We start from the raw sequence: 144,179 nt of genomic DNA on the forward strand, positions 1-144,179 counted from the left end.
AACATGCTCAGTTTTCCATAAAGAGTAAGAGGCATATGATAGAAAGGGTCACACACTAGTTCCGCATGTTCAGACAAGACCCTACTGGCAGCTTTCTACTGAAGCTTTCAAAACGTCAGAACGGTGGAGTTTCCTCAGCTTGCCCTGTTTCTCTTTTCTTAGTCGTTATGCCTTCTAATATCTCTATCACTTCATTCTGTTTATTTAAAGAATATTTAAAAGCGTATACATTATATCACTTCATTCTCGAGCACTTTCTGGGGAGGGGGTTCAGATTATTGTTAACTGACATTTATAGAACAAAAGTAAACAAAATCAGTATTTAGAATTCAGTGGCACTTCTGTGGTTGTCTTTACTTTGAAATATTTATTTATTTAGTGCATTACAAAATATCCCACAACATTTTGTATTGTGAAAAATATTAAACACTGGAGGTGCAAAACCAAGCTGTCACTATCAATTTCCCCAGCAACAGTAAAGTTGGCATATAAGCAGTCAGCTCCCAGGAGAAACTCACTAAGACTGAAATCCTACCAGGGAGGAAGTCCATTGAAATCAATGTGACTTACTTCTGAGTAAACATGTATAGGCTTGGGCTGCACTACCCATGCTAAGAGAAATTGCAGAGTATATCAACATACTCTTTTACACCATGATTTTGCTTGCAACCATATAAATACAGGAAACTCTTTTATAATGAGAGATTTATACATATGAAAAAGTATACTACAAAAAAGTCCATATAATCCTACCAGTGTAAAAGCAAAAAAAAAACCACTCCATTTTTTTCAAATATATTAAATGAACAATCTCAGAAATTCCTTTACATATAAACAGCAGTCTAATATAAACCTTCATGTCTTCATTTTATCCTGTTTGTTAGAACTGGTAAAAGCTTCATCTTCGGCAGGGACTTTAATGTGTTTGGCAAGACCTTCAGCAGTTAATATCTCTCTGTTTAAGGCAAAGTAAACGTTACCTGGCCTCTGTTCCCAAACCTATGGAATTATGAAATCATATGTCAAACTCTCTATTTGAAGTGCTTAATAGGGGTGTGCATTATGAAATTCCTGACCTGAAGATATACATGGAAACCACTGTTTCAGGTAATTTTCATGATTTTCTGGAATGGTAACACAAATCCAAGATGCCTGGGAATTACAAAAACTCTTCCCCTTAAAAATCTCAATCAATGATGTTTGGAGATGAGCTGCAGAGAGCTGCCATTCTCATTTGTTCCTTCCTTTGTGGGGGCAGAGCCCTCCCCTCCTCCACATAACAGCCAGGGGCGCCTTGTTCAGTGGACCACAGAATTAGAACCCTTGGTCCAATTTACTTGAAAATTTGTTGGAAACCAATTCTACCTCTGAAAAAGTCACCCATATGGAATAATTGCAAAGCTTCTTGCTCACTGCTTCTTCCCCTCCCTTTGTGGGGGAGGATCATTTTTTTCTTGCAATTATCTTGGCTGGGGGCACCTTGTTCAGTAGCCCACAGAACTGGAACCCTTGGACCAATCTGCTTGAAACTTGGGTGTTCTTTAGTGAACAGGCAGCCTTAGCTCTGCTGCAATTGTGGCATCATTCTGTTGAAAAACAACCACTCCAGCCCTTCTGAAAAAGTCTACCATAGGGAGTAATTGCAAAGCTGCCATTCTCCTTTCTCACTTTGTGAAACAAACAACATACTCCAACAAGGATGACAAACACAGAGTTTTCTGAGGAAAGGTAATTTTTTTGAATTGTCAGTTAGTCACTGTAAGAGAAGGAAAATGAAATGAATGCAGACAGGGTTTTTTTTTTTTTAATGCTCGTAGCCAGAGCCATTTTGTTATGATAACAGTCAGTGCAGAGAACTGCGCCTCTGCCGAAAGGCATCTACATTGGGGGAGTTATAACATTGAATCCCTGTGTTCAGTTTACTGAACTTAGGAGAAGAGAGGGAGAACTATGTTCTGTGAAAATTTAACTCAGTTATCTATATAAACAGCTGCCCCAGACCCTCCAATAGATTCCCTATTGAAAGTAATGGTCCTGAAGCACTGGAACTTGGAAAGCCACATGGATTTGAGTCCCAAACGAGCAACCTACACAAACATAAGCAATGGTAGAAAAACCCAGATATGAAAGTGTAATGAATGTTTTGGTCTGCTTACCTAGTACTTCGCATTACTAGAAAATATCTGAATCTACAATTTTTAGTCTTTAATAAATAATTCATCTGAGGTTGAAACTGACTCATAAAGAGACATTATTTGCTACATATTACACATACACATTCTAAAATCATCCATTCTATACTCAATATGCTATACTACACACATCGATTTTAACAGCAGTTCCCCCAAACAAATACAGTATGTTGAAGGTGCAAAAAATTCCTAGGTCCTCTCCCAGCATTTTCTGGGGATAAAGAATGATAATTTCTTTAAACAGACTATTAACTGTTTTAAAGCTGTAGTGCAGATATGTTCTTAATATTCACAAACACTTTGCAATTGAATCCTTATACCCCTCCAAAACAGAGAGTTGCTGCTGGTAGCATAAGTATTGTAATATTGTCATTTCCCATGGGATTCCACAAAAATGCAGCTTTTGCATAATGAAATAATTGTAAGTAATTACCACATGATCTGTGTGACCTAGCTTGAGAGAAAGTGAAATAGCAGCACCAATCACTATGGATTACATCAACAGTTTCTAAAACAAAAAAAGATGTAGATTAAATCCAACTCATCCAGCCATGAGGTTGGATCCAACCCTACCTTACTTCTCCACCAAATTTGGGCCATTTCCACACTACTTCATCTGGAATGCTGCAGAACATCGTGAAAAAACCGCAGAAGATAGCGTCTTCTCGCACAAGTTTTGAGCGACATCGCACAAAACTCACACGAGAAGACGCTATTTTCTGCGGTTTTTTGCGACATTCTGCAGCATTCCAGAAGGTGAGTAGTGTGGAAACGGCCAAAGTTTGAAGCTCTTCTGTTTAAGTTGGAGGAAGGCTCCTTAGGATGGAGGCAGGTTGGGTCCTTAAATATGAATATCTGTCATTTTTTGTTTTGTGTATGTAAAGTCATTTATCTTCTCATGCTACCTGAAGAAGGTCCTATCATACTCATTCTCTGATCCCCAGGAGCTGATTCATTAAAAAGTATTCATTTACCCACTGAGTGTATTTTATTCTTTGGAACAAAATTGGATACATTTAAATTGAATAAATGGCATATATTAAAGAGTAACAATGCCTTTTCAGTAGTTCCATACAACCTAGGCACAAGGTAGTGATGAATTGTCCATTATTTATCATTGATACAGAGTTAAAGAATCAAGAATCAGAGTTAAAGAATCAACTGGATGCCATAGGATTGAGAAAGTTATAAACGGGAAGCAAGATGTAAATTAATGAGGAGGGAAAGGTGCATTTAGAGAAAAAAGAAATGTCCAATCTAGAAAAAGACAAAGGAAGTAGTTTGCTTGGAAGATTGGATTCTTACGACTTCATCTGTAAATATGATAAATCTGCCTACACCCACGTTCTGTAAAGTTAAAAAATGTCACATGACTGTAATGGATGGTGACAGCTTTGGTAGGAACAGTATATGAGAAAATATTGTTTCTATGGCATGCCTATGTGTGTTTTTTCTGTAAAGGAAGGGGGAAGAGGAGTGTACCTTTGTATTTACTTAAATTACCAGTCAGAATTCAAATTACTGTTCTTCCCCCCGCCCCAAATTCTTCTAAATACAAACTAGACATCTGAGAGAACTGTTCTAGCTTAGCTTTCTTTTTGATATCCTAGATTTCCAAGTAGATGATTTCCCCCTTCAATATTGGGCAGCACTTAATTTAATTTCCTTATATGAAGTTTTACAGTTTAAATATGGTGATTAATCTAGGGGAAACTAGGCTAATGTTATTGTTGCTCACACGTTGTGTCAGACATTTCATTTATTGATTTTTGGCAACATTTTTGTCACATTTGTATCCTGCCCTTTGTTCAAAGAGCTCAAAGTTGCATTTTGGCTTCACAAAAATGAGATTGTTAGGCTATGAGATAGTGTATTGATTTTTATACCTCTAATGGGATTTAAGGCTGGGTTTCCAAACCCTCATTGGCTTTCCCCATATGATAGTTACACTATAGATTTCACTGTACAATTGACCTTCCCAAAGAATTTTGGCACTGTGACTGTCCTTGATCCTCCAACATACTGCTAATGACCACAGCCTGGGAAATTGTAATGTGAGCCAAAGCTCAGTGAACTATGATTTCCAAAAGCCCTTAAAAAGCCCCTTTCACTAAGGTCATGGATCTTTTGTAGGTACATGACAGTTATTAATGTATCTTCCTTTCAAGAATCAAAAGCTTCTGGCCATCCCTAAACTGTGGATCATAAATGAAGGAGGAGTATAGTACTACATGGCCAACAAAAGTCACAGTCCATAGATTCCATTTGTTTCCTTCCTATTCCTACGCAGCTGTCCCTGAGAACAGATACATGATTTGCGTTGAGCCAATGCCTTCAAGCAAACGTTGCAATGAAATAAAAGCAAAGCCCTCTTTTCTCTCATATGATGAAAACAACAGGCCTTATTTGTAAGCACCTAAGTAAAAAGTAATGCCCTATGATTCCCTCTCATTGCATGCATCTCTCACAGCATTGTGGTAAATCACATTTCGCCTGGAATACAAAGTCTTCACAAGAAAGGCAAACACATCACCAAACACATTCATACAGAGCTATCATAGGTCACAGAAATCTGTGTACGCTTTTCCCCACAGAAGGACATATTTCAAATAAAATAATTTTAACACCAATAAACTGCAATATTCCTTCTTCCCAGTAGAATTAGATCCCCCCTCCCCCATTTTGTACATAAATAGAAGAAAAGTGTCTTTGAAATATTTACATCCACAAGAAATCCATTTTGGTTATGATGTGGATAGTTTGATTTGATTTTAAAAGGTGTCTCTAGTTCTCATTTTCTCTCCATCCACGGGCATTCTTCCCAAATTTATATACCAGTCTTCGGCCATCAACTCTTTCAAGAATTTCTCTTTTGTAATAGTACCTGTTAAAAAAAATCATTTTGTCAGATGTATAAAAACTATCTGACTGATTTACGTAAGATTTACACATCTCTAATATTCTTGGGATTGCACTCATTTAGCAATAACGCTAATAGCCACAGAACCAGGTTCCAAGTAACATTTCAGTGTCATAGAATGCAACATCACTGTTCGCCACAGAGTGTGTTGATTGTGTTGTATTACAACTCCTGTATCAAGCAGTTATAGGGGACATAAAAGAACAGCATTGCGGGGGCATTTTGGGGGTGCAGGGGGAGGAATGACAGTCACATTCAGCGGGTGGATATCCGATCCACAGAAATGCTTTGGTTAGATTCAACCCTCAGATTGCATCTTGTGTCTTTCACATGGGGCAGAAACACTTCAGAGAGATGTTCATATAATGAAAGTAACTTGCCTCATCATATTTCAAGTTTTTCGACTTTACAGTATGTGATAGTCCTGTGATTATAGTTCACTGGTCTTTTTAATGTATCAAACATACCACACACAGTAGATATCTAAACTAAGTAAAACATTTTTGCTCTTGTTACCTCATGGCACGGCTGAGTTTCTCATAAGTCATGCTGCTATTGTTCTTCTTCTTTCCCCACAGTTGAGCCACTGCCTCTGATTTTAGGAATCGGAAGATGCCTTCAGTCCGGTCTTCCCATTTAATTAACCCTGGGTTCTTCTCCGGATGGAGGAGAATGTCTCGTATGAATTCCCACAAGTGAGTTCCTCTAGGAGCTAATATAAAATGGTATTAGAAGAAAAACTTACTTGGAGAGAAAACATTTCCATATGTGAGAGGATTTTTGATACTATTTTTAAAAGGAGACTATTGGCTGCCCAATATATAGAGACAGATTTGTCTATATAAGATTGGGAGCAAATGATCGTTGCAGCTTGTGTGCACAGACATACATTCAAGACAAAGAATCCATATAGTTTTATTTCATATTATATTATTAATTCCCAATTAGTATATTTTTAAGCAGAACAACAAAAATGGCTTTGAACTGCAAATTTTCAGTTTACTCTAGCAAGATAAAATCATAACTTGTTTATGAAAAGGTAAGTATATGTGAAGATGAACATACAGAAAGTGACATGTCCTTAAATCTTAATAAAGCCTGCATTCACATGTAGTGACAAATCATATCTTGCTGTTATATGAATAGGCCTTGGAATTCCTTGGCCTCATGTTTTAATTCAGGTTTAGAATCCTGGTCTGTAGCCAAGGGGAAAATAATATAATTTGTAATTTAGAAGTAATGACAAACAGTGGGTTGCTTGACACCAGCAAACAATTCCAGAATTTCACATGAGGGATGGAAGTAGGGTTGCCAGTCACAGGAATCTCAGGACCAGGAGAGCAGTGGCAGGATATGGGGGCAGCTAGAAGCAATGGTGTGAGGTCACTTTTGGGGAAAACTGGAAGTGACATCATACATTTCTAGGAATCACTGTAAAATCATAGAGTTTCTGGGGATTCCTAGAGATTACTGATGCCACCTCTGAGTTTTCACCAGATGTGACATCTAGGGGTCTGTACTAAAAAAAATAATAATTGGATTTTGGTGTCCAGAATACTACATATATTCGGTATTCCCAATATTTAGATCCAAGCTGAACAAGCTGTCCCCATCCATTCTCCATTGTTTCCTATGGGGGAAAACACCCAAGGTTTTCTCCAGGACACAAGAAGCCTTATCCAAACACACAACAGCAACCAATGACCAAAAACCACCCAGTGTAAACAGGACCAACAAAGCCCACTAGAACCAATGTCATAGCAGAGAATCACAGCAGAATCAAACTGAAGCAATAGACACTGTTACAAGTCCTACAGAACCAGTATCATTCAAAGATGCCAGACAGAACCCAGGGCCAATGCAAGCTCAATAGAATCACCAACAAATCAGAGAATCCCAGCATCCAACCTAGCAAGTCAGTAATACCAAGGCAGCAGTCAGATTTTGCAATGGCACATGACAAGCAAGCAGTACTAACACAGTATTGCCTTCCTGCCCCATCCTCATGTTGTTTGGGAAGCCTGGGAAATCTGCAAAGGGGAGGGAGGAACAAGCTACTGCAATCTTCAAAATCAGACATTCCTGAATATATCCAGATTATTCAGGAATGTAAATACTGGTTTATCCGAATATCCCCGTATAAGCCGGATATATAAGGCTATACTGAAATAATACAAAAAAGGGTTTGGGGTGGTATATATTTGGGTTGGAAATACTGAATCACACATCCCTAGTGACATCACCCTATTGCTGATGGCTGCCCCTCTTTTGTGCCTCCTAATCTCCCTGGTTGCCAGGCTGGTGGTGGCCTGGCAACCCTGGATGGAAGAAATGAGTGTGAACCCACAAACTTGCAAGGCCCATTTTCATAATGAAAAATCATGCTTGAATGCAGCAAGTGTATCTAAATAATGGGGGATGACTAGAGTTTATTTATATTATCCTAATTTCTGTTCTTGAAATGATTTATACAAAGTAGTGAATTTAGCATAAATGGCAGGAAGGGGTAGTCACTCACCCACCCCATTACTTCTCCAGTCAAAACTAGCCCCCTCTGGGTTGCTTTCATTTTTTTAGTCATTAAAATATTGTTATCCCACTGATCTTACACCTCAAGGCCATTTAGAAAGATTAGCTTCAGCGGAGAAGAGTGAAGGTCAGTTCTTGTATTGTTTCCCTTTGGAAGTAAAAGCAACTTGGGGAGCATTTTTTTGATCAGGGAATTGGTGTGGAGGAAAGGAATTAACACCCTCCCCTTCTCCAGCACCATGAACTGTATTGCCTACCTACCACTTCCCTGTTTGGGGGGGCTCAGTTCCTTCGTACAGAAAAAGGGACTGTTGTGACTTCATTAAAATTGCTCCCAAGAATGCTATTAGAGAATCTTTAAATAGTAGAAAAATGAATCCTTGACCATTGTAAGACATTTTTGTGAACCTTGGCTAGCATGTCATTCCTTTAAATGGGAATCATATCAGTAACATGGAGTGTAAAAGCAAACTCAAACTTATTCATTAAATTTCAATTACTGTTTTCTGCTTTGAGCTAAGAAAAAGTATGAAACCAAGCAACTATTTGTAAGAGTGCCTTTAAATGAAAAGAAACTAACGAATGAATTGGGGTGTACTGTGCCAGTGTGGTTTAAGTGATTAGCCTGTTGGAGTATTGTTTAGAGCTTTCTAATTCCCACATAGTCATAAGCCTCGCTGGGTCACCTTAGGCTAGTCAGTCTTGGTCTCAGCCTCATATATCCCACAGAGCAGTGGTGAGGATAAAATGGGGGAAATGTATACCTTCCCCAGGTGCTTAGAATAATGATGGAATAAAATATAGTAAATAAATATTTATTTTGAATACAGATGATCAAACCCTGGAGTCAACGTGCTAAAATTAGTAGGTCAAGGAGCTGCTGCATTCAGGTAAATATGATCCAGCCAAGTTCATTAGTTGTTTTTTCACTGCAGCAAAGGGAATGGGTATATGCATGCCTAGGACTAATACCAGGATGCACATTCTTCTTGGAACAGCAACAAAGTGTGATGGACAGTAATCTTATTTGTGGCACCATTTAAATCCATGTAGTCTACATTCAGAATTTTCTGCTCAATTTTTTTCCTTTTCTCTCTTACTGTGTAATCAGCTTCCGCGCATTGTGACAACTCTGTATAACTCACTTACTGTGTTTCTTGCTGTGAGATTTTGGGAGGTGGTCTTGTGTTTTTTTCACATCTGTAGAATCTTCTGTAACAGAAAAAATGGGTCACTTTGCATTGTATCCAAAATTGCATTAAATCTGGCTCTAAAAAGGGATTACTGAAAATTGTGGAACAAATCTGTTTTTTAATTGATGACACAGACCAAATGGACAGATTCTTGTTACATCAACAGGATAAAAACACTGAGGATATATTTAGACTGGAAAGTTTTTCATATGATAATCTAATGGCATTCATGGAAGAGATTGCACAACCAGCATGATCTCATGATTTGTCACCATTTTAACAATTATTGCTTAGAGCTTTTTAAAAATAGTTCTTCAACAGGCTTACAATAATAATAAAAATATTATTAAGATGCATCAAAATTCAATAACAAGTAAAATCAATATAAAAATAAAACAGCAGCAATATTACAAAATTAGCAAGCTCTAAAACCATAAAAGACTTGGCAGAATACAAAATGTCTTCACTGAGTTCTTAGAAACACCAACTGACAGGCAAGACAGATATCACTGGGGAGAAAATATCATAATACAGTTAACATTACTAAACTTAACAGCTAAGAACTTTACCATATTGAACAATAAATTAACAAGATAAACTTAACTGAGAAATAAAAACATGGGGAGGGACATTCACTGAGTTAACCTGGGCCCTGATTATTTATCATTTTAAAGACTGAAACCAGCACCTTGATTTTATCTAGGCACAAACAGGCAGTCAGAGAAGAATCCAACAACACAGGCATTTCATGCACTTGACACCTGGCTCCAACTAATAGATGGGATGCCATATTCTAAGCCAATAGACGTTTCTGAAATCTTTTGAAGTGCAGCCCCATGTATAACACATTACATCAGTCATCGAAAACTTACTTACAATGCAATCTTAATGCACAGTAACTTCTGCATAGGATTGTCCTGCATCTAAGATCATGGTCCTTTACCTCTAGTAAAGGGTTTAAGTAGCAACTCAGCTGAAGCTGAATATTCCTGTCGCTCTTTAAAGCTATGCAAACTTTGTGCCCCTCTTTGCAGCTACAGTTTTGGCTTTAACTGAGCATTTAACATTTTTGATTCTCTGAGTTACCAATAGTGGAAATGTATACAACAAAAAACACTTTGTGGTTAATACCACACAAACATAAGAATAATGAAAAACAGTCGCCAGATAATTTTTTATATTTAGATCCCATCCTTCTCCTGAGACTCAAGGCAGTTCACACATGCCAAAAGTGGCAATAAAAATTAAAACAATGTAGCAGAGGTAAGGACATATATAGAAAACTGTAGTCAAGATTCCCAACAATATCTTCTCAGCAGTTACTTTGCTTTCCACAAACAGATACAAACAGGAGATTAAGGTGATATCTTTTCTCCATCTGACCTCAGCACCTGCTCTTCCAAGGTTTACTACCTCTGAACATGAACATTCCACTTAACTACTAAGGCTTATTGATCTCAATAAACCTATTCCTTTCTTCATGAATTTGTCTAATCCTTTTTAAAAGCCTTAATAACTTGTGACCATCACCATGTCTTAAGGCAGTGCATTTCAGAAGTTAATCACGCAATATATGAATCAAGTAATCCTTTCGTCAGCCCTGAACCTACTTCCTATTGCCTTCATTGGGGAACCTCAAAATCCTAATACCACATGTGACGGACCCACAAGGACTTCAGGGGCATCTCATTTCCCCTCCCCCACTATTTTTCCCCTGCTTTGAAGGCCCCCATAGCCTCTCCCCTTTTCCTGCTTCCTTGTATCCTTCCGTTTCACCAACCAAACTACCTTATTGTTTTATACTTATTGTAATCTGCCTAGAAAGCTTTGGTTATGGGCAGTATAGAAATGAAATAAATGATAATAATGATAATACCTTTATCTTCCCCCAGTCCAGATTTCTCTCCCCTCCTCATAGCCTAATTGTGTGGTGAGAAACCTACTAGGATTTGTGAGGGGCAACAAAATTCCAACTGTACCCCCTCCTCACACTATTTTCTCTTTCCCTCCTCCTGGCAGCAGTCATATTCTCTTCCCTTTCCCTTTTTCCTTTTAATTCCTATCCACAAATTAGCCTATCATTTATCTGTCCCCATCTTCAGTTATTTCTCCACAATGAGGACCCAAAGCAGCTTACATCATTCTTCTGTTCTTTTTTTTTATCCTCACAACAACCTTGTGAGGTAAGTTAGGATGAGAATGAATAACTTGCCTAATGTCACTGAGTAAGCTTCTATGGTAAAGTGGGAATTCAAACATGGATGTCCCCATTTGTGGCCCAACACTCTAACAACTACACTTCACTGACTTTTGTGTTGTGGCTTCTGTTGAACAGTAGCAAGTAGTTGGGCCTGAGTAAGTCTTGCAAGTATTGTAGCAGCAAGCTGCTGGTGGTTGCTGCTGGGCCTAGCCCCAATGAGTCCTCCTTGAAAGGCCAAAACAGCCCTAGAAAGGGCTTTGAGGCTGGCAATATCTTGTGATTTCCTAACAACAAGTACTGAGAGCACATTAGTTTGTTAAAGCTACACATGCTGCTTCAATTATGTTGGGGTGGGGGGAGTAACCCGATAGTGGGTTTTTTTTTTTTAAGACTTCAGATTTTTCTGCAATGTTGGGGCTTTTCTCAGGGTTGTAGAAAGATGTGCTTCTGGTCTGTTCATTGTCCCAGTCTCCAGATTTAAGTATCCACAGATGGAGCCATGCTGAAAATTAGATATATTCATAAGAGGGAAACATTTTCCTTCAAACAAAAGTGTAGCAAGAGTGCTAGCCCTGCCACACCTAACACAAACTCCTGTATTGGTTCTTTATTCTCCAGAATTTTGTCCGGTGTATAACCTTGAAGACTCCCCACCCTCCTGTTATTATCTTGGAACAGATATAATGCAAACTGTATGTAGTGGTATTAGTGTAACGTATACCCACCTGTCAGAACATATAATGATCTGGCAAGTGCAGTTTCTGAGAAAATGAAAATGTCAGGTAGTCCAGGGGAAAAAGCCGATGTTATTAGAAAATCTTGGCACTTGGGACTATCTGTTTTGTTGCCAGACATAAACAGTACAATCCTACACAGAGTTACACCCTTCTAAGCCCACTGAATTAAATTGACTTAGAAGGGTGTAACTCTGTTTTGGATTGCAATACTAGAGACAGGCTATTTTTTTCCATTGATGCAAATGCCTTGAAGAAGTATCCAGTTTCAGAGTGCTGGTAATTCTAATTTAACAAAGATAGAAAATGTCCTCTGTTTATTGCTTATCTCCTAAGCAGAAATCTATATGCTGAATTCTGCCTAATCTATAGCAGAGAATCAGTTTCCATTTATCTGTGGGACATCCAGTTTCCAGGAACCTTTGTTGTGTCTGCCCTGTGGGATATTTAATGCCAGGGAAGCTTAAAGCCCACACACATTCTTTCACCTACATACATGAATAAACAGTCACCACAGCTTGCTTTCCATGCAAATTATGTATTTGCATGTGCAAATGCCTTACAGTAAATGCCAGGTTATGTACAAACTTGCCTGAGGTTTTTTTTTTTTTGAACTTTCATAAGCAGTCCAGGAAAATAGGTATAAACAAGAGCAGGTTTCCATTAGGTCCTGCTGAAAAAGGAAAGCATGTGGGTACTTCACTGGGAAAAAATCAGCTTATTACATCTCTACCTCTTTTCCTGCACTGCCAAATTCAGAGGACACCATCTTCCTCCATAATTTGCTGAGCTTGTGGGAAAGCCATGAAAACTAATTAAGGCTTGATATTTCTGCCCTAACTGAAACAAACCTCAAATTATTAAGGATTTTGCTTTGTGAAAGATAATCCCAGGAATTCAAAGCTACTCTCTTTGATTCCTAGGAAAGAATACCTTAAAGCCTAGTTTGAAACAATATATTTTGACTGTGTGTCATTGATGTCTTGGGTAGGCTTGCTGGGCCTCCAACTATGGCAGAAGGCCTCCTACTGGCAAGCTCCATTGCCCACTACTGCTTAGAGATGGGATGAACTGAAATACGAACCAAAGTTTGTGACGAACTGGGCTGGCTCGTGGTTCGCGAACTGGTGGTTCATCAGAGCCCATTTCTAATGAACTGCCATGAACTTTAGGCTGGTTCGTTTGGTTCGTTTTTTTGGTTTCTCACTGCAGACAGCCTGGCGCTGATCAATCAGTTTCCTAGGCAACAGGGGATGGACTTCCTGCAGACCTTCTGCTGACCCGGAAGTGGCCTTCTGCTGGTCTGGAAGTGACCTTCTGCTGACCCAGAAGTGACGATTTGCTGACATGGATGTGACGTTTTCACGAACCAAATGAACCGGTTCACAAACTGGGGCAGGTTCATGAAAGTTCGTGGTTTGTGAAATGCAACGAACCATGAACCGCACGGTTTGGTTTTTTTCCAGTTCATGCCCATCTCTACTACTGCTTCGATTGGCACCAGGAGAAAAATAAAACAAAGAACAGTTATGTCACTTTGGTATTTTACCACAGATATTCCAGTGGGTTCTAGAGCTACCCTTTGTTGGCAATGTTGCTACATCACATGCACACCCCTTTGTCCTCAGCCCTCCCACCAGTTGCCAGGGTAAGCCTAGCAACCCTAGTCTGGGGTGGGGGGAGTAGTCTTTTCCACATTTGAATCTGAATCTGCCAAAATCACTTTTTGCCATGGAAGTGCTAACTGATTCTTGCATGCATGTATAAACAAGAGTTTATCACTTTTATACAGAAAGGGGTTTTTTTTATTATGAGGAGTTACGGAAGACGGCGATTTGAAAATTTTACCCATGTATCAACACAGGTGTCTTCCAAAATCTTGGGGAGAAAATTAAAATTTTTGCATATAATTCAGGAATAAGCCACTTCTTTTTAAAGAAAATACAAATGTAGTTTGTACAGTCTGTTGGCATGCCATCCTCCCTCCAGGCCCAGTAAGCAAGAGGATAAACACGCCATAACAGGAAGTTTGAGCCTGACTATTATCAGGGTGATTTGAAGAGCTTGCAGTCATTTTATGAGAATGGGTGGACATTAAGGAATTTAAAAAAACAAAACAATGTGAGCTATTTTGTTTAAAGCAGTAAATGAGAACAAAAGTGAATACACATGTGACAGATTGTAAGTTTTAAAAGGCCTGGAATGGCTGTCCACACAACTGCAGGACTGTTAAGGGTTAATCCTTCACAGAATCAAAGAGCTTTGAGTAACAGGCTACTCCAACAGATCTGATTAGGTAGCATGAGCTGGAAAGGGTAAGGTCTGTTTTTCAACCCTAGCTAAGAGAGATGGAGCCTGAAGAGTTGGGAAATAGAGTTTTAACAGAGAGAAATTTTAACACTGACAGGAGAACTGGGGAAAAGATGGCAAGGAGGTTTGGGAAGTAGGTACAGACTAGGGGTGTGCGATTCGGGAATCTGATTCGGGTAAAATACCTGAATCAGACCCGATCCAGAAAGCTTTGGGATTTCCGAACCGGGCCCGCATGCTGGCCCCGATTTGGACATCCCGAAGCAAACCTTCCCGAAGCATTTGTAATGCTTCGGGAAGCTTCAGGTCAATTTAAATGCCTGTTTCCCTGCTGCTGTGAGCAGCAGGGAAAGGGGTATTTAAACCCCTGAATCGGCTGCTCGTCGGGGGCGTCCCCAAGGAGCGGCTGAGTGCCGGCACCACTATCAGAGCCAGGGAACTTCTCGGCCCCGTCAGAGGCTGGCAAGGGAGGCGGTGGGGATGCAGGCATAAGCCTGCAAGTCCCCGCTGGATGCTCCGTTCACCCACCAATGTCATTCGCCCACCATTTACAGGCTTGTGCCTGCATCCCTGCAACCTCTTTCGCTGGCCAGTGGGTGGGGTGGAGGGCTGGGTGTTGTGGAGTATTTAAAGGGCCCTGCTCCTTGCAAGTGGCAGGACAGGGCCATTTAAACTATCAGCTGGCAGGGGGGAATCCGACATCTGCGGGGGGACGGAGCACATGGGGGACCGCCTGGCAGAGACATGCAAACTTATGCCTGCATCATTGCCACCTCCTTCGCCCGCCGGGGTTGGGGCCGAGGAGTTCCTTAGCCCTGAGGAGGTCCTTCCTGGGCCCCGACACCAGCGGGCAAAGGAGGTGACAGGGATGCAGGCATAAGCCTGCAACTCCCCACTAGGCACTCCACAGGGTGTTCTGTTCACCCGCCAATGTCAGGGCCAAGGAATTCCTTGGACTTGACACTGGTGGGTGAAGGAGGCGGCGGGGATGCAGGCATAAACCTGTAAGTCCCTGCCGGGTGATCCATTTGCCTGCTAATGTTGAGGCTGAGGAATTCCTTGGCCCTGACACCGGCGGGCGAAGGAGGTGGTGGGGATGCAGGCATAAGCTTGCATCTCTCCACCAGGTGCTCCGCCGGGCGCTCCTTTCACCCGCTGATGTAGGGGCCGAGGAACTCCTTGTCTCTGACACCGGTGGGTGAAAGAGGCGGCAGGGATGCAGGCATAAGCCTGCATCTCCCTGCCTGGTACCCAGCTGGGCACTCTGTTCACCCGCCGATGTCGGGGTTGAAGAACTCCTTGGCCCCGACACGGGCAGGCGAAGGAGGCGGCAGGGATGCAGGTGTCGCACTCAGGGCTGGCCACGACAGGCAGGTGGCTCACTGGTACTGCAGATGGTCCCGAGGTTAGTTGCCAGGAAGTCAGTAGCCAAGGAGTCGGCAAACAAGAGTCCAGAAATCAGGCCAAGTGTCAAGAGCCAATATGTCAGCCAGAGAGAGGAGCAGGCGGAAGGGAAGTCAGAAGGCAGGCTGAGGTCAGAGTCCTATCAATCAAGAAGCAGAGCAGGGCACAAGGCAAGGGCAGGTCAGGAGCTTCCTGGCACAGAGCTCTGGTCACAGGGAGTGGCGAGCTGAGTTGCTTCCACACATGGATTCTTCAGCTTCTCTGTCTTATACTGTCCTAATGAGGAGCACGTGCTGTCTCTTTGCCTAATAGCCCCAGCCGGTGCTGTGCCTGCAAACGAGCACTTTTTCTCCTCTCCAACAGAGCTGTCTCTGCTTTATTTTTCCTCTTCTCAGCTGGCCCAGGGCACTCAGGTTTCTCTTTTGCTCTGGGGGAGTCTTTGTCTCCAACAGCCTCTGCAGAGGTTTCTGGCTGCTCCTCGTCTCTAACAGCCTCTGCAGAGGTTTCTGGCTGCTCCTGCTGAGTTTCCTTTGGAGCAGCAGCTGTCATGGCTGGCTCTGGCTCCAGAGTAGATCCCGCTGGCTCTTCTATGGCTGGCTCTGGCTCTAGAGTAGCCCCTGCTGGCTCTTCATGCTCATCTTCTGAGGAGGACTCTGGAGCAAGAGGTAAGGTGGCCAGTCAAGGCTGAAGCTTACTCATGACACCATCCCCCCTCCCAAGGCCCCCTCCCCTCGAGGGCCCTGATTTAGTGTGGTAGGCCCAGTGGAACTGGTGGATGAGACGGGTGCGTGGAGGTTCTCGGCTGATTCCCATGATCTATTCTCCAGTCCATAGCCCTTCCATTCCACCAGGTACTGCAGATGACCTCGGTACCAGCAGGAATCCACAAGTCGCTTCACTTCATACTCCTCCTGTCCATCCACTAAGACCGGGGGAGGCAGTGGTACAGGTTCACGGAGGGGATATGGAGGTGCTACAGGTGTGAGCTGAGAGCAATGGAACATGGGATGGATTCGGAGTGTTGGCGGGAGCTCCAAACAGTATGCTACGGGATTGATCTGGGCTGTAATTTGATAGGGCCCGATGAACCGGTGGTCCAGTTTATGGGAGGGCCGCTGTGACCAAATGTACCGAGTAGAAAGCCACACTGACTTCCCCACCTTCAAGAGCTCTCCTTCCTGCCATCGCTGATCTGCAGTTGCTTTGTAGGCCTGTTTGGCCCGGTTCAATTGTTCCCGCAGAACCAGATGTAGGGCCTGCAGCTCTTGGACAAAGGCATCTGCCGATGGTACTGGTGAACTTGGCATTGTTCTGGGAAAATAACGTGGGTGGCATCCGTAAGTGGCCAGGAACAGGGTCTGACGTGTAGAGGCATGCACTGAATTATTATTCGCAAACTCTGCCATGGCAAGAAGGTTTATCTAGTCATCCTGCTGATAGTTTATGTAGCAGTGCAGATACTGCTCCAAAATGGTGCTGGTCCTCTCTGTCTGTCCATCTGACTGTGGGTGATGGACCAAGGACAGTTGAACCGGAGTTCCGAGCAGTGTCTGGAGGGCCTTCCAGAAGTGGTTTATCAAGACCACCATCAATCTATTTTGAGCTAAAGTATCAATTAAATCAAACCCTTAGAAACAAGCAAAGAGCTTTCATACAGAAACGCTGGGATCTTCTTCTTCAAGCCACAATAAATAATGACACAAAGAAATTCTGGGCATTAGTCTCAGACTCGCTGGGTAAGAAGGTGGCCTTAAATAGTCCTGTTACTGCAAATAAGTGGCATGATTACTTCCTGTCAATCTTCTATAAAAGTGGAGTTTTAAGTTGAGAGGAAACTCCTCTCAATCTGAGTGATTGTCCTGAATGGCCTCCGGTACAGGCTGAGGAGGTAGAATCCCTGATTGAGCACCTGAAGCCAGGGAAAGCCCCTGGGCCTGATGCAATTCCATCTGAATTGTTCAAGGCATTCCCAGAGTGGTGGGCTCCCTTTTTGGCCACTCTGTTCACTGAAATAGACAGGACAGGGTTAATGCCAGATGCCTGGACAAACGCAATATTAGTGCCAATATTCAAAAAAGCGAATTACCAACTCCCGAGTAATTACAGACCCATTAGCCTCCTGTCAATTGCAGGAAACTTTATGCAGGACACTTAGCAAAAAAACTAAGTGCTTGGGTGTCAGAGCGGAAAATTTTGAGATCAGAACAAGTTGGATTCTGTCATGGGAAATCTACTCTAGATCACTGTGTAGTGCTAAACCATCTTGTGAATAAATATAAGGAAGTGAAAGGCTCCAAACTGTTTGTGGCCTTTCTAGATCTCAAGGGTGCTTTTGATTCTGTTTCAAGAGAACTACTTTGGAAGAAGCTTGTAAGTGCTGGGATTGATAAGAGATTGCCATTTTTGATTAAAAAGTTACATCAAAACACTACGTGTCGGGTTAGATGCTCTCGCGAAGGAGATCTAACCTCCAAAATTCCAATAACTACTGGGGTAAAACAAGGCTGTATTTTAGCCCCACTATTATTCAATCTCTTTATAAATGATCTGGCTCCCTTTCTGGAGGATATAGATGGCCACGCTCCAAGACTCGGGCCAATCCATGTTCCACTGCTTTTATATGCAGACGATGCAGTTTTACTTTCTCTCTCCCCAAATGGTTTGAAAAGATTATTATCACAGTGTCATGATTTTTGCGAATTAAACAAACTGACCCTGAATTTTGAGAAATCGATAATCATGTTTTTTTGCAAAAACCTGGAAACCTTTAAAATGGAATATAAGAGGTAACAGGATTGAGCAGGTCAAAAGCTTTTGTTACCTAGGAATCTATTTCAATTACAGAGCCACATAGGAGGGAATTGATAAAATCTGTGAACTGCAATGTACTTGCACTCACTCGCTTCTTTTACACCAAGGGTAATCAATTTGTGCCCGCAGCTATCAGAGTATTCAATCACAAAAATAGTGCAGGACTGTTTTATGCTGTACCGATATGGATTATGGCTTTCAACAAGGAAGTAGAAAGAGTACAACCCACCTTCCTACGGAAAATATTGGGCCTTCCCACGTGTGTGTCTTACACGGCCATCTCCCTTGAAACCAATCAAAGACTCCTTGAGACTAAAGCATGGATAAATACTATCAAATTTTGGTTACATTTACATTTTAAGACTAATGAGGATAGTCTCATCTTTTACATGCTGATGGAGTCTCAGTCATCCATCAACATAGGAAAAAAAATAACTCAATAGGGATTAATATTGAAGATTTGTTTTCCTTCACAGAAAAATCAGCTTATGCACAGATCAGACAAAGACTCCTTGACATTGAGATTCAGAATCTCAGGAGTCTTGCAATAAGCAGATGTTCACCCCTAGGTTTGGGGGTTTTACCCCATGGGTATAGGGCAGAATATCTCACTTGTTTAGTGGTCCCACATTATCACAGAGCTTACTCGTTAGCTCGGTTTAATGTGCTACCTTCTGCGATACTTTATGGGAGATTCCATAAAACAGCATATGCTAACAGGTCATGCACTTGTGCTCAGCAAGACATAGAAACCCTAGAACATATCTTTCTGTATTGTACTTATTACTGTGATATACATCCCACACTCATCGACCCGCTGTTGAGAGAGCAAATTGGAAAATCTGATAAATGTAAAGTTATCTTCCTATTGGCTACTCAGAACCAAAAAGTTATCGAAATTGTAGCTAAATTTTTGTATCTTGTATCTATGAGGCGAGTTGTGTATTTGTAGACTGAGTTATGGTTGTGTCAAGTGTTTTTGTTAACATGGATGTAATGCCAATAAAGGTTGCTGAATTGCAAACCAACGGACAGATGAACCTGAGTTTCGAGCAGTGTCTGGAGGGCCTTCCAGAAGCGAGAAGTAAATTGCACCCCCCGATCTGAAATCAGGTGCCGTGGAATTCCATGGAGCCGGAACACATTTTAGACATACAGGTACGCCAGATCTTTGGCTGTGGGCAGCGTTGGGCAAGGGACAAAGTGGGCCAGCTTGGTGAACAGGTTGATAAACACTACAATGCATGTATGACCTTTAGAGGGTAAGCAAATAGAGACGGGAAGCCAGCAATCTGCCCATTTCATCTCTTCATCCTGGCAGTCTAAGCATATACACTTCCATAAGTCAATCAATTTCTCATCTTTAGCGTCCGTCTTTCATTTTGACGCACGTGCGTCAAAATGAAAGACGGATGCTAAAGATGAGAAATTGATTGACTTATGGAAGTGTATATGCTTGGACTGTGATATAACGACTGCCAGGATGAAGAGATGAAACGGGCAGATTGCTGGCTTCCCGTCGCAGTTGTGTATCATTTCTTCCTTGCCGCCTCTCTTTGCCTCAATTTATGAGACCATATACACCATTTTTTCCTCCAAAGAATTGCATTGAAGATTTTTCTCGCATCGTCACGTTACAAACCTATTGGGACTTTGGTGGTTACTATACAGACCTTTGGTCAATTTCAGGCACGAGAACTTTAATATTGTATATGCATTCTTGTTGATTAATGATTTATATGATGCCCTGCCTTTTGTATTTGTAATCACCTTCCCTGTATACATTGCTTTTCCTGTTCAAGTTTATTATAGTATTGCTTTAAATTTGATGGAATTATAACAGAATTATTTCTTAGGTTTCACGGCTAGTTTGTTTTTTCCTCTGCCCTTTAGAGGGCGGCAGGTCCGTGATAAAATCTATGGACATGGTTTCCCCAGGGCCCCTTGGGTGTTGGCAGCAGTTGTAACAGTCCTGTTGGCTTCCCGTCGGCACGTATCACAGGACTGCACATAGCAAAACACCTCCATCTGCATATGGGGCCATCAGAAGTCCCTGGATAACAGGTGCAAGGTTTTGTACCTCCCAAAGTACCAGCAGCCAGGGCGTCATGGGTAAGCCGGAGTGCCTCCCCTCTTAATGCACCTGGGGGAACATAGGCTCAGCCTTCATATGTAAGGAGGCCTTGTTGCAGGAGGTAGCCTGGGGGGTCCAGATGAGCAGGGTCCTGTAGCACCCGGGTGATGTGTTGTGCCCAAGGGTCATTACTTTGAGCTTGCTGGATCTGATCCTGCAGGGCATCCAGGATATTGGGGGCTGCAAAGAGCTCAGGAGCCAGAATGGTCATGGCTGGAGGCGTCTCTCCCTCCTGCCAGCTGAACTTGGGTTTCCGGGACAGGGCATCTGCCAACTTGTTCTGTGAGCTGGGGATATATTGGATGGTAAACTGGAAGCGGGAGAAGAACAACGCCTATCGGATCTGGCACTGTGTTAAATTCTGGGTGGTTTGTAGATGTTCTAAGTTATGGTGGTCCGTATATACCACCACAGGGTACCGAGCTCCCTCCAAATGGTGGCACCAGGTCTCAAAGGTATCTTTGATGGCCAATAGCTCCCTTTCCCAGATAGTGTAATTCCGTTTGGCTGGGGTGAGCTGTCAGGAGTAGAAAGTGCATGGTTGTAACACCTGGTGGGGAGAGCGTTTTTGCGCTAAGACCGCCACCAAAGCAGTGTCAGAGGCGTCAGCCTGCGCAATGAATGGGAGGTTCACATCTGGGTATAAAAGGATCAGGCCGGTCGTAAACTGGGTCTTCAGAGAGTCCATTGGAATGGCAAGCAGGGCCATGTCAGTTGAGTCAAGGGGACGGCCAGTGCAGCAAAATCAAGGATGAACTGATGAAAATAGTTCGCAAACCCTAAAAAGCCCTGGACCTCTCTACAGTTTTAGGGGGCCTGCCAGGAGAGCACTGCCTCAGCCGTGGCAGGATCCATCTGTAATCCTTGGCCGGACACCCGGTGCCCCAAGAACTCAACCCCTTCCTGGTCAAACTCACAGTTTTCGAGCTTGGCATACAATCCATGCTGTCTAAATCTTTTCAGTACAGAGCGCACATGCTCCCCATGCCTGGCGGGGTTGAGGGAGTAAATCAAGATGTCATCCAAGCACACAATGACATAATGGTCGAGGAGGTCCCAGAACACATCGTTAATAAAATGCTGAAATACCACTGCTGCATTACATAGGCCAAATGGCACTACCAGGTACTCGAACTGGCCATAATGAGTCCCAAAGGCAGTCTTCCACTCATCCTCCGACCATATCTGGATGAGGTTGTACGCTCCCTGCAGGTCTAGTTTGGTGAACCGAGTTGCTCCCCGAAGCCGGTCTAAGAGGTCAGGGATCAGAGGCAGTGGATACCGGTCTCTGATTGTAATCTGATTAAAGGCCTGGTAATCATTGCTTAAGCACAAGTCCCCTCCCTGCTTTTTGACAAACAAGACTGGTGCTGACGTCAGAGAGGTTGAGGGTCGGATAAACCCCCGCTCTGGGTTTTTTGCCAAAAAGTCCTTTAGGGCTACTCGTTCTGGCTCTGATAACGAGTAGAGTCATCCGTTGGGAAGTGGTTTATCGGGGAGAAGGTTTATGGCACGATTGTAGGGTCCGTGGAGAGGCAATTGATCAGCCCCCTTTTCTTCAAAAACATCCTGGTAGTCTACATATTGCAGTGGTAGGACCGTCTCCCCTGGGTTGGTGCCAGCCAATACTGTTCAGGGTATGTCTGCAGATCTGGGATTAAACTGCACTGTCAGGGTATCCCAGTTGATACCAGGGTTGTTTAGTCGCAACCAGGTCATGCCCAATACCACTGGATGATGGGGCATGCCCACCAAGTTGAACCAGAGGTGATGGTCCTGATGATTTCTGATGCGGACCACTAGTGGGCATGCCTCCTGGGTCACCGGGCCAGACTTCAGGAGGCACCCGTCAATAGCTTCAACCAGGGTTGCGCTTTGCTTGCTACGGATGGGGACTTGATTTCGCTGGGCAAATCCCAAGTCCATAAAACATTGGGAGGCGCCGGAATCAATCTTGCATCTCTCCACCAGGTGCTCCGCCGGGCGCTCCTTTCACCCGCTGATGTAGGGGCCGAGGAACTCCTTGTCTCTGACACCGGTGGGTGAAAGAGGCCTGCATCTCCCTGCCTGGTACCCAGCTGGGCACTCTGTTCACCCGCCGATGTCGGGGTTGAAGAACTCCTTGGCCCCGACACGGGCAGGCGAAGGAGGCGGCAGGGATGCAGGTGTCGCACTCAGGGCTGGCCACGACAGGCAGGTGGCTCACTGGTACTGCAGATGGTCCCGAGGTTAGCTGCCAGGAAGTCAGTAGCCAAGGAGCCAGCAAACTAGAATCCAGAAGTCAGGCCAAGTGTCAGAACCAATACGTCAGTCAGAGAGAGGAGCAGGCAGAAGGGAAGTCAGAAGGCAGGCCGAGGTCAGAGTCCTATCAATCAAGAAGCAGAGCAGGGCACAAGGCAAGTGCAGGTCAGGAGCTTCCAGGCGCAGAGCTCTGGTCACAGGGAGTGGTGAGCTGAGTTGCTTCCACACATGGATTCTTCCATTGCCACCTGCACCGCTCCTAATACCAGCTGGGTTAAGGGGGGCATTGCCATCTGTTCTCTCCTAATACCAGTTGGAGGGCATTGCCACCTACTACACTCCTAATACCAGCTGGGTTAAGGGGGGTGGGCATTGTCACCTGCTCCACTCCTTATACCAGATGGGTTATGGTGGGTGGTGGGTGGGCATTGCTACCTGCTCCGTCACTAATACCAGCTGGGTTAAGGCAAGGGAGGGCATTGCCACCTGCTCCGCTCCTAATATCAGCTGGGTTAAGGCAGGGGGCAGGCATTGCCCCCTGCTGTGCTCCTGATCCCAGGGGGGTTAAGGCAGCAGATGGGCACTGCCATCTGCTCCGCTCCTATTACCAGCTGGGTTAAAAGGGGGGGGCAGGCATTGCCAACTGCTCCGCTCCTGATCCCAACTGGTTCAATGGGGCAGGATTGCCACCTGCTCCTCTCCTAATACCAACTGGGTTAAGGTGGGGGGAGTTGGCATTGCCACCTCCTCCGCTCCTAATACCAGCTGGGTGAAGGTAGGGGGTGGGCATTGCCACCTGCTTCACTCCTAATCTCAGCTGGTTGAAGGCAGGAGGCGAGCATTGCCACCTTCTCCCATCATGCTCCCAGTCTGGGCTTCCCACCATGGCACATTTTCTGGAGGAACATGGTGCCTTGCTTCCCTCCATGATAGCGCCCTCTGGTGGTGCACCAGGGTATAAAGTGAGTTGTCTGAAATACCCTTACTCAATTATCTAGTAAGATATCACATCTTGAAAGGTGTCCTTTTGTTACTCAGTGGCATCATATTCTTGTCCTTGGTTTATGTTTGACTAATCTGCATACCAAATTTGGCCCTGTATAAGTCCTAATACTTGTTATACACAACTAGTGGCAACATCTTAGCCACTGCCTCACAAAATTTCCAAGGCTCTTGTAAAATGCTAACACAGGGAGATACAAGCTTTACAGTAATAGTTTTTCCCAAGCAGCAACTACCATACAGACTGAATTTGAAACAAAACTAAACCTTCCCATCAGCTCCAGCTTGCTTTAGAATATTTACATTAAAAGTGTAAATGAATTTATGTCAAAGGTACTTTAGAAATGCTGAGACAACAACCAAAATACAAAATGAACTTAATCCCAATAAAGATAACAGAGGTCCTTGCTTTGTCCCATATTTAGGCTGGTTCACACATAGAGAGCTGCTGTAGCACAGTGATTAAGCGGTTCAGCTGTGAATCAGCACTCTACTGGTTTGAATCCTGCTACTGTCATGAGCTCAGTAGGTGGCCTTGGGTAAGCCACTCCTCTCAGCCCCAGTTCCACAGCTGTATTGTGGGGATAATAATAATAACTTGTTCACCACTCTGGGTGGGGCACTATTCTGTCTAGAACAGCAGTATATAAGCACAGTTATTATTTATTATTATTACTACTACTACCACCACCACCACCACCACCACCACCGCTACCAATATTTGATTAGCCAAAACTTGACTTATGGCTGAATATATGAACTGATTCCCCTGCAAAACATGCAAGTTCTACCTCTGGTGTTTTATGCATGATGGCTCATTCAAACAGGCAAGTTGTCACTTGATATTGCAATCATCAGTAATGAAATATACTCAAGAATGCAGCCTTCTATATATATCAAAGCCTAGAAACCTCAACCTTTAAAGCTGATAAAAGTGAATAATCATGGAATATCCCTGTCAGCACCATCAAACTACTGGCTTGCTTAAGCAACCTCACTATTTCTTTATTTAAAAACATTTCTATCTCACCTCTCCCAAAAGATCTGAGGGGGTTACAATAAAAGGTCACTACGATTCACATGCATCTTACCCATACCTTGAGAGACATTCTTACCAGTAGCTTGGTGACTAGAAGCATTGATTGAAATCTGTGCTCGACTGTAGGCCTTGCTATCTAGTAATTCTGGTGATTCAAAAAGAAATAAGGTAATGTAATATAACAGCTACTTAAAAGGGCCACAAAATTATTTTTAAATTCTTCAGTGCTTGCTAAGTTAGTTACCTACTGTGCCACCATATCCACTGTCATAGAAATAATTCTCTCCTTTCCATGATGCTATTACAGATGGATCTTAAATCAAAATGGGGAGAAATGACAAAGGTCAATTTCAGCAGCAAAAAGTAGTTTCAATAAGATTTCTTTCTCTGAACATACAGTGAAATCTATGCTGGCATCAGTTCAGCAAAAGTAAAGCAAGTAATCCTAAACAATGGGGTTTACTTCCAGGAAAGTGTCCTTAGGATTGTGGTGTTACTGTTTCTTTGATTATAGTAAATCAGTAACTAAACCAGATGAGTCCACACAGGCAAACTGAGGCATTCCTGCTCTCCTCAAGTCTCGGACTAACATATTGGATAAATGAATGCAATCCCTTCACCTCTCTTTTCTAGAGTCACAGCTGGCAATGGACAAGCACGGCTGTTTAGCTTTGGAGGGTAACTCATTAAAGGAAAAATCATTATACGCCAGTCCCATACTGCATTCGCTTGCCATGCTCAAAACATCTTTTGCACCACTGTGAAAATGCCTATTTCTTAAGTCCATTATTGGTTCTGTTTATGCAGTCAAATGGCTCTGCCTTCATACTATGTAGAAACAAGGGAAAAGATTGTGATAGGAGAGTTAGGCACATACCAGACACTTGAATTCTGTAAAAAGTGAATAACTTTTAATCTTGCCTTTTCATATATAAAAGATGCTTATGTGTAGACCTTTCATTATTATTGTCATATATTTATTTCTATTTTTATGAGGTTTAATTTAAAAAAATAAAATTTATAAAATAAAGCAAATAAAAGATGTGATTTTCATGTGGGTCAGTGTCATAGACGTTGAGCCAATCTCTCCTACTTATTAAGCAGGTGTTAATTTTGTTTTGGTTGCTTTTTTTCAAAAATCCAAGGTTAGTATTTTTTTATGCAAAGAATATTATAGCTGAAAATGACTCACTTGCTAAGGCACCATGCTTGGCTACTTTAAGAATTAGGACACCTTCTACTTAACTAGCTACATGGTTGAGCATCCAAACCTATGTCCATACACACCTCTTATTGTTTAGACACCTGATCTTCTAATTGCTTTTTTCTAAAAACAAACCTCGCCTAAATGGAGTTTTGAATTGTTTTTGTTTTGCAACTCCACGTAGTGCAGGATCTACTCCAATAGCAATTTTACTTAGCATAGCAGAATCTATAAGTCTCATTGTTATTTTTCTTTTTGTGCTATGCTAAGGGTAATTACATACAGAAATGTCAAATAGGGTTGCAATCCACATCTTATTGAAATCAATCTGCTACCTGGTGATGATTTCAAGACTAATAGCTTGCAACTACTCAGACAGCTTGAACCTCTTGATATGAAACTGACATTGTCAACATCAGTATCTTCACTTCTAAATGATGCATTCATGTCATTTTCAATAGAAAATAATATCTGATAAAAATGAATCTGGTTTAAAAAATATTATAATGGAATCTTTTGCAGAGTGTATTCCAATATAAGCCAATTAAAATCAGTATGGTCACTGAGCAAATGCACCGTAAATGAGAGATAGGAGGGAGTATGTTCTGCATTCTGTTTTAGAATACAACTATTTTCCTTGCAGTGCTGACAATAATACCTTTAGAGAAACCTCTTTCATTTAAAAAAGCAAGCACTGTTCTACCTTTTTTGATATTATGAATCTCTAAATAAAACAGTACTAGCTCTTTGTGTCATTTTTAAAAACACATTTTGTACTTGATCAGCTTTATACCTCAAAATCAAACAAAACACCTTGAGCACAATGCAGCCAACTAACCATTTCTAAGTCTCAGTGACTTTATTGAGCCCTAATGTTTTCTCATTTGAGCTATATAATTAATATTATTAAATAATTAATTGAATTCCTCTATCCTGTATGCTTTCATCTATAATACTTGATATTTATCACACTTGATTGCATGAGACCATCCAGAACTCTGTAGCTGGCGTCATCATCAATAAGCTTTATTTGTACAACTTTATATATCAGTAAGCCCCTAGGTGCAATTATGTCTGCCATGAATTACAGTCTGGATGCAGTAGTCAAATAAAACTAAATTAAGGCAAGCGGATATGGTGCAGGTTAAATGAAGTGGTGTTCTAGAAGCAATTGATTATTTTGGATGGAGTGAGCTTATTCTTGTCTGAGCAGGTTAAAAGCCATAAGTATCATGGATATTTTATTTTTTCTTTTATCTCAAAGCAAGTACAGGCCAAGAATGCCTTCTTTCAATTGCATATGGTTTAATCCCTTCTGGGCTCATCTGGTCTGGCCACAGTGATCCATGTTACCATAGATGCGGGGTTGGATTACTGAACATTGATACGGAATTCCTTTGAAAAAGCTTTGAAGCATTAATTCATTCAAAACATAGCTGTGTGCTTGACTGGGGCAAGTCACTGTCAGCAAATGACATCAGGGCTTTCTTCATCAGTTCTGGCCCCATACTACTTTGGTTTTTCCACTGATTTCTATATACATTTTTTCCTTTAGTTTTTTTTTTGCTATGTTTTGGGTTCCCCCTCAAACAGGTTTTTTCCAATTCTTTTACATCAATCTTTTTCTGGAAGCCAATTTTCAGTCAACTTTTTCCTTGTGAAATTTTTCTTTTGGTTTGTTTGCCCCACTATTCCCACCTACCTCCTACCCACTTTTCAGTGACTGGATGTTTGCCATCATTAAACCACTCTTCCCCCCACTTCCCTTTCCTCACTTCTTAGTTTTGTTTTCAATATTTTTTCTAATTGTCAATTTCACATGGATATATTGACCTACTGGCGTAATAATAGATGTAGCAGCTTCTCAGATTTGCCAGCTTTCATTTTTTTAAAAAGTCTCTAGCCCCTTTTGTCACAGAGAGAGACCTTTTCCCTTATATCTCCACAAGGAAATGTGCTAGAGACTGAGTTTGATTTTTTTAATGAAACCTAGCAATTCAGAGAACCTGCTGCTTCTATTATTACAATGTTAGGTCAACATATTGATATAAAATCAACATTTTTTTAAAAAAATGCAAACACATTGGTGTCCATTGCTGTTCCTTCTTCGTTTTGACTTAGTGTGCCCCCCTTCTTTTTCTTTAATATCTTTAAAGGTCTTCATAATCTGGAGCCCACATATCTGAAGGACATGAATCCCATGCTCTCTTAGATATGACATGAATCCATGCTCTCTTAGATGTCCAAGGTAGTACTTTTTCTGTATCTTCCTCCCACCTTCTTTGTTAGCCTCAGTAAGAAAACAAGTATCTTCCATCATGGCACCATATCGCTGGAATAGCTTCCCAGGGATTCTGCACTAAGCCTGTTCCTTGCTGTCTGTCACATGGGCATGTAAAATTGTCCTTTGTCACTTGCTGCAAACTCATTCCATCCAAACTTTTTTGTAGATGTGTTAATTCTATATATATTGGGGTGGTGGCAGGTAATTGATATTATATTTTATGGCTGATGTTCTAGTTTAGTAAACAGCTTTGTTGGCTAGTTTCTAATCTTTGTGTTATATTTATATTGTATTATTTTAAATTTATTTATTGTTGGCCACATTTTTAAAAGACGCAATATAAATTTCTAAAATAACTTTTAAATCAATAAATAAAATATAATTTCTTAAAATATAAATGTGGTTGCATTCCCCTCTCCAAGCCCTCAGTTTTGTAATATTCCCTTTGTTCAGTGCTATGGCTAGCCACATCATAATTGTTTTTATCACCCACCTGTTTGTTCTGTCTTAACAATGACATTATGTGATGGGTACATTTCACTTCCACATTGACCTGCAAGGGAATAAACAGGACATGTATGTGCAATTCAGTATACATAAAGGTAGGATTTTAAGCAAAGACTCACCTAACCAAACCAATGAATAAATTTTAACAAACCATGTCAGAATCAATGCCAGTGTCCAGGAATAAAAGTGATATGGCAGAATGAAATAGAAAACCAATTGTCTGGAGTACAGCTTCTAATTAAAAACATCTTTCCATGTTTTTCTGGCTCCTCCACACACCGATGTCTTTCTTCCAAACAAAAGTATAACTCCTCCTCATGTGGAAATATCATTCAATGGGGCAATTAGGAGTATACTAGTGAATGCAATTTTTGTGTGTGTGGAAAAATCTTTTCAACAAAATCACTTATTCTCTTATCAAGCACCCCATGTCCTTGTCATTTTCACAGAGAAAATTTCAATTTGACTAAGGTTATGGAAAAAACTGTATGCAAAGTAATGGCTCAATATAGACAAAGTATTCCTATGCCCTACCCATCCAGCCTTTTTTCTGGACATAGAGGAAGCTTGTTGGAGGAGGGATTCTGGCCAAGGACTTTCCTCCAGGGATTTGGAAAATGCTCATCCCTCTGTCAGTAATTTGGGTGCCTTTTTCTGCTGAAGTTGGTATGGGGGCAGCCTGGAAGTTTGGATTTTACTTGGAATGGCACTGGGAGGAACAGGAGGATTCACACCCCTTTCCAAGATTAAAAAAATCTCCATTAGTCTCATGGTTTCTTGGCTGTGAGTCCAAAGCTAAGTGTTCAGGATCTCCCTCACAGAATGAAAAGGTACAGAAAATGGGGAAACCAAGCAAAAACATGAAAAAACCCAGTGAATTCAGAGAATTCACAAGATTCATGATACTGGATCTAAATTTAGTTGGCAAAATTGCCATTATGATTGACAGCATAGCAATCACTGTCGATACAAACTGCACCATATTAAAGAGGTAATATCTCTGCTTGCCACATGAAAGAGGTGCCATTGCATACACAGCTGCTGTTTCAGCAGCCCTGAAGACAAGGCTGTGAGAAGCAATCACATGTAAAGCTATCTATACTTTAGGGAAAGACTTGGTCTAATAATTTGATGCTCTCTAATACTGCTAACGTGAGATACTAAGGGGTTATTTAATCATGAAGTACCTTTCCTCTCACTAATTCTAAATTTCACAGTTGTTGCACTTTGGTCAATGCAAGGAACCTGGCATTCACACAGTTGTGCATCCTGGCCCATGCGAGGATGTATTTACCATTCCACTTCAGATGCTGAAGGTTGCTATAAAGAAGCTGTCCAGCTGTGCCAGCGGCCCGAATGAAATCTTGCAAACTCATATTGCACAAGTGTTCTCCACTGATATCAAACTCTTGAAAAGGAATACAGGAGGCATCCAACTGGTTGGTGTCTAAAAGATGCTGAAGCCATTCCCAGACCTGGTACTTCGTCCAATATTGAGGATGCATTTCATGCCACTGAGGTCCAAAAAAATTGCCTGATACTGTAAGAAGAAAAGTTGAGAGTTTTTCCTCATCATTTATCACCATACAAAATAAGTTATTGTTTTTCAAATAATGGGTAAGAAGACATCTGGATCCTATCTGGATCTATATTCTAGGGTGACCACGCTTTTCTGATCAATGTCTTCCATGCTGACAATCACAAAAAAACCATATAAATATACAAAATTGCAGATAGCTTTGATCCTTTTTAAGGAATATCAAAGGTTTAGGCACATTGGAATAATGTCTTTTTCTTCCCCACTAAGCCCTCAATTGGTGAACTCTGGTGGTATATAAAAAGAGAGCTCAGAGAACTCTGATCCTTAGGGTAAGATCAGCTTTTCCCCAGCTTTGTAACTGAAACGACGTATGTGCATACCAACAAATTGACCCTGGATCAGCATTAGCTTTGTCCTTCCCTTTCTTGTACCAGGTGGCTGTTCATCTTTTTTGTTTTTAAAATAAAAATAAATGCATGGATGTTAATGCATTTATGTATTCATTCACCACCTTATAAGTGCCTAACTTTTAATGTTTGGGGCGTTTCTGGGTGACATCATTGTGGGACAGCCAATCAGTGCTGTGTGCAGCTAGCTTCTCCTTCAAACCTGCAGACCTGGCTTTATCTTCACCTTCATTTAAAAACAGCTGTGCAACAACTTTTAAGCTGGGGGCGGGGCAGTCTTGAAAAACAAATGACAGGTCAAAGCCCCAGTGGAAGTGTGCACAGCCCGGAAGCTTCTGTCCCTGCAAGTCTATACTTTAAAACTGTTGTAGTGTCTCATGGTGGGCAGGCCGCCAGAGTTTAAAATTAACTTAAAAGTGAAATCATGGGCCTAGTTCCTTATCATGCAACAACAATAACAAACAAAGCATTAATCCTATAAACCAGAAGTATAAGGTGTTAATGAAGCCAAGTCTTCCTCACCTCCCCCTGTCCCAACAGCTCCTATGAAAAGCCAATGCTAAGAATCAATGGACCTTCTTGGATAAATGCCTTGTGACATGGGGGGCTGCAGTAAGGAAGGGGAAAATCAGGCACAATCACTCTCTTTTGTGTTAGATTAGAATTAGACAATAGCTGGAAGGGTAGGCTAGTTTTTATATTCCTAAATAAGCCATAATACAACAAAACTCACAACCGTACAAGTCAGAGTTCTTCTCTCTGGTAAGGATAACAAACTCTAAAGAGAAGGCATGTTAATTTATTGCAGCAAAAAAGAATCTGGAGTATTGTGGTATCTTAAACACTAATACATTTTTTCTAGTGTAATGTTTCATGGACCTGTAAAGTTCATGCATCTGGCGAAGTGGGACCCAGTCCATAAAAGCCTATGCAACATTTTTTTAAGTGAGTCTTTAACATATCAAAAGACACCAGCTTGTTTTATCTGGGCATGTGTTACTCCATCCTATCCTGCTAAAAAAATGAATTATTCTAATTAAATAGCTTGTAAACAGTTTTGAAGTGTTAAAAATTTATTCACTAGAAATCAATGCAGGCATAGACATTATTAGTTTCTGATGCCTAAATAAATAAAATTACTTTTGAGCCATGCAGTCTAATTGTATATATTTAACAGTGATTCCAACTCATTTTAATTAAACTTACTTCTAAGTATGTATGTGCAGAATTTCTGAAGTACTTTGTGTTACAGTTTTCAGTAGAAATGTTTAAACCTCAACAGAACAAAGACTTCACTCAATAAAGATATTCACTATTGAGATATTCACTCAATAAAGAAATAATGTACATTGTACTCAGTATTGTTTGTTTCAATGCAGGAATATACTGTGAAAGGGAAATGATGAAATTGTATCAGAATTTCACAACAAATTCCAGTGAACAAAAACGTTAATGCCTTTCAAATCAAGGAAACTTTCCACAATAACAATGGCATCCAGTATTAGTTATCCATATTAATGCCATATAGATAGAAATATTTTGACAAAGATCAGAGTAGGGGGGAAATCATTAACATAGTACTTATTACATAGATGTTTTCTGCAGGATATGTTGCTGTCAATACAGTTCTAAGTTTAACCTATAAACAGCTAACTTGGACTTCAATCCTAGAAACATTTTGCTGGGAGTAAGTGCCATGTATTGAAATGGTACTTACTTCTGGGCAGACCTGCTTAGGAACAATTACTAAAGAATACACGCTAGCAGTAACTAATAGCATGAGCAGCACAGGAGGAGACCCCTACCATCAGCTGTCAATACACCAGCAGTACCATTCTTCTAGACTCAAGGATATAACTCTGTTTAGGATTGCACTGTAAGTGGCCTATTCCTTTACCCTAAATCCTGCAGCTGTAATGCTGGGATAATCATATTGGCCTACTGTCCAGGATTGTTTCTTAGATTACTGAGAACATGTACATAAAAGCTTTTGTACAGCCAGTATAAATGCTAGCCATTATAATGATTACTTCTATTCAAGCCACAGTTGTCCAATAATCCTCAATAAGATTAGAGAATCCAGTGTAATGTAAATGGCCAGTGAGTTGGACTACAGTCAGGAAGCCCTGGGTTTCAATCCCCATTTACTATCAAACTCACTGGTTGACTGTGCCACAGTCACTTTCAGCACATGAACACATGAAGCTGCCTTATACTGAATCAGACCATCAGTCCATAAAGGTGGTTATTGTCTTCTAAGACTGACAGTGGCACTCTAAGGTCTCAGGATGAGGTCTTTCACATCACCTACTGCCTGGTCCTTTTTATTGGATATGTCGTATGCCGGGGATTGGATATACGACCTTCTGCATGCCAAGCAGATGCTCTACCACTGAACCAGATACACACCCTCCAGCCTAACAAAGTGGTTGTGAGGATAAATTTGAAGGGAGGTCTATGTATTCTGCTCCTAGATCCTTGGAGGAGGGGTACAATAAAAATGAGAGATAGAGAAGTGAGGCAGAAATCAGCAAGCAATTAAAAAAGCAGTTTGAAAATATGAACATGCTATTGTAGAAGACAGCATTCGACAATGTGAGTAGCACTAGAGGAAGGCAACTTCCATGTCTCCCCCTCTTACGGCAGCCTACCATGCTCCCATAAGTATGCTCCTGTGGCTCAATGGACCTAAAGGAATTGTGTGAAAGCAAATTGGAAGTCCACAGCAGAAAGGAGGAATCAGCAAAACTCTGAGGGAAAAGCCATTCTGTTCCAACAGAACAGCACCTTAGGATGCAAGCCTTAATACTTTAACTGAAAAAGAGTATTCAAAACACTTTGGAAGTCCATTAGTGATGCATCTTTTCCACATGAACACAGGGCACAGGCCATTAAAGTTAGTAACACCAAAGTCCTACGTAATCAGTTACAACAGGATATAGAAGCAACTACTTTTCTTTGAATATTAGAGTTATTCAATGTATTGCTTCAAAAGCTCTTTTGCCCTTGGTCTATATGATTGAATAGAGGATCTGATTTGGAGTTTGAAGTTCATTTTTATTCAAAGTTGCAAGTGAGCCTGGAAGGATAAAGGCTGAGATCTTCTTCCCTGATCCTTTTGGCAGACAAGGTTTGGCAACTCCAGTTTAGGAAATACCTAGAGATTTAGGAGTGGAGCCTGGAAAAGGCAGAATTTGGGACCAGAAGCTCCACAGGGACATGATGCTATAGATTCTGCCCTCCAAAGGTGCCATTTCCTCCGATGGAATGAGCTCTGTATTCTGGAGATCAGTAGTAATTCCAGATCTCCAGGCTCCACCTGAGGAATGGCAACCTTACAGACATCTCATACAAAGGAAACAACTGTTTCTGATTAAACATCCCTGCCTATATAAAATTTACAAGTAAAAGTGAAGTTCACAACAAAAAATTGATCTGGGTATTTTAATTAAAAAATTTTGATTTTCTTAAGTAATCTTTTACATTTTTTTAGAGAAAGTTGACTTATGGAAACAGTAAATTGTAGAAAGAAACTGATCAATCATGACCTTGTGAGCTACCAGATTTTAGATCAATGCTGCAAAAGTCTTAAATAGAGTATATTTATAGGCTTGTAGCCATATTATCACAGTTCTAGACATTATTGAGATGGACTTTAATTGCTTATTCTTTAATAAGGAGAGAGTCTATTATGAGGTTTCAATGACTTAATAGTCCAATAGGTATTTAATTAAAGTGTCAAATGAAGAGGTTTCTACCTCACCCAAATTACTTTTGGCAATAAGCAGCATCCTTATTTTCAAATGCAATGACAATCAACAACAAGAACTGGAATGGAGAATTTCAAGTTGTAGAAGTGATGTCCCAGATACCACAGTCAAATTAGAATGTGGTGTGCATTTGGGTGCTGCTGACAATATAGTCTTCTCAGAAAGCAATTTTATGTAAAAGATGATTTAAGGAAAACTATGAGGCAGTGTGGCCTTGAATAAATTCCAGTGATTTATGAGGTTTTATTAATATACTGAAAGTCTACTGCAAACAATGATATTCTAGTAATTCCAGAAGGATAGCCACATTAGCCTGTTGCAGCAAAAATAAACAGAAGTCTAGTGGTACAATGAAGATTTATTTCAGCATAAGCTTTTGAGGACTAGAGTACAGAATCTAACCCATGAAAACTTATGCTGGAATAACATTTTGAAGTTTTTCGAAGTGCCATTAGATTCCTAGTTATTCTACCAATAAGTATAAAACTGATTGGAGGGCAAAAGAAAGACATAACTCCCAAATGTACACCTTTGGTAAATTCTTCCTACCATTACACGTAGGATATCCATCTGTCCAGGATGGCTGTTCATGGAGAAGATTTGTGACCGAATTAAGACTCATTCTGCCAGTTCCTTCTAAAATCATGATCTGTAAATAAATCAAAGATCTTACTTAGTTTGCACTTCTTTATCCAGAAAAGTCAAGTATATCCCCTTAAAACTGAAACAAACAATGCAAAATGTTTTCTGAGAAAACACAGTCCAGGTTAAGAACACGTTGTCATCATAACCCTTTTCAGCTGAAATGAAAACTCCTTGTTGTGTAAATTACTATGCTTGACTTTCTTAAGCACAAAGCAAGTATTAACATCACTCATCCATAAAAGAATAATCTGTGGTCAAGAATGAAGGAGGGAAAACCTTGCTTCCTGAAAATATAGCGTTTGAAAGGTTTTTTAAAGTTTATTTTCTCTTTGCTTCTCTGGTTGAGTAGCATAAATGAATATGCTACTTAATTTATTTCCCTTCGTATTGAAAAAAACCCTAAAGCCATTTCTTTTTTTAAAAAAATATACTAATAAGGCACAGACAACATTGTTCATTCACTTTAGATTGTCATGGAATCCTTACTTTTCCTGAAAAAAACCCTACAACATTGGGGTAAACAGCCATTATATAAAGGTCTCAACTGGTATTCATTCTTTTAAAAATATTTTATCAACTTTGAAACTTACAACTATGGTAAGCAAACAATACTAATATGTCAACATAATCCAATTCAGGATTGCAAAGATTGTTAAAGATTAACAATGAACAAAAAGTCACTAAGGAGGAACTCAGACAAATGAAGGAGACAGAAGAAAAACACTACAATATCTTTCTAAACTTTATCAAACAATATTTTACCTGGAAGCAAACCTCACTGAACCTCATTTGTGCTGCAAATTACTTTGCAATAGTTAACATATGCTGTTTTATCTCAGGCTGCTAATATACAAATCAAGAATACAATTTTGTCATTTAGATATTAGATTTCTAGTGTTATAAGATTATATTTCAGACACCAAAGGGGGAAGGATTAATCCATATAATGGATGGATCTTTTAAGATCCCAAACTACAGGATATACACCAATGATTCCATGCTAACCCCCCAAAGGATCACATCGTTTTTAAAAACCTACTGTACATATCAAAATAGTGTTATTACAGTAGATAAGCATTAGAAGCCATGCTGCAGCCGCACCCACATTTACTATGCTCTGTTAAATTCTTCTGCCAGAGTCTCGTGGAGGTTTAATATGCTATACGCAAAACCTTCAGTTCTATCAGTCCAACAACATCAAGAGATGACAATAAAACTAATCGTAACTTAAGGCTCTCCCTCCATGGATTTGTTTCAGTTACCAAACCTGCTGCTCAGGTTCCCTTCAGAGAGTCTAGAAGTGGTTCTATATATGTTTTCAGTGTTTTATGTATTATTAGTCTGTTGGTTAACTTGTAGAATAAATCATATGAAAGGTTTTGAGGAAGAAATATAGCACTAGTACCTGGTCCAAAAGTATTAGTGGATATTCTTAATGTTTCATATAATTAGACATGGATCCACAAAGCATAGCCAAATTATTTTGCAGATGATTAGTCTGATCCAGCAAAAGTTAGTCATGCTTCTCCCACTGAAACAATGGCACTTGAGTAAGTCATGACGACTAACTGGTTCTACTGGTTTCAACAGGGCCTAGCTATAACTAATGTTACGTGGATTAGTGCTGGTGCCTACTCTTAAACTGAAAGATTTTTTCCTTTTTATGTGTAATTTCATTTGAAAGTTTCAGGGATTTTTATATGGAGAAGAAAAAGGCCCATCAGAAACTGTGTATAATATCATAGCACTGGAAAAGTTATGAAGGGATTTAACCACCTTGTCACTGATAATGAATGGATAGATCAGAGGCAACTTACAACAGCAATTCACTCACGATAACTGTCCCATTTTGGGTTCTTGAACTGTGGCCAGTTCTACAATGAATTGAGGTGGCAACCTCAGCTGGTGGATTCACCACCTCAGCCTGTTCCTCACCCTTGTCTCTGCCACTATGCTATGCCCACACCCAGGAACCAGGGCAGTTAATGCTACTCCACAACTCATTTCACAAGTGTCTTTAACAATAAGTTTTCATCAGATGCAAGAGTCTGGGAAACTTTATCAGGCATGTACAATTTGCCTCACTATCTTTGAAGACATCTGGGGAATGAGGAAGGAGGGCACATTAGCTGCTCCAGCTCTTGGAGAGGCAATGGAGCAGGTGGTGGTACAAGGCAGTGACAAGTAGGGGTGAAAAGGACTTGCCATTTGAGGGTGCCTTATATTGAGCTGCCACTGCTCCGAAGCCTCAATACCTGTAACGTGTGTCCTAAGAGTCTTTTTCTAGTTCCACACCATGCCTAATAACCAAATAACCTCATGCCTCATGAGGGAATTATAGGCATCTGATGATCTAGCACCACATCTCTGAAGACTATGAATGGGATCTACAAATCTACTTCATGCAAATGGAAAGGTTTGGGCAAACCAAGTATAATTTTGACACCTTGTTTTTAAACAGCAGACCATCATGCCATATCGAAAACTGCTTGGGAATGTGTATTCTGTTTCAAAGCTTGTTTGCTATGTAGCATGGAAAACTGCTGTTAAAGACAAATGTGTAAATAGCAGCCTAGAGGATATGGAACTAGTTGTGTGGTCCTTTGTGTCTACGGCTATGTTATCACCTTCCTTTCTCTGCTGAGAATGGTGGGCTATACCAGGAATAGCTAAGGCTTTATTTTGTGAAAGATAAGGGTGTGGGGACTTGCTCAGATTATTTCAGATTTATTGTTCTTCTCTCATTCATCATCTGAAGCTTTGGTTAAATTACTCTCTCATTATATTTAGATCCTAATTAGACTGCGCAACATTTGCAGAATCAAGCTGTAAGCCTACCCCAAGCCTACCAGGAAGTGGTAGAAATTTACATATTTTATAGTCTCCCTCAATTAAATCAGCATGACAACTCACAAAGAAATTATGACAGATTTATACACATTGCCCTCAGAAAAGGCTAATGCCATGTTATATGCTAGCTTGGTGGGAAAGTGTCCTACATAATTTTGTTTTAATAAACTGTGCTATAACTATATTTCACACCCTTATAAATATTTAACCTTATGTCCCAGATTGAAAATCTGGAAGAGTTTGTGGGCTCTAATTTGTTTTCATGGTATGTGATATGCATTTGCAATGGATGCACACTTGTGTAGTTATATTTACTGATGAACATATATGTATCATAATGAATTAATTATTGGTAAATACTGAGAGACCTAAAGAAGAGTCCTGAAATTAACTCTTTCCTGAAAGACCAGGAAGTAGTAACTCAGAAATTTAGCACAAGATGTTATTCATGTGTTGTATCTGTATACATTCTGAGGCAACTAAACAAACAGAGAACTTGATGGGTGGGAGGAATCACATTTTCCCTGCTGTTCCCTCTCCTGACACTATCTCTGTGCTTCCTCTTTCTTACCTCTGGCATTCCCGGCATTTTCTTCTTTTTCTGTTTCCTTCTCTTCCTGTGCTACATTCCTTGCTGCCCTCTACTCCTGGTGGCTCACACAGCCTCTCCCTTTCCTCCTTCCCTCCCATCTCCATAGCTATATTGTGCTATCTTTTGTCATCTGAATGACACTGTGGCTTGAATTCCCAAGCCTTGCTTGCAGTTGTGCCCTTTACCATCATAGGAACACTCCTCTGTTACAGAGCGTTTTCCCAGTTTCTTTCAAAAAGCACCTAGTGCCAGAGTCAAAAAGCACCTAGTGCCAGAGGAACATCTAGTAGAAGATCACTCCTGCAGCAGCAGAAGCCCAGAACAAGTGGAAGTAAGGCTTAGAATCCAAGACTCTACGATCTACCTCTGAATGTATTGTTTGAGCAACATATTAATGAATAACTAAAGCTATCAATCTGAAAAAGCTTTCTTTGCTACAACTCTAAAATTTTATTCCACAGCACTGTAAAAGATACCACAAAGGGCAGCTACAAACAAAACATGGCGAATACACTTGGTGCTCAGCTTTACTAAATCAGGACTAAATCGAGACTCTGCATTCTATACTTAATCATGACAGTAGATTATCATCTGATCCATGAAAATGCTTTGAAAAGGAAGGAACAGTCCACCATTTCACTTTCTGATGAATATGACACAGTAATTAAATGGTATTATGGGATAACTTATCCATGTGAAGTGCCTTTCTGTGCACATTTATATATTTTATTTCTTTATTTAGAACATTTCTCTGGCACCTCTTCAAGAAACCTACTTGAGGTGGCTTACAAGTAAAGCAAGAAACACCAAACAGATAAAAACAGTTAAAAATTGGTTGCTGCAAAGTGCCATCAAGTTGCAACCCATGGATGGGAACACAATAGAGTTTACACAGCAAGAACCATTCAGAGGTAGTGTGCCATTGCTTGTCTCTGCATGGTGACTCTGGATTTCCTTGGTAGTCTCCCATCCAAGTACTGACCCGGGCCAGCCATGCTTAGTTTCCAAGAACTGGCAAGATCAGGCTAGCTTGGGCCACTCAGGTCAGGGGACTTAAATACTAACAAAATAACAAATTAGGAACTATTAAAACAGAACTGAGTACTCCATAATGTTAATGTATTTTTCAAATTTGTGCACTATGACATTAACAGAAAATAGATTCATATGTGGAAATCAGTGGCACAATAAAGATGACTAATAATGGGTTTAGTTTTAGGTGGGTAGCCCCGTTGAGTCTGCACTGCCCAGCAGCATTTTAAAAAATTCAGGATGTAAGCTTTTGAGAGTCAACGTTCCCTTCATCAGATGAAGGGAACTTTGACTCTTGAAAGCTCATACTATGAAAATCTGGTTGGTCTTTAAGTTGCTACTGGACTCAAATCTTGCTGTAATAATGGATGAGAGTCCAAAATGGGAAGGGATGGAGGATGAAACAGGTTACAATGAAAACGCTGGTTTAGTTACAGTAATTACTCAAACTGAATTGCTATAGTGGCAGGAAAAAAACACACACCTGCTGAATAATTTCTATGAACAATTTTTAAAATCAATATATATTGTGCTATCAAAAGCCTTAACCAAATTGATACCATCAGCCTTGGCAGAGTCTCTCAGCTCAAATCTCACACACCCACACTTATGTTGCCACCCAACCAGCAAATGTATTCTAATGATCCAGCAACATAATTCATTACAGACCTGCCAACACCAAGACAGGTCTCCATTCCTCCTCAGATTAATCAGCCAGGATGGTTTGGGTACTCTCTCATCTCTTGGATGCCCCCATAGTGTTTACTGTGAAATCCTACCTTCTACCCATAACCTGCATCATTCCTGCCATTAGACAGGGTTATCTTAACTTAGCACCCTTTCTCCCACCTCCCAACTAAGAAGTTCTTCAAGCCCTGCTGCAGATCACATAGAAAAATAATGAGCCTGAATCCAATGGATGCCATCTCTAAAAAAGCAGAGTATTTGATGGGAGGGTAGTTGCTTGCTATCAGGTTATAACAATAGCAATCCCAACAAAATCAACTGAAACTGAAGTATGACATGAAGCCACTGTGAGTAGTTTTTAGTTGGGGACAACTCCTGCTGGCTATGCCAAGAGCATGTAAGGGAGTTCAATTTACTTGGAATCTAATTCTAAATTATAGCTATACTTGCACTGGAAGAAGACTTTGCTTTATTTGGCTTTATTTTACATTTGAAACACTTTTATACCACCTATCTACAAATGTATTCAAAATGTTGTGCAGTACTCTAAAGCCCAAATGCCAGTCAGTTTTACTAATAGAAAATTTTGCTGTCTTCTGTAATCATAGAGATTTTTTTAAAGATATAACCGTAATTCATTTTAAAAAATCAATAGAAAACCCTATTATATGTCACTATTGTTTTAACCTTGACTCCAGGGTTCATAGTACCTTTGAGGTCTAGCTTTTATTTAAACTATGGATGCTTGAATATCTGCCAGGTTGGCTCACATCCTGTTCACTGGTCATAAACAGGGAGTTGATTTTCTAATGATCAGTTTGCTGATTTGTTTTTGCTGTTTGGCAGCTTACTTCACTTTATTCCTTCCATGCAGTATAGTAAAATTGGCATTTCACATGTGTGTATTCTCACATAGCCCAACTGAGTTTTACACAAACATACCTTCCTTGTTGCATAACTAATCTGCTTAGCAGGCAGTTTTTCAAATAGACAAATAAGTTAGAAATCATATAAATCGTTCATAAATAAATGCTGTGTTTGAATAAAATCCTGCCCTTTGGTGTTCATCTAGTTAGTTCCTAGAGATGCTAATGATTTTTGATTGACTTGAAGTGGCAGCATTTTTTCACATGTGCAAACCTGTTTGGCAAGCACTCAGCATGCTGTTCAGCATGGACCAAACAGGCTCAGTGATCAACTCAGGTCTGATCAACACCTTTGAACATGATACATTCGACAGTCAAACACGTTCATGACAACACCAGCAGCATTCCAAGTTTAAACAGGTGAATTTCATTACACAGACTGATGCAGTTCATAGGGCTTTTCTTGTAAAGGTTAATACTAGGGATGTGCGTTTCGGCATTCAGAATGCCGAAAGAATGCCGAAACAAAAGTGTTTCGGCTTCTTTCGGGGAATGCCGAAACGTTTCGGGGAATGCCGAAACGTTTCGGGTAGCCGAAAGAAAAAAGCCGAAACGTTTCGGGATTCTTTCGGCTTTCTTTCGGCTTTTCTATGGGAAAATGCCTCCGTCTTCCAGGACGCCTGGAGGAGGCATTTTCCCACCGAATAAGCCCAAAATTGGTGGGGACCTTCCTCTAACCCTTCTCTAACAACCACCCAAGTTTCAGACAGATTGGACTTTGGGGGGCCATGTTATGGCCCCCCAAAGCAGGTCCCCCATCCTCCCATAAGAAAGCGAAGGAGCAGCATATTGTTAGCATGCTGCTGCTGATCTTTCTTCATTATTTCCTATGGGGAAAAAATGAAGAGGCAGGCTTCCTTTGCCAGGGGTGGCATTTTGCATGCAAAATGCCCCCCAGCCCTCAGGGGCCCTTCTCCCACCCCTCCTCCCACCCCCCACCAAGGCTCAGCCTGCTCCCACTTGGGGGGGGCATTTCATGGCCTCCCCAAGTAGGTGCTCTAATCTCTACCACTGACAGCTGGGGGAGGCTTGTGTTGCCAGGGGTGGCATTTTGCATGCAAAATGCCCCCCAACCCTCTGGGGCCCTTCTCCCACCCCTCCTCCCACCCCCACCAAGGCTCAGCCTGCTCCCACTTGGGGGGGGGCATTTCATGGCCTCCCCAAGTAGGTGCTCTGCTCTCATCTCTACCACTGACAGCTGGGGGAGGCTTGTGTTGCCAGGGGTGGCATTTTGCATGCAAAATGCCCCCCAGCCCTCTGGGGCCCTTCTCCCACCCTTCCTCCCACCCCCCACCAAGGCTCAGACTGCTCCCACTTGGGGGGGGGGCATTTCATGGCCTCCCCAAGTAGGTCCTCTCAGCCCCTAAAGTCCACCCCTTACAGCCCCACACAAACCCAATTCCCCCCCAGCTGCCACACACAGACCCAAATCCCCACATTAGCCCCTCACAGACCCAAATCCACCCCCACCTGCCCCACACCCATAACCCCAGGAACAGGCTGGCAAAGGCCAGCCCTCTCCCTTTGTTCCCTATGCTGGGAACTTCTAAACTCTCTTTCCCTGGGCAATTCTGCACAGCCCAGGGGTGCCACAATGGTGGGCACACTTCTGAGTGCCAGCTGGTCCCTGTGAAAGAGCACCTGAACCACAGACACCCTCCCTCAAATTCCCCCACCACCTACAGAGATGGCTGGCCAGCCAGCCCCATTGTTCCCTATGATGGGAACCAACTGCACAACAAAGAATAAAACAAGAACAACACAAAATAAAGTTTTAAAAAAATTATATTCTCCCTTCCAAAGTACAAGTAGGCAAAGCATTATGACACATTACACCAGCAGTCCCCCACACACAAAAATTAAAACAAAACTCACTTAACATCAGAGAATCACAAAGCATGATTCCTGTCAAAAACACTTTATTTCTTGAACAGCTTTAGGTTACACAGCAGGGGGGAACACCAAAGGGCATGGCAGCACTATCTTACACAAAAATAACACAACTCACTTAACATCAGAGAATCACAAAGCACAATTCCTGTTAAAAACACTTTATTTCTTGAACAGCTTTAGGTTACACAGCAGGGGGGAACACCAAAGGGCATGGCAGCACTATCTTACACAAAAATAACACAACTCACTTAACATCAGAGAATCACAAAAACACAATTCCTGGCAAAAACACTTTATTTCTTGAACAGCTTTAGGTTACACAGTAGGAGGGCACAACAGGGCATGATAGCAATGTACTACAAAAAATAATACAACCCACTTCACCGTTTTTGACAGCAATTGTGTTTGTGTGATTCTCTGATGTGAAGTGAGTTGTGTTATTTTTGTGTAGTACACTGCTTTCCTGCTCTGTGGTGCCTTCCTACTGTGTAACCTAAAGCAGTTACAGAAATAAAGTGCTTTTGACAGCAATTTTTTGGGGTGATTCTTTAATGTGAAGTGAGTTGTGTTATTTTTGTGTAAGATAGTGCTGCCATGCCCTTTGGTGTTCCCCCCTGCTGTGTAACCTAAAGCTGTTCAAGAAATAAAGTGTTTTTGACAGGAATCATGCTTTGTGATTCTCTGATGTTAAGTGAGTTTTGTTTTAATTTTTCTGTGTGGGGGACTGCTGGTGTAATGTGTCATAATGCTTTGCCTACTTGTACTTTGGAAGGGAGAATATAATTTTTTTAAAACTTTATTTTGTGTTGTTCTTGTTTTATTCTTTGTTGTGCAGTTGGTTCCCATCATAGGGAACAATGGGGCTGGCTGGCCAGCCATCTCTGTAGGTGGTGGGGGAATTTGAGGGAGGGTGTCTGTGGTTCAGGTGCTCTTTCACAGGGACCAGCTGGCACTCAGAAGTGTGCCCACCATTGTGGCACCCCTGGGCTGTGCAGAATTGCCCAGGGAAAGAGAGTTTAGAAGTTCCCAGCATAGGGAACAAAGGGAGAGGGCTGGCCTTTGCCAGCCTGTTCCTGGGGTTATGGGTGTGGGGCAGGTGGGGGTGGATTTGGGTCTGTGAGGGGCTAATGTGGGGATTTGGGTCTGTGTGTGGCAGCTGGGGGGGAATTGGGTTTGTGTGGGGCTGTAAGGGGTGGACTTTAGGGGCTGAGAGGACCTACTTGGGGATGCCATGAAATGGCCCCCCCAAGTGGGAGCAGTCTGAGCCTTGGTGGGGGGTGGGAGGAAGGGTGGGAGAAGGGCCCCAGAGGGCTGGGGGGCATTTTGCATGCAAAATGCCACCCCTGGCAACACAAGCCTCCCCCAGCTGTCAGTGGTAGAGATGAGAGCAGAGCACCTACTTGGGGAGGCCATGAAATGCCCCCCCCAAGTGGGAGCAGGCTGAGCCTTGGTGGGGGGTGGGAGGAGGGGTGGGAGAAGGGCCCCAGAGGGTTGGGGGGCATTTTGCATGCAAAATGCCACCCCTGGCAACACAAGCCTCCCCCAGCTGTCAGTGGTAGAGATTAGAGCACCTACTTGGGGAGGCCATGAAATGGCCCCCCCAAGTGGGAGCAGGCTGAGCCTTGGTGGGGGGTGGGAGGAGGGGTGGGAGAAGGGCCCCTGAGGGCTGGGGGGCATTTTGCATGCAAAATGCCACCCCTGGCAAAGGAAGCCTGCCTCTTCATTTTTTCCCCATAGGAAATAATGAGGAAAGATCAGCAGCAGCATGCTAACAATATGCTGCTCCTTCGCTTTCTTATGGGAGGATGGGGGGACCTGCTTTGGGGGGCCATAACATGGCCCCCCAAAGTCCAATCTGTCTGAAACTTGGGTGGTTGTTAGAGAAGGGTTAGAGGAAGGTCCCCACCAATTTTGGGCTTATTCGGTGGGAAAATGCCTCCTCCAGGCGTCCTGGAAGACGGAGGCATTTTCCCATAGAAAAAAGCCGAAAGAATGCCGAAATAATGCCGAAAGAATCCCGAAAGCCGAAAGCCGAAAGAGATTCTTGTTTCGGCTTTCGGCTTTAACGATAGAGAATCTTCTTTCGGCTTTCTACTTTCGGCTATAGCCGAAAATTTTTGGCTTGCACACCCCTAGTTAATACTATGAAAATGTAAACAAAGAATTTCATATGCTTGTGGATTTTGCTGCATAGAATATACACTAAGGATAATATCCTGTATGTATAATAATCAGTTCCCTTCTTGAATACACACCTCAATGTGGTGAGGGGGTGTCAGTGAAGCTGAGAGCAGTAATATCAGGAGTATAGACTAGATCAAGAACCTAGTCACTGAAGGCAGAATGGTCAATGCTGTAAGAACAGACTAGGAATCAAGAGTCACATCAGTGGAAGAGAATCGACAGTTCCTATGGTGATGAAGGTGGAGGAATGGTAGTCACTGGGCAGGGGCAGTAGTGGAAGGTAACACTGGTAGAGGAACTTTCACAGGTAACAGCACTGACACTCCAGCTAACCTTGGTTAGTACTGAGCAGAAGGCAATGGTAAATCACTTCTGATCATTTCTTACCATGAAAACCCTATGATGAGACTACCACAAATGAAAATGGTATATTGCTGGAAGACAGGACTTCCAGCTCATAAGACAATTGACTACTGGAGAAGAGCAGAGGACAAGTACAAATAGCACTGTTCTTAATGAGGAGACTGGATTAAAACCAAAAGGATGTCCAGTTGCTGATGTGAATAGATGCAAAAATAAAGTCCAACGCTGAACAACATATATAATAGGAACATGGAATGTGAGAAATATGAATCCAGATAAACTTGAAATTGTTAAATGAGAAATTTATACTGTTATTTTTTAATTTAAGTTTGCCTAAGTGATAAATTGTTTATTGGCAATAGTGCAAGAAGTTATTCTACACTATAAAATTTAGAAATTTGGACAACAAAAGAAAAGAAAAGAAAGAAATGGAACATTTAAAACTTCTAATCTTGGGTATGAGTGAGCTAAATGGACTGTATTAGGATCTTTTCCTGACTGAAAAGATCCTAATACAGTCCATTTAGCTCACTCATACCCAAGATTAGAAGATTACAAAGTGTATTACTGCGGAAATAACAAACTTGAAAGAAACAGTGTTACTTTTATAGTGAGACAACATAGCAAAAGCGATCAGGAGCTATGCCTGACAAAATAATATCAACCAATCTACAAGGAAGACCTACATACATAACCATCATTCAAGTGTATGCTCCAACTACAGATGCTGAAGAGAAAGAATGTGAAAGCTCTTATAAAGTGTCCAGGAAGAAATTGATCATATACTTAAACAAGATGCACTGATAATCATAGGTGACTGGAATGCAAAAGTAGAATGCAAAGTAGTATCAAACATTATTGAAAAATTTGGAAGAGGATTACAAAATAAAGCAGGAAAACAACTCATAGAATTTTGTGAAGTCAACAATGTGTTCATTGCAAACACATGCTTCAGGTAACAAAATAGATGACTGTATACGTGGATATATGTGGAAATCATCAAATGGCAAATACAGGAATCAACTAGATTACATCATTGGAAGCTGAAGTGGAGAAGTTCTATTATCTCTGTTAAATAGGGATGCCAGACCCCTGGTGGCGGCAGGGATCCCCCGCCCCCCCACTTACCTGGCCAGCAGAGGGTGCACACCTTCTGTGCGCGCTCCCCTGCTGTGCTGCGTGCTCCTGTGTGCAGCGGCTGCCTGGATCAGGCCTGTTTTGGCTCGGATCAGGGCTGCTGCGAGCACAGGAGCGCTTCTGCACTTTGAAGCCCAAAACAGGCCAGTTTCAGCCCAAATTTGGCTCGTTTCGGGCCCATGTTGGCACAGATCGGGCCCATTTTGGCCGCTGTGGAGCACAGGAGCGCTCCCTTGCTCCACAGCAGCCCTGGCCCAGGCCAAAATGGGCCTGATCTGCACAAAAACGGGCCCAAAACGAGGCCAATTTGGGGCAAAATGGGCCCATTTTGGGATGCTGTGGAGCACAGGGGTGCACCCATGCTCCTCAGTGGCTCCCATCTGGGACAAAACAGGCCCAATCTGCACCAAAATGGGCCTGAAATGGGCTCATTTTGGGCCACTGCAAAGCGCAGAAGTGCTTCCGCACTCCACAGCAGCCCCAATCCAAGCCCCTGTGGAGCATGGGCATACTTTCAGCACCCCCGCCCCAAGAGGTAAGTGCAGAGAGCCAGTCCCCCCACCAGGAGGTTAAGAGGGACTGGCAACCCTACTGTTAAATTAAAACCAGGAGCTGCTTGTGATATCAAAAATTAGAAAAAAGCTGAAGAGAAACACTAAAACAATCATAGTGTCAAAATATAATCTAAATAATGTTCCTGAAAAATTTAAAGACCATGTAAACGATAGATTTGCATTAATAACTTTAATTGTTTGGGAACTGGAAGAGCTGTGGGCTGAAACTAGAGACACTATTAAGAAACAATGTGCAAAAACTATTCCTGTAGCCAAAAGAAAGGAGAAGCCTAAACTCATAAAATTGCTAAGGATAGACAAGAAGCAGAAGCTAAAGATGACAAAAATACTTAGAATTCTAAATGCAGTTTTTCAGCAACTTGCAAGTAGAGACAAAGAGAACTATTATAATAACCAACACAGAGAAACAGAAGAGAACAACAAAAAGGGGAGAACAAAAGACCTGTTCCACAAGATCCAGGGAATCAAAGAGAAATTCAAACCACAGCTAGGTATGCTGAAAGATCAACATGGAAATATAGTATCTGATCAGGACAAAATAAAGAGAAATGGAAAAAATACACTGAATAAGTATACAAAAGCGATGAAATGATTTACTTCAAAGGAAAATGTTTTGATGAAGAGCTTGCAATTTTAGAAAGTGAAGTTGCACTATAAGCAGTTGGGAGAAACAAAGCACCTGGAGTAGATGGGATAGTCAATATAGCTATTTCAAGCTACAGAAACGGAGTCCATCAAAATCTTAAGAAGAATATGTCAACAAATATGGGAAACAAAATAATGGCTCACAAACTGGAAATGGCCGATCTACATTCCAAAAGAGAGATGCCAAAGATTGCAGCACTATCAGACCATCACATCAATTTCCCATGCAAGCAAAGTGATACTCAAGATTCTACAACAAAAACTCACACAATATATAGAATGAGAAATGCCAGATGTTCAAGCTGAGTTCAGAGGCACTAGAGATCATATTGCAAATCAATGGCTAATGGAGTACACCAGAGAATTTCAGAAGAAAATCAGCCTGTGTGTTACAGATTACAGCAAAGCTTTCAACTGTGGGGATCATGAAAACTTATGAATGGCATTAAAATAAATGGGTGTGCCACAACATCTGATTGTACTCTGAACAAGAGGCTACAATTAGAATATATAGGGAAACAGAATGGTTTCCAATTGGTAAAAGTGTCAGAGAAGGATATAATCTCCCCAACTGTTCAACCTATATACATCATAAGGAAAATTGGATTAGATGCATAAACTGGTAAGAGGAACATTACAAATTTGTATTTGAAATGTTAAAATTTGCACGCACTCAGTGTATCCACAATTATCTGTTTTCAGATTAGTATTGTATTGATGTTATATGGCTACTAATTATAATGTAACATCCATTGAAAGTTCTATATTCATCTCACCAGGCAGATGAAAAGTATAAAACATATTTACTACATCAGGTGTTCATTCTTGAACAATATGCAGTAAATGTAATGTGCAGTAAACTCCACTCAGATTAACCCAGAATAGGGCTGCCATTTGCCCACCATTGACTGGCAATTGCCTGTCTCAAGTCTCAAACTGCCACCCTTGAGCAATAAAGGAGAGGAGAAAAAATGGCTACAATTTGGGCGATGCTCTAGGTAAATACTATAAAAATTAAAAGGGGAAAGTGGTTGGCCTCTCCCCTGACCAGCCTGAAGTGGAGCTTGTAGTTGAAACTTCTGGCAAGAGTGGAGTGTCCCTGGTGCAGATATGGTGCCCAGTGTGCTCTGCCTTTCAAGGTAGTGGGGGGTGGTATGGTCCAGCCAGGAGTGATGGCTAACACCCACCACTACCACCCATGGCTTTTGGTGACTAAGAGAACCTTGCAAAGTCCACACACCCAACACATACAGGAAAGGTGAGCTACAGCCAACCACACATGCCTTTTGTCTTGGACTCAAGTGGCAGCACACCATCATCCTGGTCCTAGCCCAGAGGCCCTCATCTGGCACTTGCCTTCTCCTCCTGTGGGTTAAAAGTTGTGTGTGTGTGTGGGGGGGGTGCATTACCAACTGCTCCACTCCTAATCCCAACTGGTTCAAGGGGGGCAGGATTGCCACCTGCTCCCCTCCTAATACCAACTGGGTTAAGGCGGGGGGAGTTGGCATTGCCACCTACTCCGCTCTGAATACCAGCTGGGTGAAGGTAGGGGGTGGGCATTGCCACCTGCTCCACTCCTAATCTCAACTGGTTGAAGGCAGAAGGCGGGCATTGCCACCTTCTCCCATCATGCTCCCAGTTTGGGCTTCCCTCCATGGCACATTGTCTGGAGGAACATGGTGCCTTGCTTCCCTCCATGACAGCGCCCTCTGATGGTGCACCAGGGTATAAAGTGAGTAGTCTGAAATACACTTACTCAATTATATAGTAAGATGCTTCCCAATCTTTCCTGAGGAGCCGCTCTGTATAAGTTAAATGTTTGCATATCTTTCTAAGCTATTAGTTAGCCTAAGGAAAACTATTATAGTATCACTGTAGATTAGCAGAGGTATGCTTCTTCCACCCCAAGAAACAACATACTAGCTATACCGGGGGTACAAAGTTGGGCAAGGAATCTCTTTTCTCCTTACCTATTATTTATAGCTAGCACATATTTATATTATATAAATATACTTAACATTCACTGCTTTTTAATATAGATATATATATAAAAGGCTAGTGTGAATCTACATTGATGTGTACAATTGAGATGGGCATAGTATAGTATATACTTAAAAACAATGATACTTTACTAATTCTGCAATTCTTTTGATGTAGCTAATTATTTTGTACTGGGTTGTAAGAGATCTTTGTAGCTAAGGCTACCAACCTCCAGGCAGGGTCTGGAGTGCTCCTGTAATTCCAACTGATCCCCAGATGAGAGAGATCAGCTCCCATGGAGAAAATGGCTGCTTAGGAGGGCAGAATCTATGGCATTGCATCCCACTGAGGTCCCTCCCCTCCCCAACTTCTGGCCTTCCCAGGCTTTACCCACAAATCTCCAAGAATTTTATATCCTGGAGCTAGCAAACCTATAGTGCAGTGAGTAAGTCAATCTAATGAGTCCTTCATTCATAAAATTGCAAATCTTTTTCTGTGTGAGGATTTATACTTTTAATGGGGAGAAGTATTTTAATTTCTTCTCAGTAAATGAAGATGCTATACAAATTATTTCTGGCCCGTCTATTTAGCATCAGTTGGAAAATATCTTAATAATTCATGAGAAGTCCAATAGCAAGAAATCTTGCTCTTCCTTTCTGATTGAACGTTCAAGGTGGGGAAAAGGACCAAGGAGAGAAATGGGAAGTGACATAAGATGAGAAACTTAAATAAGGATTTTGAAAGGAGGAAGTGATCTCACAGGAAGGGGAGGAGTTTAAGGACTCACCCTTTGACTCAGAGGTGACATCACAGAGTGTGGCATCACATCCTTAATGGGCTCTACCCCCCAAATCCACTCTCATCAGGTACCACACACACAATCTTCAGGAATTTCCTGAGTCAGAACAGGCAACCTTAACAAGGAAGCACATATCTAATACCCACAGCAACCACATGCAGAGGAATCTCTATAAAGTATATTAATCATACATTACCATAATCACATCTCAAAGAATTTGCATGCCCATTCTTACACTAAGCAAATACGGGAAGCCTGTAAACACTCATATAGGCCTCAACTCAGCTTGTTCAGGAAACATAAGCTCAATACAAAGTCTTAGTTTGTTATTTAGAACATGTTTATGCTGCCTTAAAACAACAATTAAACCAGGCTACCAAGCCCCACTGCTAGGAGGAGACAAACTCCCTCCCATGAGTAGGCATTTCCCAACTCTACTCAACTGGCTTGCAGTGGGGGGAGAGCAGGAAACTGGGGGACATCAGCACCATCCTAACAAGCTGACATCACTTCCCATGCGCCCTGATGCCAGTGCATCACTGGGGGATGCCAGGTACACTGGCATTTTGGCAAAAGTCAAAGTCCAGATTCTCTGGTGCTGTGTTGATGTTACTTCTGGGCACATGGGAAGTGAAATCAGTGCATCACTATGACATAAGCACATTACTGGTGTCTGGAAGCAGGCACACCCCATTGCCAGAACAGCCCCTGGATTACTCAGGACCACAGGATTACTTTGGAATCTGTGGTGCCAGAAACAGTAAAGCCCACCAGGAAGATGGAGAAATGCTGCACCAGCAGCAGCACACTATTGAGGCCTTTTAAGGCCCCAGCTCAACAACAATGAACACCTGCCAAGCCAGCCAGGACAACAGCAGCTACGAGGAAGAATGTGGTAACATCAGAATTAGCAGTATTGCCATATGGGCCTATGACATTCCCTTGTCCTTAAATGCAGAAATGGCACCAGAAGAGTTTTTAAAATTCAAAAATAACTAACTAGTTGATTTATTTTAGAGAGGAAAGTTCAGGTGGAATCAGGGGTTGAAAATTTCTGAGGCAATCCAACATATATAAGACAAAAATTAGTACGTGCACAGACTTTAGTTCTTATGCTCTTCACAGATACTTAAATGCTTATGTTTTGAGGCTTTTGTTCCCTTGGTTTTCCCCAAACACTCTAGTATACTTTCTTTTAGTATTCTCTTTCTCTTTTGGAGTTAGGAATGCTTGTACCCACTTTTTAGTACCCCAATCCCTTCTCTTCAAACCGTAGTGCTTTCCTTTAGTTGTTGACTGAATCTGAAGGTCTCCTCAGGCAGTTTCCAACCACACCTGACCAGGGATCCTTTCTCTCTCCAGAGCTACCTCCCTGACTGGATAGGGAAAGTCTCCTCTCCTTAGAAGCTGTATCCCCTTTCTTTGCCCCAAATGGGAGTCTACACCTACTTCTCAAACTTCCTTGCCAACTTTTCCCCAGTTCTCCAGTCAGCATTAAAATTACTCTTTGTTAGAACTCTGTTTCCCAACTCTTCATACTCCATCTCTCTCAGCTAGGACTGAAAAACAGACCCTCCTCTTTCCAGCTCACACTACCCAATCAGATCCCTTGGTGTAGCCTGTCACTCAAAGCTCTTTGATTCTGTGAAGGATTAACCCTTTATAATTCCTCTTGCTGTCCACCCATTCTCATAAAATGGCTGCAAGCTCTTCAAATCATCCTGATAATAGGATCAAACTCCCAGTTATGGTGTGTTTATCCTCTTACTTACTTGATCTGGAGGGTGAGTAGCGTTCTAAGAGCAAGTCTGGCATACAAACTAAATTTGTATATTCTGTAAGAAGAAGTCGCTTTTTCCTGAATACTGATTCCTCTCAGCTAATGCTGAAAACAGACCCTCCTCTTTCCAGCTCATGAAGGATTAATCATTAACAGTCCTTCAGCTGTGTGTACAGTACTTCCAGGCTTTTTAAAATGTGCAGTTTGCCACAGGGCTGTTTAAGGCCCCCCCTTCAATCACTGCCAACAGCTGCTGACAGTTTACCCTGGCCAAGACAATGGGACAGGAAAGAGGCTGTAGGTGCAGCCCAAGATTCCTTGAGATCTCACAAGACTGCTAGTTCTCATGAGATTTTAAAGGAATTGACTGAGCATGTGCAGCCTGTTGCACTAACATCACAAGAGTCTTAGAAGCAGGCCAATGAAGATGTATTTGCGTTCTTTCCTTAGGCTACAAGGGAGAAGAGACAAGGGCCAGCTGCTAAGTGCTAGGTACTGCAAACCCCCAGCCCTCTTCAGTTCTGACTAGAGATGGGCACGAACAGAAAAACAAACAAACATGATGTTCATTGCCATCCACAAACAGGGACTCACAACCACGAACATGGTCCTGTTCATGAACATGTTCGTGGTCAGCTGTTCGTGGGGGCCAGCAGGCTCTCTTCCAGCCATCATCCAAATCAAGATCCCTACTGCACCACTCCCAGAATCCTGACCTGAGCAGGCAACAAGAAAGGTACTAATAATAAATAATAGCTTGGCCCAGAACCTGGCAGCAGCCCTGGAACTTGAAGGGGTAGATCCCTATCCCACCACACACAAAGAAAATTCAAGCTCCAATGCACTCTCTCTATCAAAATGCCAACAACTGTCTCTCTCCCTCTCCACTGTCTGCAAAGTCACAGCTGGGAGCCCCCTCCCCCCTGCTTTTTGCTCCCTTGTTGTAACAAATTTGGAGTTCCACATTTGAAAAGAAGACCTGCCTATCAAGCTACACTGGGCTTAGATTGGGGTTTCCAGGGTAATAGCAGGAGTTCAGACAGAGTTCAGACAATCCCTGCCTACGTTGCCAAGGGAATTGATTGCATGTGCCAGACTGCCTGGCTTGACAAACAGCAACGAACAGCAATGAATGAGGCTTGCAATGACCACCTGTTCGTTTAGAATGGGGCCTCATGAACAGCTTGTTCACAAACAGCAGATTGGGCTGTTCATGGGGGTTTTTTTGTTCGTACTGCTGTTCGTGCCCATCTCTAGTTCTGACCCACTGCAAGCCCAAGTAGGACAAAAAAAGTGCGATGGATATAGGGTTGCCAGATCCCTGGGGGATGAGGTGTGGAGAAGGGGAGTCCTGTGGGAGGCACTTATCGCCCCGTCACCATGTTCCCATATGGGAGAAGGTAGTCCTTGTTGAAAGGATAGCATAGATAGGGTCAGCTATGAAATGTTGTAAAGTGCAATAGATTAGAACATTATGGAAAAGTATTAGGAAAACATGCTGACAGACACATGAACTGTAGACTGACATAAATTAGTAAAGGCAGTGGACAGGTGAGGGAGATACCACACAGAGGATTTTAAGAAGATCAGAAGAAGCTAATTTAAGTAGCAATCAGATAAAGGACAATTAATATGAGCTGGTTACTGCCAAACATATAGTGGTTATAAACTCTAAACACTTTGTTCCATTTGAAAAGATTAGCATCTTAATGGCAGCAACAATTTACTTTTATTATTGTGAGAACTTTTTAAAAGTGTCTTGGCGTTAACAGTAAAGAACATAGCATTTATGAGAAGTAATAGGAAAGTGATTGAAAATAAAACTGTAAGATGAAGACTTTTTGTTTGGTTTGATATTCGCTCACTAACTCCTAGTAGCCTTTTACTAGATTTAGCTAGGTTTCCTGTGGTGGCCAGGAATGGACCAAGAAATTGAGTATGTGGTACAGGTGTATGAATTATGCCAAGAAAGCCGTAAAATGCCTAATGTGGTTCCCCTCCATCTTTAAGAGTGGCCAGATCAACCTTGGAGGTGATTTCATACAGATGACGCTGATCCCACTCAGAGTTAGATGTTACTTATATTAATGGATGCGTGTTATAAATGGGTGGAGATTTAGCCTATGTCTCCGTCAACTAGCGAAGCTACCACTGAGAAGTAAAAGATGTGTTTCAGTGTGCATTAACTGCCTGAAATGCTGGTGACAGATAATTCCAATTCCTTTACTAGTCAACAATTCAAAAGATTTATGGAACAGAATGGCATTCAGCATGTCTGTCTGCGTCATATCACCCAGCATCAGCTGGACTAGCGGAACATGCAATGCAGTCCTTTAAGGAAGGCATTTCCAGAATATTGGGTGAAAGTCTTAATATGAAGCTTGCTCATTATTTGTTCAATTATAGGATTACACCACATTCTACTACAAATCTTTCTCCAGCTGAAATGCTGATGGGACAGAAATTGAGGTACAGGTTTGATTTGTTACACCCATACCTAACAGGACGTATACATCACAAACAACAACAACAGAAAGGAAAACATGACAAGAGAGCGCTGGGACTTTTTTCTGATAGGATATGCAGTTTATGCTAGAAACTTTGGCTCGGGTCCATTGTGGATACTTGCTACAGTACAAACAGTGACTGGCCCAGTGTCCTATTCTGTCACTTTGCAGGATGGACAGATTGTGCGAAGACATATGGATCAACTGAGGAGGCGAGTTGTCTTGCCCTCAACTGACCCTAACTTTGCATCCAAGCAGTAAGCCATAGGCCCAAACTATCCAGTGTCTCTTTTGGATGTAGGAGGTACAACTATACATCTCTCTGGAAGCCCACCAACTAATGCTAAGAATTTGGACAAAACTGTATCTCCTGTTGTGCAGAACAAGGAGGTCTCTGATCATTCTGGGTCTCCCAAAATTGCAGACCCATTGGGGACACCACCACCTGTTCAGAGGCCAATGCACGTCTGCACGTCAGAGAGTTGCTCCTACATATTTAAGAGATTATGTTGTATAAGGTTCTTCATATTTTTCTTAGTATTGTTGTTAGGGTAATCTGGTTTGGGAGTTTAGTAAAAATGTTGTAATGTGTATACAAGCAGCATCTAGGAGATAGCTTTTTTGCTTTGCATGTTCTTCTGTCTTGGCCCTTCAGGGTTCCTGTAGCAAGTTGGTGGCTGCTGAGGCTTGATTAAGAAGGACTGAGAGGTTGACTACAAATGCAGGCTCTGTCTGAGTGAGAGCTGAATAAAAACCTGTTATTTGTTTACAAAGATGGTGTGTCCTGGTGTTCAAGATACTACACCCTCCTCCCTGTTTGTGTGCTGTTGTCTATCTGTACGTCTGTCATCCACCTTTCTCACTAAGACCTAAGGCAGAGTACACACTAGTACAAGTTAATAAGCTATGGCATTCACTGAACAAATACAATAGGGTATGGGTTGTAGAAATTTGAAAAACAGCATAAATCCAAGTACAAAGATACCCTACTGCCCCCCTAGTCGGAATGAGAGACAGACACAGAGTTTGGGTTCTAAAATGGGCCACTTTATTAAAATAACAACAAGTAAACATCAACTACGGCAAGGGCCTAACTAGTGGTACAGGTCAGGCCCTGGGGTCACTCCTGGACCCCGTCCTGACCTGTCTGGGTGAGACACCCGCTGCCCCAGGTGCGAGCCATCCATCAAATGGCTGGGACCCAGCCTGGCCAGGCTAAGTGGTTCACCCCTGTAAAGCTCCCCCACCCAGCCGTACGGCAGCGGGGGGAGACTGGCTTGTCCAGGGGTTCCCCACCCAGGGCATCTGTCCTTGCAACTGGGCCGTACGGCAGCCAACCGCTCCTGACAGACCCCAATTCCCCACCAATGGGAAGGTGCCAAGGGTGCTCACCAGCCTGCTACAGATTTCCCCTAACTGAAATCCTGCTCCCTGGGAAATTAACTCAGACCTATCAAGCCAATTAACCCCACAGGTCTCACAGTGCGAGGTAGGCAACAAAACTCCCATCCCAATGCCAATTAGGGACAAGGAGATAAAAAATTCCTACCTGGCCCCATCAAAGGCGACCGGCTAGTCCCACACTGAAATAGGGTGAGGTGGGTGGGCCGAGCATGAGGCAAGACTGAAGCCCTGGGGGCGGAGAGGCCAGCTAACGCTGCAAGGCTCCACCCCCAAAAGCTGAACCCTGTATGTAGGGCTCGCCCTCTGCCTCCATTCTTCCAGGGAGGCAAAAGGCTGCCACCTGCCTAAGTGGTTTATGCCACTGGCTGAGATGGCAGGACAGTCCCTATCCAAGGCATCTAAGGCATCTAAGCCATTTCTTACAGCACAGTTATATTATCTGAGTAAAAAAGTCCTTCATTTGTTTTAAATATTTTATATATATTTGTAGTCTAAATGGTGTTTTCATGTTTTAATGCTGGAAATGTTTTAATATTCATATCCTTGGGGACCATACATTGAGTGGGAGGGTGACAAAGAAATTTTTAAAAGACACAAATTAATGTCAGATTATAAATTACGATGCACCTACATACTACTTTCTAAATTTCATTTAGAAAAATATACCCTGGAGTTGGAAGGAAGGAAGAAAAGGAAAGACTACAGAAAAGGAAGACTAAAATTATTTCAAGATCATTAGAACAACAACAACAATAGTAACTGCTTTTCTAGACAGATTAGTGCCACGCAGAGCAGCAAACAAGGTCAGTGCAGCAAACAAGGAACCCACAATACAGCTTGGGAGCTGAGGCTGAGAGGAGTGGCATACCCAAGGTCACCTGTTGAGATTATAACAATACTTATTTTATTTTATTCGTCTTATACCCTGCCCTTCCCACAAGCGGGCTCAGGGTGGCTTCCAACAAAATATACTGTTAAAATACCTAAAATATTATTGCCACATTAATCCAAATAGCATAAAAATCCAGGTACCACCAAGCAAATCAGGCTATTGCAAAGTCACCATAAACCATGGGCACCACCATGATGTAACTCCAGGGAGGCTGCAAAAGGAGGGTATGGTGGTCAGAAGGGTGAAAAAATGCTAGCCCCTAGTCAAAGGCCCGGTGGTGTCAGACTGTGGCTTGCTAAAAGTTGCAACTCAGCCTGCCTCTTGCAATAAGACAAAAGTCCTTTGGTTTCAAAAGGATTTACTGGAGATAAACAACCATTAGAGTACACGTTCCAAGATACACGGATCTTAGCTGAACTTGAAAATTGTTACGAATGCCAGCCAAAAGCTGAGGTACAGAATAGCAGTTCCCTGCAGGCCCCATCCTCCCCCTCAGTTCTCAAAACAATCAGCCCGAGGGTGAGAAAGTGAAAGTTTCTCAAGGGTGTTGGATAGGCAGATATATGTAGACATAACATTCCTCTTCTCTCTGTAAGCTTTCATGGGAAGGCTTGCCACCTGCAAAAGAAACACTTAATATACTGACAGGATTAAAATGGAGTCTCTTTGGCTTAAACACAATCAGAACCTGACATTCTGCCCCGTCTAAAATGTTCCTCCCCCAGGTTTAAGAGGGTATTGAGTATGAAAAGCTTTTAACAATTTAGGGGCATGAATATGAATAGATTCCACCCACTCATCATGTCCAGAGTCAAAATCCTTCCACCTAATGAGATAAAACAACTTATTGTGTCGAATTTTAGAGTCCAGAACTTCTTGCGCTTCATAGTGGACCTGGTCATCAATTAAAGTAGGTATTGGTGGAGTGGTTGTGTGCCATTGATTTGCAGGGGGGACCTTTTTTAACAAGCTGATGTGGAATGTAGGATGGACTTGACGTAAATTTTTTGGTAAGTCAAGTGCTACAGTGACTTTGTTGATCACTTTGCGAACAGGAAAAGGTCCCAAAAATTTGAGAGCCAACTTACGGCTTGTTTGAGCCACTCTTAAAACTTGCGTGAGAGATAAGCACAAGGTTTCAGGTTATTGTCTTCCCCTTTTTGCAATAGAACTCCCCCTATCGCCGTATTGCTGGCATCTACCTGCACAATAAATGGGCGATTTTCATCGGTGTGCTGCAAGACTGGTTCTGATACGAATTGCTGTTTTAACAGGTTAAAAGCCAACTGGCATTCTGGAGTCCAAATTAATTTGGAGGTGGGTTTCTTGGCGTGCTCCCCTTTGTTCTTTGTCTTTAGTAACTCTGTAAGGGGGAGAGTTATTAGGGCAAAATTCTCTATAAATTCTTGATAGAAATTGGCGAACCCCAGAAAGGATTGCAGTTCTTTACGGGTAGTAGGGGGTTGCCACTCTTGCACTGCTTTAATCTTGCCTGGATCCATTTTTAGCCCATCTTTGGAGATGCAGTATCCCAAATAACTGAGTTCAGATTTGTGAAATTCACATTTGGACAATTTGATGGGTAGTTTGTTGTGCATAAGGGTGGTTAATACTTGTTGAACTAATTTTACATGTTCCTCCTCAGTTTCTGAATAGATTAAGACATCATCTAGATAAACGACCACCCCTTTATATAGGAATTCATGTAAGACTTCATTGATCATGGACATGAAAACTGAAGATGCTCCCGACAAGCCAAAAGGCATGACCAAATATTCATACTGCCCTAAGGGTGTATTGAACATGGTTTCCCATTCATCCCCCTCTCTTATACGAACGTGGAAGTAAGCATCTTTTAAGTCCAATTTCGTAAAGATCTTACCTTGGGCCACGACATTGAGCAGATCTCTGATGAGGGGAACTGGATATGCGTTTGTGGAGGAGACAGCATTGAGTCCTCTGAAATCAGTACACAGTCTTAGCCCCCCATCCTTTTTCTTGACAAACAGTACTGGGGCTGCATGAGGACTATTAGCAGGTCGGATAAATCCTCTTTCCAAATTGGTATCAATACATTTGCGTAGTTCCTCCCGTTCTATAGGACTCATTGGGTATAGTCTGCCCTTGGGTAGGGTGGCTCCCAGAAGGATTTCTACTGCACAATCGGTCCTCCTATGAGGAGGTAAGGCGTTTGCTTCTTCTTCAGTGAAGGCTTGTAAATATGCTCTGTATTCTTTTGGTATTTGCTTGATTTCTTCCTGGGTTAGTAGAGCTTCCTCCATCCGGGTAGGATTGGTACCCCAGTTTTGCTTCCATTGGTGATTTTTACAGCCATCTTGCCGAAATGTAATGGTCCCACTCGGCCAGTCAATGTCTGGGTTATGATCCCATAACCATCGGCTACCTAAGATTAGAGGGTATTTGGCGGTAGGGCTAATCACAAATGACCTCGTCTCCCAATGTTGCCCCATTCCCGTGATTACAGGTATGGTTTCGGTGGTTACTGGGTTCATGTTGGAGCCATCCATTTGTTTGAAGATGACTGGTGTTTCTAGTTCCTTCATGGGAAGTACTAGTCCATTGACCAGAGCGGGTGCAATGATATCTCTGGAACATCCTGAATCAATAAGTGCTTGTACACGAATATGAGTTTTCCGCTCTGGGTTGACTAAAGTCACTGGCATGAACAGAATGGACCCTCATGGTCTTTCCACTACGGGAATGGATGGTTGTTTGATCTGTCATTTGGGTCCGCTTACGACAGATCCATCTCATTTCCCGAACTCGGGCTTCCAATTAAAGCGGTTGGATCCAAGTCCATGACTTCTTCCAATTCTAATCCTTTCTTAGGAAGATTCCGGCGGGTTGCACCGCAACCTCTAGCAGTTCGTGGAGCCGGTGTTGGGCGGTACGGTGGGGGAAGGGTGGTAGAGGTTGTACGTACTGGCTGGAGCGGAGCTCGTTGCACAGGCCTCAGTGGACATTGCGCTGTGTAATGGCCGCTTTGGCCACAAGGTAAGCACAGTCCTTGTCGCCATCTAGCTTCTTTCACTCCTCTTGCTGCGTATCCTGCTCCTCTTCCCCCTCTAACAATTATCGAAGTTCTTCGGTGCCCCGTTGCCTGCTGTTGTTCTACAAGCCGTACTTCCTGCATACGGTTTTCCACTTCATATGCCAATTGGATCCAACCCAATAATGTTGGGGGATTGTCTTGCATAAGAGCCCGGTCCAGCAATTTAGGATTCATGCCTTGTTTAAACAAAATTATTTTTGTGGACTCCTCACATCTTGGGCATTTGGCTGCTAGCTGTCGGAATTTAGTAACATAGTCCCTGGCCGACAGATTGCCTTGCCTAATGGTTTGCAATTCCGTTCGGGCTCTATCTTCTTCCAACGGGTCCTCATATTGTGCTCGGAGAGCCGCTACCAAGCCTTGCAAGGAATCTAATTCCGGGGCCCCCAATTCATACAAAGTTACATACCATTCTGCCGCTTTCCCTTGCAGCCAGGATCCTAGGTGTTCAATTTGACTAGCTTCGTCTTCGAACAAATGTCCCCAACGATTAAAAAACTGCAGTGCTTGTACTAAGAAAAATCCTAGTTTTGAAGGATCTCCGTCAAACGTAGCTTCCAACTTTACCCACCCCATTGGTAACTCCTGAGGTCTAGTGACTGGGGCTGGTGCTGGTAACGGGTAGTACTGTACAGGCACTGGTCTCGGTCTGGGCTGTGCGTCGGGTTGCCGTGGAATAGGTTGTACTGGCGGTTGTTGAGGTCTCGGCTGCGGGGGACCCTGCGGTCTCGGCTGCGGGGGACCCTGCAGTCTCGGTTGTGGGGGACCCTGAGGTACTTGCTGCAGGCGAAAAGGTTGCGGTGCTGGACCTCTTGGAGGAGGAAGACGAGGCGGTTGTTCCCGCAGTGGCGGGAGTCTCGGAGGCTGCTCTTGGGGCTGAAGCGGTGGCTCTCGTGGTTGAAGAGGTTGCTCTTGAGGTTGAAGAGGGGGCTGCTCTTGAGGTCTCTCCTGGTTCCCATCTCTCGGGGGTCCTGGCGGGTGATGATTATCATCTTGAGGAGGCCCCTGTGGGAGATCCTCTGGTAACACGTCCGGTGGACCTTGTGGAGGGTCCAGCGGTGGCGTCACCGGTCCTTGTTGATCATCCTCTGGTAAGACTGGCGGTTCCCGGTTCAACGGGGGGACCTGACCTTGTGCCGGCGTTAATACTGGTGGGCCTCTCGGGATAGGCGCTAGCTGTTGGAGGGCTGCTATGCCTCAACCTATCGAGACCCTAGGATGCTCTCCAGCTTCTTGTCGCGGCCCCTCATCTCTTCCCTCCATGACGAGTACCAATAGCAAGTGCACTGCGTGGGCCACGTTCTCCTCCATAGTGCCAATTCTATCTTCCAGTCTCTGTACGTGAATTGGCACCAAGGTATCTACATCCTCATATGGCAATTCCTGGGGCATCTCCGTTGGGAATTGTACTGTATCCACATAGTCCTCAGAGGAGGTGGTAGCACGGGACCAAGGTCGAATCTCTCCCATTCCGGTGGCCCCAGTAGTTTCACTTTCCTCCGATATTCCAGCGAGGATTCCTTTCGCTAGTCCCGTCACCGCTGAAATCCCCGCATCGACAGCTAGAGTTCGGCTCTGTAGTTGCTGCCAACTTTGATTATTTGATTCGCACTGCCCCGTCCACGTAGCAACTTCGACATAATCCCAGCTCATCAAGTCATGGCGTGTGGTCTCCCAATCCTGGGTATTCTCTGTACCCCTGGGGTCCCATTCTTCCAGTTGATCGGACTCTTTATTCCACATATACCATGGCTGGTTGCTGGCCCGCGCCTCGATTGGCTGTTTGGGAATCTCCCAAATAATGCTAGGTCCTTCCTCCATTGACGAACCGACCGACCGTCTCACGTCAATGAGTGACCTGGAGAACATCGTGCTTGCTCTCCTGTCCCTTGTTTCTCTAGGCCTGGAGCCCCACTGCCTCGGTGTAGGCAAAGATATCAGGGGTTCCACTGCCACCCATGGTCGAGCTCCCAAGTCCCTCCGGACGTCCTGGTTGCCAGCTCTGTCGGGTACGAGGGGATACACTGTAGCAGGACCAGACTCCGTTCCCCCCGGAATGGGTTGATTTGTTGTAGTAGGTTCCACTCCTCCCATGCTGGAGACATATGGATCAAACAAATGGTCCCTGTCGGGCTTGGCCTTGGTATCCGTCTTCTCCGGCCAAGGCGTTGGAACAGAGGTGATTCGTAACAAAATGTCAGACTGTGGCTTGCTAAAAGTTGCAACTCAGCCTGCCTCTTGCAATAAGACAAAAGTCCTTTGGTTTCAAAAGGATTTACTGGAGATAAACAACCATTAGAGTACACATTCCAAGATACACGGATCTTAGCTGAACTTGAAAATTGTTACGAATGCCAGCCAAAAGCTGAGGTACAGAATAGCAGTTCCCTGCAGGCCCCATCCTCCCCCTCAGTTCTCAAAACAATCGGCCCGAGGGTGAGAAAGTGAAAGTTTCTCAAGGGTGTTGGAAAGGCAGATATATGTAGACATAACATTCCTCTTCTCTCTGTAAGCTTTCATGGGAAGGCTTGCCACCTGCAAAAGAAACACTTAATATACTGACAGGATTAAAATGGAGTCTCTTTGGCTTAAACACAATCAGAACCTGACAGGTGGAACATCTCCATCTTACAGGCCATGCGGAACTGTAAAAGGTCCCGCAGGGCCCAGATCTCCATTGGGAGAGCATTACACCAGGCTGGGGCCAGGGCAGAAAAGGCCGTGGCCATAGTTGAAGCCAGCTGAATGTCCCTTAGGCCAGGGACCACCAAAAGCTGCTTATCTGCAGACTGCAAGGCCCTGCAGGAGTAGGGGTGCCATTCCCCTGCCCGGAGTGGGGGAATCCCTGCTCCCACTTACTTGGCCAGCGGGGGTGAGCTCCCTGGGGTGCCCCCCCCAGGCGGCATGCTCCCATACCCACAGTGGCTCGATTAGGGTCAAAAGTGCCTCGCAGCGGGCCTATTTCAGGCCAAATCATGCCCCACAGTGGGCCAATCCAGCCCGCGGGAGTGCTCCCAGCTGCCCTTTGACCCCACACGATGATGTCATTTCCCAGAAGTGATGTCATCACGCAAGCCAGGAGCACACGCATGCGCAAGGCACAGCAAAGTAGGTGCCAGGCTCCCAATCTCCTGCCAGGGGAGTCAAGGGACCTGGCAACCCTATTCAGAGGACATAATGGGGGAGGTGGTCCCAATAGTGGGATTTGAACAAGCAGAGTGCTGATTTACAACCCAACCACTTAACCAGTGTTACAGCAGCTCTCTAGGAAGAAAGGTTTGATGAGATGAGATGAGAACGAAAGAACGAAAGAACGAAAGAACGAAAGAACGAAAGAACGAAAGAACGAACGAACGAACGAACGAAAGAAAGAAAGAAAGAAAGAAAGAAAGAAAGAAAGAAAGAAAGAAAGAAAAAGAAATTATGAACACGGGAAAGAGTAAAAACAGAAATTATTCTCTCAGCAAAAATAGAGAAATGACTAGAATACTAGAATTTGGGAACATCCACTGAAATTGATTGTCAATAAGCTGGGTCACATTTAAGGATCACCACTAGTTTAGACAGCCTCAAAAGGATTAAAGAGATTTGTATAGGTCTAGGTTCTCATGAAAGTCAATAGACCAAGTTGTGGGATTCTAATCATGTGCCCATCACAAAACATTTCCTTCCTATTCACACAGTTGAACAAATATATTTCCAGACTGTATTAGATTGGAATAAAATATTTACTTGACATGATTTCCTGAAAGGGTCCCTACTGGAGCCAAAATTAAAACATCTTCAGTCTTTATGTCCTCTTGTCATTTTGGTGGACTTTTTTCTTGATAGGATTTCCATAAAGGTACCCCTGAAGCTATCTATAGATGTCTTTAATTTGGCTCCATTAAAGAGCTGGTTAGATGGGGTAAGTTCAGATGAATTGCACAAAAACTGTTCGTGCAAGTGGTCTACTAACATGAGTGGTATAACATCAGATAAGGATACATGCAGATGACTGTGAGCAGGGGTTTTGAAATCCCCAATTCAACCCATCAAGGAAGTGGAACTAACAGCCACTATGAGTCTCCTTATCAGCTGTTACGCAGCTCAAAGTAAGTACGTTTTCACACATCTGGGGTAGTAGTTAGACCATATGATCAGGCTCTGAAAGATTTCTTGATGATGCAATCCACTGCCAGAAGGCATCCTGAAACTTTGCTTTCTACACTTTTAAAAAATCCTGAAACCACAGTAATTCAGATATCTTCCATTTCCCTACACAAAGTTGACTCATACAACATGGTAATATTTAGGCTATATGTGCAGTATTATTGAATTTTCATTCTGGTATTGTGATGAACATGAAATTTAACAATAATAATAAGGAAAAAGAAAAATTGTAGTAGTTCTGAAATACATTTGTGCCAACTTGGGGGCCTACTACAATACATTGTAGTAGTTCTACTCTGCTTGGCCTTCTTCCTTCACAGAGCCTCTTGCTTATCATTAGAATGTTTTTCTGGCTTTCCCCCTACCATCTTAAAATAAAACATTATATAATTTTATTTTATTTTAAATGCTGAAATATTAACGATTGATATGAGTACAGAAAAACACCTTGTACAAGTCGAACCACTGGCCCATCTAGTTCAGTATTACTGTCTGCCTGCACCACCAACAGAGTCTCAGACAGAGAAAGTCTTCCCCAGCACCTGCTAGCCATGACCCCATGAACTGGAGATTTCACCAGCTGAACCTGAATCATCTACATGCAGAGCTCTGCCACTGAAACAGGCCCCCAAGTTGGCACAAAATGCAGTGCCAAGACAACTCACTGGCAGTACTTTTCAGAAGTGTATCTTGCCAGTTTTGAAAGATGTATACAGTTACGAATTCATTTCTAGGCATAATTCAAATTGCTTGTTATTACCTACAGAGTTGTGAAGTTCTGGAGGAAAAAAACAGAATTCAGAGGGAGGGGTTATTTTCCTAAGGACTTCAGAATGAGTGATATTTGATAATATAGCATATACTGCTATCTTAGTACCACTTTAGTACTGGGTATATTTACAATTTTGTTTGTAAAAAATTAAGGCATGTGTACTTTTAAATTCCATAAATGTGTCACTTAACACAATTTTATATACTAACTAAATTATACATGATTCATTTTGTGTTGATAAAGCAGCAAAATTGGTTTAGGTTTAATAGGAAAGTAAGTGTTGCATAGATTTCTATTTTCTGCAAAATCTCTGGTTTTGCTGGGGAAAAACAAAAAGTTTCTTCCCCCGTGGCTTCAAAACTTCCAGAAATTTTACCTCTGTATCTATAAAACCCTAAGCGATCTTTAAAGGATTGCCTGTCCACATATAAATAATCAATTAAACCAGCTTCAGAGGCCTTGTTCTTTGTGCCCCTCCAGAAGAGTTCCACAGACATGTTAGAGAATGTACTCTTTGCTGTAGTGGTTTGACTGTGGAACTTTCTTCTCATGGAAATTTGCTAGATTATTTATTTGCCTTTTTAATAAAGCATCTTAAAAAACTTGTCTCTAAAAAACATTTACAAATTAATTCAATATCAAACCCCAGTCCTCTAAAAATTGAGAAAACATGTACCTATGTACCTTATACTAAATCAGAACAGTGATGAATCAACCTGTCTACTGGAAATTCTTTGTAAGCCTTTGGTCAAGATAAAAAGATATAAACCATGGGAAAGCTGTCCCTGTAACCACCAAATCCATTCTACAAATATTTCAATAATAATTTATGGTCCACAACATCAAATGCTGCTGATATATCTGACAATTAACAAAGCCATGTTGCCTCTATCTGCTTGCAAACAAATTATCTACCAGAATAACCAATACTGTGTCAGCTCCCAAACAGGATCTGAAATCAGATTGAAAAGGGTCAAGCCCAGCTGAATCGTTCAGGAAACTTTCAAGCAGATCGCTCAGTCACTCCCTCATTCACCTTGCCCAAGAATGAGCGAAATAAGACTATAATTGACAAGATCTTCCTTGAGCAAACCCAGTCTTTTCAATAATGGCTTCATAAAAGCTTCTTTCAATGCGCTTCCAGAAAATGAGTTATATTATTTTGACAAGTAGAGCAGCTAGTTTATCCTGGCAAGACTGAATATTCCAAAAAAAAGAAAAGATTCAATTTACAGGTGGTGAACTTATGACTCCCAGAATCCTGTCCACACAATCAGGGAGATCAAATGCAACCTGGTGATGAAAAGTACCATCAAGTCATAGCTGACTTATGGTGATCCCTGCTGGGATTTTAAAGGCAAGAAACAAAGGTGGTTTTGCCATTGCCTGCTTCTGCATAGCAACCCCAGTCTTCCTTTGTGGTCTCCTATCCAAGTATTTACCAGGGTTGACCCTGCTAAGCAGCCAAGATTCTACAAGATCAGGCTAGCTTGGCCTATCTGAACCAGAGCAAGTTCAGCCTATCCATAGAAAATGTACCAGCGGGTGCTTCCAACACTTCGATAACAAAAAGTATTCAAAATGACATAGAAGTTAGTCTGGAACTATTCATCAGCAGAGAATGTTGCAAAAGCATCACAGCACTGAACCAAAGGATCTTCAATAGGGGAGGTTGATATTAAAAGACCATGAATTATCAAGATAAGATTTAGCTGACAAAATGGTGGCAGAAAGAAAGCTGTCTTCTACTATCCCTACCATGCACAGTCCTAAAATGGACACTCTGGAACATTCTATCAGATTCATTAAGTATTCTGCCAATGGTACCCCAGCCATCATCCTTCACATTTCATTTCCCTAATTCCTTAGCACAGGGGTCCCCAACAGGGCACCCACCAACACATTTCCTGGTGCCTATCAAGTGTTCTTCAGAAGTGTGTGGGCCTAGGGCCCTGTCTTTCACCACTCAGCATTTCATTTCCCAATATATTACCAGGGTATCAGCAAAGTCATTGTTAAAATTGTTTTTAAAAGGCGTTGTAGAAACCAAGTGGATCCATTTCTTAACACCTATCCTGTCCTACCACCACTACTATCATACCTCTCATAAATATCCACTACCAAGATGTTAGAATAAGTGTCATTATTCTTGGCTCCTCGCGTTGTGGTCAAAATAAAACTAACTATCAGAATCTTTAAAAAGAAGCCCAGAGCAAACAGCTTAAACACCAACAACAACAAACACCTTCCCTTCGCTCCCCACTCCTTAAAATACCCACTCTCATGCCACAGTTTCACAACCAAGGGGACATGCCAGATTGTGCTGCTGGAAGTAAGAGGGCACGTCCAGTCTGGTGAAGATGTCTTCAGATCAATCCAAAGCCTGCAAAGTGTTACTTACAGGGTTGGGGCCTGCCTGCCTCTCTCTCTGTCCTGGTTGATCGCCTGACTGCAGCAATTCCACAGCCCAGGAGAACAGAAGGAAACAAGATACCCAGTTTACTTCTCTCCACTTTGTTGAGATTTGATGCGGGGGGGGGGGGGCGCGGTGGAGGAACACAACTGGAATAAGCCTGTATTTGTAACATGATTTAAACAACAAAAATACTTAAGACATAGTTTTATGCAAAAATCTCACCTATTTTTATTTTTTTTTTAAACTCAACAGCTTGAGAAACAAATGTATCTGAAATTTGGCAAGATTATATATACTTTCTCAATGTCATATGATGGACTGATGGGGAAATTTGTTTAGACTTTTTTGAAGAAAACCATTTTCAGCCATTATAAGGAAGAATACTGCTTAAGTGAAATACCTTATACCTTAACATGTCTAGCCACAACCATGGGTACATGATTACTTCCAACTGAGGGAAACATGACATGACTCTTATAGTAGGCTCTGGCTCACACAAGCATATGCCACAATAAATTTGTGAGGCTTTAAGGTGCCACAAAGATCTTTCTCATTTTACCCTGTAAAAGAAACATATATGCAAAGTTGATCTGAATATAAAACCAGCAGTACTTCACTCACATCAGCTTGAAAAGGAAGCATTCTCCATTGCTACTACACAAAATAGCTCCCTCTTCTGTTTGCTAATACTATAAGTGGGAACTGGTGCTCAAAAATACAATGAAGCATTTATATGTCAAAGCACCGGAAGCAGGTTGTCAAGGTAAAACTTACCATAAATAGAGCCGTTAATTCGGTTGTTGGCATGACTTTTTGTTATCTTCTCAATACCTTCCAGAGGATATTAGCCCTACCTTTTCGTTTGAGTTGGCAGGGTAGTTATTTTTTTTATTTTTTGCACCTGCTGTTCAATTCTGATAACAAATCAGGCCAAGCTTTAATATACTGGACTATTAGCAAAAAAAAGCATCTGTCCCAACAGCCTGAGCCAGTTTGATGTGAGTTTTCACAGGAAAATGGGATTTTAGCATATATAGCCCATTGCTTCTTAGGGGATCTGGTTACACAACGGCCAACTGAAGAGGAGGAGTCCCAACAGGTTGATATTTGTGGACTTTTGTTTTACCCAAAACTGAAGCAGCAGTTTTGGGTAAGAACATAGTCTGGTGTAGTTAGAAACAGTGCAGTGCTTGAAATGTGAAGGAGTGTAAGGAAGGGTAACAGCAGTATAGTAACCATGCAGTTGAAAGTAGCACTAAATTGTAAAAGAGTTGAAAGGAAGCCATTCCCCACCTCCCCCCCCCCCAACTCCCGCTGTTCTGGTGACAGTAGTTGTAGAATAGACACTTCCAAAGCTTTCTGTAATTTTTTTACATTTTAATTTTATTTAAATACAATATGAATCACCCAAAACAAGGTACACAGATATAAACACCTTAGGCTCCCGGAAAGAGTAACTGAGTATACTAACTTCAGATGGAAGGTCAGTCAAAGAGAAAACAAGAGTCTATAGTCCTTATATTGTCAAAGGCTTTCACGGCCGGAGAACGACGGTTGTTGTGGATTTTCCGGGCTGTATAGCCGTGGTCTTGGCATTGTAGCTCCTGACGTTTCGCCAGCAGCTATGACTGGCATCTTCAAAGGTGTAGCACCAAAAGACTACACCTTTTGGTGCTACACCTCTGAAGATGCCAGTTATAGCTGCTGGTGAAACGTCAGGAACTACAATGCCAAGACCACGGCTATACAGCCCGGAAAATCCACAACAACCATCTATAGTCTTTCCTCCGGAGCTTTCTGTAATTCAGGTCGAATCCACATTCACCCATTACCCGCATGTTTATCGGATATCTTCCGTTTGCCTCCAATCCGCGATTTTTTCCTCTTCGTTCACATTCCTGCTTCCAATCCGTCTTTCTCGCGCGTCCCTCTGGTCACACGGCCGCTCGAAAACCGCTTTTTGGGGCGGGACCATTTTTTAAATTTTTTTTAGCACACTTTTCCGTTATTTCGATCTTGCCTTATAAAGAAACATCATTGAAGATAATGATGCCTCTCTTTCCCCCACTGACAGCACTGATGGCTCTCTCCTGTTTCTTTTTTAGAAATTTGGAAGCATGTGGGAAGCTTTCGTGGGCATTTCCTATGCAGGACAGTTCAGTGCCTGAATTTTACTGAAGTTTCACTTCCTTGGAGTGTCATTATTTTGATATTTCGTAATTTTGATATTACAGTAATATAAAATAAAAAGAATAAAAAACAGTTAAAAAGGAAGTTTCACGAGTCCGTTCTGAGGATGGATTCACCCCAAAATGATTTTTCAAACTACCAGATTTGATTCAGAAACAGCATAATCAATAAATCCAATGCTATGAAGTCAAAAACAGTCTTTTGCAGACTACAGAGCACTTGCAAGTTGAATCAGCCAATAGGAACTCTCGGAACGGCCGGAGAGACAGGAAGGGGGGTGGTTTTTAAAAAACCCGCATAAATTGCGCATTGGCCCATTCACAGCCACCGTGAAACTCCCATTGAAAACCTGTAACCACATATTCGGGAGAAATGCGAATGAAATGCATCTGTTTAATGAGGTAATGTGACCGGCACTCGGGATTGCGTGGGGAATGCGGGGAACATGCGACTTAGAATGAGTAATGTGGATTTGCCCTCAGTCACAGGCTACCACAGGAATTGCAAACAATGGCACAAAAAGCACCAGTAATAACTAAGGGATCTACTCAGAAGTAAGTCCTATTGTTATTCATTGACGCTTACTCCCAGGATAGTGTTCTTAGGGTTACAGCCAGAATCTTGTCTAGGCGTCACTAGGTAATAGCTAGTACTGGAAAAGAATGCCACACAATAAGAGGAGTTTCATTTTGAGGCAGGTTGCCAAATCTGCCTTGGGGAATTCCTGGAGATTTGTGGGTGGGGCCTGGGAAAGGCAGATTTCAGAGAAGTGGTGGAGCTCAGAGGGGATATAATGCCATTGAGTCTACCCTCCAAAGCTGCTGTTTCCTCCAGGGCAACTGATCTCTTCAGTTGAACAATTGTAGTTCCAGAAGAATTCCAGGTCCCACCTGGAAATTGGCAACCCTACAGATGTCTGCAAGCTACCAGGCCCTATACAAATACAAATTGTCCTTGCTGAGCTTATTTGAAACTTCTCAATGTGGGGAAAAGGAAGAAAATATATTTTAGAGACTAAGAGATGGGTACATGAACCCTTCAGTCATTTAAAAAAAATATTAAGAAAATAATAATAGATAATTTTTTAAAAATAAAGAATGTATGAATTCAGGACAACTGAACTATTGTAAAATGTATAAGTGTGTAGCGTAAGCACAAGCATCCTTTGACTACCACATTCCTGCCTCTCATTAAAAATATAATGATTGTCTTGTGAGACTTTGGCAGTGCTGCCCTGGAAACTCATAATGGCTTCCACCATGTGGGGATTTTTCCCCACCTGGGCAGCAAGAATCCACCATATTAAACAGGAGTATCCAGATGACATTGTGCCCAATCTGTAAATAACTTGTCAGATCTCAGAAGCTAAGAGAACTCGTCAGATCTCAGAGAACTTAGGTGGGAGACCGCCAAGCAAGTCCAGGGTTGCAATGTAGATGCAGGCAATAGCAACCCAGCCCTATTCATCTCTTGTCGTGAAAACCCCAGCAGGGGTGTCATGAAAACCCCAACAGCTGACCATAAGTCAGCTGTAATTTGATGGCACTTTACACACACACACACACTCACACACAGAGAGAGTATCTGTATAAAGTCAGCTGTTTGGATTTATCAAAATTCTTTGAAAGAAAGCTACAAAAATAGAATATACAAAAATATATGGATCACTTTGTGTTGTTGTGTAATAATAATTACCTGTTTTGGTCAAACTCATTAAGAAAATGTTGACAATATAATTATGATGAATGAGTTAGATTTGTATGAGTTTCCAGACACATGCTTAATTAACAGTCTGTTCAGATCCCCTGCTTGCTGAGAATGGATATATATTGCAAAATTTTGACTTCTTTGTTTCATTAAACAGTAGACCCCAATGCCATGTTTGTCATTTCATTTTTAAAGGTGGTTTGTCATGTAGCATAAAGAGCTGCTATTGAACGAACATAATCCAAAGGCCTTTTAGGCCTGGGAACCAGTTGTATAGCTCTTTGAAGTTTTTGTGTGTATTATGAGAGCATTTAAAGAGGCACTTTTTTATAACACCAAGATATGTTATCTCTGGATATTGTTGTGATTCCTTATGGCAAGTAACCCCACAAATTATTTATGTGTTGGGTTGTACATGTGTGTGTTTGTTCTCTGCTGCTACTCACTTTCATTGAATGACCACATTTTAATATTTTTGAGAAAGAGAGAGAGATGCTGGCTTCAGCTGTTAAATGATATGTGAAAATACAGGAAGCATGACTAAGGCATTAACATCTGAACTGGGGAGTGGGGACTCATACATCTCATTGACAGAGAATAGGGTGTGCTCTTGATGCAGAGATCACATGTAAGGAAAAGATGTGCGAGTTCCGACTTTGATGCCAATAAAATTCCCAAATTCAGAAAGCATTCCATTCAGGCTTTCTGTATCTGCACATATCTGAAGCTGCTCTAACATGACATTTTCCATTTGTACTGTCCTATGGTACCTGTAAGTATCCTGTACATCTTTTCTCCCTTGCTACCCTTCCAAAAAAGTAGCTTCCCCATACAGTAAATAGCCTTCACTTCTCCCCTTCTTTGGAGCACTGATCACCAGGAGCAAAGTTCAAGCAGACAGTCACATCTCTTCTCTGATTCCCTCTGCTAAATCTCAACCTGCTGCTGTCACTTGCTTTTGTTCACCTCTTCCCAGGACAGAAGAGCAAACAGCAAATGAACATGGAGTTATTCTTAGCCATTCTCAGCCAAGAATTATATGGAGTTACAACTCTATCTTAGGGGATTCCTGGAGATTTGGGGAGTACCAGATTTTGGGAGGAGTGGGCAGGAATAATGCCATAGAGCATACCCTCCAAAGCAGCCATTTTCTCCAGGGGAACTGATCTCTGTAGTCTGGAGCTCAGTTGTGATTCCAGGGGAGCTCCATCCTCCACCTTGAGGTTGGCAACCTCAGTAATTCAGCCCCCACCCGGCCGGCAGCCAAGGGCTTGAGGCCGGGGGCCACGTTTGCCGCCGCGGAGGATAAATGGCAGCGTTTCCCGGGCTCTCAGAGTCACATGGGAAGGGGCGGGGCTAAGTGCCTTAACAGGACAGCCCTGCCTCTGCATCAGCACTTGTTGCCTCGTGCTCGGCCCACCTGCCCACCCAGTAGCAGTGCAGGTTTTTGACCGGTTGCCTTTTGGGGGGCCAGGTAGGAATTTTTCCTTTCTTTCCCTGATTGGCCTTGGGGAAGGAAGTTTTTTGCCTACCTTGTACTGCTTGCTGGAGCTGTGGCTATTGGACTATGGTGGTGCTGTATAGGCCATCAATGGCAGGATTTAGTTGGGGAGATGTTAGCGGGACGGTGAGTACCCTTGGCACATCCCCATTGGTGGAGATATTAGGGGCCTGTCAGGCTCGGCTGGCATGCTTGGCGGCGGCCAGTTGAGAGGGCAGGCTGCCTGGTGGGATCTCCTGGACAAGTCCTTCCCTCATGCTGTGTGGCGGAGGTGCTTGGAGCTTTAAGGGGGAAACCATCTGCCAGGCCGGCCGGATCCCAGCCATGCATGTGGATGGCTCGCATCTGGGACAATGGATCTCACCCAGACAGGTCAAGGCGGGGTCCAGGGGAGTGACCCCAGGGCTTGACCTGTACCGCTGGTTAGGCCCTTGCCAGGGTTTTTTAGTTGTTGCAGTTCATGTTGTTGCCTAAATAAAAGTGGCCCTTTATTACCCAAGCCTTGTTTCTGCCTCTTATTCCGACTGGGCGGGGGGGCAAAGAATGATTCCGCTGCTGCCACAGATGCCTTTGACTGGCTGAAGGCTCTTCCTAGATCCCACCACAAGTGATTCCATGTGGTTTTCAGCTAATCTGAAGCATATGTGAAGCAGCTGAAGCATGACAAATGCTTTTAGTTGTCACTTGCTCCCTGCTGTTCTATGAGCAGGAAGCTAGCAAGGGAGTGGTGACAGGTCAGGATTTAGCAGAGGTGGTCAGAGAAGGGATGTTGATTTCTGCCTGGTGATCAAGGCCCAAAGAAAGTAGCGAGGGGGAACTGTCTAATGTAGAGGGATCTGCTTCCTTGGGTCTAACCTGATGTATATATATATATAACACTTACAGGTTAACTCATAACTATACACATGGATAATGTCATTTCTGCTTTTGTCTTGAGAGAGGCAGAAAGAACAGTTTCAAATATTCACTCTAATATCTTTTTTTTAAAGATGAAAATACGTGTATTTCAAATATGGGCACGCTGTAGAGTCATAAAAGCTGTCTTGTTTTCAATCATAGAATCAATTCCTTTCTTAGGGGATAGTCTGTGTTCTCCTAATAAAAAGTTATTACATAACGGTGGTATTGGAACCTTTTTCTCACTAAATTTTTCACTGCCACAATATAGGGCATTTTCACATGGCCAAAGCCTCCAGAAGATGGCGCGAAACTCATGGCATGAAGCGTCTTCCCAGCATGATTTCTCGGCATGATCCCATTTAATGGCACAATTTCTGATGCCATCGCACCATTAAAGGGGATCATGCTGGGAAATAGCGCTAGGAAGATGCTTCATGCCGTGAGTTTCTCACGATCTTCCGGATGCTTACAGGTACGTGTGAAAATGGCCATAATGAGCAGACATTCTCAGTGAGATTTCCTCTTTGACTGCAAGGTTCCTTCCCTAGTAACTAACACCAATTCAGATCCCAATTCAGCATTCCTGTGAATTTGCTATTTGTTCTTATTGCTTATTACTTGTTCTTATTACTCCTTGGTGCTCTGATTGGGGCCATCTCCAATGTCTTTATGGATTTACTACAGGAGGACTTGTGAGGAAAGGGAAATCCCATCATCCCATTGGCCCCCTACTACCTCTATTCTTGCTTGTCCACACTCTTGTCATTTCTTTTTCTCTGCTTCCCAACTCTTGTCACTACATCTCATTCTGTCAATACTTCTTCCCTCAACCTTCCCTTCACTGTTTTCTCTCTCCCCTCCAACCCACCTATCTCCACTTTTTCTCTCCCCTCTGTTCCTACTTTCACCTCTCAATCACTTATTTTTTAAAAAAGCTAGGCAATGTCATAATGCCAATGATTGATGGATTAATTGATTGATTTTACTTCATTTATATCCCACCTTTCTCCCTAAAGGGAACCCAAAGTGATTTATATCATTCACCTCTCCTCCATTTCTTCCTCACAACAGCCTTGTGAGGTAGGTTATGCTGAGAGTGTGTGGTTGGACCATGGTCACCCAGCAAGCTTCCATGCCAGAATGAGGATTTAGACCTGGCTGTCCCAGATCCTAATCTGACACTTTAACCACTAAACATTGCATTTACTTCATTTATACCCCACTTCTCTCCCCAAAGAGGCTTACAACATTTCCCCCTTTTCTATTTATCCTCACAACAACCTTGGTTCGAATCCCCCAAAATCATCTTGATGAGGACTGAAAATGCTCCAGGATGGATGGGAGACCAAGGAGAAAAGCCATTTTGAAATTAGGGAATCCTGAAAAGAAATATTTTGGAAAATGGGGTGGTATTTACAAACTGTCTCCCTCTGCTGCGTTCCTCACATGAAAAAGTCTGTTAAGATAGATATTATTAGAGAACTACTTAGTTATGCCACTAGTTAATCGATGTCATTTCCAGCAAAGCATTTCCTGTTTATTACCAGAGATACGTATAACCCAACTGTGGTATATGCCAAGCAAAGTCTGGGATTTAATTATTCAGCAACTTCATTACTAGAGTAATAGGCAATTAAATTTGTGGAAATTATAGTACTTTTATGTATTTTCTTAATCTTTATTCCATTTAACCTTTGCAGAAAAACCTTTTCCTCCCTCCTGTACCACAGAACCAATATTTGGTATATTATTAGCAGAAACAGCTGTTTTCTCTTAATCTTTCATTGATACACTGTTAAAGATGTTGTTCCAGTTGCTTCAATACAAATTGGATAGATCTCTAATTGCACACTCAATTATAAAGCCTCTGAACGCACATCAAATGTAGTAATTAAAGGTAGAAACCAATGTAATTGTGTTGTTGTTGAATTTTAGATTTTCTATTAAAATGTTTTGCATTTCATTATGATTATTTTGATAATCATAAATTCAAGCAAATTAAAATCCCATCTACTGCTGTGTTACCTGAGGTATGGTATGGTTAGGGTTGCCATCCCCCCGCCCAGGGTGGGGGATCCCCCGATCCCACCCTTTCCCCCCTGTGCCAACTTACCTGGCCAGCAGGGGGACACACTCCCTGGGGCGCCCCCTCCCCAGGTGGCATGACATGCCCCCAAGTGTGGGGCGCGCTCCCGCACTGCAAGTGCAAGAGGCGGCAGCAGCAGCTGTGGCAGAGAGAGAGCAGGCGGCAGTGGCAAGAGCAGGCTGCTCTCACCACCATGGTTGCCACGGGCTGCTCTCCCACCGCTGCTGCTGTGGCCGCCACGGCCCACTCTCTTGCTGCTGCTGCCACTGCCCCTGAGCAGCCTGCGCCAGCAGGGACAAGGGGCACGGCAGCAGCGGCGAGAGAGCGAGCTGTGGTGGCCGCAGCCTGCTCTCTCACCGTAGCCACTGCTGCCCCTGTGCAGCCCACGCCAGCAGGGTCAAGGGGTGTGGCAGTGGTGGCGGTGAGAGAGCGAGCATGACATCATCACGCAGGGCACCCTCTGTCCCTGCATGATGACATCACTCCCGGAAGTGACGTCACCACACGCGCCGGGAGCGCACGCGCGGTCAAACCATCCTGACCGGCGACAGGGTAAGAACAAGCATCCCAGTCTCCTGCTGGGAGACTTGAGGGACCTGGCAACCCTAGGTATGGTACCACAGCAAAATGAATTTGAGTAATAAGCAGCTACATATATCAAGGATTTGGACACTGGAGTTTTGTGGTTATTATTGTTCCAGCTTAATAGGTCGTATACTTCATTCACAATATACTGTATCAAAAATATATCATTCCCTTTTCAGTTAAAATAAATCTAACATTCAGAATATTCTGTGATACAAACATTTCAATTATGTACCTTAACCATTTTGGCAACATTAAATTCCTTGAAACTGCCTTCAGCTCCATGTCAACATAATCCTACATAAATAGCATTCCTGTTGAGCCAAACTTCTTCTGATGTAGATATTTACGGTGTTTTTTTTAGACTACACTGCATGTTTTCACTAGCAACTAAAATACTAATGTTGTAATGAGCATGCAGAAAGGGTAAATAAACAAGTCTGTGGAATTCTCAACGGGAGACATATATGAACCAGCGGTCAATTTGTTGTTCAGTCCTATGAGCAAAGACATGCTCAAATCCATTGAAAACAATGGGTCTAAACATGACTACGCCTACATAGGATTGCAGCCTTACACATATCTCTATCTTCTACCACTAGCTGGCACATAAGACCTCAGCTTTCGAAGGTGATGAAAAATGTCATCATATGACCCTAGGCAGTTTCTGAAGGCTTTCCACAATGGTAAATTCTTCTGTGGCTGAAGCCTTAATGTGGTACCTTTTCCCCTTGAGGATATCAATGTGTTTTCAACTCTTCTTTATTTGTTAATCTCTCAACTGAGGATTGCTACAGAGGAGAAATGCCCACCTCATGTCCAAGAGCAGTTATACCACCTCTATCAAATGGTGATAACTGTGCACATTTAGTATGTGTTGTCAAAGAAAGTCAAATTTGTGAAGAATGAATTATGTTGTCCTTTACCTGGACTGGATTTTGGAGTGAGGGCTATCAGTTAAATAAAGAATTAAGCAGCTGGAGAGAAGCTATTGAACATACAGCAATTTACAGCAATTTACAAAATACACTCAGGCTACTAGCCAATGAAATCTAGGGCTGCAGGAAGTTTATATCCATCTACATTGAGTACAGAAAGAGTTTTTATTTGTTTTTAATTTACTGTATGGTTTCAACTGCTGCATATCTAATTTGCTTAATGTTATTTAGCCTTCAAAGACTGACTGCACAAACTGATGACTTGGAAAAAATCTATGCTATCTTGGAATTAGAAACGCAATGCCTCATATTTATGTATTGATGCCTGATACCTGGAATTCCTGTGGGTGTGGGCTTCCATTTAAGTGGAAAGGGTGGCTCTGTATGTGCAAAGGGAAGCTTACACACTACTATTGAAATGAAGACTCTCTTCCAGTAAATTCTATGAGCCCCCTTCAAGAGACGGCTATTGATTAGAGCTCACTGCTAAAACCCAGGGCCATCTACAGGCATGTAAACCATACTTTTTTCTATGAGACTTCAAGTTGTATAACTTTTTGCAGGCATGTAGCTTTACAGAGCTATCCTAAATATGACTAGTAAATCCCACTGAGCTCAATGCTTCCTAGGTTGCAGCTTAATCCTTTTTAATTTGCCTTGCCTTTAAACACTCAACCTACATATGTCAAGGTGTACTAGTGGGTAAAGATTTGGATGTGGAAAGCCCAAGTTGAAATCCTTGCCCAGCTATGGATTACTAAGTGGCCTTGGGCAATTTGCTGTATCTCAGCATAGGCTAATCTATCCCACTTGAGCCCCTAGAAGAAGATTGAGATAAAATTATAATCATTATATCTAATTCTGAACTGAGCCATAGACAGTGGATTTAAAAATCCACAGAATTAAGTCAGAAATAGACAACAGGGGTTTCTATACAAACCAGAAGGAAGTCCCAGGTTTGCAGAAAATCTGAAACCTAAATAAATAAGTAAATATAATAAAAATGGGGGAATAAAAGTTCCCAAAATAATAAAGACAATACCTATAGATTTAAGAAAATAATGCTGCGTGCTGAGTGCTCAGTGTCCATTTTGGTGGATTCTAGGTAATCACAATAATATGCCAAGCCTTCCTGTAAAGCAAAGTCATGGAGGTAAGGACCAAGGGAGGCCAAAACTCCCTGGAAAAGCCACACACATACACACACTCATCATCATGACCTCTGACAGAGGAAAATTTGCCGGGGATAGGCCCAGGAACAACTGATGATGACCCCTCATAAGTTACCTGAGTAACTTTTGCAACCAGGCCAGACTTTTCCTGGGTAGAAACAGCTGCCAGGGGGATTGATGGAAGAAAAGCTAAAGACTGGTTTGGGGGCTAAAGACAGGTTGTCTGATAGGTGGGAGGGAGAGAAGGAAGCAGGAGAAAAGGGCTATGTGGGCTGCCAGAAGAGGTAATGAGGAAACAAAGGCGTAGAGGATACAGAGGAAAATAAAATGATCCCCTGTAAGTTTTTGTGGGTCCCCCACTTGTAAATAAATAATACCATGCTCATTACCAGCCACTAAATCTTGCTGAATTTCAAGGTCCATTCCGGCTTTTGGTAGTGATTTGGAAGAAAAGGATTCCAAGGCTGGGGAAACTACTGAGACTCATGCTCTCACTGGCTTTCTTTCACATATGCATAGCAGAGTGAGGTACACTTTGCTGTAATAAAATGCCAGGTCACTAGAGACTGCATGTTAAAATGTTAGTGAAGTGAGAAGGGACAATCATACGGCTGATCAGAACTACTGAAAAGGGCCACAGGATTTCCCCTCCCCCCATTTAGTGACATTATTCATAAATCCACACTCACTGCCCAGCAGTATGGAGAAAGCAGTTCATGTATGTGTTTGTGTGTGAGAGACAGTGAAAGAGGTGAAAAATCAAGTAATCACTTACACTACAGAGAAGATAAAGTAATTAAGTGGGGAAGAAGAAGAAGAACAGAAAAAATACTTCAGGCTGTGAAAGAGAACATATTAAAAACAACTGAAACAAAGGCTGAATATAAGAAGAAATAGTTTGAGAATAGATTCAATGGCTGGAAAAACAAACCCTTACATGGGCAACATCTAAAAAATATTGAAGGAAAAAGTGACAACAGCCTAACTTGGGTATGGTTGAAGATGGGTACAATCAAGAAAGAAACTGAAGGTCTGATTTTTGCAGCACAAGAATAAGCATTGCAAACGAATGTTATGAAAGCCAAAATTCAGAAAATCAGTGAAAATCCAAAACGTCAACTTTGCCAGGAAAAAGATGAAACTTATCTCTGACTACAGCAAAATTGCACAGACGGACTACAAAGCTAGACATGACAGGGTTGCAAAGCTGATTCATTGGTCATTGTGTAAAAAGTACAACTTGCCAGTATCAAAGAATTCATGGGAACATCAGGTGGAAAAGGTGCTAGAAAATGAACAAGTCAAGATCTTGTGGGATTTCAGAATTCAAACTGATCGGCACCTTGAACATAATACACCAAACTTAACAGTCGTGGAAAATCGAAAAGTCTGGATAATCAACACTGCAATTCCTGGGGATGCCAGAGTCGAAGATAAAGAACAAGAAAAAATGATTAAATATAGAGATCTGGCAATAGACACCACTCAGCTATGGAAGAAGAATGCAACATTGTCATCGGGGCACTTGGAACCATCTCGAAAAACTTTGCAGTTCATATGGAAAAACTGACATAACACCTACAGAACTGCAAAAGATGGCGCTACTTGGAACAGCATACATATTACGCCAGTATCTGGTTGATACTTAGGTCTCCGGTGGAAACTTGTCCAATCAATAATAACATGTGACCTCTGCTTATTGTTGATTGTGTTTTGGATAACAACAACAACAATAATAATACATAACCCTAACTCAGCGTAGTGCAAGCATGGATATTAATTTAGATATTCAAATGACAAAAACTAAAACAAATTTTACCATTCGTACCTGTAAGTTTCATCTTCATGTATTTCTTTACCAGCCTCTTTATGCAGTTACCTATAATCTGCCATTTGCACGTAGGTTCTCACAAAAGGTCCATGGGGTCCTTAAGATTATAGTCATGTGACATGACCATTTTCTTTAGTACGGCAAGGCCATTACTTGTCCTTCCAAGTAATGAGTAGACCTTACTCTCTGTGGCACTATTACAAACATACTATGAACTCACGTATCAATGTAAGCTGTTGCTTAGCTTTTTCCTTCCTGTTCTCAAAAGTTGCACCATGTTTAACTTTTGGAAGCAATTACATATTTGCATTTCATCTTGAAAATATTTTTCTTCTTCATTTTTTAACCATTCAAATCTTGACAAGGATACAACAGTGAGAAGGAAAGTACATACACCATGAGACTGGAAGAAGTATCTGATTTCAGAAAATTGCAACCAGTTAATAATAAAAATTATTTCAACTGTATTTTATAATGGCATCTTTTTTACATCAAGATATGTAAAAAACAAACATATTCGGAAAGAGTCAAAATTCCCAAAACAAGTAATAAGCTGTACAATGTCCTTTTCTTTAAAAGATTACCATAAATCTGAATTATACTTTAAGCCATTCCATCTCCCTTAACTTATTTTCTTTGAAACAAACATTACTTACAGTGCAATCCTATGGAGAGTTACACCAGTCTAAGCCCATTGACTTCAATGGGCTTAGACTGGTGTAACTCTCTATAGGATTGCACTTTAAGTGTATGCCCTTTGATACAAACTCTTAATCACTAATGCACATGAACACTCTGAAAACTAAGGGCTAATATTAAAGTTAAAATGTAAAAGTTGGGTTAATATACTGATCAGTTTTATATATACTTGTTATACACATACAGGGGTCATGTATTCGATATATTTGGTACCACAGTCGTGTGCGTGTGTGTGTGTATTTATCAAGTAGTGTTGTATTTGTTGATTCTTGTACATATAGTACTGCTAATATTATTACTAATAATATTGAGTTTAAATATATTTCACAAGTTAAGGTATGTATGTAAAGATTTTGAGAATAATTAATGCAATTTTCTGTTGAAAAATCATAAGGAACGATAGAAAATACTGTTATGTCAGTAAGCAAAATCATGATGAATGTATGGTTATTCTAGCTAAAAATCTGATGAAATTGCCATCCAAATACCTCCAGATTCAAGTTCAGAAACCCTCTTTTCTTATGCCATTCTTAAAATGTCTTAATCCCTGCAGACATATTGTATAGAAACTGAGTCTCTGGATCAGCCCCACAAGAAGAACTTTAGGATTAGGAACCATCCATTATATGCTAATGTTAATAACTCCTGGTGATGCTGTAGTTTGGTAATAAAGTTCACTGTAGAAAAACTTGAACATTGGAACCAGGAGGCCAATTTGGGACTGCCAAATAGCTGTGTAAGAATTTGAGACAGTCTCTTTCACCACCAGAATCAGGAAAAAATGTATCTTGGAATTATCAGTGTTCAACAGCCCTTGGAGTTAGCCCAGGACTATCATTTTTAAGTCTTTAAGAATCAGGAGCTACTTTAAATATTTTTAAAGTATCAAGAGAAAATAATTAGGATGCCCAACCCTGAACTAAAAGATGTATAAAAACCAGCACTGAGCATTCGATATTTCCCACTTCCCAACAGTATCCTATTCTGCTTTGCTTGTCAGGGTTAACTGCACTTTACTCTGTACGCAGAGTAGGCAGATATGAAGTTTATTCAAAAAGTACATGTATATATTTCATTTGTTTAAATAAAAAAGATAGATGTTACTGTTTCCTACAGGTAGAGCTGCAATCCGGCACAAAGTTAGGATAATTAAACTTTTCAAATAGGATTTGAGCTGCCAATGTGCAGAATTGCCTCCGATGCCTTTAACAAGAGCTGCTCAAAAGCTTTGGATCAAAAGATTATAGTTGCATTTTCAAAGCAAGATCGTAACTTTGTCAATATGCCCCAACCAGTTCATACTTGTGCAACTCTATGTTTTTTTCCTCAGAAGGATTTGTTTAAAACAAAGTGAGAGATAAAAAGCCCTTACCTCATTTAGCTGCTGGTTCTGTTGGGGGAAATCCTTTAGTTGAAGTAGCGAAAAGTCTAATCAGACTCTGCCAGATGTTAGGTAAACATAGGTGGCAGGCTATCACTTCAAAAAACCTTGCAGCAATGAAGATAAAAATGGATGTGATATTAATTTTAAAATATTTCTTAGAATGTTTAGCTAGCCAATTGTGGGATTTCTTAGGTCACTTCCTGTTATTCTGATTGGGTCTGCTAAAATTAAACTTTAAAAAAACCCTACAGGGATGGCAAACATTTGCATACAGCCAACTCACACCTTCGCACACAAACAAAACAAGTCTAACCAGGTTACACTTGTGTCCCAAGAACAAAAGAGAAAGAGGCTTGTTAATGGATGAAGCAATGGTTTCTCGGAGAGTGCTTTAAAAAAAAAAAGACCACCCAACTTTTTAAAAGGTGGGTTATTTCAGATAGTTAGCAAAATATAATTAGGAGAGAGATAAACTGAAGAAATGAGGCTGTCATTGTAGACAAATGAAATGACGGGGGGGGGGGCGAAACAAGAAAACAAATTGCATGGAACAGTTTACACTGGCAACAAGCTGAAGCAAACATTCCAAGGCTAAAGGATTATTTTTCTCCTCCCTAGTTGTCATCAGCCATCACTGAACAAAATCAGACTGCACAATTGTCAGATAATTTGTGCCTGTATGTATCCCTTCCACACACGTACCATAAAAAAGAGCAAAACAAAAACTTGGCACAAAGTAAAGATGGCATACCTACATAAGGAGTGACCATGGCTATTTCATAAAAAGGCAACAGAAGGTATGAACTTGGCTCACCTGGCCTTTCTGTTTCCAGCAAAAACACACTGTCAATTCAGGATACAGCCTAGGAAATGACACTAGCAGTGTTACGCCCTTTGAGTCCTGATTTCAAAGTATTTAGAAGCGTAACCCTGTTTATAATTGTATTGTAAAAGACAAGTTTCTCAAAGTGTGGTCCTAGTGTATGATCTACATTTAGTACCAGCTTTAATTTTGCCTGCATAAAAAAAAATAAGAGAGAAGCAGGTGCCATAAACAGCTGGCTCTGACTTTGCTAAACACAGTTGAAGGAAACCCATTTGTGAGCAAACTGTAACTCAGTCCTTTATCTCCATAAAAGGAAAGCAGTCCAGACATATAAATGGGACCACTATCTTCAGAAACAGTGCTAGTGGAGAGGGGTATTTAAATAAAGGTACAGATTAGTTCAGCAGCCTCGTAACTGCATGTATGCAGTTTTATGCCATCAATGCAGGCTTAGCAGAAGGGCCTATGAGGAACATCTACAATAACAGATGCAATTGTCAGAGAGAGCTCAATTACAGTATTTATCTAAAACTGTTTTTATTTGTTTATTTCTATCTCAATTTGCTCCCTACTGGGGACTCAAAACAGGGTACAAAGAAACATGAACATATAAATTAGGTAAACTGTTATGTAATACCAACTCCTGGGCTGGTCCTGGATTCACAGGCCTGACTCACTCAGGCTCATAGTCTGTGATGTAGGGTTGCCAACTCCAGGTTGGGAAATTCCTGGAGATTTGGTGGCGGAACCTGATGGGACAGGGTTTGGGGAAGGAGGGGCCTTATCAGAGTATAATGTCATAGAATCCACCCTCCAAAGCAGCTATTTTCTCTACACGAACTGATCTCTGTCATCTGGAGATCACTTGTCATTCTGGGAAATCTCTAGGCCTAGGGTTCTCAGTTGCCCACTGGTGGCAGGCAAACTCAGCAATTTGCCCATTGCCTGCTGAACTCTGGCGATCTGCAGCAAACCACCCAGTGATCACCCGCCATCGACAGACAACTCAGGCTAGCGCAGAACAGGATCGTTCCCAGCAGGGAGTGAAAATTTCACTTCCTGAAGTAACATCATCACACCAGCCACAGGAGTGCTTTTGCGCTTTGCAGGGGTCAATTTTGGCCCCAAATGGGCTAAATTTGCCCTGTGCAAAGCACAGTAGTGCTCCCACCACTTGTGCAGAAATGATGTCATCACTAGACATGGGCATGAACAGAATTACAAATGGAAAGAAGCTATGAACATTGCGCTCGGCTGTTCGCAAATGAGCCGTTCGTGCAGTGCCATTTTGGATGAATGGGTGGTCGTCTGTAAGCCTCATTCATGCGTTCGGCCGCTGTCTGGCCTTTCAATCAGTTCCCTTGTCTTTCAATCAGTTCCCTTGACAATGGAGGCAGGAACTGCCTGAACACTGTCTGCACTCCTTCTGTTGTCCTGGAAACCCCAATCTAAGATGAACTTACCTTGACAGGCAAGTCTTCCTTCCAAGTGTGGATCTCAAAATTGGATACATGGCTGCAAAGAGCAGGGGGGAGGGGAGCCATGAGAACTCCAATCTCATCCCCGCAAATGCTGTTAGGCAGTTCTGACTGCCAACCACAGACCTCCTGCTTTTCCCTATGAGACCTCTGCTTATAAAAGGGAGCGTGCTGCACGCTCTCTTTCAGTTTCAGCAAGCAGTGGGTGGGAGAGAGCGCTGTTGCTGTACTTGCTAGCATTCTTGTGAGAGAGAGAAAGGGAGAGTGCATTGGAGACTGACGCTTTTAAGTGTGGGGGGGGGGGCTGCCTGGCAGCAGCCTCTGGTTCCAGGGCTGCTGCCAGGCCCTGGGGCCAAGCTAAGTGGGCACCTTGGCTGAGGGTTCACATCATTAGTACTAGTGCCTGATCTGGTCAGGTTTCTGGCAGTGCTGGGCTAGGGTTCTAGCCCCTCCCTCTGGTTCCAGAGCTGCTGCCAGGCTTGGGGCCAAGCTCAGTGGGCACCTCGTCTGAGGGTTCACATTATTATTAGTGCCTGATCTTGTCAGGTATCTGGGAGTGCTGGGCTAGGGCTCTAGCCCCTCCCTCTGGTTCCAGGGCTGCTGTCTGGCTCTGGGGCCAAGCTCAGTGGCACTGGCACCTTGGCTGAGGGCTCAGTAGAGTTGGAGAGAGAAGTTACTTGGGAGAGAGACAGGGAGAGTGCATTGAAGCCTGATTTTTTTCAGTTTGTGGGGGGAATAGGGATCTATATCTCCGCTGGTTCCAGGGCTGCTGCCCAGGCCTGGAGCCAAACTCTGTGGTGGGCACCTCTGCTGAGGGCTCACAGTGTTCTCTCCTTTTCTGTCCTCCTTAATTCTAGTTTGGTGGCACAATGAGTCTTCATGTTGTGGTGGCCACAGGTGGTCGTGGGGGGAAGTGCAAAGGTAGTCCTGGTTTCCTCGTATCAAGCAATAGTGGGTGTGGCTCAGGGGCAGCAGAGAGTACTCCCACTCCCCCAGATTCACCTGTGGGGGCTGTGGAGGAGGCCAAAGAGGTCTTTCCACTGGGGGAAGAGGATCTCGCTCAACATTTTGAGGACGAGGAGGGTGAGGGATCCCTGGAGGAATGGTTTGTGTTTTATGAAACATCCCTCCCGTCCCCATCCCAAACTCTCGGTGGTGTCCCTGCCTGCAGTCCACCCCTCACTCTGTCTTCTGTGGCCAGCTCTGCTGCGCAGCCTATAACCATTGGTCCTCCTTCCCCTGGGACAGTTGGTGGTTCACGTTTCAACGCCTCCATATGGAGGCACTTTCGGGCCCTTCCTAATGAACCCCGTGTGGTGCAGTGTCATGCCTGTGATGTCCTGGTATGCAGGGGCAATAACCTGAAGCACCTGTCATCGACAGTCCTGACTAGGCACCTGAAGAGGCACCACCCAAGCCTGTGGTCTCCATCCTCGCCCAGCAAAACATCCATTGGGGGAAGAAAGAGGGCTACCAGCTCTTCTGACCAGGGATCAGTGGGAGGGTCACAGGAATCCATGCCATGAGGGTGATGCTGGTGGGGGCAGAACGGGTCGGGGACAGTGCTGCTTAGAACGGTGGGCTTAAGAGGCGGCCTTCACATCTTGGCAGAGATGATTGCCCTACATGGCTTGCTCCTATCCATTGTGGAGAGCGAGGGCTTCTGCAGGCTACTTAAGCACATTCCCCCTGGTTCTCCATGCCGTCGCCACACACACTTGCCCATCGAGTCCAGTGGGTATCTCGAATGAGGGCTGGCACATTTGGGTCAGGTGGGAGTGTCACGGTCAGGCAGGCCGCCCCTGCAGAGGTTGTTCCCTCGGGGTCAGGAACAGTGCTGCTTAGAACGGTGAGGTTGATGGCTCAGGAGGACTCATCAGGACGTGGGCATTTGTGCCACCACAGCTTCCCAGGCCGAGGACTAAGCTGGGGGGCACCTCTGCTGAGGGCTCACGTAGATAATTATTAGTGCCTAAGCTGGTCCAATATCTAGGGGTGTTGGTGTCATACTCTAGTCCCCCTCAGATCCTGGGGCTGCAAAGGTCCAGAGGCAAGCTCAGTGGGTTTCTCAGCTGATGGCTCTCATAGGTTTGGGTCTTCTCGATCCTGTTCTGCTGGATAACCCTTTGTCCTCCTCTCCCTGAAAAGTTCCACGTCACTCTTTCTACCTCTCCCTCTCCGGATGGAACCACTCTGACCCTTCCCTACGACCTCTCCTGCCCTGCCCATCCCTTCCTTTCCGCAAAGGCAGGAAGGAGGTTCATGTATGCAGCCAATGCATCAGGGTCCTCCCTATTTCTCCAAACCAGAACCACACCGAGCCTTCGGTGACCTCTCCTCCCCACCCCCTATTTCCAGCAAAGGCAGGAAGGTGGGTCACACATGCTGGTGGCAGCCTCCTTTGGGCACATGTGCAACAGCTCAAGAGCTGTTGCACATGTAGATGAGCTGCACAGTGCCCCTATCCATTGCAACCACTGTCCCCTCTGAGCAGGGGAGAGTGGGTCCCGCATCTTCGTCCTTTCTGCAAAGGCAGGAAGGTGGGTGCTGTCAGTTGCTGCCACTTTCGGCCTTGAGGAACAGCTCAACTGATGTTGCATATGAAGTTGAACATCACGGTGCCCCCTATCCAAGGCACCTCCTCTCCCCTTTAACCAGGGGGGGAGGAATGGGTCCTGTGACTCCCATCCTTTCTGTGAAGGCAGGAAGATGGCCCATGTCAGCTGCTGCCACTTCTGGCCACAAGGGACACCTCAGCTAAATTGTACAGTATAGGGGTACAGTATGGTTGAACAGTAGAATGGGTCCTGTCAAGGGAACGGACTGACCCCTCTGAGCTAGGAAGGGAATGGATCTCACAACTCCTTCCTTTCCGCAAAGGCAGGATCAGCTGCTGCCGCTGCCGCCCCGTTTCTTCCTTTCTCTGGAATCACTCCAACCCTTCCCAGTGACCTCTCCTGTCCCGTCCATCCCCTCCTTTCTGCAAAGGCAGGAACGTGGGTGATGCTGGCAGCAGCCTACTTTGGGCACTTGTGCAACAGCTCAGGAGCTGTTGCACATGTAGTTGAGCTTTACGGTGCCCCCTATCCAGGGCACCTGCTGTCCCCTCTGAGCAGGGGGGAATGAGTCCCTCGACTCCTGTCCTTTCTGCAAAAGCAGGAAAAGCTCACAGTAGTGAGTAGTGCCTGCTCAGGTAAGGAGTCTCTGAGTGGTGGGTAACCACTCTAGCCCCACTCAGTTCTCAGGGCTGCTTCCACTCTGACCCTTCCCAGCAACCTCTCCTCTCCTTCTCACCCATCCTTTCTGCGAAGGCAGGAAGGTGGTTCATGTCTGCACATTTCATCATCACACTCACACAGTCCCCATTTCTCCTTCTATAAACCCTTTGGAGACCTATCCTGTCCAGCCCATCCCATCCTTTCTGCGAAGGCAGGAAGGTGGTTGGTGTCTGCCGGTGCTAACACTGTTATCAGTAGTGCCTGTACTGCCTGCTCAGGTGAGGTGTCTCAGAGTGGTGTGGAACTGCTCTAGCCCCCCTCAGTTCTTGGGGCTGTTGGTCCCTCTTTCTACCTCTCTCTCTGTGGAACCACTCCAACCCTTCCGAATGACCTCTACTGTGCTTCCCATCCCCTCCTTTCCGCGAAGGCAGGAAGGTGGGTCATGTCAGCCACCGCTTCATGAGGGACCACCATGTTACTGCTGCCTCCTTGGTCACGAGGGATAGCTCAGCTGATATTGCACGTATAATTGTACAGTATTGTGGTACATTATGGTTGTACAGTATAGTGGCTTCTGTCAATGGGACTGACTTGACTACTTTGAGCCAGGGGGGAATGTGTCCCACGACTCCCGTCCTTTCCGTGAAGGCAGGAAGGTGGGTGATGGCAGCTGCTGCGACTGTCCTGTTTCTTCCTCTCCCTCTCTGGAACCACTCCAACCCCTCCCAATGACCTCTCCTGTCCTGTCCATCCCATCCTTTCTGCTCATGCAGGAAGGTGGGTGATGTTAGCTGCCGCCCCAGAGTACCTCTGTGGATTCCTCGGATGAGGCCTCACAACATTTGGGATCTTTCCAGTTCCCGGTCCATACCTCTCCCTCTCTGGAACACTCCGACCTTTCCCAGGGACCTCTCCTGTCCCGCCCATCCCCTCCTTTCCATGATGGCAGGAAGGTGGTTGATGTCAGCAGCTGCGGTCGGATTGGTGTCTTCCTGTTCCTGTCGCTGGGTCTTCCAAGTCCATCTCCTTACTGTGGCCAGAACCCCTTCGTCCCCCTCTCCCTGACCACTTCATCTTCCCTCTTTCCTCCTCTCCTCTCGGGTACTGCCACGACCCTTCCCAATGACTTGTCTTGCCCATCCCCTCCTTTCCAATGATGGCAGGAAGGTGGTTGATGTCAGCAGCCTCCGTCGGATTGGGGTCTACGTGTTCCTGTCCCCCTTTCCTTGACAATTTCATGGTCCCTGTTTCTCCCTCTCCTTCTGTGGAACCACACCGACCCTTAGGGGACTTGTCCTGTCTGTCCCGTCCATCCTGTCCTTTCTGTGATGGCAGGAAGGTGGCTAATGTCCGCACAGAGCATTAGTCACAGTCCCTGTTTCTCCCTCTCCCTCTCTGGACTCCGACCGTTCAGCAACCTCTCCTGTCTGTCCTGTCCATCATGTCCTTTCTGCGAATGCAGGAACATCGTTGGTGTCTGCCAGTGCCACTTCTCAGCAACAGGGCCAGCTCAGCTGCTGTTGTGCATATGGTAGTGCAATACTGTGCCCCCTGTCCATGGCACCAGCTCTCCCCTCTGACTGGGGGGAATGGGTCCCGCCATAACTCACGTCCTTTCCGTGAAGTCAGGAAGGTGGTTCATGTCCACAGATTCCAGGCTGTTTCCACATGGCTTACCTTATTCTGCAAAATAGCAAAATCTCATGCAAAATCTCACGAGAAGACGCTGTTATCATGTCTCTCGCGCGATAACAGCATCTTCTCGCAAGATTTCACTATTTTGCAGAATAAGGTAAGCCGTGTGGAAACAGCCCAGGTTTGGGCACCAGGGGCAGCTCAGGAACTGTGGCACATGCAGTTGTCCTGCATAGTGGCCCCAATAAATGGCACCTGCTGTTCCTTTTGAGGAAGGGGAAATGGGTCCCACAACTCCATCCTTTCCACGAAGGCAGGATGGTGGGTCATCTTGGAGGCAGCCTCTGCTTTGATACTGGAGGGGCATCCAATGCTCCATGCATGTCCAGCTGGTGAGTTTTGTCCAGACTCTACACCACGCGAGGTGCGGACAACACCATCGGCCCTGATGCCATGAAGTACCTCATCTGGTGAACGTACGTCGGTGTCTGACCCACCAGGTTGTGTGTTTGTGTGTGCAAGGCCTCCACATACGCCACCTTGTCTTGCTGGAGGATTTTCTTAGCAGATTGTGGCTGGGTCATTATGGTCTCTGGTGGCCAACGACATCACCCTTTTATACCTTCCGGAAGGTACCCTCCAGGAGGCCTGGCGGGTGGGCACATGGGGGTGCTGCCGGCCAGCGGCCCGACCTCCCAACTCCAAGAGGGGAGGTGGCCTGCCACCACCTCCCTGAGCCCTCCAGGCCCAGCAGCCACAGTCACGACCCACCGTGCTGCAGAAAGTAGAAAGCAGCCTCTGACCGGGAGGCCTGGTGGGCAGGCACAAGGGGGGTGCTGCCGGCCAGTGGCCTGACCCCCCCCCCTTGAGAGGGGAGGCAGCCTGCCACTGCCTCCCCAAGCCTGCCAGGCCCGGTGACTGCAGACATCAACCACCTTGCTGCAGAAGCGGAAAGTAGCCTCCAACCTGGAGGCCTGGTGGGCAGGCACATGGAGCGGTGCCTCCAGCCAACAGCCAGACCCCACCCAAGAGGGGAGGTGGCCCACCTTCAGGTCCACTGCATGGGGCCAAAGTGAACTGGTGGCTCCATTTGTATTGAATGGGAGTTTCCTGGGGGTGTCGAATTTGGGAACGTATAACTCTGAGATCCATACTGCAATCTTGACCAAACTTGGGTGATGGCTGGAGGAGAGCCTGCTGCACATTCCCTGTGAATTTGGGCTCTCTAAGTGCTAAGGGGGTTGCTCTGGCACCAACAAACAATGAACACCAAACACGTTCATTAATGGGACATGTTCGTTTCTGTTCATTTGTTCGTGCCCATATCTAGTCATCACATCAGCACCAGGAGCATGCATGCACTTTGCATGCGTACGAAGATCATCATCTTGGTGAGTACTGGGTCCCTTCCTCTCGCCAGGAGGTTATAGGGACCTGGCAATCCTATCTAGGCCCCACCTGAAGGTTGGCAACTCAAGCTGTAAACCATGGGCTAAAAATCAAGGGCAAGATGTTTGGGGCTTTTGCTCTTTGGCTCATCTCTGCTCACATTCAGGATAAATATTTCTATTTGTTGACCAGTAATCTACTTATGAACTGCTAATCATTTGAAGATCAGGTTTTTGGAAAACCTCAGTAAGAAATTAGAAGCCTTGGATTCTAGTTCTAAATATAATGCAGATTTGTTTTTTTTAAAAAAATTAAGCAAATAATGTATCTATTTGCTGTTCTCATATTATCTCAGCTGTGTGATAAAAGTTAGTACTGATTCTGGGTTGCCATGTTGCATCTATGAAGCATATGTTCCTGATATGTTTCATTCTTTGATATAAGGATAAAATTAATTTTAAAATGCCAAGGATCTGGGTAACTAGGGTCTGAAATTGAAATCTTTATCAACAAGAAGAGAGAAGCTGTTGCTCTATTGTACATCATTTGCTCTGCATTCAGAAGATTCTAGGTTCAATTTCAAACATCTGTGGTTAAAAGGATCAGGCCGTAGGTGATATGAAAGACCTTTGCATGAGAGCATAGAAAGCCACTTCCAGTCAGTGAAGGCAGTACGGTCTTTGGTAGACCAATGGAATGACTTAGTATAAGGGAGTTTCACATGTTCATAAATAGATCCTATGTAAGCCACATATGCCTTGTTTCTTATGCTTGAAGGGAAAAAATGGGAAACTTCAGAGATACAAAGAAAGCTTATTATTTCAAATTGTCCAAGTCCCATAACAGCTAGAATTCTCAATGAGATAATTCTCCATAACTGTAGGCATAACAGTTATAAAAACATTTAATATATGTATAGTATTTTATAGCATTAAATATCTTTATAATAAATATGTAAGGCAGGTCAAGTACTGTTTTCCTATATAGCAAATAAATTTGAGGTAGAAAAATAACATAAGAAGAGTTCTGCAGGATCAGGCCAGAGGTCTATCTAGTTCAGCATCCTGTTTCCACAGTACAGTGGCCAACCAAATGCCTCTGGGAAGATCACAAAAAGAACATGAAGGAAACAGGCTTCTCCTGCTGTTGCCTCCAAGCCCCTAGTGTTCAGAGGTTCACTGCCTTGAAGCATGGGAAGATTCATTTAGCCATTAGGGCTATAGAGGTCTATAGGCCAATTCACCAGTTTTTCTATTCTCCCTTTAAAGCCATCTGTGCCATTAGTACATCCTGTGGTTAATTATGTGTGAAGGACTTTATTCTGAATGTCCTGAACTGACTCTCCATCAATGTCAAGGGTAATCCTAAATTCAAGACCATAACAGTGTTCTATCTCCACTTTCTCATAATTCTATAATGTTAATCTTTTTTCTAATTCTCAGATTCTTTGCCTATTTAAACAGAGAGGAGTTGCTCCAAGCACCTCATTGTTTTGGATGCCCATTTCAGCACCATTTTCAGTGCCACAATATTTTTTAGATGGAGTAGGTGGAGCTATGCCATGCCCTGGATAGCCCAGGCTAGCCTAATCTTGTCAAAATTTGGAAACTAAACAGGGTCAGCCGTGGTTAGTACTTGGATGGGTGATCATCTAGGAAGTCTAGGGTTGCTATGCAGAGGCAGGCAATTGCAAACCACCTCCGAATGTTTCCTGCCTTAAAAAACCTATGGGGTCACCATAAACTGGCTGCAACATGACAGTAAACAAATCAAAAGGCAAAACTGGAGCTATACACATTATTCCAAATCCTAAAACAGTCCTAAAAGGGTATTACAGTACTAGCTCTTTTATTTTCAGTCCCTTTCTCAATTATCTCTAACACAGAATTTAACTTTTTTCATCACTGTTACATCTTGAGGCAATATTTTCATTGACCTATTCACCATAGACTTAAGTGTACATGTGAAATTCATTGAACTTAATTTCCCACATAGTTATCCATTCATCAATGCAGAGAAATCCTTTTTTGATTCACAGTCCACTTGGGTTTTTACCATGTTGAATAATTTGGTGCCATCTGCAAAAACTGGCCATTTATAGCTCATCTGTGAATTCCAAATCATTGATGAACTAGTTTAATAATGGGAGTATGTAGTTTGAATAACTAATCATAATCATTTATATTTTAATATCTTCTACATTCTGAATCTGACTGCTAAAAATAACAATGGTAATCTCCAAGGATCTTCAGAAATCATCATTAATTCCTTGATGTCCCTTTTTAACAGTTAGCACAAATGGTGGAAATTGGCAAATTGATTGGTATGGAGTGGTAGCCACATGGACTTTGGATGACTGTGTTCTTTGAGAAAGAGCTTTTGGAAACGGATTTTATTTGGATCTGGACCATCCGTTAGAAAACTGATGTCACAGAATTACCAATGTACACCCAAAGAATGTCACAAAGGTTTACTTGTAATCTGTGATTCACAGTGTATTGGAATAACTTTGAGACTACACCTGATTTCAGTTGGAATATACGGCGAGCTTGTTCTTGGATGAAAAGACTAGTGTTCATATGGTGCTAGGAAGCACTTGCACTTTAACATCTATTGCAATATTAATAGAGCACTTGAAGCACTGGACACTTTATATATTGATTGTGAACATATATGACGCCTGTAAAAATATTTTCCATGACTGCTAAATTGTTGTAGTTCTTTATTAGATTATATAATTGTGTATAATAAATAATAAGACATCTTTGTTACACGGGTAATTGTTTTGTTGATGCCCTTTTTAACAGCTGGCAGGGCTAAGGAAAGTGGGAAGGGGGGGCAGTAGGAAGAAGACAGTGACTCATCAAATAAACTGATTGACATGAATATCTTCCAGCCCTAAGATGCTGCAGATATTCCTGTTGAAAAGTATTGTTCCCATAGATGTATCTATGCATAATGATTCCATTTTCTACCAATCACTGCACTGAAGGCAGCTGAAGGCAGTTTTCTTAATTCTATAATGTATAATCAGAAGTGTTTCCTGTTTACTTACTGTTCTGTAATCTGCCTGTGTATTTTTCCTAAAATTTACTTTAAACTAGGTGGCTGTATTTTCCTTGCTCCCTCTTAGATTACTTTTTAGTAATTAGCAGCACTATGTTGCTACTTTTCAGTTTCCAGTAAGGAAGCTGATTTTTAGTGATGTTTCATATTTTTTGTTAGGAAATTGTTAATATTTCATGTCTTTAGGAACTGTCCAATTTATACTATCTCTACTCATTATGGTTACCTTTTAGTAACACAGTTATCTCTAGTGTTTTATCTCTTATCACATCTATTGTTGCCGACAACCTGGAGGAAAAAAAGGCCTGCCCTTTTAACAGCAGCTTAATGTGTAGAAAGCTATGGTAGAAAGCTAGCAAGACTAGACTACTGTAATGCACTCTAAATAGGTCTCCCCTAAAAATCATCTCAGAGACTCCAGTCAGTGCAGAATGCTGCCAAGAGGCTAGGTGGGCCATGTATATTACACTCATTCAGAAGTTACTCCATTGATTGCCCATCAGTTACCAAGCTCACTTCAAGGTATTAACTATCACACACAAAGCCCTTCGTGGCCTTGGACTCACATCTGCAAGACTGCCTCTCCATTTATATCCTGCTTGGCAAATTCTCTCATCTGAGCAGAGCTTACTGCAGGTACCACCCTGCAAATGGACAAGATCAGCAACTGCCATACAAGTAGGGATCCCATTCCCTGGTGGGAGCAGGGGACCCCCCACTTTCACCCTGCACCCTCCAGCACCACTCATCTGGCTGATGGGAGGAAAGGTGTAGGAAGGGGGCTCCCATCTGGGAAAAAGCAGAAAACTTCTCTCTCTCTCGCTCGCTCTTAGTGTGAGGCAGTTGCAAAAAAAATGGGAAGCATAGTCCAAACAAGTGCTGGGAGTGGGCATGATAACTTAAATTCCCATTGTGACCTATAATACTCAGCTCAACCATGGTGGCATTCCTGGCTGACTGGATGGCAGGGGAGAGTGTAGTAGTACTCAAAATCACTTCGGGGGTCATTTTTGCCCCTGAGAACTAGTCTTGTTTTTACCATTCCTGCCCTTGTCGTCCTACCTCCCTTTGCAATCAGTGGCAGCAGGTTTTCCCCTGAAGTCCCTGCTGCCCTGACTTCAGAGGCGATAAGGGTGAGATGAGGGAGCGGGCATCAGGTTGCTTTGCCATATTTGTTATAAGGGAATAAATATTAATTTATTTCATTTATACCTCAGTTTTCTCCTCATTGGGGACCCAAAATACCTTACAACATTATGTTTTCACAATAACCCTATAAAGTAGGTTAAAATCAGTGAGCTGGATGGGAATAAATGAGGTGTGGGGAGGGGCAGAATCACTAAACAACCCACATCTGGTGGGGCAGCTGCCTGCTAGCAGTTATGAAGTGCACATAGCAGTCATGGAACTGAGTCTGCCTCTTTCTATGCCTCCTGCTCAGTGAGCTGCCTTGCCAAATCACATAGTCCCTACATGGTCAACAAATCTTTTTCAAGTGTGTCCAGTATTTTTGTTGAAACTACCTGGCAAGCTACGATCAGCAGCCACCTTACAACTGGGCTTGGACTGGGCGACAGCAGCGACTTTGAGAGTAAGCCTGGCAGTAGTAGCCATTGCACAATTGGGCCAAGCCCAGAAACAACAGTCACAATTTAACTAGGCCCAGCCCAGGTGCAACAGCAACCTGGCAAGTGAGCCCGGCCCACCAGCTGACACTGAACAACAGGGACTGGCCCAGCCTGGCAGCCAGCACTACAGAGTTTTCACAGGGAAAGGCTGCAGGTAGGGAAAGAAAGGAAAGAGAAAGACACGGGGAGCAGACAAAGGTAGGTTGAAAGGTTTCCAGGCCAAGTCTGGATACTGGCAGGAAGGCATATGGTTAAAGATCAGCAAACACCCAGTGGTTTGGATTGCATCCTGTTTCCCTATTGCAAATTGAGAATTGATTTTTTTGACAATTGGTTGAATAACTCATTTATCTATTTAGCAGGTTGTTTCACTGTATACTTTACCAGGTCACTAAGTGTTCGTGGCCCAGCAGAAATTATAATATAGTGACCAAAAGGCTCTTCTAGTCAGAAGGACTTATTGAAAAAGTTAATGACTCTGTGTGCTGGAAGAAATGCCACAATTAGAAGAATGGGTCCATGAGATCCAACACTAAAATTTAAATGAGAATTTAATAACCAACAACGTATGAGTTCATTAAAAGATATATTGATATAATAATTAGCAGTAACAGTGTTCTTACCTCTGGCTAGGCACCTACCCTGGTAGCAGGCTGTGCTATAACAAGATCCATCCCTAACACATAGAGATTATACATGTGAAAGGAGCATGGTTTTGGAAGGGTTAAAATGTGCATGCACGCATACATGGGTTATGTGTGCATCTGTTGGTAGCGAAGGAGATTACAAGACATAAAACTCCTTAAAGAGCATATTTATCTCCTTTGTATTTCCTAGCACCTAGGAAGATTTGTTTTTATGTTTTTGTATCCTTGTATGATTTTGCTATTGCTTAAGATTCAAATGCAGTAATCAACGGCTGCACTATCTGAACTCACCTGCAAACATTTTTTTAAAGTCCTCCCTGTTCCTTGGAATTTTAAAGCTGTTAATCATAAACCTTGATATTTGCATATTAATACCACTGTACTTTGCGTTGCTTTTACAGATAGGATGAACTGGTTCCAAAGTATTTGCTTGTGGTAGCTGTACACAAAGGTGTATTTACAAGAGTGGCAAGGGCTGAACAATTCAGAGTCCAAAGGTATTGTCCTGAAAAGGTAGGAGAGCAGCAGGCACACGTGTCTTTGCTAATTAAAAAGTAAGAGACTTTTATTTTGTAGATTTTTTTCCATCTGGAGCTTCAACTGTTGTGAATACATTAATTTGAATGCACGTTTTTATTTGCATTATAACAAAAGTGTCGCCATGCAGAAAGTAGCTGCTGTTACAGACAGTAGTGATTTCTTTTCCTTTTGCTCTTCATTTATTACATCTTGTATTTCCTGAGCCTTTCTAACAATATGAGTTATCTTAGGACGCTTGTCTGTCATCTTAACTACCCACTGAGTAGTGATCTGTCAATAGTAGCAACAAGTTGAGATCCAAGGATTCAACAACCTCACCTTTGGCATTTATGGGACTGTTGTTAATTTGTAAGGAACTGCTGAGCACATCTTAATCGTAACCTCTTGCACAGGGGAAGAAGGATGGGGTCATGAACTACAGAAAGTGCCAAAAGAGCATGACACCAAGATGGTGATAGTTTTAAAGGACATGGAAGAGGTAGATGAGGGTGGGGGAATCAGTTGGAAGTGATGGTACAAGATGGTTTGGCTCACAGGCTAAAATAAGATTCAGAGAGATGAAGATGCAGCTTGGACATATTTTCATAATAAATGGCCAATGCTGGTACTGCTCTCAGTTTCTAAGATCCCATCCATTTCATGTATTTTCAAAATAAAGAATGATTATCTTAAACAATTCTCTATTATAAATTATGTATTTGAAGCACTGGTGGTAGAGTGGTAAATTGTTCAAGTTGAAGCACTAAGACATCACATATTTGTTCAATCAATGCTGACCAAAAATTCATTGTGAACTAAATATAAACCTGGATAGTATTTGTACAAATGCCGTAAGCCAAGCAAGTGAAGAAGGTACCACCATAATGCAAAATATTATATTCTGAAGCCAGAACTACCATGGAAATCAGCATTTCTTCCTCAAATTGTCTCCATCTCCCACATACTGTTAAATTAGGATTATGGGTTTATCCTACACTCCATTGAGCAAACTTTTAAGCCTTCCTCTAGGCTAAGGAGCCTCCCTGCAACTTAAGTGATGCTTATTCCAATGGAAGAGCCACTTAAGTTAAACTTCCTTCAGGATAAGGCACAATACATGCCACTTATTCCAAATTTTTGCCCAAACATTCCTCCCTTCCTGTCTTCATATTGTTTCTGTGCTTGCCCTGGATCATTAATGTTCCATCTAGCCTATGAGAATGTACATTCAGGCAAGGAATTGAAATACAACTCTATAACGTATAAGTTTATACTATTCCTGTTTGTCCATACATAAACATATTTATTAGTACAACTGAGGGCCAAACTACAAGTGACGCCTGACACTAGTTGGACACTTGTCAGCTTCCCTCAAGTTTTGATGGGAAATGTAGGCAGCTTGGCGGAATGTCAGCCAAGTGACAGTAGAAATGTCCATTGGACAGCAGTCAGAGAGCCAAGCTGCAAGACCAGGATGCCTACATTTTCCATCAAAACTTGAGGGAAGCTGACAAGTGTCCAACTAGTGTCAGGCATCACTTGTAGTTTGGCCCTAAGTCAGAATATTAATGCTATGCAGTGTGATGTGCACTAGGTATACATAGGAGTTACTGCTTCAGTAGTAACCATGGTTTTCCAGAACTGTAACACAAATCCAAGATGCTTGGGAATTACACCACCACCTCCACCCTGACCAAAAATAAAATCGATTTTGTTTTTGTTTTTTAATTTGGGTGCTTACTAGCAAAGCAGCACGTGCTTGTGTTTTTCTTTGATTGTACTGATTTCCTCAGCAATGGCAGTTCTCCCATCCAATCCAGTCCTTGCAATGGGGGAGCATAGAGCATTCTTACCCAGCACCTTTGGAGACAAACTGCAGAAAGCCACAGTTCTCCTTCCCTCCTTCGTTTGTAGGGATGGATCTCTTTTTGAATGAGAAGGAATACCTTGTTCAGGGGGTAGGAGAATTGGTCCTCTTGGGTGGTCTTTACTGGACAAGTAACACTAAGTGCAATTTTGATATCATTTGATTGAAAAGTGAGTCACTCCTCCATCACCGTGTCTCCCATAAGAAATAATGGTAGACCCGCAAGACTAGCGGGGTCTGCAAAGAAAGCTTTTCTCACTTTGTGAAAGGAAACTATAGATAACAACAACAAGCAAGTGTCCGGGGTCTGGGTCCCAGCCCCCAGACTTGGTAGGAGGGAACAGCAGGTCAGCCGGGCTGACGGGCCAACAGAGGGGGCAGCCAGCTGACAGCAGGTCAACTGGTCTGACTGGCAGGCAGAGGGGACAGCTGGGGGACAGCAGGTCAACCCCTCCCATGGGCAAATGGAGCCAGAACCTGCCGGTGCCAGGGGCAAGGGGCAAAAGCCCAGGGCCTCAGGAGGCAGGGGGAGACAGAGAGAGGCCAGCGAGTCCCACTCCCCTAGGGAGGGAAAGGGGACTAAGCAAGGCGGAAGGGAGCAAGGGCAGAGGGATTGGGAGCCCAGCAGTCACCCACCCAAAGACCTTACCTGAGGAGGAGAAGCAGCAGCAGCCCCAACAACCCAAAGCCACGCCCCAGCTAGAAAATAGTAGCCTGGCCCAGGAGTTGCCAAAAGCCAAGCCACTCCAGGTGGGGCTATTGGAGGCACTCTGCAGGAAGCCCTGGGCAACCAGCCAAGGAGCCACAGCTGGACCCACCTTCAGCCATCAGCTCAGCCAGGGAGGCCGGGCTGCTAGCCAGGGGACTGCAGCTGGACAGGCCTTCAGCAATCAGCCAAGGCAGGGAGGCTGGGCAGCCAGGGAACAAGGCACAGCTGGTGCTGGTCAGTGGGGCCAGATCAGCTACCCCAGCTGCAACTGCTTGGTGCAGCCCAAGACCAGGCTGGAAGAGGGGTGGGGCAGCAGAAGGAAGCCCTATAAAAGCTGGCTGGGAAGAGCCCTGTGGTGGTGGGTGTGAGTAAGGAGTGATGATGTGGAGTGAGAGCGGCGCATTGCAAGCGTGGAGGTTTGGAGGAGAGCTCTGGGAGGAAGAAGTGAAAGAGGACGCAGAGGGTAAGCAGGCCAGGTTGAGCAGGCCAGCGAGTGGACTGAGAGGGAGTCTGGGTGAGGTATACCGCCCCTCCTTCCACAGAGCAGGGTCCTGCAGAATCCCTGGCCCCCCTATGATGTCAGGAGCAGACCGCCCAGTGCCACGCCCAGCGGCAGTGGCGGCAAGCCCTGACAAGTTGGTGGCCCGTACGGGGAGAGATGTTCCGACGCAGGCACTAGTCAAGGGGCGGCCTCCCAAGGCCGCCGCCCCAGCAGAGCTCGGACCGTGGCTGGAGGAACGCCAGGATAGGATGTGGGGAAAGCTGGAGGCAGCCTACCCCACCGCTCCAGTGGAACTAGCACAGACAGCGGAGCTGCAGATGCAAGCCAGCGCGCTCACTGAGGCCTTGCCAAGGGTTTGCGCCCTCGTTTGGGAAAATAACCCACCGCCTGGCAAGCAGGTGCAGAGTCTATGTGCCACCGTGAAGATAGGCCGGCTGATCCTACAAGCCCTGTTGGACTCTGGGAGTGCAGTCTCAGCAATTCGGCCCCAGCTCCTCCCAGCTGCCACCCCAGTGCACCGCTGGATCCCAGTGACAGATGTGATGGGCCGCACCCAGCCGTACCCTACGGCCCTAATCACGATAGAGTACCTAGGGGTCCACCATCAAATGGAAGTTGCCCGGTTAGCTCACCTACCCGTACCAATACTGCTGGGAAGAGATGCCCCGGGGTTCTTCAGGCTCCTCCAGCAGGCAGCGAAGAAACTGGGAAGAGACACCCCAGGGATCACCGGGTCTCGGCTGAAGGCGGCAGGGGAATTGACAGACCCACAAGTTGCCACCGCTCTGCAAGTGGAGGAGGCCGACGACCCGGGAGAGGGTCCCTCCACCAGACCAGGGGCAGAACCACGGACTGGAGACCCAGCTGGACCCCTGGCAGACCGCCCATTCCGTGATGCGCAAGGGGCAGATGAGTCCTTGCAGCGCGTGCGAGAGACAGCTGCTCGTGAGGAGGAGCAGGTGCGGGATGAACGGAGGTCCCAACGGCTCCCTCGCATCGAGAAGCAAGGAGGGGTTTGGGTTCGCATAGCTCATGCCCCAAATGGCCAGGGGGAGGTCCGCCAACTACTTGTGCCAGCAGCCTATCGGGCGGAAGTCCTCCGCACGGCCCATGAGCACGCTTGGGCCGGGCACCTGGGGCACCACAAGACCCTGAGGAAGGTTCTTGAGCAGTTCTTCTGGCCCTCCGTGAATGCAGACGTGAAGGCCCACTGCCGCTCGTGTCCCACCTGCCAGCGGGTGGCAGCCCGCCGCCCGCCGAAGGCCCCCCTCTCCCCGCTGCCCGTCATGGAGATGCCCTTCCAACACATCGCAATGGACTTCATCGGACCGCTGCCACGCACACCCTGGGGCCATCGCTTTGCCTTGGTGATTGTGGACTATGCCACGCGGTTCCCCGAGGTCATCCCGCTGAAGACCATGCAGACCCCAGGGATGGTACGGGCCCTGTCCAAGTTTTTTGCGATGGTGGGGCTGCCAGACGAAATTTTGACGGATCGGGGGGGCCCGTTCCGTGCCACAGCCATGCGCCAGCTCTGCCGGAATTTGGGGATCCGGCAGGTGTTCACCTTGGCTTACCACCCTCAAACAGACGGTTTGGCAGAGCGGCTGAACCAGACCGTAAAGGAGGCCCTGAAGATGACGACGCGGGACAAGCCTCACCAGTGGGACTTGTACATCGACCCGCTCATGTTCGCCCTCCGGGAGACCACGCAGGCCTCCACCGGCTTCAGCCCATTCGAGCTGCTATATGGGCGCAAGCCAAGGGGGATGTTCTCCCGGCTGACGGAACGCTGGGGGCCCCGGGCCAGCAGCCCCGCGCCCCCCCATACAGGAGTATGTGAGCCGGCTCCGTGACCGGGTGCAACAGTCCCAAGCAGAGGCAAATCGCAGACTGACTCGCACCCAGTCAAAGCAAAAGGCCGCCTATGACCGGGGTGCGCGGATGAGGACTTTCCAGGCCAGAGAGAAGGTCCTCGTGCACCACTTGGTGTTCCCAAGAGAGGAAGGGGACCCAGGGAGGGGTCCCTACCAGATTCGAAGGGTGCTGGGCCCCACCACCTACGAAGTCCAGTGTGGGGTCAGCCGGCGTCGGCGGAAGACCCTGCATGTGAACCTCCTAAAGCAGTGGCATGAGCGCCCAAAAGAGGAGTGCGGCGTGGCTGAGGACCCGCTAGAGCTCCCTGACAGTGTGCTGCCTTGGACCACTGATGCCCCGGAGTTCGAGGAGCCCAAGGTGGACCCTCAGCTCGACCCAGCTCAGAGGGCCCAGCTACAAGACCTCTGGGCCCGGATTCCCGGGGTCTTCTCCCGCAGGCCGGGCAGCACGAGCCTGATCCAACATGCCATTCCAACGGACCCAGGGCAGACAGCCCGGGCTACCTGGCGCCCCACCCCCAGGAAGCGGTGGGAGGCAGTGGAGAAGGAGACTGACGAGATGCTCAGGCTTGGGGTAATCGAGCCCTCGCGAAGCGCTTGGAGGAGCCCGATAGTCTTGGTGCCCAAGCCGGATGGGACCACCCGATTCTGCATCGACTATCACGAACTGAATAAGGTAGCCCAGTTCGATGCATACCCCATGCCCCGAGCAGATGTATTGGTAGACCACCTAGGGTCCGCCCGCTACCTGTCAGCCCTAGACTTGACGAAGGGCTACTGGCAAGTGCCCATGCGGCCAGCGGACCGGGCGAAGACAGCCTTTGCCACCCCACGAGGCCTCTTCCAGTTCAAGAAGATGCCGTTTGGTCTACACGGGGCGGCTGCCACGTTTCAGCGGCTGGTGGACCAAGTGCTGGGACAGTGCCGGGCATATGCAATGGCGTACATAGATGACATCATCATCTTCAGCCCGGACTGGCCCACCCACCTCCAACACTTGGAAGCTGTCATGAGGGCCCTCCAGCGAGCCGGACTACGGGCTAACCCAAAGAAGAGCCACCTGGGGTTCCAGGAACTCCAGTACCTGGGCTTTGTGGTCGGGGGAGGCCGAGTTCGCCCACCACCAGACAAGGTGGCCTCGATAGCTGATGCCCCCCAGCCCCGGACCAAGAAGCAGGTCCGACGTTTCCTGGGACTACTGGGGTATTACGGGCGGTTCATCCCCCACTTCGCCTCCCGAGCCGCCCCCCTGACAGACTGCTTAAAGAAGGGGCTGCCCAACCAAGTCCGGTGGACCCCAGCACTAGAAGCAGCTTTCAAGGACCTGCGGTCAGCCCTCTCTAATACCACAGCCCTGTGGAACCCGGACTTTGACCGACCCTTTACGCTGGCCACAGACGCTTCTGACACCGGCCTTGGGGCGGTCCTGATTCAGGAACGTGACGGAACCGACGTCCCCATCCTCTTCCTGAGTCGGAAGCTGCAGCCCGCGGGGAGGCGCTATGCAACAGTGGAGCGGGAGGCCCTAGCAGTCAAGTGGGCAGTGGGGGCCTTGCAATACTACCTAGCCAATAATCCCTTTGTCCTACTAACGGACCATGCGCCCCTGCAGTGGCTCCACCGCATGAAGGCGCACAACCCCCGTGTGCTGCGGTGGTACCTCTCCCTCCTCCCCTTCCGGTTCACCATCAAGTACCGCAAGGGGGCGCAGCATGTGGATGCGGACTTCATGTCCCGCATGTTTGAGTCTGACCCTGACCCCCACAACTCAAAGCTAAGTGGGGGGGGTGTCCGGGGTCTGGGTCCCAGCCCCCAGACTTGGTAGGAGGGAACAGCAGGTCAGCCGGGCTGACGGGCAAACAGAGGGGGCAGCCAGCAGACAGCAGGTCAACTGGTCAGCCAGCTGACAGCAGGTCAACCGGTCTGACTGGCAGGCAGAGGGGGCAGCTGGGGGACAGCAGGTCAACCCCTCCCACGGGCAAATGGAGCCAGAACCTGCCGGTGCCAGGGGCAAGGGGCAAAAGCCCAGGGCCTCAGGAGGCAGGGGGAGACAGAGAGAGGCCAGTGAGTCCCACTCCCCTAGGGAGGGAAAGGGGACTAAGCAAGGCGGAAGGGGGCAAAGGCAGAGGGATTGGGAGCCCAGCAGTCACCCACCCAAAGACCTTACCTGAGGAGGAGAAGCAGCAGCAGCCCTAACAACCCAAAGCCACGCCCCAGCTAGAAAATAGTAGCCTGGCCCAGGAGTTGCCAAAAGCCAAGCCACTCCAGGTGGGGCTATTGGAGGCACTCTGCAGGAAGCCCTGGGCAACCAGCCAAGGAGCCACAGCTGGACCCACCTTCAGCCATCAGCTCAGCCAGGGAGGCCGGGCTGCTAGCCAGGGGACTGCAGCTGGACAGGCCTTCAGCAATCAGCCAAGGCAGGGAGGCTGGGCAGCCAGGGAACAAGGCACAGCTGGTGCTGGTCAGTGGGGCCAGATCAGCTACCCCAGCTGCAACTGCTTGGTGCAGCCCAAGACCAGGCTGGAAGAGGGGTGGGGCAGCAGAAGGAAGCCCTATAAAAGCTGGCTGGGAAGAGCCCTGTGGTGGTGGGTGTGAGTAAGGAGTGATGATGTGGAGTGAGAGCGGCGCATTGCAAGCGTGGAGGTTTGGAGGAGAGCTCTGGGAGGAAGAAGTGAAAGAGGATGCAGAGGGTAAGCAGGCCAGGTTGAGCAGGCCAGCGAGTGGACTGAGAGGGAGTCTGGGTGAGGTATACCGCCCCTCCTTCCACAGAGCAAGGTCCTGCAGAATCCCTGGCCCCCCTATGACGTCAGGAGCAAACTGCCCAGTGCCACGCCCAGCGGCAGTGGCGGCAAGCCCTGACAGCAAGGATGGCAAACAGAGTTTTCAGTGGAAAGGTAAAAACTGTTTGTCAGTCAGCAACAGTAAGAGGACAAAAATGAAATAAATGCAGACAGTTTTTTTAAGGCAAGTGGCCAGCCAAAGCTCTCCTAGTACTTTGCTGTTTGACCATCATTTTAAGCAACAGTAGAAAGAAAACCAGCTATGCAGAGAGGCACCTGATTGGGGGGGGGTTGTAAAACTGAACCCCTTTGTTCAATCTGCTTGAACATACAGGAAAAGAATCACAGCTATCAACCACTCAGCAGGGCGCAAGCCAGATTCCTGTTTCAGTGTGACTTTTTCAAGAGCGTTGATAGACAGAGTTCCAAATGCAAAAATAGCTTCACTTCTCTAATCCCAAATGGGAAACCAAATCTGGGTCCATTGCCTCCACTGTGGGTTCACCGATCCAGGAGTCAGCTTCCTGCTTGCTCATGGTTTCGGGTTCCCTTGAAGGAATATAAAGAAGAGAGCTTGGTCTCCATTTTCAAATGTGTATGCACTTTGGAGAATCTGGACTTTCCTATGGGAATATATTTCTTTGATGCTCATATTAATCTGTTATTGACTTTTTGTATTTGTCTCTGGAACACCAATATACTGGTTGTAATGTGATTGTATGAACACCCAGCTGTTTAGATAAATAGTGATATTTTCGATAAGTTTGTGAGAAGGAACATGTTTTCTTTCAGCTGTATGGTATCCTTTAAATATTGTGGGTCATTTAGACCTGACCATGGTAGGTCCTTGGTTTGCTTGGAACAACAAAAAGACAGATTGTTAGAGGATGCTCAGTGTTATAATGACGCTTTCTTTCCCCTTTTTCCACTTACATGCTTATATCCATTTTATATAAATGGGCAACTGCAATGCTAATTACCATATTGAAAGGCATTTTCTTCTTATTTTATTAACTCATCTGCGTGAAAACAACACTACATATTTTGTTGAAGGCTTTCATGGCCGGAGAACAATGGTTGTTGTGGATTTGCCAGCCGTGGTCCTGGCATTGTAGTTCCTGACGTTTCACCAGCAGCTGTGACTGGCTTCTTCAGAGGTGTAGCAACCAAAAGAGGTGTAGCAACCAATCTCTCAGTGTCACAGTGTGGAGAAGATGTTGGCAGGTAATTTATATCTACTCAGGAAGGTGGGTTTGGGCTGAGTCATCCTGTAAGAGTTTCCCAGGGTGTGGAATGCTAATGGAGGGAGGCTTCACTGTATCCTGAGGAGGTTCTTTTGCATATGGATTGGTGCTTGATATGCTAATCTTCTCTGCAGGGCTATTGTAGGATGTAGAGTATTTTGTTAGCCTGGTATTTTTGAGGACTGGCAACCATGTTCTATTCATTCTTAAAGTATCTTCTTTCCTGTTGAAATTGTGCTTATGAATTTCAATGGCTTCCCTGTGCAATCTGACGAAGTAGTTGGAAGTGTTGTCTAGTATTTTGGTGTCCTGGAATAGGATACTGTGTCCTGTTTGAGTTAGGCTATGTTCAGCCACTGCTGATTTTTCCGGATGGCCAAGTCTGCAGTGTCTTTCATGTTCTTTTATTCTTGTCTGGATGCTACGCTGTGTGGTCCCAATGTAAACTTGTCCACTGCTGCAGGGTATGCGGTATACTCCTGCAGAGGTGAGGGGGTCTCTACTGCCTTTTGCTAATCGTAGCATCTGTTGTACTTTTCGGGTGGGTCTGAATACTGTTTGTAAGTTGTGCTTTTTCATAAGCTTTCCCATCTGATCAGTGATTCCTTTGATATATGGCAAAAACACTTTTCCTGCGGGAGACTGTTTTTCCTTTGTTGTTTGATTTATCTTTGGTTTAATCGCTCTTCTGATTTCATTTCTGGAGTAGCCATTTGCTTGAAGTGCCTGGTTTAGATGATTAGTTTCCTTGTTGAAAAAGTGTGATTCACATATCTGTCTTGCACGGTCTACTAATGTTTTTATTATGCCTCTTTTCTGTCGAGAGTGGTGATTAGAGTTTTTGTGTAAGTCTTCTCCACACTGTGACACTGAGAGATCTCTGTCTTCTGGTGCTACACCTCTGAAGATGCCAGTCACAGCTGCTGATGAAACTTCAGGAACTACAATGCCAAGACCATGGCTATACAGCCCGGAAAATCCACAACAACACTACATATTATTGAGTGGTAAACACAGGGTAACTAACTCCAATGTTTCCTGCAGCAATCACATGTAGTGTAGCCCTTAATAATCTAAAATGGCACTGTAGAAATGAATTGTAATTGGTGCAGACAAAACAATCCAGTTACAAACTATTGCTATGGCACAACATAAGTGCAATATCCAGTGATGTGCAGATGCAGACATGGTTAGATATAGGTTCTCTTTCCCCACTATATTTGCCTCACAAACAAGACAAGCCTCCCCACAGTTGGGTTTGGAGAAATTGTACCAGCAGTCAAACCTTGCTGCTATTGCAGTTAATCTACATGTGCAGTCATTTTACTGGTCTGCATAGGGCAACATCTATTAGCAATCAGAAGGATGTCTTCCTCAATGGCCTTTGGAATCAATTGGTTGTAAAGGGGGGAAGGGTTTCTAAAGAAGGGGAAAGTTTATGCAGACCAGGACCATTGCAAAATGATTACTGATAGCCTCTTCCCACTGAATTTTTCATATATGTGAGGCACAATATCATAGCACAAACGGTAGTCCTTTAGTCTAATGCCTATGAAATTGTGCAATGAATCAGGAGGCCCAGGTTAGAATCTCTGCTATACTACAGACTCAATGGATGGCATTAGGAAAGTCAAAGAAGGGTTTATCAGGATCTCTATGTCAGACACAGAGAGGATAAAGTTGAAAGAGTAAGAGGAATAAACTCTTCCATAGACCTGTTGTTGAGGACCATAATAATTTAATATTGGGGATGTACTATTGTACTCCTAACCAAAACTCTGAGAATGGTCTTGAGATAAAGAAAGAAAACAGGAAGGTGGGTAAAGAATAAAGTGTTATAAAGTGGCCAACTACTTTCACATCGATTAGGTAAATCCAGATCATAAGAAAGAGACATGGAGAGCAACCCTAAGCAGGTCTACTCAGAATCCTACTCAGGTCTATTTAATGGGGCTTGCTCCCAGGAAAGCATTGTTAGGATTGAACTGAACATTTTTAGATAGTATAAATAGCTTGTAATAGAGCCTTGGAACAGTTAGTCATGACTTGAAGGCAGGTAATCCTTAAACCTGGGTGATACTAGAACCTGGTGTGTTATGCAAGTGTTGTAGAACCTGCTAAGCACAATGAGCACATTGTTATTAGACATACAGGGAAATCCTAAACAGAGTTACTCCAGTCTATGCCCATTGAAATAAGTGGGCTTAGACTGGAGTAAGTCTGCTTAGGATTTCACTGTAGGATATATTCAAGAAGAAATTTGCGAGAACAGTCCCACACAGTCACAACTGATTACAGAAGAATAAACTTCTCAAAGATGAGAGGATTAGATAAAAAAAGAAGTTGAAAAGAAGGTTAAAGATAATGAAATATTTTCAAATATTATCAAATATTTTCAGGATGCTAGGAAGTTATTTAAAACTACAAAAACTGAAGCTTGGGTAGAATATATACTACCAATTAGGCAATGTTAATCAAGTCCAAGAAGAAAGGATGATGCAAGTCATAGAGGTTAGTAATTGGTTTTATTTTTAAAAATCTGAATAGGGAGGCTACATAGCAATAAGAAAAGAAATTAAATGCTGCCTGAAATAGATTAGGAGGCAGAGAACCCACAAGGATTTCCCTTCCACCACTATTTCCTCTTTCCCTTTCCTGAAAATCCACTTAGCCTCTCAACTTTTCCTACCTCTTTCTCTCCTTTCCACCCCCCAGCCAACCTAATTTCATTTTCTCCTGTATTCAACTTTTCCTCCTTCTCTACCCCTGGCAGCCTCTCTTTGGGAAAAGTCTGGCTGAATTACACAGTGCTGGCCAGTGGCCCAGGAATTTCTGAGGGACACATCAGTTTCCCCTGTATCCACCATCCTAAACTACTACTTCTTTCCCTCCATCTGGCAGCCCCCATATCTGCTTCCCATCTGTAGCTATATTTATTATGTTTTTACTTAATTTATACCCTGCCTTTCTCCACAATGGGAATCCAAAGCAGCTTACATCATTCTCCGTTCCTTCATTTTATCCTCTGAACAATGCTGCGAGGTAAGTAAGGCTGGGAGTATGTGAATGGCCCAAGGTTGCCAAGAGAGCTTCCACTGCAGAGTGGGGGATTAAACTTGGGTCTCCCAGATCCTAGTCTGACTCAGAGCCAAGCTACAAGTGACGCCTGACACAGGTTGGACACTTGTCAGCTTCCCTCAAGTTCTGATGGGAAATGTAGGCATCCTGGTCTTGCTGCTGTAATTGAGAGCCAAAAGAAAAAAAACAAACAGAATCCCAAGAATGAGAAACAAGTCACTTCAAAGCACCAGTACTAGGTATAGATCCAAAACAAAATAAAGTTTTATCTAGTCAGTAATCTCCATATTTACAATCAAAATGGCAATGCAACTAATGTGACAACATGAAATGCAGTCAATGTTTCTAACAATCGATATCACAAATAGTCTATAAACTTTGAAAGGAAAAATGAATCCTTCAATGAAAGGAAAGAAACTGTCCTTTTTTGTACTGATGCTTTCTTTATTCTTTTTCTCTCTTACAGGTGAAACGAAAAATTGAAGCTCCTGAGGGGCTCCCCTGAGTTGCCCTTCTTCCACGAGTATCAGGAGAGAGAAGCAGGTAAGTTCAAGGTTAATCGTTCCAAATAAATTGCTTTAGTATAAAGATGCTTTCTCTTTTCTTCTCTTGTAGATGAGTTGTGAAGAATATGGGAAGCTCCTGAGGGGCTCCAAAAACTTGCCCTACAAGCGGCCGGCAACAAATAATCTGCTTGTTTCATATAATATTCATTTCTTCAGGGGCTGGAAAGTCCTCCACAGTAGAAATAAACTTGCTGAACACTAAATAACAATACAACATAATAAGTTTCTTCCTTCTTTTTAACCAATAGTTACAAAGATTCTTAAATTGTGAATTTACTCACCACATAGTCAAACAACATATCTCTCGTGCATAAATTCAGCGCACTCATTCCATTTGTGTGAAAAAAACCCACCCACAATTTGTCTTAAATGCACTGAGAGGCGAAGTATATTTAAAGTCACAAGCAAGCACTAGGGAGACTCCAGAACAAAAAATGCCTAGTCACTGTGAAACCCTCCAGTCTTAAAGAAAACAAGACAAATTTAATTCCAAATTTAAGCCTCTGGGTTGTAAAGTTCCCAGATTGTGAATCCATTGGGCTTCTTTCCTCAGGAGGTCCCTCTGTACACAATGCTGCAATCCCCCCCTTGAGACGTACAAAACTGTGTATTTGAATTCAGTTTCCTTAGTGTGGAATTTTTGGAAGTGCTCTACTAACTGTGCCTCTGTTATAAGATTCCTGATTCTTGACATGTGTTCTAATATCTGTGTCTTAACGGGATGTATTGTGCTGCCCATGTACAGTTTCCAACCAAACAGAGGGTGTAACTTCCCACTATAGAATAAACAAACACCAAAGGGAAGATAGTACTGACAATGAAATCAAATTCAGCAAAAAAAATTCTGGAATATATATATATCTCCAATTCGAAATGCAAATGCAAAAAATATCACACTATATCATGTCAAATTAAATTGTCAATATCCTAATATAAGTCAATGTAGACATAGGACCATGAGAGCTATTATACAGAAAATAAATTTATTCAAGAAATTTATGCAAACTGGTGCAAAATTCAAGAGATTTGTGCAAACTGGTGCAGTCCACAATTCATCAATTTGGAATGACCATGTGTGCAAAGTCCTCCAGCTTGTGGAAAGCTGTGTTGATGCCGTTCAAGGTTGCCTACGGGTCCATGCTTGCATCTTAGTCATCCCCGTTTCACAAAGGCTTCTTCACGGGCAATAATCTATAGCATAATAAACAGTGATATAACTATTTATATACACACTATAAGTTCAACACATGAGGCAATACAGAGAAAAAAATCTATACCTACAAACCATACCACACATCAGTTATATCACCAGTGAGCAGTAACAGAGTAGCGGTCCGATGGAACAATGCCATGCCGCTCAATTAGCAACCAGGACTAAATAAACCCAACCTCTTAAAGGCACAGTGGCATAATCACCATCCACCTAATGCAAGAACTTACACGTCAAAAACTTAAGTTTATAAGAAGCAGGAGAGTTCCATTTCATTATTTAAACCGGCAGGTGTAATACTATTAAGCTTGTAAATGTATTCCATTTCAAGCTGTAACAGCTTATGTGTAGAGTCCACGTGTGGTTGAACTTCCAGAGCCTGCAGCATGGATACCCGCATGTCTCTTGCCTGGTGTTGCTTGTCAAGAAAATGGGCCACTAATGGGGCTTCCAAAACGGACGCTCTAATCCTTGATAGGTGCTCCTGCACCCTAATTTTAAGTGGTCTAGTAGTGCTTCCAACATAAATCATTGAACATTTACACTAAATAATGTATATGACATGAGACGTTTTGCACGTAGAAAAGCTAGCGCGAAGATGCAGTCTGGCAACGGCTGGGTGAATTATATCACTCATTTTCACAATTAAAGCACATGTGTTACAGTCCCCGCAGGGGAAATGTCCCTGTGGCAATCTATCATATGGGACATGACTTCTATACTCAGATCGCACCAGTAAATCCCTGATGTTCTTGGATCGATGGTATCCAATGGCAGGGGGTGATTCACATCCCGGGATCCTTTCTACTAAATGCCAATGGCGTTTGACGATCCAATTGATGGTAGGGGCCATGGTGGAATAATCAAGTGCCCATTTCATCAGGGCACTTATCAGGGCGTTCTCTTCTCTCAACTAGCAGGTCCCTGCATGTGGTCTCTTGTGCCCATTTACGCGCTGCTCCAATGATTGCTGCCGGATAGCCCCTGGACAAAAAAGCATGGTCCAAACGTTTGACGTCCTGCTGGTAATCACTCAGTAAAGTGGAGTTACGACGGAGTCGGAGATATTGTCCAGTAGGGATAGTCTTTTTCAGATGGCCGGGGTGAAAGGAATTAAAGTGTAAATATGAGCATCTGTCGGTCAGTTTCCTGAACAGTCGGAGAGCCAAAGAGCTCCCATTGTGCTTGAAAATCACAACATCTAGATAATTGATACACTGTTCACTCCCCTGCCAAGTAAATCTAATGTTCGGATTAATCCCGTTCATCCACTCCAGCAATAATTGAGCCTCACATCTACTTGTCAGCACCATGATGATGTCATCAATGTATCGTTTATAAAAAAGGATGTGTTGGAAAAATGGATTAACGTCAGGTTTCAATATGTTGTCACTTTCCAGGCACGACATGAACAAATTAGCTATACATGGGGCTGCTGCCGACCCCATGGCTACACCCTTCACTTGATAGTAATATTGCTCGACATATTTAAAATAATTTCTTTCAAGGACGATATCAAGTAAACAAAGTAGAAAGGGTGTAGAAGGATGTTGATCTTCCTGGGTGTACAAAGCCCTTTCCACCACTTGCCTTGCTTCCTCATGAGGTATAGATGTATACAGCGAGCACACATCTGCCGTGACAAGAAATGCTGTGTTGGGTATCTCCAAGGCTTCTATCAGGTTAATTAAAGCAGTGGTATCTCTCAAATATGCCTCAGTGCGCTGTACGAGAGGTTGTAGGTGGTAGTCAAGGAAGAACACCAGAGGTTCGAGGACAGAATTAGACCCCAAGACTATAGGTCTGCCAGGTGGTGGGAAGCCAGGTTTGTGTATTTTTGGGAGAGTGTAGAAAATGGGGGTGCGTGGGCTCCTATTGGTAAGAGCTTCATAGGTTCGCAGGTCAATTTCATGAGACACAAGTGCCTCTGTAAGAACCACCCTTATAACATTCTGTATAACTGGGAGCGGGTTATTTGGAATCTGTATATAATCTGTCTCCACATTCAATTGTCACTCCACCTCCTGCTTGTAATGTTCCACGTCCAGCACCACCACTCCTCCACCCTTGTCCGCGGGTTTGATAATAATATTCCTATCCCGCTGCAAGGTACAAAGTGCTTCCCACTCAATTCTACTCAAATTGAAATTTTTATACATCCTGCTCTTCTCAGCTTTTTCTATATCTCTAGTAACAACACTATAGAAACTGTCAATTAAAGGATCATTCACAGCTGGCACAAATGCAGATTTAAATTTAATGCCACTATATCCTGGTGTCTCCCCTGCTCCACCAAAGATTTTACGTAACTTAATCAATCGCAGCAGTTTGAAGAGATCAACTGTGGTCTTAAATGAGTCATAAATGGGCATAGGTACAAACCCCAGCCCCCTATTTAATACTGCTCGTTCAGCAGGGGAAAGAGGTCTGGAAGATAAATTGAACACTAGGTCCTCGGTCTGGCTCTCCTGTGAGGATATGAGTGGTCTTTGGCTAAAAAACAGTTCCTACCTGAAGAGGAGGGAATGGGGACCGTTCTGTTGCGCAATGATCTACTGCTCCCCTCATCTCCCGAGGTGTCCGTTTCAGATGGTTCCATCGTGGTGTAGAATTTTTGGAAGTGCTCTACTAACAGTGCCTCTGTTATAAGATTCCTGATTCTTGACATGTGTTCTAATATCCATGTCTTAACGGGACATATTGTGCTGCCCACATACAGTTTCCTGCAAGTGCAGCTTATTAAATACACAACTGAATCTGTGGCGCACGTTGAAAAATGTTGAATCTTAATGTCTGATGACCTACCCTCTATCTTGATGCTGTCACCTGTCCAAACTAAGGGGCATGCTCGGCAGTGCCCACATGCAAAATGTCCTTTGGGGAGTCCTTTATCCAAAAACTGTTTCCCAAATTTGGCATGTACCAAAATGTCCTTAAGGTTCCTTGTACGTTTTAAGCCAATTTTGGGTGGCCTCTCACAGCCATCAATCTCAGATACGAGGTGCCAGTGTCTATTGATAATCCGTTTAATCTTATGTGACAGAGGCGTATGTTCCAGAGAACAAAAAATTGAGTCCTGGGGATGGGGTTCTTTCGGACAAAACAGCTCTTGTCTTGGTGGATGCCTACATTTCCCATCAAAACTTGAGGTAAGCTGACAAGTATCCAACCTGTGTAAGACGTCACTTGTAGCTTGGCTCTCTCTATGCAGTACAAATCACATTTACTTCCTTTATACCACATCTCTCTCTAAAGTGGCTTACTACATTTCCCCCTTTTCCATTTTATCCTTTCAGCAATCCTGGGTTGAATCCCTAATCTGCCATGGAAGTTTACTGGGAGAAGAGAATACTAGAATGCTGTTTGGTGAGGACAAAGGGGAAGAGTCGAGAGGGAGGGTTAAAGAACACATGTTTGGAAGGGGGAAATGGGAAAGGTGGTTGGAAGGGAGATAGAAAAGTAGATATGTGTTTGGGAAAAGGAGAGTGGAAAAGGGAAAGGTGTTTAGAAAGGATGGGTTGAAAAGGGGAAAGCTGCTTGCAAGGGAGGCTTTGCCTTCCCCACACTCCCAAACACCAGTTTTGTTCCCTTTGTGCAACCCACAGACCCTTCTCCTCGCATTCCCTACCCTGCAGTGGCCTGAGACAGCTCAGAGGCACTGCACCTGGAACCAGGGCACCTCATAGCCATGGCACCTGGGCCCAGATTGTTACCATGCAGCTCAGGCTAGGGAGACGCAGCTGGGACATACCCTGCTCTTCCAGAAGCAGTGTGCCCCTTTTGACCTGGCCATGTTTTACTTCAACTGGGGTATTTGAAGCTCTCAGAAGCCCCGTAGTTTCTCTGGAGTCTGAGGACTGTGCACACATAGAGCACAAGAAAGTGTTTGGGGGATTTAAGCCCCCCCCATTTTGTTTCCATCTGTGTTTAGATTTTTCTGCAACCTTGGGATCCAAGGTTGCAGAAATGTATGTTGTGTTCTCAAGTGGCCCTAATCCACGGGTTTAAGCATCTGCATGGGGAATCACTTGGTAGTTTTAGATATATTGAAGATGATGTGTATATGGTTAGATCTTCTAACTTCTACACTTAGATCACCTATACTTTAGCTCATTGTTTACAATGACTATGTAGATGTATATACCTGCTGATCCCTGGTCAGAAGGACAAGGAAGGAAAAGGTCAACAATTTGCAAACAATAGCTTTTCTCCATTGTTTGCAAATTGTTGCTTTTCTAGCAAGCGATTTTAAGTTGCAATAAAATCAGTGCTGAATATAGTTTATGTCCTTTTAAAAGCAATAACTGAAAAGCAAGCTAATTATGTACAAGCTCTTACATGTTTCATCAACAAATGCCAAGAGGTGAATTTAAATTTGCTTCTCTGTGCATTTGTTTTATCCTGGAAAGCTGCACTAATTGAAATAGCCTCAGCTATTGCTGTGACAAACTGTCAAGGAATTGTCACGTCCTCCATAATATATTTCAACATACTTCATAAGGGCTTGCTTGAGTCATCTCAGCTGGAAGAAGGGAAAACACCCATATCTTCCCAGATCAATGTATTAACAACTCAAGGAAACAATGTGTGTTTGTGAGAGAGCTCATCTTCCTGCATAATTAGAAAAAATGGCAAGATGCAATTTTTTTTAATCATGGAAGCCTCCTTTCTTTTGATTTTACTGTTCACACAGTTGTAGGCCCACTTCTAATTGATTTACCAGGTGACCCTGAAAATCTTTTCGGTCTTTAGGGCACTACTGCATTCAAATCTTGCATATTTGTGTATGTTTTCCAAAATGATATGTTCTTTCTTTTTGTGTTTGGAGTGGGAACCTTAATTTAAGCATGTTGTTGTTGTTGTTGCTGCTGTTGTTGCGGCTATCTTCTAGAGATTCCTACTGAAAGACCATACAGCGATGGACTGGCTTTCTTAGAAATTGCATGTGTTGAACTGTTGAAGAAAACAGGTCCTTAAACAGAGAATGAAAATCCAGGAAGTTTATGCTACTTCCCTAGATAATTTGTTGTATTATCCAGGGTCAGCTTGGCCAGAGGTGCTGCCTTAAGCAATGGCTGTCTGCCTGCATCTTCCACCTGCCTCTCAATGGCTCTCTGCCTCTGCCTAAAGCAACTAATGTTCCTTTGTTCTTTGCTTCTTAGCACAGCAAGCCACAGTTGCCCAGTAGAACTTTCCAAGCTCTCTGAGTTTAGGAAACTGTACTGGACATGTACAGCTTGGTGCTCTGTGTTTAAAGATATGGAGGGAAAATGCATTAGCTGCTCCAATTCAGATCAGAAGAGGTGATAAGGACAAAATACAGCTGGTAACACAGGCAACCTCTCCTAAAAATCTGTCACTGCCTCAGCTTACCTCATTAAACTGGGGAGCAGTACTTGAATAAATGTGGGGTTTGAACCATACATTCAGCAGCACATTCATTGAATTTAACGTGAGAATTACTTGACACATGTATAAAGAAAATTGTAGTGGACACTATACACAGAGGTGGAAACAACTGAACATGTCCTGCTTTATTGTTGTTTTTACCAAGAAATTCATCTACAATGTATTTCCCCATTACTTAGAAGGTTTCCTGGACGTTCCAACTATGACTTACTAAGGTTGTCTTTAGAGGGGATTAACCCTCAAACTACAATCTGCAGTGCAAAAAAATTTGCAGCAGCATGCAAAATTTGCCAGGCAATCATGTGGACTGAACTTAAATTTTAGTTAAATTATATATATTGTTACTGTCTTGGTTTTGGTTTTTATGGCTGACCTCTTTTTGTAATCTGTAAGTCTGAGATTTGTGCTGGTCATGGACACTATACACAGATTGTATCTGTGTTCACTGTAACTTGTGAATAGGGCTTAAGTTGCTTTGCAGTCCAGACTAGAGATAGGCACGAATCGAAACACGAACCAAAGTTCATCACGAGCCAAGCTAATTCATGGTTCATGAACCAGTGGTTCATCAGAGCCCATTTCTGATGAACTGCCACAAACTTTAGGGCGGTTCGTTTGGTTTGTCACTGCAGACAGCCGGGTGCCAATCAATTAGATTCCTAGGCAACGAGAGTTGGGCTTTCTATAGACCTTCTGCTGACCTGAAAGTGGTGAGTTGCTGGCCCAGAAGTGATGTTTTCACAAACCAAATAAACCGGTTCGTGAACCGGGGCAGGTTTGTGAAAGTTCGTGGTTTGTGGTTCGTGAAACATGATGAACCACGAACCACATGGTTCGTGTTTTTCCTAGTTCATGCCCATCTCTAGTCCAGACTGGGTTAGAATTTCAATAAACCAAATGCCACATTTTGTTTACAGTTCTAATATTGTCTTTTGTGGTATTGAATAAAGAGGATCAAAAGAGGCTGCAACAATGAATACCTGTACTGACCTGAGTTTTAATTAATCACTCCACGTTGTTTTCAAGTGAACATCATTATGGGGAAAGCGTCTGTGAATAAGATGACTCATTTAGAAAGAGGTGATGTGCCTCATAAAGGCATTATTATTAACAGCAGTAGCAAACCTTTTAAACCTTCCAAAAGGATCTAAGGTGTGGAATGAAAAAAATTCTTAGGAAAAAAGCACAAGAATCAGTCCTAGAGGATAAAATTCTGCTGGCTTCAGGATTTTGCCATCTGAAAGAGTGACTCATAATCTGGAAATAGAAGGTCAAACTCACCATCACCTCTTTCCATAGTCCTTTGTTTTTCCTATCCCAGTGATATTCTTACAATGAAAGAGAAAGTTTAGTATAGGAATGGAGCAGATTGGGCCCTTGAAGATGCTTGGATCCAAGAACCTGGTCTGAATTGTGTTTTGTAACAAACTCAATTAAATATTATGCCAATGATATGAACCATGCACATTTATTGTGTATTTTTGAAGGGGTCACACGAACATACAAAGCTGTCTTACACTGAATCAGACCATTAGTCCACCAAGATCAGTACAGTCTACTCAGATTGGCAGCAGCTCTTTGGGGTCTCAGGCAGAGATGTCTTTCACATCACCTAATACCTGATCCTTTTAACAGGGGATACCAGGGATTCAATCTGGGGCATTCCACTTCCCAAGTAAATGCTCTATCACTGAGCTGTGGCACCAGAACTTTTTTAAAAAATGGGGTTTTTCCCCTCAGGGAGGGTGTTTCATCATTCCTAAGCATCTTGGATTTGTGTTACCATTCCAGAGACTTAAGGTAATGATTCAAAACAGCAATTTCTGTGTATATCTTCAGCTCTGGGATATCATTATGTATACTCTTAGATCAAATAACCTCTTAACTGCAGGAAATTAACTCCTCTCCTGCCTTGTATTGTAACCCTGATCTGAATCAGGCCCCTGGTGGCTGTCACTTAGCATTTAAAAATGTCCTGGAGATCTATTCACAGATCTAGCATCATGTTTAGTTTGGCACTCAGTGTGCTCTTTAAGGGCACAAGGAAAATGTTCAGCTTTGGCTCATGTGATTGGTAAGTAGTATAAAGCCTACAGATCGGGCAGTATGTTATAAATGCCAAGGTTCTGGCCTTCTGCCTTTGCTTGTCAACCTGCCAACCTACACTTCCCACACTAAGCTTTCCAGCTCAAGCCACAGAGAACTGTGAGCTGGAAAGTAAACCTTTCAGGTGTAGGTTTGCTTATAACCCTTCCTAGCCTAACCCTGTCAAGTTTATCCATTTGCCAGTTGCTGTGAACAACCCACATGGTAGAAACAGCTTGAGAAAATGATCAGTGTCCCAAGCACTATCTTGCATATACATTGCATCATTCCTGGCAATGTTGCCTTGTCCATTTTCAAAGATTTCAACTGGATCATGCATAATTGTTCAATAACACATACAATTCTCAAATACATACAAATATAGAAAGTACAGCCTATCAGGACATATTTGGATATCCTAAATATCTATTTTCCCCCACCCTTTCCCTTCCCCCTTTTTCTCAGACTTCCAACAGCTTTCCAACCCTTATCTTATTCTATTCCTTACTTATCTATTCCATTTATATATTATTATCTCATATTTCCCTAATAGACTAAATAATATCCATTAAATTCATTAAAATCCATTAAAATCATATCTATTCAAAACTTATACTTAACAATAATTAAAACTTCACTTTAAATGGTAGAAATCCCTATCTCCAATATTTTCCCCAATTAGTAACTTTCAAATTGCCATAATTTCCCCTTTACATCCCATTTTTTCTCCAAATACTCCTTCAGTCTCCCCCATTCCTTAAAAAATTCTTCAGAGTTCTGGTCTCTCAGACTTCTTGTCATCTTGTCCATTTCTGCCATGTACAGCAACTTTTGTATCCACTCTTCAATAGATGGTATTTCTTGCACTTTCCATTTCTGCGCATATAGTATTCTTGCCGCTGTTGTCATATAAAATAGCAAGGTCCTGTGTTGCATAGGAACATCTTCCATATTTAAGTTCAGTAGCAGGAGTTCTGGGTTCTTTATTAAGACTTTAAAGAATAATGTGCATAAGAGAAAGCATCTCTGTTGTGAACATTCAGAAGAAATTTTGACTCAATTGACAATTGAATTTTAAAAAGTAATGTTTGAAGGATTTGACAGATTAATAGTTCTTTCTTCAATCTATGCCTTTTAACTAATACACCCCACTGGCTCTCAGCTGGCATCCCAGATTTGGCAATCAGGTCTTGGTGGCCTTTGATGTCCTGGATCAAATGCACACTGTTTGTAAACTCTCTGAATTTTAATTTTTGATATGCTTGAGAATAAAAGGCCAATTGTCTACTTGATGTCAAGACTGCTATGTTATTCCATATGACTGTTATATCAACATTTGAGTCCTTGAAGGAGAACTGCTCAGATAAGTAATCACAAGTTAGTCTTTATGACTGATGATGAGTCATAAAGTAGAGGGAAAATGAAAGAGCATCTACTGAAATAAAGAGCTATTTGAGGCCTGTTGTACCAATAATACAGTTGGATATGAGCTGAAAGCCAAGGGCTTTTAATTTGTATAGTACTGATTCAGAAGATCAAAAACCTATACGAACTGCCCCAAACCTCTGGCTGCAAAGCAGTTGTGCTTTCATTACATATAAGAGGCAGTTTCATTAGTAATAATGTATGTGGGGTTCACTGTAAGTATGAGATTCTCTCTGACACTTTTCATTGCTTTGTGCTGGTTCTGTCCTTGTGTGATAAGCGCTGTGGCTTCTATTTGGATTCCAGCTCTAACTTTGTTATGCCATGGACAACTGCCCCATCCAACTCAGGCTTACGCTGACCTTCCCCTACCCTCCTTTTTAAGCCTGTGAAGCTGTATACTGGGCTGGGAAGCATCTGGTAGCGTGGTTGATGTTAAGCTTCAACTTTCCTTCTTGTCTCACCCTTAGGAAATATTAAAAATAGTTACGCAGCCAAGTCTTAGTAGGGGACAGATCAGGGGTTTGTGCTTTCCTTTAGCAGAAACTGGCACACAAGGCTTGGGGAGGTTCAAAACATAACTGAAGGTTTATTTACAGTAGGTTAAAGTCAAAGGGCAGGTAGGCAGGTGTTTGAACTGAAGAAACAGAAAGGTATTTGTACAGGAACTTCACTGCTGTGAGGCACTAAACACTTGGTATAACTCTAAGTTGCTGGCTGATTTCAGAGGTTGACATTGAGTGATTCCGCACATGTTGGATAATGCACTTCCAATCCTCTTTATAGATCATTTGGAACAGATTTTTTTGTGTGCGGAACAAAAAATCCACCTCAAAGGATTGATAAAGTGAATTGGAAGTGCATTATCCAACGTGTGCGGAATCAGCCATTGCTTAACAAATGCTCTACTTTCAAAGCACAGACACAGCACAACTTCCCCTCCTCTCCAGACTTAAGGGTGCTCCACTGAGACAAACCCTTACTAGATACTGGGCAGGTGTTATAGTTATGAGCTATAACCCTGTTCCTGGCACTGAAGGGGAGACTCCTTTCTACCCACTTCCTTGGCCCACCATAATTCCCAGATCTCTCAAGTCTCAGCAGGAGTTAGTGCTGGTTTTTCCCACTTTAGTCTGAGGACTAGCAGTGCTTCACAATCATTTCTTCCTCACACAGAGGATTCTCTGGCTGACCCTCTCTGGTCAAAAGCCAGGCTCCAACTCCCTTTTCCCCTCTTGTTTTCTCTCCAACTCCCACTGACAGCTTCCCCAACATTCCATCCCCAACTGCCATTTTATGCTAGCCACATGGTGGGGGGGGGCGGCAGAAACATGTCAATCATAGCTCACTGACTGGAAATCTCAGCATCTGAAGCTGAGTCCATCACAACAAGACTGACACAGCTTCATTTTGCTTCAATAGGGGCACAGCATTTGCCCTCTACCTCAATAGAATGTATGACTGAAAGCCTAGCACCCAATTTGCTATTTGTGGTTCCCATGCTTTCCTGTCAATGGAGGAGGGGAGAATACATAAGCAAACAAACAAAGTAAATGCTGAATTTAATGACTAAGTAGACTTTGGCTCACAAAAGCTGATGGCACAATAAATGTGCTTATCTTTTTGGTCCCACAAGAAATCTTTTTCATTTTGATTGCCACAGACAAATCCAGCCATCCTTCTGGCATTTGTTTTCTATTGGTTTTTGTAACAAACTGCTAGAATACCTATAATATAAAGGGGGTGAGGATAATAGATTTCCACCAGCACCCTAGAGGATCCATAGAATAGGTTTGTCATCCTCCAGGTGGGGCCTAGAGATGTCCTGGGATTTCAACAGATCTTCAGACTACAGAGATCAGTTCCCATGGAGGAAATGGTAGCTTCGGAGTATAGAGTTTACAGCAACACATCCCTACTGAGTTCCCTCTCCTTCCAACTGGTTTGGGAAGCTTTCTTCAGCTTCATCCTATATTTGCAGCTTGTGTATTCAAAACAGCAGGCCAGCTTCCAGAATACCATGCAGTACAGAACACTATCAGTTTCAGCAGTTCATATGTTATGGACAGGCAAGCTCAAGTTTGCCACTAAATGCCAATTAGAGTTTTCTGTCAGTGACAGTTCTCTAATGTGTTACTTGTATTTTGTACATTATCTATTTTTACCAGACTAAAGGACCAAAAATATAGGCCAAACAGTCTAGACAAAATGATTTTCCAGTTAATTACTAGGATAGGTGCTTTATAATTTCCAGTTTAGTAATAGCAGACATAGAAAGCAGTTCCCTCTGTCCCAGCCCTAGGTTTTCTAGTACTTGTACATTTGTTATGTGTGCATGCAAATGCATGTTTCAATAATGATGGCAACATTCCTTCTGTTTTGCTCCATCATGCCTCTTTACCCTTTAGCCCAAAGTCATAAATGATCCCAAGCAGTAGCTCATTAGTTACCTGTTTAGAAATTAATTCCATTATGAAGAAATTTAAATAAGATGGATCTTTACACATAATTCTCAATTTTGTCTCTTTGTTATACTGGATCTAATAATGTTCTTCCAACCCCACTGGGCTGAGAAATTAGGAGGCATGTGAAGATGAGGCTTTTCAAAAGGATTTTGAAAAAGGATTTTTTAAAAAAATGAAAACAGCTGTGGAAGTCCCTCTAGCCCTCCAATCCTGAAATGGGAAGTGCAGGGCTCCCCAGAAACCCTTATTCTAATTCTAGATTTGTGACATCTGCTTGTGGTTTCTTAGTGTTAAGAAGAAGAAAAAAGAGGGGGGCAATGCGCACGCGCTAGCGTTTGGACGCCTTGTCTCCACTCTCCCGAGGACATCAAAGTTAACAGCTTTAAAAGAATGTAAACTGCTGATTGAAACTGCTGAAACTGATTTACGAGACGTCTGGCACAACAAGAAGCTTGGTGAAATAATAGGTGAGAGGATAACAGAACTTGTTTAGTTTTATTTTTTTTGAAAAAATTTTTATTGGGTTAGGATCAAATGTTTACACATTACAGTCAATATTCCCATTTCCCAATTTCTAACCCCCTCCCTTTCCCCCCCCCATTTTGTTGACTTCCAACAGTTTTCCAACCCTTTATCCCTTTTCCCTTACTCTTTATATATTCCTCTATCTAACAAATATATATTCTCCCTTTATTCTAAGCAAGACTAGAACTTTTTTAGTTTTAAAAGGGAAGGGAGGACGAGCTGAGACAGAGATAACATGGTGGTTACTGTGAAAGGGTTATCAGAACAACTGGCACAATTTCAAGCACTAATGCTTGACTCCCAGACCAAAATACAAACTTCTTTAACCGAGCTAACAGCAGAAATGAGGAATTTGGGCTCAGAGGTTAAATTGGTGGCAGGCATTGCATCGGAAGCCAAGGCTCTTGCACAACAGAACAAAGTGGAGATTGATTCATTGAAAAAACAATACATAGACTTATCAGACCGTAATAGGAGGGGGAACATTATTTTCTTTGGTATCTCGGAAGAAGTTAAAGCATGTGATTTAGAGCGGACTCTGGTGGAATGGTTATCACAACAGGAGCTGGAAATAGAAGAAGAAGAGATTGAACGCGCCCACAGACTCCAAACAAGAAGGATGGGGGGGACCGCGCCCGGTGATAATGAAGCTTGTGAGGGAGAAGTTACAGCAGAGGATACTCAAAACACTCAAGAAAAATAAAGAGCTGACATTTAAAGGCAGAAGGGTTTATGTGAAGGAAGATTTTTGCAAAGAAACGCTGTATCAAAGGACTCAAATGAAACCTTTTGCACAGAAACTTAACCAAAGCAATATTAAATTCAGTTGGGCGTACCCAGCATCCCTGGTTATTTACCAAGAGGGGAGGAGGCTTTGTGCGAGGAACCCTGAAGAGGCACGAGACTTATTAGAAACTTTGGGAGTAAATGTGAGGAATACTGAGTCAACCCCGATAGATGAAACGCATCAACCTCGGCCACAGCAAACGGACTCTGAGGCAGGTCCACCTAACCGTCAGGACAAGAGGCCAAGATTGTCTCGAGACTGAGACATATTAAGGGAAGTATACAGACGAAATTAAAATAGTATTACAATGGTTATTAATATAACTCGGGGAGTGGAGGGTGCGCTTACCCCAGATGTGTAGAGAAGGAATGAGAACTCAACCCCAGCTCATGGCTCTACACAAGGGAAGGGGATGGGGAGGGATGGGGAAGAGGAGGGAAGTTGGGTATACAAAGGGGAATATCAAACTAAATATCGGGCCAGGGGAACAAAGGGAAGGTAAATCTGAGTTTGAAAATTGATAAAACGCTACAGGTGCTGACACTGAACGTCAATGGTCTGGGTTCGGATTTAAAAAGGTACAAACTTCTTAGATTTCTTAAACAACAGAATATAGATATAGCATGTCTCCAGGAAACACATAAAGCAAAGAAAGATAAAAGACCTTTATTTAGAGACCCTAATTGGGGGATTTTGGCAGAGGCACATGGATCAGCAAAAGCAAGAGGTGTGGCAATCCTGGCCCACAAAAGGAATGATATAAGAGTAATAGAAGTGATAAGAGATGCTGAAGGGAGGTTCGTAATGGTTAAGTGCCTGGTTGAAAATAGATTAACAACATTGATAAACATATATGCTCCAAACATGGGACAGAAAACCTTTTTATTAAAGGTATTTAAAAAAGCGTGTAGCTTCTCTGAAGGAGAGGTCATTTTGGCGGGAGATTTAAATAAGGATTTTAATAAAGATAACATAATTAATTGGAAACAATGGGACCTGACTGAAGTACACAAAGTTCTTAACCTAGTGCCCAAACCCACATATTTCTCAAGTAGACATAAAACCACCTCATGTTTAGACTATGTATTTATAAATAGAACGAGTACCTGGGAGGTAAAAAAAAGTAACCACCCACCCAACATGGATTTCAGACCACGCCCCGGTAAGTGTAGAAATAATATTAATGCATAAACAAGTTAGAAGACCATGGAGATACAACAACATGATTATGGCTAGGGAGGAGGACAGGTGACACATTACGGATCAAATTAAGCTATACTTCAAAGAGAATAGGGGAATGGTGGAGACAAATAGACTATGGGATGCGGCTAAGGCGGTAATTAGAGGGCAATGTATTATGAAAGAAAAGGAGATAAAGGAAAAATGGCATGCCGATAGGGAAGGGAAACTATGGGAATTAAGTAAGCTGCAAGAGGACCAAATAAAGAAATTTTGCCCCAATAGACATAAATTAATTAAGGAACTGCGGAAAAAACTGGATGTTCTTGACTCCATGGCATTATGGAAAAAGCAGGTTATGGTAAAAAACAAATACCAGAGAAATACACTTAATTCAGCCAAGAGATTAGCAAATTACCTGAGAAGGGGAAAGGAGAGACAAAGGGTGAGGAGTATTAAGAAAAATAAAAAGGTGACACAGAATCCAGAGGAGATAAAAGGAGCATTTGAGAAATTTTATAAAAGTTTATATGAGGAAAAAGAGGTGAAGGAATTTGAGGAAGAGATAGGGACAGTGTTAATGGAAACTGAACGAAGGAGGCTTGAGGAGGATGTAACGTGTCGAGAGATTGAGCAGGCGATAGGTAGCTTAAAGATAGGTAGATCTCCAGGGTTAGATGGTTTTTCGGCTGAATTTTATAGGGAAATGAAAGAGGTATTGATTCCTGAATTACAAGAAGTATTTAATAATATACTAAAAGGAGGAAAGGCCCCGGATACCTGGAGGAAAGCAGAAATAACGGTGATTTTGAAGCCTAAGAGGGACCCCCAAAAAGTGGGTTCATATAGACCAATTAGCCTGCTGAATCAGGATTATAAACTCTTTGCCAAAATACTGGCAAATAGACTTAAGAATATTATTCGGAAAGTGATAAAAGAGGATCAATACGGTTTTATGGAGGGTAGAAACATTGCACACCCGGTAAGAAATTTAATCAATGTGTTGTGTCATGGTAAATTTAGGAAACTGGCTTTATTAAAATTAGATGTTTATAAAGCTTTTGATACACTGTCATATAAATTTTTATGGACAGTTATGGCCAAATATGGAATTAGTCAATCAATTATACAAGTATTCCAGGAAATATATAGAGAAGGCACAGAGGTAGTTAGACTCAATGGGGAACATACCTCACAATTCTCAATTCAGAGAGGAGTTAGGCAAGGATGTCCGCTTTCCCCATTCTTCTTCATAATGGCTATAGAACAATTAGCTCAATGCATTAGGAACTCTGGGAGGATAGAGGGATGTCAAATAGGCAAGGAAGAAATTAAATTAAACTTATTTGCAGATGACCTGATCATAGTTATATCTAATCCGGAAGAAGGAGTCAAAGAGACAAAAATTATATTAGAAGACTTTGAGTTAAACTCAGGATTAAAAGTTAATATGGCAAAATCAGAGATAATGTATATTAATGTGAGGATGGAAGAAAGGAAAGCGATACATAAATGGACAGGAATAGGTTTAGGGGTCAAGAAATTCAGATATTTAGGGATAGATATAGTTAAAAATGTTAATAAGATGGTAGAGAGGAATTATAATCGGACGTGGAACACAATATTGAAAGAAATGAGGAGGTGGGACAAGAAGGCATTAAACATAACAGCTAGGATTAATATAGTGAAAATGTTCTGGACCCCAAAGTTATTATATTTGTTTCAAACGATACCTTTAGAAATCAATAGACAAAAAATTAACAGTTGGAATGCGAGAATAAAAGAATGGGTCTTTGGCAGTAAAAAAAGTAGGGTTTCTAGATATTTCATATATGCTCATAGATCTGACATGGGATGGGGTGTCCCAGAAGTGGGAAATTATTATGAAGCATTTCAAATAAAAACATTAATGGAAATAGGGGAGAGAAGCGAACAAAAATGGGTTAGAATCAAGAATGAGGCAAATAAAGGGGTTGGAAGATTTGGAGTATTTACAGGAGGAAAGTCTAAATACAGTATGTTAGAACCGGGACCGAGAAAAACAGCATTAATGATTTGGAGGAAATGGCAACCGAAATGGTTAAAGGGAGTATCTAAACAAGTATTATTAGAGGCATTGGATGAGGAGGAGGAAGATGAGAGATGGTGGAGATTACTTAAACAGAAAGGGTACACTAGATTGCAAGATATACTATGCAGGCAGTCACTTAAACCATTACAAACATTACATGATGAAATAGGAAGGCAATATTGGTTGAAGCTAATAGGTCTACATAATAGACTTAAAAAGATAATCGAAAACAGGACTCTGACGGTGGGGGAACCAATGGAGGAGTTATTAAAGGTGATGATAAACACAAAAAGAGGATTAGCAGGCAAGATATATAGAAGGATGATGTCTGATAATGATCGGACAAGAACCCTCCTTCAGGGGAAGTGGAGCGTAGAAATTAGTTTAGTGGATAGAAGGGTTGACAGACTTATAAAAGGTATACAGGAAATAAAAGTGTATAAATTCAGAGAGCTGGAATTGAAATTCTACACGAAGTGGTATAGAACTCCGGCTATATTAGCTAATATGTTCCCAAGACTAAGCTCAAACTGTTGGCACTGCAGAAACGGGAAAGGATGGTACTCCCATATGTGGTGGGAGTGTGCAGAAGTTAAAGCTTTTTGGGAGAAGGTAACAGAGCAACTTTATAAGTTCTTCGCAATAAGACCAAAGATAGACCTAGAATTGATGTTAGGTAGTACTTTAGGTCATAAAGATATTAGAAAAGAAGGACAGGACTTATTTAAAGCAATGGTGCTAGCCGGTAAAGCAGTATAGCATTTGGTTGGAAAGACAAAACTAAGTGGACGGAACTAAACTGGCAGAATTATTTATTTGAATACATTCAATCAGACATTATAACCATAATTAATCAGGATGAGTCATGGGAATTAAGAATAGGAAAGATTAAGGAAAAATGGCATTTATATTTAAAATGGGTCATGGAGGGTCAACAACGGGACGTTCGGTGGAAGCTCCTAAGCTTGTGCCCCTGGCTAGAAAGGATGAGTAGCTAAAGGGAGGGGGGGAGGGATAGGGGTATGGAAATACAGATGAATAACTTGAATGGGAAATAGCCATCCAAAATACACTAAAACTCTCAACCCTCCCCGGCTATAGGATACAATACCTTCGGCGATGAATTAAGCAAGGAGGAAGAGGAAGGAGAATCAAGGAGGAATAGAAGAAGGAGAAGACTCAGAGACTAACTCCTTTTATCCGGATGTGAAGAAACAAGATAAATAGAGGAATGATTCTTACAAGGCATTTCTGCCAAAGATATAGAAACTGTATATGAACTTATGGAGAGGGGTGGGAGGGCAATGGGTATATATGTATGGGAATAAGGATGTTTTGAAGGAATGGAAATAAAAATAATTATAATAAAAAAAGAGAGAGAAAGAAAAGTGTACACTTCTTGTACAAAATCCCAAGAATCCCAGATTTGTATTGCTCCTCCAGAAAATCATGATAATGACTTGAAACAGTGATTTTTGTGTATATTTTCAGTTCTGGATTCAAAAACCCCATCAATTCTTCCTCCCCATGGCTCCAAATGATAAATGTATCATCCACAAACCGGAACCATACACTAGGTTGGGGGGGGGGTTGAATCATCTTAACAACATCCACCTGAACATACAATTCACAATGGAGAAAGAAATCGAGGGAAAATTCCTATTCCTGGATACCTTGGTCATCCGCAAAGCAAACTTTCAGTTAGGTCACAAGGTCTACAGGAAACCAACTCACACTGATCACTACTTACACAAAAACTCCAATCACCACCCCCGACAGAAAAGAGACATAATGAAAACATTAATGGATCGTGCAAGACGGATATGTGAGCCGCACTTTCTCAATGAGGAAATTAATCATCTAAACCATGCACTTCAGGCAAATGGCTACTCCAGAAATGAAATCCGAAGAGCAATCAAACCCAGGATGAATCAAACAACCAAGGAAAAACAGTCTCCTACAGGAAAAGTGTTTTTGCCATATATCAAAGGAGTTACTGATCAGATGGGAAAGCTTATGAAAAAGCATAACCTTCAAGCAGTATTCAGACCCACCCGAAAAATACAACAGATGCTACGATCAGCAAAAGACAGTAGAGACCCCTTCACCTCTGCAGGAGTATACCGTATACCCTGCAGCTGTGGACAAGTTTACATCGGGACCAGAAAGCGTAGCAGCCAGACAAGAATAAAAGAACATGAAAGACACTGCAGACTTGGCCATCCGGAAAAATCAGCAGTGGCTGAACATAGCCTAACTCAAACAGGGCACAGTATCTTATTCCAGGACACCAAAATACTGGACAACACTTCCAACTACTTTGTCAGACTGCACAGAGAAGCCATCGAAATTCACAAGCATAAGCAAAACTTCAACAGGAAAGAAGAAACCTTAAGAATGAACAGAGCATGGTTTCCAGTTCTGAAAAACACCAGGCTAACAAAACACTCTATACCCAACAATAGCCCTGCAGAGAAGATTAGCACATCAAGCACCAATCCATATGCAAAAGAACCTCCTCAGGATACAGTGAAGCCTCCCGCCATTAGCATTCCACACCCTGGGAAACTCTTACAGGATGACTCAGCTCAACCCCACCCCTCCTGAGTAGATATAAATGACCTGCCAACATCTTTTCCACACTGTGACACTGAGAGATCTCTGTCTTTTGGTGCCACACCTCTGAAGATGCCAGCCACAGCTGCTGGCGAAACGTCAGGAACTACAATGCCAAGACCACGGCAATACAGCCCGGAAAACCCACAACAACCACCAATTCTTTTGTTTGCACAGGGTACAAACTGGGTTGAATGGGTGGAGGCACCTGGACATCTTTAAGTTTTCCTGGATGAGGCAAATTGTTATATCCTTTCCATTCCAATCTAATGTTATTTATTTTTTATTTTATTTTATTCAGCTTATGCCCCACCCTTCCCACAAGCGGGCTCAGTCCAGGCTATGGGACTGAAACAGGCTTGGTCACTTTGATGAATGACCAGCTCTGGGAGATGTACAGAGGGCGTGCCACTGTTGATTCTCCTGGAACCCTCAGCAGCTTTCTGTACTATTGATCATGTTATCCTTCTGGATCACCTTTTGGGGCTGGGATTGAGAGGTCCAGTTTTCAAGTGGTTCCAGTCCTACCTGGAAGGTCAGTTTCAGAACATGATGCTGTGGTACTGCTGATACTCAGCACATTGCCCTTGCCTGTAGGGGTCCCACAAGGTTCCCTATGCCCTTTAACATCTATCTGAAACCTCTGGGTGAAGTTATCTGAAGATTTGAGCTGGGTGGATAACACTCAGCAATATCTCACATTTCTGGCTGATCACAGAGAGGACATAGAAACCTGTCCTGGAGGTAGTTTTGGAGTGGATATAGATTAATAAACTGAAGCTTAATCCAGATCAGATGGAAATCCAATTGGTGAGTAGAAGTCTGTTTCAGGATTTAAGATGTCACTGTTCTGGATGAGGTTTCGCTCCCTTTGAAGGAGTGTCTGGTGGTGCTCCTGGACCCAGGCTTACAGTTGAATAAGCTGGAGGCAGCTGTGGCCAGGAGTCCCTTTTACCAGCTTCCACTGTACTGCATGCTTAGTTAAAGGTAAAAGTAGTCCCCTGTGCAAGCACCAAGTCATTACTGACCCATGGGGGGATGTCACATCACGACATTTTCTTGGCAGACTATTTATGGGGTGGTTTGTCATTGCCTTCCCCAGTCATCTACACTTTACCCCCAGGAAACCGACCTCAGAAGGATGGAAGGCTGAGTCAACCTTGAGCCAGCTACATGAACCCAGCTTCCGCCGGGATCGAACTCAGGTCGTGAGCAGAGCTTGGTCTGCAGTACTGCAGCTTACCACTCTGTGCCACAGGGCTCTTCTGCATGCTTACATTACTATAATATGCTCCACTTAGGTCTGCCCTTGAAAATATATTTGGACATTTCAATTTGTGCAGAATGCTGCAGCTAGAATACTGATTGAAGTGGGTGGTAGGGCCCATATCACTCCAGTCTTGGCTTATTTACACTGGCTCCCAATCTCTTTGTTGCAGGGGGGATATGACAGGTACACCAGTAGGAGGTATTGGTGGCATGGCAGGCTGTGGTTCCTTCTCTCCTACTTGCCACACCACCATTGGCTTCTCTTCCCCTGCACGCAAACTTGAAGAGATGGTTAAACAAATAGCTGAGAAATTTTAGTTGACAAGAACAGATATTTATGGGACCTGATGCAGGATCAGTGGTTTTGTTGCCTTTTATAGTAATTTAAGAATTTCTATTATCTGTTGGTATTTTATAAATGAAACTGCCATTATGAAAACTTCATCAGTCCCCAGTGCTTCCTTTCATCCAAATTGCTATATTTCTTCTACTGAGGTAAGTGGAGTCAATTAACAACAGGTTAATTCAAGAGTCCATAAAATGTTTTGCTGCAAGTATTTGGTAAATAAATAAAAGATTTTTTGAGTTTTAAAATTCCTGCAAAATCAGTTCACACTGGAAATTAAAGGAAATTCTTTTAACATGAGGAACTACAATAACATTACTATTCCCAGACTTTTCACTCATAAAAGCAGGTTTGATTTAAATGCTAAGAGGTATATTGTTCATTCTTATGTCTATTATGTTCTTGGCAGTTGTTTCAGCTTACCAATAAAAGTTAAATAAAAGCCAAACCCTAGAAAGGAGATTGATTTTTATCTATGTACAACTCATAGCAAGATATGCTTGCAGGCAGATCCAATGATACAGTTGAGATAGCAGAGGAGTCACACAGCCATTGCAAGTTCTGACACATTTTTATTGGATGCAGTGCACAGACTGTTTTTTAATCTTATCAAGACAGAAAGATTTACAACAAGAAATGACTAAATATAAAACTGAAGAACATTTTACAAATACATTTTTTGTAAGTTATTACAAATCAGAACTCTCTATGTGCCTTATTTTAGTATTTATGAATGAAGGTATTACTAAATGATATCTCTTCTTTAACCTTAATAAACTTTGTCAATTTTAATAAGGTGGGATATCTATATTTTATTTTCATGTTCCATAATGAAGGGGATAGAAAACATTCTTCCTTTATTTTTCATAATATATTCTAAGTGTAATAATCATCCTGGGAAGAAGAAGAGATACTAGCTCCAAAAGAATATATTCAAATGAGTGTCTAATATTCTCTCAGTACCAGCTGCCCAGTATTTATGTTCTTTTACAGTTAGCCTATAACAAATCTTGCAAACTGACAAAACAAATACACTTGTTAATTTCTTATTCCAGCTATCAGTTGTTTAGACATCTTTTCTGAAATTCACTGAACAATCTGAAAGATGAGGGGCTTCTTTAGATAAACATAGAAGATAGTATGCATGGAATATTCTATTCTTCTAGACAAATGTGAAGTGATGTAGAAAGAAGTGATGTAGAGTGTTAGGTATCCACATCTGGAATTGGCTGTTCAGCTGTAACAACAACATCATTCCAACCACATATGCTACTTTTTGAAGGACAAACAATTTTGCAGCAATAGATTAAGGAGAAGTTCTCGTCTTTTTATTTAATTTTTGAGACATTTAAACTTTGTTGACTTCTCCTAAGGGAAAATTTCTTCTGATTTCATCAGACTTCACAAGTGTAAGCAGGACATTCCTAACCTCAAAACTTCCTCGGTATGCCATTGCAGTGAGAAAAGACAACATAACTTTGAAAAAATGGTACTGGCTCTCACCGCAGGTTTTTAAATGGACTACAACAATTTGTTGTACCTAGCGACAGCAACTGAACTCTTGATATTATACAGCTACTATACAGTGAAACTTTATAGCCAGGGCAAAGGGAATATACTATTCTTTCCTATATTACTATGTATTTGGTCTACTTCAGAAAACATAGCTCCCATGAAAAAAAATCACTTGAAAACCTTCTCCATGTGGATGATGCTTAAAAATCGCAAATTGCTGGCCTTAGAGGGATACAAAAAAATATTTGGATGGCATGCATACTTACGGTATGATAAAGTAAAAGCGGACTCTATGTTTTTACACCATTACATTTGGAGAAGCCTCTTCACAATATGGAAAAAGTACAGAGATTACCTACAAGAAGGAATTCCCTCCTGGGTGGTTCCTTATGAAGCGATAGATCCGAGAACTGTTGATAATGAACAACAGTGTTTAACGTATAAGGAGATAACACGAATAGAATTTTCTAAATTAAGAATAAAGACGCAAGAAGAGTTGTCTCCAAACTATGACTGGTTTCAATATAGACAGCTCAGAGACCTTTATAAATCGGATTGTGCCAAGGGAGGGATAAGAATGGAGAACTCGGACTTGGAGGAAGTAATTTTACAAGAAGACAAAAAGGAAATTTCAAAGGTCTATAAAGTGTTGTTAAAATGGTACACTGAAGAAGAGGTAGTTAAGGTGCAAATGGTGAAGTGGGCTATAAATTTTAATAAAGAAATAACAATGGAGGCGTGGGAATATTTGTGGAAAAATACTTTGAAGATTACGACATGCACTAACATTAAAGAGAATGTCTATAAAATGATCTATCGTTGGTACCTGACACCAAAGAAAATTGCGCTAGGGAATGTGAACACGTCTAATAAATGCTGGAAATGTAAAAAGCATGAAGGATCTTTGTACCATATGTGGTGGACTTGTGAGGTAGCCAGACAGTACTGGGGGGAAATAATAAGAGTAATAAGTGAGATTTTACAGTTTCAAGTTAATAAGAACCCAGAACTCCTGCTACTGAACTTGGGAATGGAAGATATTCCAGCACAACATAGGACATTGCTTTTTTACATGACAGCAGCGGCTAGACTTTTGTATGCGCAAAAGTGGAAAGTACAAGAAGTGCCAACTATCGAGGACTGGATTCACAAATTGCTGTACATGGCGGAGATGGATAAACTGACAAGAAAACTAAGAGACCTTGATCCAGGACAGTTTAACACAGATTGGGAGAAGCTGAAACAATATTTGGTGAAAAAATGGGAGGTGGGAGGAGAACTGTGGCAGTTTGAAAATTATTGAAGAAAAACAAAAGAAGAGAGAAGTGACTATACCGGGGGGAGGAGAGTTAAAGAAGAATTACTAAGCAATTATTCTATTTGATTATTCTATACAGTATTAAGTAATAGTTATTATGTGATATATAAGAATAGAAATTAATTAATTATGTTGCTGGCAGATAGGGGTGTAATTGAGAATTAACAGAATTAAAATTCATGAATACAAGAAGGGGGGGAATGAGAAGTAGCATATAGAATATAGGTTAAATTGATTGACTTATGCTGAAGGTATTTTTGGTTATAGCGATATTTAGAAATGTGCAGAACATGGGTCAAATTGATTGACTTATGTCGAATGTATATTGTGTTTATAGGTATATTTAGAAATGTGTAGAATATGAGTCAAATTGATTGACTTTATGTTATAAAGATAAGAGATATAAGAGATATAAGAGGAAGTAAAGAGTAACATATAGAGTATAAGTTAAATTGGTTGACTTATAAATGTATTCATCACTTATGAGTACTCAAGTTATGTATAGGGAGGAATAAATTGTTTGTCCCATATTGATGACATTAGAATGAATAAGTTAGAGTACAGGATATTGAGAATATTACCAGTATTATTACTATTGAATAACATGCCAGGAATGTATTAGTTAGTTGATAAGTGAAGGGAAATTGACTTAGTACTGTGTTATAATAGACTAGCTTAGAAGAGTGTGAAAGTATATGTTTAATTGACAAAATAAGTTGAAATGAGTAGGGGAAGAATAGACAAAGGGTTGGAAAACTGTTGGAAGTCAACAAACGGGGGGGGGAAGGGAGGGGGTTAGAACTGGAATATTAAAGTAATTTGATTGTTATAAATGACAAAATATTTCTAATTCCAATAAAAATTTAATAAAAAAAAAGAAAACCTTCTCCATGTGGTATGTACTACTTCACCAGATAGATGATCCTGTTTCACCAAATCACCACTAGATACTCTGGGTTGCAACCTGAAGTGCCACAGAGATGAATCAAGCGAGAGAAGCCAGTCTGTATGACAGCAGCAAGTGTTTATGTGGTATAAATGCTTCAAAAACACAGTTGTATATAGCCTCCACCTTGAAGCTAAATATTAAATGACTTTGACCTCAAGCTCTGTGTCCAGTTCTGGAAATCCCATGAAGCAGCAATAGCTCCTATTCTGAAAAGTTGTCACTCCTGAACTGTTTTTGCAACCAACATTTCTCCTGAATCATGAAACCAGAATTTCAAGTGTAGGAAAGCTCTTCAGTGCACCAGTGACACGGCAAAAGTTTGTTGTAACATCTGGTTGACTAACTTAGTTGGCAACTGACTCATACCTACAACACTTTTCATATATTTTCTGTACAATCATACAAAAGGGCTCCCTACTTCATTTTATCTTTTGCACATTAGTCCTACTAGCCTTTATCCATAACAATTGTGTGGTTTTGAGAAGATGGATAGGTTGTGTAGCTCTCTCAAAATCACCAACCCCAACAGCATAAAATTGGGGGAGTTAAAAACCCTCCAAATGATTTTTTAATATATTTTAACGAAAAGTTCACCGAAGTGGCAGGTCAATTGAGACATTGTTTTATTTGTCCCTTACATTCCTTATTTAACTAATTTTAGGTTCTAGCTCAGTGGGAAACCAGAAAGCAACAGAATAATTTAATCCCACACCCAAAATGTATACAGAAAGATATAGCCATGGAGGGTACAAGAAACTGTGGAAATGTTCAGTAAATATTGAGTAAATATTCAGTTGGTGTGTGTGACAGTTCTGAAACCAGACACTAGAATGTGGAAAAGCGAGAAATGTTTCCTCTGGGAGCAGGGCTGGATCGGGCTGGGAGCAGGGGGGGTAGCCTGCCCCCAGCGCCACCAAAGAGGGGGCGCCAGGTGCAGCTGCCAGTCGCCAGGAGCACGCCATGGCTTGCTGCGCGGGAGGCTGAGTGCAGGGTTGGGAGGCCCTCGCCTGACCTGCCAATGGGGCGGCTGGCTTGCCATGCGTGCAGGAACTCCCAGCCCTGCGCTCAGCCACCCACATGGCAAGCCAGCTGCCCCAGTACATGCCCGCGCCTCCGCCAGTACTGCAGTGCACTGTGTGCTGGGTCAGCCAGCTTGCCGCACGGGCAGCACAGGGCAGTGGGGCAGGCGAACTGCACGGAGGGCCTCTTAGCCCTGCGCTCAGCCGCCCGTGTGGCAAGCCAGCCACCCCAGCGCACGCCCGCACCGCCACCGCCAGCTCCGTGGCGCACCGGGTGCTTGGGCGGCCAGCTTGCCATGCGGGCAGCACTCCTCCTGCCCCTGCATGATGATGTCATGGAAATGACATCATCATGCAGCGCCAGGAGCGCAGAGGGCCGGGCAAGGGTTGCACCGGGCGCCAGCAACCCTAGATTAGGCCCTGTCTGGGAGATGTATTCTATTTTCAACTACAGAATGTTTTACTTTCATGCATGATTCCTATACCTTTGTTCCATGTGTGCTTCTCTTCATCTGTTGTGGAATTGGTCTTCCATTCAAGTTCCTCTCATGCTAAGAATTTTTTGCCTCCCTGAAAGAGAAGAGCCTAACACCACAGGAAATGCATTCTGCAGCTGACAGAGAAGCGTGCCTATGCAATGAAAACTTAGGATCCAGACCCAAGTGTCCAGAAAATGCATTGTCCCCACAGGACAGGGGAAAGTGGCCAGGGGAAAATGAGCAATGAATAAATTTCTTCTAAGAATGGGATTTCTGCAATGATCTCTGACAAATGTATCAATACAAAATTGCCTTATGTCAAATTTCCTGCCATGTGGCAAATATGCAGCAAAACAGTAAAACTGGGGTTGATCACCTTCTATCTACCTAATCACTACATTGGCACATGTATACTTAGAACATATGTCACAAAATTACAGTAGTATCATTAAGCCAGCCAGGCTGTAAAAGGTACATCAAAAGTGTAATAGCTACAATAACTTCATTCTGCAAATATCTTGTATCTACAGTGACTTGGTTTTGTCCTGCCTTCTACAGTTCCCCAACACTCATGGGAACAGATGTCATCATTTATAAATAAAGATATCAAGAAGGTCAAGGAAATATCACCACCTGCTGGACACAGAATGCTAATAATGACTCTTCGTTGTGCAAAATAATCAGAAGAAGACAATTATTTTGTTTCTTTGCATTTCATCTAAAGAATTGAGTTCTGAGTCAAGAAAGCTCATACTGGAATAAATGTTGTTATTCTGTAAGATACTTCTGGGCTTCTGTTTTATTTTGCTACAATAGACTAACATGGTTACCCCATGTCATTATGCAACCACTATTTGTGAGCCACTTTATGAGTTACAAGAAGAGGTTAAAAGCTGTTTTGTGAGGACACAGTAGAGAATGGAAAAATTGCAGGACAGAAGGATTGTTTTCCTACTCTAAATGACACCCTGGGCACCTTTTTCTCCCCTCAGAGTTTCACATGTGTGTGTTGCATTTTAGCTTTTCAAGCATTTGCATGTGTACTTTGGTGCTAGTGGAGTTTTTTTCTTCTTCTGAATATCCTTTGTGCCAGACTCAGATAGTAAAGCACTAAAAGTTCACAGCTGAATTATTGGGACTTAAAGGACCAGAAAAATTTGGACACAAAAACAAAAACTGGTGTTGCAATATCAAAAGCCTGAATAGGTGTACTAAAAATCCTACTAACTGAGGCTTACTTCCAGGAAGACCATTCTTTGGGTTGCACTGTTAGTCCCTGAAACATCAGTTTTGCCACTGAGGGGGGGTGTAGAAATAGGGCTGCCAGGTCACTCCCTTTGGTGGGCAACCTCCTGCCCTCTACCCCCTGTCTCTGCTACTCCTTAAATGTATCAATCTAGCCCAAAAGATGGAGCCCTACCTTGACGCAGCATACCTGGCTACCAAGATTTAGCTACTGTAATGTACTCAACATAGGTCTGACCTCAAAGTCAATTTGGAGACTACGGTTCAGAATGCCACAGCTCAATTATTATCAAGAGCTAGAAGGAGCATGCATATTACTCCCATTTTGCAATTGGCTACCCATCAGTTTCCAGGCTCATTCAAGGTTTTGGATATCTCACGCAAAGCCCTTCATGGCCTTGGCCCCTCATATCTGCAGGAACACCCCTTTCCCTATGCTTTGCCATGGAAGCTTTGCTCTTCTGAACAGGACCTTCTGCAGGTGTTACCCTGCAAGTGGGTTTTCTCTGTTTTGGCCCATACCTTATGGAATGAGGTTAGGAGGGCTCCCATTCTGTTTTCCACAAACTATACAAAACTTAAGGAGGGCTTTTTTACACTGATAGTAGGGCTGTACTATAAGGTAATGGTTCATAGAGATGCTTTAGTTAAAGAACAGGGGCTGTGGACTGTATACTACACTGTAGTATACAGTGTACCTACTGGGTAGTTCTGCATCATTTAATATGCTGTGTCTAATTGCTTATGGTTTGTTTCAGCATTGTTTCAGCTTTGTATGTTGATTTCTGTTTTTCAGATTTCTGCAATCTATACACTGTTGCATTGTAATTAAATATCCAAATCATTGATCATGTAGACTCACACTGTGTAATCAGCCTTGAGTCTCAGTGAGAGAGGCAACCTATAAATAATGTAAATGTTTTTAAATGATATTGCAGCATTGCACAATACCATTGATGCCACTCTCCACCACCACCACAGTTTCCATTGGTGGAAAGTAAAATAGTTTTTTGTGAGTGTCATCAGAATTTTGTTAGTGGGTCGGAACCAGGCCTTTTTGGCCTATGTTAGAAATAGAGAACCAGCTATAGTTTGGAAAAAGAAATCTTCCAAAGGCTCTCTCGCTCTCTGCAAAATAAAGTTGCGTTTCCTGAGAAGGTTTCACCCTCTGTGTCAGATAAGGCTATAAATGTTGTTAATTGTTGGAGACCTTTGAAGGGTCATCTGGCCATTGCATGTAAATCACTAAGAGGACACCAGGACAAACAGCAAACAGCTTATCTTCAGGAAGAACGGGATAACCTATAGCTAGTGGTGTGTGAACATTCCTTTGCAAATTACAAATGCATATCAAAGGTGCAGTCTATCACAGAGGTAAAGGATGTGTAGACTTGTGTTTACACAAAAGACCCTCAACGGAACTGTCTTTCAAGAACAAAGACAATGTAATTGATTAGGATGTTAACAAGCCTTTGATACCTCCCTATAAAAGAGGGACGAACCAGATACTCAGGACCCTTCTCTTGTTAGAGGATAGGGACTGGTCCCTGCTCTCTGCAAGGGGGGTTCTCAAGGATCCTTGATGGGGGGGGGGAGATATCTTAATTGTTTTGTATTATTGTTATGTCTAACTAATGATTTTGTACTCTGTATCTATCTCTGTAGTGTTCTAGTGTTCAGCAGAGGTGAGGCCCTGAACTGGTGCCTTATTTCTCTGCTTGTATTCTCCTTTGCCTTTTTAAATAAAAACTTCCAGTCTTGCTTAAGACCTTTTTGCAGCTGGCACATTATTCTTAGCAGAGACATCAGTTTAGTACTAGGGAAAGATCAATTGAGGTTGCACTCTTTACATGCCTACGGTAAGAGGCAAACCCAAGCAACTGGTGGACTAGTCCCTGGTTGCAGAGCAACAATTTCCACAACAGTGAGGAAAATTAAACTGGATTTTGAAATAAAAGCTGCATTTGTGACTGAGCTTGTCTAATGCAACTGCGACCATGAAGTAACACTTCCCCTTGTTGTGTGACCCCAGCATCATATTCAGAGGTATACTGTACATAAAATACTATTTAGTTATCACAACTAGTAACTGTTGATAGGCCTATCCTCCATGATCTTTTTTTTTTTAAATCACATTTGTTTACTCCTTTTGTGAATTTCTTGCAACATGCAAGGGGATGGACTAGATGACCCTAAACATCCCTTCTAAAGTATGATTCTATGATTATAGGAACACAGGCTGAATCCACACTCACTCACCATCCGCTTATCTTGCGCAGTCGTGGCAATCGGGTTCATTCCGCTACCATGCTGTGCATCTTCACAATCACCCTTCCATTGCATCTTTATGCTACAATCAGTTCTTCACACGCCACTGAATAAAGTGTCACAGTGGGCGGTTCCATCCTCCACCGTCAGAATTGACGGCGCTCGTCACTTCCCGATTTTTTTTAAAGGGTTAATTATCTGGTATACCAATATCTTGACTCTGGTGACCATTTCTTTTCCTGCGCAAACCGCTGCTCACTACAGTTGGTTTACCAGTATACTGACCTTTATGCACTGTGAAAAAAAGGGGAGAAAACAGATTTCCGCCAATATCACGTGGTTTTGAGGGAAGGCACAATAGTGGTGTGGTGATGGCGGGGAACACGCAGAATGGGAAAGCGTGTGAGTATCTGCATGAATAGTGCGTCACTTGCGAAAAAGGTGCGGAAACAAAAAGGAATTGCGGATTCGGCCACAATCTGAAGCAGAAATATGGTTCTAATATTTCAGAAACCTCTGTTTTGTATACTGATTCTTATAGTTGATAAAGCATTTAATTTAAAGCCCTCCCCACTTTTTCTTTAGGATAACATTTTTAAAAGGAATTAAAAAATGACAACAGAAGAAGTTCTCAATCTTAGCCAGCTATAATGTTGTGCAATGCACCAGATACTCACTTAGTGCTTCATATACTATTTGTGAAACAACAAGAAGTATGTCAGAGGTTCTGGCTGTAATTGGTAGTGTAGTAATTTCAAATATTGCATAATGTTAAGCATTGTGCATAAAGTTTGCCTGTCACTGAGCAGAACACCACCACAGATAAAGCCTCAGGGGGAAAAAGCTCACATGGCCCATCATACAGAGTCTGTCAGACAGAAACTGAAATGAGGAGTCACAGGAGCTTAGGGCATGGATACTGGTGTGATTTATTTCCAGATGGATCTTATTGTGGGCATCAGAAGGCCTGTTTTAATACTTCACACTGTGTGGAATATTTCAGTTTACATCCACACAATTAATAAATACAGGGTTTAGTTTTAATGCTATTCTGAGAGAAAAGATCACTTCAGTGTAAACACCTAACTGAGGGCACAGGAAGCTGGAAGATGACAGTCTCCACAGCTGCCTTGACTGAAATGGCTTAAGTGCTTAGTGCCTGGAACTTTAAATTGTGCTCTTTAATCCCAGAAGTGTAAGAGCCAACTATAGCTCTTTATTAGTAAGACAAAAACATCCTACATATTCTCAATTGAATTTTAGTCTACATGAAGCTAATTGGCACATAGAAAAAGCTAGCTAAAACATGATATGAGGCGACTTGCCAGCTTCCAGGTGAGAGCTGGAGATTTCCTGGAATTACAACTGAGCTCTAGTTGACAGAGATCAATTCCCCTGGAGAAAATGGCTGTTTGGGACGGTGGACTGTATGACCTTACATCTTGCTGAGGTTCCTTCCCCCTCCAAACCTTGCCCTCCCCAAGGCTCCATCCCCAGATCTCTAAGAATTTCCCAATCCAGAGCTGGCAACCCAAGGCATACCCTGCTGAGGTCCCTCCCCTCCCCTCCCCAAACCCTGCCCTCTCTAGGCTCCACCCCCAAATTTCCAGGTATTTCCTAAACATAAGTTGGCAATTCTAGATATGAGAGAGCTATATAATGTCATAAAGATAATAACTAGTTGATTGCTACTCAAATGTCCTTTGAAACAGGGTCTTAATTTACCATCTAAACCCAATCCATGAGGAAGAGAGGTAAGCTTCTCACTGGAGGGAGTTAAATAATTTAGGTAGCTTTGCTCAGAAAACCTGTCTTTCATAATAACTGCACACATGCACATACACACACCTCAGAGTGAGTAAGGATACAAAAAAGACTTATGACAATAATCTAAGGGTAGGTCAGGGGAGATCTGGAAGATTTAAAAGGCCCAGGAGCAAGCTGAGCCAAGCCATTCCTAGCCAGGGACAACAATGGGTATAGGCTCACACAGGGCTCATTGGGGGGGGGCACCAGAACGGAGTTCCGGAAGATCCAAAAAGAGATCACGTGGGTGGTAGCCCCACCCACGTGATTCCTCTTCCTCCCCTCTGCCTCTCCGCTGCCCGTGTCTTTAGCAGCAGGCAGCACATGAGGCAGCAGCAGCAGGTAGGAAGCCGGGGGGGCATGCAGGAGGGGCATGCGGGGGGGCCTCCAGAGCAGGCCTAGCAGCCACCCACCACCAGAGCAGCCTACGCAGCCCATCCTACCAGCCTGCAGGGTGGTCGAGATGGCGTGCGGCCCACATCTGCCACTGGAGCAGGCCCAGTAGCCAGCCACCACTGTGGTGGCTTGCGTGGCCCATCCTCCCATCCTGCAAGTGGTGAGTACATCTCCCCCCCTTCTGTGTATATCTGGATCTGTGTTTTGCTGCCTTTGTTGTCTGTGGTGAGCTGCTCTAATCTGTCTAGAAAGGCATAGACTGTACCTCCCCAGATGCCACTTGCAACATTATTATTTTTTAAAAAAAATCTGTGTTTTGCTGCCTTTGTTGTCTGTGGTGAGCTGCTCTGATCTGTCTAGAAAAGCATAGACTGTACCTCCCCAGATGCCATTTGCAACATTATTTTTGGGGGGGGGGAATCTGTTTTGCTGCCTTTGTTGTCTGTGGTGAGCTGCTCTAATCTGTCTAGAAAAGCACAGACTGTGTCAGGGCTTGCCGTGGGCGCTGCTGGGCAGAGCGCCGGCAGGCCTGTCTCTGACTTCAAAGGGGTGTCAGGGATACTGCAGGACCCTGCTCTGTGGAAGGAGGAGCAGTATACCTTACTGAGACTCCCTCTCAGTCCACTCACTAGCCTGCTCAACCTGACCTCATCATCACTCTTCCTCTCCTCCTTCATCAGCTTTCCTCCTCCCCGCCTTGCACTCTCTTCTCCTCCTCCTCCTCCACTCCATCACTCCTACTCAACCCACCACACCCTGTGGGAGGGCTTCCCTTTTATCCCCTCAGCCTTGCCATGCTCTACCTGCCAGCCACGCCCTCCTGCTGCCTTCTAACCATGGCCCTAGCTGGCTTAGGCAGCTGCACCTGGGCTCATTTGGCTGGAAGCACTGGGCCGGGCCACCTGGGTCTCGTTGGCTGGCTATCCAGCCTCTCTGGCTGGGCTGAAGGCAGGTCCAGCTAAGCCTCCTTGGCTGACTGCCCATCTTCTCCCCCAGATTGCCTCAGGCAGCTCCACCTGGTGTTGCTTCGCTCCTGGCTTCCCCTGGGCTAGATTATTGCTTTCAAGCTGGGCTGTAGGCTGGGCGTGGCTCTGGGTTGCTGAGGCTGTTTCTCCTCCCTAGCTGGTAAGGCTCCTGTTTGGTCAGCTGTTGTCTGTCTGTCCGCACTGCCTTTTCCCTCTCCCTCTGCTCTCGCCCCCCTGGGTTGACCCCACTCTCCCTGCCTGGCCTCCTAGACTCCCACTGGAGGGTGGGACTAGCTGGCCTCCACCTGCCCCCTCTAACCCTCTGAGGCTTGGGTGCTTCTTTCCCTCCTTCCTGTGTAGGTAGGTTCTGGCCCTGGGAGCCTGCTGGGGCAACTGGGTGGCTGTCTCGCGTCTCCTCCTCCCGGCAAGTCTGGGGGCTGTGCTCTGGACCCCAGACAGACTGTACCTCCCCAGATGCCACTTGCAACATTATTTTTTTTTAAAAAATCAGTGATGTCAAGGGGCATGGCATATGCTAATGAGTTATGCTAATGAGTTCCTGCAGCTCTTTTTCTACGAAATGACCTCTGGGCTCAAATATCACCTATTCCCATACCACCGCAGGCTGGGTTGAAGCCTTTGTGCAAATGCCCTTCACAAATGATATTAAGCCTCCCATTTTCCCCCATATGGCCTTACTCACCAACTTAGATAGTAACAGGGTATTTGTAAGACACACTGTTCAGTGCATCTCTTTAGGCAACATACAGAAGGTTTTGGTGGCTTCAACAAGTTACTTTTTTTGCTTCCAACTAGAACAGAATACTTACAAAATGGATAACACTAATATAAGTGTTATATATAATATAAAGCCCCTCTTATACGGGCCTAGGGAAGAAACAGAAACTAGTTCCTGAGGTCTCACTTAAAGGTGTACTCACATCCATACATCACCTTGAGTGCACTGGATGGAGGTGAAAGGCAGCATATAAATAACCAAAATAAATAAAAACCATTAAATAAGATTAAAATCCAAATTTCACTGTAAACCAAAAAGAGAAAATTCATACGGACATTTTTAGAAA

General features: G+C 43.1%; 1 protein-coding gene across 2 annotated transcripts; it reads right to left on the reverse strand.

Moving 5' to 3' along the window:
• Positions 1-347: 347 nt before the first annotated feature.
• EHF (ETS homologous factor) lies at positions 348-82,831 on the reverse strand. 2 transcript variants are annotated; one of them, XM_054971675.1, is made up of 9 exons: positions 82,707-82,831; positions 34,971-35,070; positions 29,999-30,244; positions 28,691-28,750; positions 24,954-25,022; positions 24,786-24,854; positions 8,791-8,853; positions 5,629-5,824; positions 348-5,076 (listed from the first exon to the last, which is right to left on the reverse strand). In XM_054971675.1, the coding sequence occupies exons 2-9, from the start codon at positions 35,065-35,067 to the stop codon at positions 4,977-4,979; spliced, it is 900 nt and encodes a 299-aa protein (XP_054827650.1). In that variant the 5' UTR covers positions 35,068-35,070; positions 82,707-82,831; the 3' UTR covers positions 348-4,976. The 2 variants fall into 2 exon arrangements, with proteins under 2 accessions (XP_054827650.1, XP_054827651.1); XM_054971676.1 differs by lacking the exon at positions 82,707-82,831 and adding an exon at positions 52,502-52,539.
• Positions 82,832-144,179: the final 61,348 nt, after the last annotated feature.

Source organism: Eublepharis macularius, chromosome 2 (assembly GCF_028583425.1).
Source record: "Eublepharis macularius isolate TG4126 chromosome 2, MPM_Emac_v1.0, whole genome shotgun sequence".
Taxonomy (NCBI): domain Eukaryota; kingdom Metazoa; phylum Chordata; class Lepidosauria; order Squamata; family Eublepharidae; genus Eublepharis; species Eublepharis macularius.

What these genes read in the sequence shown, in the direction of transcription:
- EHF (XM_054971675.1), bottom strand. Translation starts at nt 35,067, where the DNA reads ATGATTTTAGAAGGAACTGGCAGAATGAGTCTTAATTCGGTCACAAAT. An exon ending in TGTTAAGACAGAACAAACAG is followed by an intron (nt 25,023 to 28,690) that starts GTGGGTGATAAA and finishes TTTTGATTTAAG; the next exon opens with ATCCATCTGTAATAGCATCA. An exon ending in ATCTCACAGCAAGAAACACA is followed by an intron (nt 5,825 to 8,790) that starts GTAAGTGAGTTA and finishes ATTTTATATTAG; the next exon opens with CTCCTAGAGGAACTCACTTG.